Source organism: Oryzias latipes, chromosome 18 (assembly GCF_002234675.1).
Source record: "Oryzias latipes chromosome 18, ASM223467v1".
NCBI classification, from domain to species: domain Eukaryota; kingdom Metazoa; phylum Chordata; class Actinopteri; order Beloniformes; family Adrianichthyidae; genus Oryzias; species Oryzias latipes.
The window spans coordinates 6,291,424-6,418,653 of NC_019876.2; the positions used below are offsets into that span (position 1 = coordinate 6,291,424).

The 127,230-nt window shown below is 44.1% G+C and overlaps 1 protein-coding gene across 2 annotated transcripts; it reads left to right on the forward strand.

The window, feature by feature from the left end:
- The first annotated feature begins 6,572 nt into the window (after positions 1 to 6,572).
- LOC101160196 (ephrin-B2) lies at positions 6,573 to 116,973 on the forward strand. 2 transcript variants are annotated; one of them, XM_023949032.1, is made up of 5 exons: positions 6,831 to 8,203; positions 61,972 to 62,261; positions 102,424 to 102,516; positions 104,822 to 104,884; positions 111,678 to 116,973. In XM_023949032.1, exons 1-5 carry the CDS (start codon positions 8,055 to 8,057, stop codon positions 112,103 to 112,105), a joined length of 1,023 nt encoding a protein of 340 aa, XP_023804800.1. In that variant the 5' UTR covers positions 6,831 to 8,054; the 3' UTR covers positions 112,106 to 116,973. The 2 variants fall into 2 exon arrangements, with proteins under 2 accessions (XP_023804801.1, XP_023804800.1); XM_023949033.1 differs by lacking the exon at positions 104,822 to 104,884 and having other exon boundaries at positions 6,573 to 8,203.
- The last annotated feature ends 10,257 nt before the right edge of the window (positions 116,974 to 127,230 follow it).

Below are 127,230 nucleotides of genomic sequence, written 5' to 3' on the forward strand. Positions count from 1 at the left end.
TCCTTCTACCTACCCTCGGGGCAGCATGGCCCGCTCTCATCCCTTCCTCGCACTCGCGGGGGGCAGGCGGGGGCAGGGAGGTGGGTCAGAGGAGCTCTGCTGGGCGCAGAGGAGGCAAATGGAGGAGGAGGAGGTGTCACGCTGGGAACCTGAGAAGGCAGGCGGGCGAAGGGAGGCAGAGGCGTGCAAAGGAAGCGAGAAGCAAAATCAAAGTTGGGAACGATGAGTCTGGGAAGAGTGTGCTGGCGCAACCGAAGGTCTGATAAAGACGCCAGACGTCCTTTAAAGCTGCACTGACCAAACCTGACTGAAGATCAACCTCTGTTCGACCTTTTGAATCGGTTCATGGATTAAGAGGTTTCAGTTCATCTAAATTAAACAGGATTAGAATTTCTGTGGAGAAAATCGGAGTGAGAGTTCAAAGATTTTTCTTAATCAAAAAGCCATGTTTTGTCCTAGTACAAGGCTACAATTTGTTTTTTGAATTGTAGAATCCAAAAGAAAAAAAGCAAATGCATCATTATGTTTATGTACTTAAATTCCTACAACTACCCAGAATGCCTAGAGGGTCCACGAAGGCTGTGATTGGTCAGAGGAGTCGATGGGAAGTTCTTCTACCAAACCGGAACTGTCTCACTCTGCAGTTTGTCTCCTGTTTCTGTCTCTTTATCGCAAATTTCTGCCGGAAGTGCATTTGTAAAGTTCTGAAGGTTCAGTTTCCAGAAGCATTCTGGGTATTTTTTACTTAAAAGGGCCTACATCATTCAAAATCAACTTTGTTTTTAGATTTTAAGTGTATTATAATGTTAATTCCTCACTATAAACAACCCCAAAGTGGTATTTTTTATCCATTCATTCACACATTTCTGAGTTTGTCTCTCTTAAAACCTGCGCTCTGATGTAGTTACACTGTATTACCAAAAGTCTTGGCTCACCCGCCTTGACTTACATGTGAACTGAAGTACCATCCCATTCCTAACCCACAGGGCTCAATATGATACTGATCCACCTTTTACGGCGATAACAGCTTCAACTCTTCTGGGAAGGCTGTCCACAAGGTTCAGGAGTGTGTTTCTAGGAATTTTGGACCATTCTTCCAAAAGCGCATTGGTGAGGTCACACACTAGTGTTGGTGGAGAAGGTCTGGCTCTCAGTCTCCGCTCTAATTCATCCTAAAGGTGTACAATGGGGTTCTGGTCAGGACTCTGTGCAGGCCAGTCCAGTTCATCCATACCAGACTCTGTCATCCATGTCTTCATGGACCTTGCTTTGCTCACTGGTGCACAGTCATGTTGGGAGAGGAAGGGGTCCTCAATAACAACCGCACACCATAATTCCTCCACCGCCATATTCCCCCCTCGGCACAATGCAGTCCGACATGTCCAGACTTGTCCTTCAGATTTCCAGATGGAAAAGCGTGATTCATCACTCCAGAGAAGGCGTCTCCACCGCTCTAGAGTCCACCATTGCATCCAAAGCTTTGCGTTGCACTTGGCGATGTGTGGCTTGGACGCAGCTGCTCGGCCATGGAAACCCATTCCATGAAGCCCTCTGCGTGCTGCACTTGGGCTAATCTGAAGGTCACTTGAAGTTTGGAGCTCTGTATCAATTGACCGTGCAGAAAGTCTGTGATGTCTTTGCACTTCAGCATCCGCTGACCCCTCTCCATCAGTTAACATGGTCTACCACTGAGTTTCTGTTGTTCCCAAACTCTTCCACTTTGTTCTGATAGAGCTGACAGTGACCTGTGGAATATTTAGGAGAGAGGACATTTCACCACTGGATCTGTTGCACAGGTGGCATCCTATGACAGTTCCACGCTGGAATTCACTGAGAGCGACCCATTCTTTCACAAATGTTAGTAAAAACAGTCTGCATGCCTGAGTGTTTTTATTTTACACACCTGTGGCCAGACCACGGGATCAGAACACCAGATGGGAGAGCCAATACTTTTGATAATGTAGTGTAAGTGAAGAACAGCCCCTTCCAGGAAGAGTTGCACTGCCGGCACCAGCCCCATGCTAACACAGACCCCCACTTTCTCCACAAGGCTAGCGGTGATTGGCTTAACATTTGTTGTTTTGTTTTTTAAATGCACAATATACACATCCATCTTTGCAAAAGTCTGTATGTTATTTGCAGACAGGCTGCCGAGGCTGACTCTAGGTTGACGTCATGACATGGGCGGGGCCCACAAGACGGAGCCTCAGAGATCAAGACATCTTACTGCTGGGTAGAGAAAATGAAATGACTTGTATTTCATAAAACATTTGTTTGTTAGTGTGCCAAAGGTAATATAATATCATATATATGGATACAGTTACCCTTGAAAGAATGCAAAAAAGCACAATAATTGAACCCTTTCATGTTCTCTTTCCGTATTCTTGCAATCGTGCTTCACTAATGAGTTTGTAGAAAGAGGCAGTCCTTCAAATCACGATGATTCGTAATTTTGCGTATTGGGGCAACATATGATCCTAAGAAACGTACGGGCATCCCGCTTTGGCTCAAAACAAGGAGCCAAAACCAGAAGTAGAGCGTCCAACGCCGTCTCCCAGGCAGCCTGTAAATCCCTGCGCTGGAACGACGGACAGGAGTTGGACAGGAACGCTCACTTTTTCGTCTATTCGCTCTTCCAGCAGCTTCTCAGATGGACCGAGGAGGAAATAAATGATAGCTTTGGGCGAATTTTGTTGGAAAGGAAAACAAACTTAAAATGAAACCCATTTCAGGGTTTCCAAAACATTTTTTTTGCCTCTTCTCTGTGGCTGGAATTACTCAGCTGTCAGAGAAATGTGTAGTTTGCGAGGAGCGGACCGAAGCTCCGACTTTAGGCCCTTTGATAACACGCGGTCATGCGTGTCTCTGTTCAGGGCTGCTCTCAGGTGTCCAATGACAATAGATTCTTTTATTTGTGTCCATCCATGCAGGAGCTCCTGCTGGCAGGGAAGGATGTCAGAGGGAGACTTTGGACTGTCACTTCTAATCAGTGTTCACTGAGACGAAGCAGGAAGGACTTCATTTCATTACATTCTTCTCACTTGTTCATTGATTTTTTTTTTTTTTTGCATCGTAGTTTGGTTATGAAATTAGTCATAGATTTAGTGGGAAAAGACAAAAAAAAAACAAGTGTTTGCATTCGAGGTAAAAAAAAAAGGAAACGTGTGTTTTGCTAGCACACCGGGAAACCGTGTAGTTCATTTTCCTCTGGAATTTTGGTTAAAACGGTTAGTCACCTTGTTTCGGTTAACCATGTAACGGCGATGCTAGCGCACGCGCTTTGAGTTATCGTAACTCTTCAACGGTCAAAATAATTCCAACGGATTCTAATGCTGAGAAAAGCTTTTTTTTGCGCCGATATGCAATGTTGGCGCAAAACCAATATGCCAAACCACTTTTCTCCGCATCGGTACCCGCTGGAATGACGTTAATTGGTTGAAGAGTTATGATTTTTCAAAAAAACGCCAACATCAGAGCTAAAGCTCTAGCGTTAAAGAGTTAAACTACAAGAGAATGCTAACATTCGAGATAAGTTTAGCCTTGGTAATGATGCTACGCCGCGTATAGCTAATGTTGCAGTTCATGTAAGCGTGCAAACGGGAACTGGTGGTCATAGGGTCAGCCTGTAGGGGGCGTGAACGGGGAGGGTCTCTGCTCTGTTCTTGTGGGGATCAATCATAATGCTTATTGATCGATCTTCTTGGTATTGTTTTAAATTTCCTTTATTCAATGCCGTTTTTTTTTGTGCCTGTCGCTACATTATGGTTTTTATTTTTAATTTGTCTTGATGATTGGGATAATTTAACAAAATAAACCAAAAATATTAAAATATAAAAAAAAGATTAGAGGCCTGTAATTTTCATCATGGGTAAACCTCAGCTATTAAATACAAAGTGACAAAAAAAATCCAGAAAGTCAGATTTTTTAAAGATTGTATTTGTAAATTATGGTGGAAAATAAGTATTTGGTCAAAATGAATAGTTCATCTCAATACTTTGTTATATACCCTCTTTTGACACCGATAGCAGTCAAACGTTTTCTGTCAGTCTTCAGAAGGTCTTCACAAACTGTTGCTCGTTTTTTGGCCCATTCCTCCATGCAGATCTCCTCTAGAGCAGTGATGTTTTGGTGCTGTTGCTGGGCAACACAGACTTTCTACTCTCTTTTTTTTTTTAACTCTCTAGGTTTTTTTTAACCAATTTGACTATTTTGGGTGTTTTCTTTCAATCAGCAGATCCTAAATTCTTTATTTTGATCATACAGCAAATGAAAAAATTAGTTTTCTAAAAGGGTGAACGTTTTTTTATTTTGTAATGAAAAGATGTTTCTGATCTAATCTGTGAAAGAAATGATCGTAAAGATAAACAAAAATAAATGCCATGAAGACCAGGATGTTGCTTCAATAAGTCCAGGGAAAGACAGTTTCAAAGAGGTTAAGTAAAAAATGAAAAACATCAAAGGCTGAGTAAATCTTAGCCGTCCCAGAATGCACCTGGTTTCAGTCAGGAGGTCAGATAAAGCGAAGGAATCTGCACCTTCAGCTCCGGGGACGTCGTAACAGTCAATAACGCGGATCCCCCAGGGTCGCCAGATGCTGAGGGATGATGGCGTGCAGCCCCCCCCACCCCCACCCACGGATCTGCACCACCATGCATGCGTTTGAATTTCCCCCCCCTTCAGACTGCAGAGGTGTGCGTGTAATCCCTGCAGAGGCTCACATTAGCCCTGCACTTACTGTGATTGTTTAGGTTCTGTTGGAGCCGCCGAGGGTGGGTGGGTGGGGGGGGACGTGGTTGTGAGGAGGAGTTAAAGGTCGACGCGGTAAATGAGGTCAGCCCAAATAAACGAGCGCCGTTGCGGGCCATGATGGAGCAGCAGGTGGAGGAGCCACCAGCAGGCGATTCCTGCCAGCTCCACCTCTGTCCTGCAGAGGTCACTAGAGGTCATCAGAGCAGAGATGTTAGGCATGTGAGCCGACTCCGTCTCAGCTCCATCGCCAGCAGGCACAGCTCGTCTGCTCTGCCGCAGTGCCCTTGAGCACGACTCCCTTCTTTCATGCGCAGCTCTGATGGCGCGTCGACTTCCCCGCCCGTCCTCTGCTTCTCTCTTATTTCCCCCGGCTGTGCGGCAGCAGCAGGAGGCGGCGGCGGCGAGCTTCCAATGACAAATATGAGAAGTTCCTGCCGCCTCTCGTCTGCTGCTGCTGCAGCTCGGAGCTGATGGGAATCAAACATGGCAGAGGTGACTCTGGGGTTCCGCTGTGGGGAAGTCGATGAATCTAAGACAAAAAGAAGAACTTAGTGATTTAAAAGAGCTGAGGAATACTGCTGGAAGAAAAAAAGATTGTTTTCTGCAGCAATCAGGTTTTTGCAATTCCTCCTTCCTTCTTGTTTGTGCAGAAACTTCGCCCACGCCTCAAATGCAAAAGCCTAACAAAATCAGCACATGCCTAGTACCTGGTGAAAGTGAATTTTTGACATCATCCAGAACATTTATCTGGTTCTTTTGAAACTATTCATATGTAGCTTTTGCAGTTTTCTTTGGATCGTTGTCTCACTGGAAAATAAATCTTCTCACAAGCCGTAGTTGTTTTGCAGACCGAAAAGGATTGTCCTCCAAGATTTCTGTGTGTTTTGCAGCATTCGTTCTGCCCTCCATCTTTACAAGCCTGCTGCTGAGAAACATCCCCACACCATGATGCTGCCACCACCATGCTTCACAGAGGGGATGGTGTATTTTTGATGATGTGCAGTGTTTGGTTTCCGCCAAACATGTTGTCTTGTCTGATGGCCAAAAAGCTCAATTTTGGTCTCATTAGACCAAAGAATCTTCTTCCACTTGATCGTGGAGTCTCCCGTCGAGCTCTAAGGTGTGTCTTCTTCAACAGTGGCTTTCTCATTGCCGGACACCACCAACTGAGATCACATGTCAACAGTCACCAGTCTTGAGTCCTTTGCTGCATCCAAACCTTCCTTTGAACCGATGTTGCAGCGATCATCACTAAATTCGCCCAGGCTGCAACAAGGGTTCTCCTCTTTTTCTCCGCCGTACGAGACCAATGTTTAGCTGATTTTTTTGCTGACTTTTCAAAATAGTGTGGAAAGCAAAACACTGTATAATTTTTCAATCCATTGTATTATTGTCGGTATCCATTGGAGACGTTCAGACCCGGAAAAGGAAGTAAAACGAGTGTTGTTTTACTTCCTTTTCCAGGTCACAACATCTACGTTTGATATTCAGCATTGTATAGTATAAATGCAAAAATCGGATATCGGTCACTTTTATAAGATGATGTAAGCGGGTCGTCAGAAAAATCAGATATAGTCAGAAAATCGGATATGGGCATCAAGACCTGCAGTGTAAATGCAGCCATAAAGTCAGGAGTTTGCCTCCTCAGATTGATGTTTCTGCTCCTGGAGGGCCAAGTGTCTGAGACGCATGCGCCCTTTCTGCCACGAGGGGGCAGTGCAGCTCCAGCTTTGACTCCCCTCCATGTACCTGTCTGCATTCTCTCAGTCCCAGTCTGGCGTTAGTGGTGAGACAGGAGTCCTCGGAGGGAAAGGAGTTGGTTCATCAGCAGAGATCCTCGCCGCTGAGCTTCAGCCTGGAGGTCTGAAGGGGTTCGTGTTGTCTGGACTGCACATGCGCCCTTTGTTCCTTCATGAAGTTGCGGGAAAAGTTTTTTGCTGGAGCGTCAATTCTGAAGTGTTGTGGGGTGGGGTCACCTGCAGGTCTTTGACGCTGCGTTTACCCACAATCCTATAGGATCACTGACATTTGCATAATACATTTCTGACATTTCTCAGTGATTTGTTGTCATGCGCGCCGCTCCTGAGTCGGTGAGGGCGCTCTTGCTCTTCTGTTGGCGCGCCGCAGACGCACAAAACAAGGGAGTCCACAGGTCCGAGTCCGAGAGGTGTACGGGGGTGGGTGGTGGTGGGTCTCCGGGAGACTCTTAAGAAGAAGACAGGAGGTGCTGAACGGGACGCGATACCCCCCCCCCCTTTGTGTGTGTGTGTGTGTGTGTGCGCGCAAGCCTGGGAGGCGCGCCGCGCTCCGTCAGTGCGCTCTGCCTGCCAGTCGGAGGATGGGGATTTTTTTCTCCCATTTATCCACGTCCCCTTTCCCCTCCTCCTCCCTTCAAACAAGCCAGTCGGTCTGTCAATGCGCCGCGAGCGTTAAGGCGAGTCAGAACGGTGGGATTTCGAGCAGGACAGACGGATGAGACCGCGCACGGGAGCGCGTTCCTCCGACCACGCACCTCAAGCGACGCATCCCGGACTCTCAGCGCGCATCATTACTTTCTTTTTTTCTAGATTGTTTTCTATTTTCATCACTTCTTGACATTTCATGTGTGTGTGTTTTGTTTTTTCCTCCTCAAATTCTCGGATTTATCCCCAGATTGGATTTTTCTTTTTTTTTTAATCTTCTAAACTCTCGTGAAAGATCTGCGGATTTACAGCTGGATTCTCGTGCGCACGGACTGAAGAGCAGCATCTCTCCACGAAGGATGGAGCTGTGGACACGAGTGGCAGCCGTCTCCTTCTAAACTTGCCGACACAACTGGATCCTTCGAACCAAAAACGAACATTTTTTATTCCTTCTTGTGTTTTTTATTTTATTTTTCGGGAACCTGGAGATGCGTGAAGGAAGACCTCCTACAAGGTAATGGGAGAGAAATCCCTCCGAGTCCAGCAGAACAACAAGGGAACACTGTTCGGGAGAAGACAATCAGGGCGCACCGAGTGGAATCAGAAGTAGCTTTTCTTTTCTTTTCTCTTCTTTTTGGGGGGAGAATCTTGTGGAGTATTCCAGGGAGGCTGGTGGATGGGAATGTCATGGGATTGAAATAGCACCTTTTGGAGATCCAGACGGTTGAAGTAGAAAAAGTGTCCTTTTCCCCCTCCGTCCACCTTGTGGATCCATGTGGTTGCGCGCAGCAGAATCTCTGCGCACACTTTGACTCCTCTGCGGCCGATCGGCTTTGTGTGGAAGCGTCCCCCCCCCCCCTCCGCGGCTGAAGCGCAGAGAAACACCAGCGAGCTCTCTCCCGGATGGGGCTGCGCGTGCTGGGCGCCGCGGCGGCGATGGCGTTTCGCGGGAGCGGGAATGGATTGTGGATCGCGCTGGTTTTCCTACTGGATTTACTGGGGTCGACGGCCAGCAACATGGAGCCGATCTACTGGAATTCCCGGAACGAGAGGTAAGCACGCGCCCAGGAGGAGCTGCGTTTAACTTTACAGCATGACAGGGGGGAAGGGGGGAGGGATGCAGGCAACTGTTGAGCATGCAACCAGCAAGTAATGCAACGTGACGTGCACAAAGTTAGACAAGGGCATCAAGTCCCCTTCCAGTTGCAGACCCCCCCCCCCCCCCCAAAAGAAAAGATGAAAGACCATCTCAGCAATCTACTCCGTGTTCTGACCCGACCCCCCCCCCCCCCCCACTCCTGCTGATAATCCAGCTGCAAACGCTTCCAGGGCGCAGAGATGCTATAAAAAGACAGCCTTTTGATGCCTTCAATGACCTTGATTAAAGGCCTGGGCCTCTCCAACACCCAGAGTGTCCACTCAGGACCCAGCTCATTATCATTCCCGCTCTGTCCTCCTCTCCTCTGCTGGAGGTGGCGGGCATGAGCCGAGGAAACTGCTCCCCATCCCTCTGCTCCCTGTGACAGCACTTTCCTCCATCCGAGCGGGCCTTGTGGTACTTTGACATGTTGCTGCCTCTGGCAGCCACGGACAGCGGAGCTCCTCACTCTGTTTGGTTTACTCCGCACTCACAGGTGTGAAATTTCACCTGAACTCAAACCAGTGATCTGCCGGGAAACAAAGGGGTTCGGGCCAACTTGCAAGTGAATTGTGATGTGGTTTGCTACAGTGTGAATGCAGAACTGATTAAGGAAACAAAACCGAGCGGAGCAAGTGTGCAGAAATGCTAAAAATGTGTTTTTTTAATTGACGTAAGGTCAAAGTGCGTTCTAATATACAATATAAAGGATGATACAATTTCCTCTTTAACACTGGAGATATCGCTAACGACAACAAAATCACAATTGCTCTTTAAACTGCTGTAAATCTTCACACAACCAACGTGATTCCAGTGCATTCTGTTGTGAACAGCACTTTTTTCATGTAATATGTAATACTTTACTTACATTACGTTACTTAACTTTACTAACCCAAAGTGTTACATATTGGTGAAAAACTGCTTTTTTCCTCGTCAGAATCGGCTAGTTTACGTTGATTGCGTAAACACTTTACAGAGTTCGAGTAGTTGTGCATTCAGCACAATTCCAAAGGATTTTGACGCAGAGGAAAGCCTTTTTCTTTTACGTTTCGTTACTTTACTAACAAAAGTTTTGCGTGTCGGAACAGAGCTGTCTTTCTCGCTGTCAGAATATGTTGGAATTACATTCGTTGAGTTACGGTTACGCAATTATCTGGCGTAGAGAAATACACTTTTTTTCTTTGCCAGTATTCGAAACTTTATGTTACTTTTACGTTGAGCTACTGTACTAACACATGGTGTTGCATATCCATGAAAATCCGCTTTTTGTCCGTGTCGGAATCAGCTAGATTATGTTGACTTCGTAAACACGCAATCAAAATAATTTACACTGATTTAATTTTTTTGCCGATGTGTTAAACCTTATGTGACTTTATTGTAACTTGTACCATGGTCCGGGAGAATTCTCGATTCTGATTGGCTGATGGGTGTGCATTAAAAAGTGATGTACCACAATACTGTACGCCTAAAAAAGTAGTTCCGGTCACATAGCTAAAATGTTTTATATCACTGCGCCGACTTCTTTAAAACAAACTTTTTCTTCATAATCTTGACAAAAACAAGCGGTTAGAGGTGAACTTTCTCTCTGAATTGATGCTTTATTTAACGTATCATGAGGATCAGCATAGATATAATACTTTCCTTTGCCGCTGCAGTCGAGGTCCGAGCTAGCTAAGGGGCAGATTGCCACGGTAACGCTTTTTGTGGAAAAACTGGTCCAAACCAAAAAAATAACAAGAATAAAGTACTAAAATCTGGTTGAATATCTATTTCTTTTGTAAGTGACCATGATATGAGCGGGTTTATGGCCTTCGAAGTGTGCATTATCAGAATCAATGCAGTCCGCTTTGCGTTGGACGGTTCAGGCTTCCAAGACGTATGGTAATTTCTGATAACGCACTTCGTCTGCCCCTTACATAAAGTGTTGCATATCGGCTCAGCGCTGCTTTTCTCTGCATTAAAATTGGCAAGTTTACGTAGAATACGGAAACTCTTAACTATCGTAAAGTGTTGCGTTATGGCTAAAGTTGCTTTTCTTAGCACCAGAACTTTGCGTTACTTTTCCCAGAATCGGCTGTTTACGTTAATTGCTTAAAGAGTGTCTATGCAGCTAACTTTACTACCATAAAGTGTTTACGGTGGTAAAAGTTTTGCTGTTTTTCGTAGCTTCAGAGTTCGTTGGAATAACATTAATTGCGTGAACATTCAGCGATTTATCGTAGATTACAGGACGTCGGTACCGGAGCTAAAACACCGGTCTGGAAGGGTAACGCTTGTTTTTGTTTTTTTCTGGTCTAAGCGAACTTTGGCCAGTAACTGCACCCCTCCCCCAGCCACACCTGTTATTACTCCCATCTTTTGTGGCTTTACGGTGAGAGCTAACCAAACCAAAAGCCCCGAAAACCTCCGGCGTTTCAGACGAATCAGAGAAAAATGACTGCACTGACGGAATCGGCTTGGGTGGAGACTTCGACTTCACAGCTAGTCCTGCAGATTTGCTCAGTCATATATTCCAAGTACAAAGCCTATTGTGCTTTATAAAGCTTATTCATGGAGCTTACTATTCATGCTTAATCAGCTTAGTCATTCCTTCAGTTTATTTTCTTAGTCCTTTTACATTCCTCTGCACACTTGTTCCTCCTCACTCTGAGCTGTTCTTCTGTCAGCTGCCTTGGGGCCAAACATGTTTCGGGCTGCGTGTTTAAACGCTGCGCATCTTCCAGCGGAGGAGCTGCCAGAGCCCGCACACGCAACCGGTCGGTGCTCCTGAAGCCCGGCGAGCAGGAAGGTGCAGCAGTCCGCCGCTCAGGTGGCTGCAGAGTGCCTCCCGTCCCGCCCGACGCGGCAAACGGGCCGTCAACCTTTCAAACCTCTCCGTGACGTTGACTGAACATGGCAAATTGGAAACATGTGTCACATCCAGCCGCTAATTATAGCACGCCGGCAGCCACTGATGCAGCTTGAAGCGCGTTGGGGATGACAGCGGTGAGCTGGAACAGCCGGCTTTTATGGTTACATCGGAGGGGCACGCGTCTACAGTAAACGGTGGCCGGTATTCGCCATCAGACGCCGTTTATCGGGCGTAGCGTCTCCAGCCAGGGAGGGAAAAACAGGCGGAGAGCGGAGGAAGACACTCTCCTAACCCTAAGGAAATCGATACCAGTTAAGACTCAAGTGCCAATACCATTTGTGCTGGAGGAAGAGGGAACTGAACCAGAACGATCACCTTGGGAGGAGCCCCCACCCCCACTCCCCAACACCACCACTTCCACCTAAACATACATTATCCTTACCTCAGCAACTCCTATTATCGCTCCTACACGGCCGCCCTAATGAAAGATCGAATCTTGCATTACTCCTCGGGAGTTTAGAGGCTGACGGGTCATCCAGACCCGGGGGGAAATCCCCCCCCTTTTTTTCCCCTTTGTCTTTTTTTTTTTACTTTAGCAAACGTCTGTGGATTATCATAAACGGTTGCCGCGGGGTGGGTGGCTGCACGCGCGAAGCTCCCCGTTACTTGTAATACAACTTTGCCCCTTAAGATCTACATTAAAATGTATTCGCCCCCTCCCCTTCCCTCCCCTCTAACTGGCGCTCAATAATTTATTATTCACAGACTAATTGGCGCCGGATAAAAGTCTAGCTAACTAGGCTGAACGGCTTCGGTGAAGCGGCGAAGTGGAATCGCTGGAAAACCTCGCTGACATTTTCACAAAGCGTTTGTAGGTCAGACGGGTTGTTGGTTGCGGCATTCCGACACCCGAAACTGTTTTCACCCGTGTGAAAGCCACCCTTCCCCCGCCGTGAATAATGCACGGCCTCCTCACCCCCGTTGGGTGTCGGCCTGCAACCTCAGGCTGAAGCATTTGCCTGCGATTCCTGGGGCTGCTTTCTGTTCTTGAAGAAACAAGAGAAGAACAAGAGGCACTTTTGAGGGAGAAGCAGGCGGTCCCCCGTCAGTAAAAAAAAAAAAGAATAGAGGAGAGTGTACGCAAGTTTACGAGCTGAGAGCAACAGGAGCTGCGAAAATGAAGTTTCAGCTGATGTGGCAGGATGGAAATGCCACGAGAGGGAGGAGAAACAACCGACCCGGCTGGTTTCTTGCTGTCTTTGAGTGTGTGTTTTTTTGGCGCAGATGGTCTGCAGCCCGTCTGTAAAAATAAAGGAGGATGTGTTGCAGTGGCGTCTGCAGACACAAATAAACGAGCCTCGCGGGGCTCGACCTCTCCCTTCTCAAGTCGGACACATATTTAAAGACCGTGCAGCACTAATATGTCTCCTTTGTTGCTCGGGCGCGCTGTAAAAGTGGTAAACACACATACGCACAAACACACACAAACACCGGGGATCTGATCTTATTTGCATGCGTCAAAGCGCTGTAGCTCCACACGGAATTCATTCATTATTTTATTACTCGATTATAGGTTTATTTGGCCGGGCCGGTGCACATTCATCAACATAATAATGGCTGGAAAGTGCCGCTGTAAATATGCTGGGGTTAGCTAAATAACTGATGTACCCCGCCCCACCCCGTCCAGGTCTTAGGAGGGACTTTGGGATTTTCAGTAATAGTTAAAAGTGTTGATGATGATGATGAGTGGGTTCAACACGTCAGGCAACAAGCAGAAACAAGACCCGTCCCCCCACAGAAAAACATGGGTTTACAAGGGGGGGGGGGGGTAACCCAGGCCGAGGGACTGAGGGGGGGGTCATGTGTCCCGGTGTCAGTGGGCAGATTGCCCTTGACTGCTGAACTCGCAACTTCTTTGCAAAGTACGGCCAACACACACACAAAGGCACACTAATGGGCCTCTTATTAGCTTGCTTCACCCCCCCCCCCCCCCCAAAAAAAAGGAGGGTCGTCCTATCCTTTTGGCAACATTTGGATGGTGCCTGGTCAATCCCCCCCCCCCCCCCCCCTTCTGGTGGCAAAGAATCAGACTGGTGTATCAGGAAGGCTGTACCAAAGTGTATGAACTTAGTACAGGGGTTGAAATTTCATCTTTTTTCAGTTTTGTGGGCTTTTTCTTGTCTTTCTTTGACTCTCCACTCACTTCTTTTTGGTTATTTTATGTCCTTGCTGACCTCAAGCGTTATTAATGTTCCTGCATCAAGCTTAATTGCCTTTCTGTATTTTTTACAGTGCATTTTACCTCCAAAGTTAGCATTGTTGTTGTAGCTGTATCTATAGTTAGATACACAACCTGCATTTAACGTGTTTTTGAATAGGCATTGAGTGTTTACAATGCACAAGAAAGGAGGGGCTTCTTCTTCTTCTTTTTCTACTGTTTACAAGTGGGGGTTTACTATTGCAAATCCTTTACACTAGTAACACTTTACAGTAGCGAAGAGTTAGGGTTTACGCTAGTAAACACTTTACTACTAGTGTAACTAGCGTAAAGTGCTACAAGCATAACGGGTTTATGCTAGTAAACTCTTTAATACTGTTAAGTGTTTACTAGCGTGACGTGTTACTAGCGTAAAGGGTTTATGCTAGTAAACACTTTACTACTGCAAAGTATTGCTGGCGTAAAGTGCTACTAGCGTAACGTGATAATGCTACTGTAAAGTGTTTACCAACGTGAAGTGTTACTAGCGTAAAGGGTTTATGCGAGTAACACTTTATTGCTATAAAGTGTTACTAGCTTAAAGGGTTTACGCTAGTAAACACTTTACTACTTTAAAGTTGCGCTAGTAACTCTTCAGTACTGTAAAGTGTTTACTAGCATAAAGGGTTTACACAATCAGCGTAAACGTATTAGCAACACATTACCTGCAAAAGAGCTTCTCTCCACTTCAGAATCAGTTGGTTTTCGTTGATTCTGTAAAGGCTTTCCTTCTGTAACGTGTTGCATATCAGCGCAGAGCTGTTTTTCTCAGTTGTCAGAATCTATTTTAATCATGTTAAATCCGTAAACGGTTCAAGAGTTACGGCATTTCAAAGAACGTCAACACTTTAGCTCTGGTGACTTATATGGAATCTGTTGGTTTTGTGTCCGTTTTTGTTTTAAAAAGCCAGCAGTTCAAACCTCATTTAACATTTTCCAGCATTTCCTATAACCGAAAGCAAAAAAAAATGTGTGCTTCCATCTTTGCATTGAACTCTCTGCGCCGTCGCCGCCATCTACCCGTCGCTTACCGCCGTCTGCCGGCGGACGAAGGCCTAAAATGGTTCTGTAACACAAAGTGAAGGAGCGAGCGCAAGTGGGTGTCAACACTAGAGAGACAAATGAGTGGGGTCTGCAGGGAGACAGCTGGGCCTCGTCACAGCTGACGTTTCGGCAAACCTCTCCCACCAATGTGAGCAGGAGGGCAAAAATAGAAGAAGTGGGTGTTGTTAGGGTGAGATGAGGCTAAGACAGCGGAGAGAACGAAAACCATGAAGGTGGTGGTGGTGGTGGTGGTGGTGGGGGGGGGCTGCGAGGGAGATGGATGGTGTGGAAGCCGGGCCGGGGTTTGACAAAAGTACTGGCTGATGTGACACGGCTCAGACGGGGAGAGTGACTGATGATCTGTAGGTCACCGCCATGACGAGCCGCTTCCTGCTCAGCTACAACCGAGCTGGCCCCCTCATTCCTCATTACTGACACATCCCATAATATTTATCCCTGTGAAGTCCAGCATGAAACCTGGGAAGCTTTAAAGGAATTCATTGACTTTTGTTGGGGGCAGAACGAGGAGACCCTTTGATCAACGGGGTCGGTTGCGTTTGGAGGCCGGTTTCCCATCTCTGTCGTCCTTCGTAGGCAAACTCCTCGCCGCTTGCATGACTCACAGAGGCAGCAGTGATGTCAAACACAAAACAATATGTTTAGAAACGTCATTTGCCAAAAGCTCGATTAAAGGCCTCTCACGGCAAAGCTACTGCTGCGCTCTGTAATCCATTTTTCAAAGTTCACTCCAGGATGAAGCGTTGTAATTTACATCTTTTTTTTGAAGCGGTCGACCGCTCTGATGTGCCGTTACAGAAGGCCAGAAGAGCTCTAACAATACAACAAAACAGAAGACTCGTGACCCTGACTTTTTCTCAGCTGGCGTTTCATTTCCAAAGCGCAGCTTTCATTCTTGCAGCGCTGAGGCTGCAGTCAAACCGCGTCTCTGCCCGGACTTTGATGGATTTCATCCGACGCGATGGCTGGCGAGTTTCGGACTCGTTGATGCTCATCGATGTTGACACTCCGGATCTTCGCCGTACTGAACTCAACCGGATTGTTTTTTGTTTTTTTTGAAGGAGTATCTCCAGCAGAAAACAACACTCCAACAAAAATAAGACGGTAAAAATGCTCTGCGCACAGCCGGCAGCCGCTTTTGGAGCGTGATGAAGCGCTTACAGGTGGATGTTTCTTTAAATAACATCATTTTACATGTTTATTTTTGGCTTAAGGAGCTGTTATCCGGGGAGTGCAGAGCCACAAACGTAAGCGCCCATGAATCACTCCGCCTGCAACGAGTCTGCAAACCAAACCAGGCCACTATTTCCCGTTTTATGTCTGACTCCGGCGTGTCCAGGGTTCGTCCTCTGGCTCTGGACTTCTTGTGTGGGAGACGGGGGGGAGACGTCTCACTCCCAAGACTCCCAAGCATCTTAGCTTTAGCATAATCTTTACCATTGACTCGGAGATTATCCTCATGCTAGGAGGCTTTGGTGGGAAACCCTGTCGTGCTCTGTGCCGCGTCAGTAACAACCCAGTCATCTTGAAAGGCGGCTTCCTAATAAACGAGCAGATTTATTGGCCCATACATTCACAGGCCCGCTTCCCTACCTCAGATCTTTCGCAATATTCCCCACGCCTGGGTCTCTCAACACCTTGATTATTCTTCCAGGCTTTGCTTCGTTCTTTTTTCCCTTTCCTTTCTGAGAACCTCAAGTGTGCGTACAAATGCGCACTTCTAATTAGGAGTTGAAAGACCGTACAGTGTGCGCGAAGCATCTGGCTTTGGCATTAGACCATCATTGTTAGTCTTTTGGGGAAACTAACCTTGGCTTTTCTTGACGAGCCGGGGAAAAAAATCAAGCTTCATTTGCTCGGTTCTGCATTTGATATCGTTTAAGTGGAGCTGACGTTGCGGGGGAAGAAAAAAAGGGGCAAAATGATGATGCAATGCTGAGATTAAGATGAATTCTGTTTTTAAGCGGGGCCCGGCTTTAATGCGAACGCTTTTTGTGATTTATCTGGGTATGTGGAGATCACACGCCGAGATGAAGGGTAGCTGAAGTGCGCCACATGTTTCCCCTTAACTGGCTGGCTTCTAAATTTGTGACGGAGAAGTTTTGTCTCAAGAAATTTTGTCGATTAAATGGTGGTCACGGCTCTTATTAATTCCAGTTTTAGCGGAATAATATTCTCTTTTAGAAACGGCAGATGTGTGCTCTTCGCCTGAGGCTATGAAGAGACAACCTCCCACTCGTTGCTTCAAAAATATCTATATATAGTGGTGGTGGGGGGGGGGGGGGGGGGTTGCTTCATGAATGGACGCATCGGGAAGCTGAAGCGTCTGCCCACCAAACTAACTTTTTTATGACCGCAGCTGCTTCTGGGCTATAATCTGAGCAGCAGTGACAGAATGGCGCTCCGCTCACAGGGACGGATATGATACTCTGTGTTTGGTTGGGGAGAAAAGCTCATCAAAGAGGTCAAATTAAGTGGAACAGAGAAAAAAGATTGAGAGGTTAAGAAGACGAAATGGAATTTTCCTAGACGATGTACTAATAGGATTTTGGCTCATTACAATCCACCAAAAAGCCCGGCTCAGCTGCTCAAAAACAAGATAGACCGGACGATGCTACTAGTATTTCGTCTAATTGCTTTGTGCACGCAACTTATACTTACAAGTCCCCACAGATCGATGAAATCCTATATGTTTACATTCTTCGACGACTTGTAAGTGAAAGCCTAGCATACTAAGCCACGGTAGCTCTAAATACATGTCGCTGGGACTGTTTTTGTTGTTGTTTTTTGCTGAGTCACATCTACTTTTAGCATAAAAACAAAGAAAAACTATTTCTATACAGTGATCCCTCGCGTTTTAGAAATTTGTTTAGCGCAATTTATGTGTTATTTTTTGTTTTTACACTGGATCGTGGCTGTGGACCAATGTCAATCAATCTCCTGTGTGTCATCTCTCCAGTACACAATTAGCCAAATTTCCAAAGGTCTTTAATCGCAATTAGATTTTTGTTTTCCGTCAATAAAACTGGCCGTATTTTTCAATGCAAGTTTGAATTGTAAAAGTTTAAATAATTAAAGTGTAAAAATAATCTTGTCTGTCTGAGACAAGTGTGAAAGTGTGTAGTGAGGGGGTTTACAGCATTAAAAGGTTGTAGAAAGAAAGATTACTACTCTGCGGTGTTTGTATATCGCGGGTTACTTCATGAACATAACTCCTGCCATAAACGAGGAACCGCTGTATATTCATTTTCATTTTGAATGATGTTAAACCATTTCACTGTTATAAACATCAGAGCTTAAGCTTTGTCTTTTATCCAAAAAGTTAGCCAACATGTACTGGTTAGCTAACGCTGAACCGCTGCAAACAAAAACATTGTAATGCAAAGACATTTATTATCTAAAAATTAGTAAATACCCCAAATTTCTTTCTATTAAACATTATCAACTTATATTTTTATGATTTCTCTTTTTTTTTTTTAGCTAATGCTGACAGTTAAGCTAGCGCTACGTACAGTTGGCTTAGCACCTTAATATGTAACATTTTGATGAAAAATGTCTAAAATAATAGAAAAACAGAAATAATATGTTTATTTATATCCAATGCTACTAAATAAATATTTGCTAACTTTGGATCCTGCGCTACCTGAATCTCAGAAAACATCTGGCTAAGCTAAGATTGATTAAAAAATGTGTCCAGTTTTTAACTTTTAGGATAAAAGAAATGCGACTTTGTTTTTGCCGTAGACTCGCACAGCCTTCCACTCAACATGAAGCAGTCCATTGTTCTTGTGGTCTGAGAAAATAATCCAGAACCCCTTTCAGAGCTGCTGTGGACAATCTCAAAGAAGCATGGTTGTCAAACTAAAACAACGTCTCCCTCCTCCAGAAAACCAGACATTTTTGCTGATAAAAGCATTTCAACCTGAAGCAATGAATTAAGACCGTGTCCAAAAGTAAACTAGCATATTTGTATTACATGTGGAATACACCGATTGCCTTGTGGCCCGTCTTGTCTGGGAAAAGAGTGAAGTGGATCGTCCCTCTCACATCTACTACCTGGGCTTTCCCTGTGAGACGTGTGTTCTTTGTGTTCATGTCTTACTATTAACACACATTCATATATACTCTGGGATAGACTCATCCAGACATTCAAGCACACAGAGGAGAGCTTGTAAACGCACTCATGCATGCACAGATGAAAAATGTTATTGCTTCCAGGGCTGGAAAAAGTCCAAGCGGAGGGGTTGAGTTTCCTCAGAGGCCCCCCCCCCCCTTTCTCTCCCTTTGTCAGTAGCCCCTCATCCCTTCTTCCAGTCTTTTTTCTGCTGCTCTCCATCCTTCCCTTCCCTGTGTTCCTCAGTAACAAAAGGGCTCTTGGAGCATCCACTGAAAGCTGCCACACACACTCGACCGCGGCTCCACTGCCTCCCACACACACTCATCGTTTGGGAAAAACTAGTCCACTTCTCGCCTCTAATCCCCCTTTCATTTCTTTTGTCTTTTTCACTGCTTTTCCCGTAGCTTTACTAGTTTCCTTTTTTATCCCGGCAGTAATCGAGTTACAGCTGGTTGGAAGACACTAAAAATTTATCGCCTTGCTCCTTCTTTTTATTTTTAATTGCTCTCAAATCCTCCTTCTTCGTTCCTCCTTTTGTTTCCGTTTCATTGTTGATGGTTCTTGATTTGCAGTCCCCACTGTTGCCCAGCTGTAAATAAAACTTTAGTGGAAAGGGGGAGTGAATAATCCTGATTGCCTATCGCTGCTGGGTCAAAGTAATTTGGGAGTGTTAGCCGAAGATCATTTCTGCAAACAGATGCATGGCTCTTCTGAATCTGCTGCAAATGAGGAAGCTAGGGATGGATACCAGCATTCTGTGCCAAGTTGGTACCGGTATCTATGTATACGAGTCTACTGACACCGACGTAAATGGTCTTACATGGTATTACCTGTACTAAGCCTTTTTGGTACAAGTACCGATATTTATGCATCTACTGGAATCGACGTTTATGGTCATAATGGCAAAGACGTATACAGTAGTACCTGGACCAACATATACGGAACTAGCGGTACCAATGTATACAGTACTAAAGTTATAGATGGTTTAATAATTTACCAGTACAGATAGAAATGGTGCTACCTGTACCAATGTATATGGTACTATAAGGAGCAACGTTAACTAAACTACCGTAACCAACGTGTAGGGTACTATAATTACAGATGCTTTAAGATGTACCAGTACAGACATTTAAAGTACTACCTGTACAAACGTATTCTGTACTACATGTACAGAAATTAACAAAGCTACTGTTACCAATTTATATGGTACTACAAGTGCCAAAGTTCATAGATCTACTGGTATTGATGTATACAATACTACCTTTACCAACGGATACAGTACCACAAGAACCAAGAGATATGGAACTGCCATTACCAACATATATGGTACTACAAGTACCAATTTTTACGGAACTACCTGTACTGATGTATACAAAACTATTGGGACCAATGTATATAGTTCTACAAGTACAGATCTTTACAGAACAACCAGAACTACCGGTACCAATGTATATGTTAATACATGTACTGTCATCTATCGTTGCTAACGGCTAAACTACTGCCTAAAATGACGTATACAATAATACAAGTACCAACATTTACGGAACTACTGTTATCAATGTATATGGTACTACTTGTCCCAATGTATACGATACTACAAGTACCAACATATACTACTGGCATCATAGAAAAAACACAAATTTTGGTGCTACATTTTGCTGCTTCATTTCTACATCATTTGTACATCATTTGTATTCTATTGAGTTTTGCCACTGTACAATTCTAGTCAATCATTTTACCTTCCTAGCAGTTGTGGGTGGGCTCATATTAGAATAGGTGGGGTCGCAAGGATGGGCGGAGCTTCAGTTGAAATGCAGAAGGCGAAGCCAGGGAAAGTTTGGCTATACTTCACAGCCAAAGCTTTAAATCCAGCGATCAAATGGATCCGATGATAGGGTGAAAAAGGCCGTCGTCATGGCGATGATTGGTGAAATATGCGCTTACTTCAGCGTGTGTGAAAATAGATATAGATCACTGCACTGCAGACTTTCAGAAAGAAGGAAATTAAGCGTCTCAGACACAGTGAAGCGCTCCTTTTCCCTCTGTGACACTGCTTCATTACACTTACATGTTTTTGGGAAAATTTTGTATCGCTTTTGAAGCACTGGTTTGAGTACTGGAACCGTTTCCAAAGTACCGATTCGGCAGTGGATAAAAATCCAAACGGTATCCATCCCCAGAAGAAGCAGTTTTGTCACCGTCATTCCAAAAGCGTCCAACCTTTTTGCCCCTTTATCAATCTCCACTGGGGTGCAGCTGAATCGTAAGTCTAAAGCTTCAGAAGAGGAGGAAAAAAAGCAAATGGGGCGCCATTCTTTCTTTTCCTCCATCTTTCCCCGTCTTCCTCACAAAGAACATCAACGAAAGCCTTATGGAGAAGAGTCCAAAGTCTAAAAGGGTGGTTAAGAAGGGCGTAGAAAAGGGGGCCACCCACGATAAACCCAGTAGGTCTATAGCAACCACCAAACAGGAGCAACAAGTTGTATGTGTTTTTGGAATTTTTCTTTTTATTTTATTTGCTTTTGGTTTTTAAAATTGGAAAATGTTTGTGTGTGAAGCACTTTGTGTTACGTCAATTGGAAAAGTGCTATACAAATATTTTTGTATTGTTTGTTTTGGGACAGTCCCTCTTTTGTTTGGTTTTGGTTGATGGAAGTGGTCATTTCGCCCAAACGTGCAATCCTGTACCGTATGGGGCCGAGGCTTTATCCCCCGTACGTGTGGGATGCTTATTTCCGAAGCATGGCACGGATAACCTCTATGTGGGTTCTCAAGCGCGTACAAACACACACACACACACAAACAGCTGCTGTGCTGTTTGTGTTTTGCTGCTCGTTTTGCATGTTTCAGTAGAGCCACCAGTTTCGGTTAGGCCTAGCCCATCTGGAGCCGTGGTCCTGGGTGGCCGTTATACGTGTACGCGCTTGTGTACACAGCTGAGGTTGGCGTCCAGCCTCTAAAGTGCATCCTGGCGCGCAGTAAATCAGACATATCTGATATCTCAGCGCCTGAACGCAGCTTTGTTGAGCAGCCAAACTGGGTTCATATCAAGCGCTCCCATTTCTTCAGTTTTTTTTACATTTTAATGGTGTTTCCTTCTTAATCAAGACTTTTGCGTACTCCTTATGTTTCCGCTTAAATGTAATCATTTCCACGGCGAGCTGGCTAACTCCATTATAGTGGCACTTAGCGGGAATAAAAGGATTCGCTCAAGGTTTTGTTGGAGAGCCTCTGAATCCCCGCCATGCCCTCTCGGTGCCGAGTTGAAAGAGTTTCCGCGCGCTTGTTTTTGTTGTGTGCATGTCAGGCATGCGTCATGCGTGGGCGGCCTGTGTACATGCCCTGCGTGGGATTGTGTGCGCCCCCTTCCCTCCCCTCAATCTCCCCCCTCCATCATCACATTAGGCATTATTTGTGATAGAAGACAATCATGCGAGACAAAGCCGAGCCTTTTTTTTTTCAGTTAAAAAGAAGAGTGAAAACAACAAGGACCGGCCTGTACCACTTGACCCTGTTGAGAGGGGAGGTGATGAGGTGGTGATGAGGTGGTGTTGGGAATGGTGGTGGTGGTGGGGGGGGGGTTGTAAGCCGCGGGACAGATAATCCCTCCAGTCATGACGACCCTTCCCTCCGCCTTCATCCCACCGCTACCTTCCCGTGGCGCTAACGTGGCGCGCCGGGACGTCAATCACTCAACAAAGCTGTCTGTGAGGGGATTATGAACCTGTGGACCCTCCTCTCCATCACTCTGTCTCCTTCATCTCCTCCCCCCCCACCATCACCGCCACTCCTGGCGTCCAGCCTTCTCCTTCAGACTCCTCTCACAACAAAGTGCTCCTCTCCTTCCGCACAGGTTTACCTTCGCCGTCTGAAGCTCCGTTTATCATCAGCTTTCCATCCACCCCCCCCCCCCCCCCACTAAGCTCCATCCCTCTCCTGCTTAAGCCCCCGTTCTCTCTATCTCTTTTTCCCACCTGTGCTTTCCTTCTCCCCTAGCGGAGGGACAGGTGTTTGTTTGTGCGCCTCCGTGTGTCTTCAGGAGATGACGGAGGAGCTCCTGACAAAACAATAAAGGGCCTCCCCCCTTTTTATTGACTTCAGTGTCAGGGTAGCTATTCATTTACTTTAGGAACACCACTAAAAGGCAGTAAAAGTGAAGTATTTCTGGAATGAAAAGAGTTTACTTTTGCACTGTGTAATTTGCCTGCTCTATGATTATAACAGCAGCAGATCGTTGCACCTCTGTGCAATTATAATTACCACTAAGCTGATTTCCGCTATAAAACCCAACAAAAAGTTTAGAGGAAGTCAAATGAAAAAAAAAATACAGACGTCCACTCTGGAGTTTCAGTAAGGCTGACTGCGGATGTTTCCAATGCTACGTTCACACTGGGTTTGTGAAAAGTGTGAAAAGCGACCACAACCAATGTAAAGTCTATGGAAATGCACTCATCGGGTTCCCGCGTTCATACGTCGCGTTCATACGTCGCGTTCATACGTCGCGTTCATACGTCGCTTTCATACGTCGCGTTCATACGTCGCGTTCATACGTCGCGTTCATACGTCGCTTTCATACGTCGCGGTCATACGTCGCTTTCATACGTCGCGTTCATACGTCGCGTTCATACGTCGCGTTCATACGTCGCGTTCATACGTCGCGTTCATACGTCGCGTTCATACGTCGCGTTCGTACGTCGCGTTCTTACGTCGCGTTCGTACGTCGTATTCGTACGTCGCGTTCGTACGTCGCCTTCGTACGTCGCGTTCATACGTATATGTCATATGTCGCTACGCAAGTTTTCAAGTCAGATTTTGGGCTCTACACAGAAATGTGCATTGAAAGTTAAACCAGTTGAACTTTCACCTATCGAGGGATCTGATTTGATAGTGACTTAGCGCCTTTTTTAATTCACAAAAGTGCCAACCATTGGAAAATTGATCACGGAGGAGAAATTGATAATTGTGGTTTTTGCCCGGCCAGAATTCTATGACAACAAGTTTTTCTTATGTCGGAATAGAGCTGTGAAAGATAAACATGGGAGAAAGATTTACAAGACTTGCACCACTTCGACATTTTGCAGAAGGCACGTTTTCTAGCATTGGGTAGTGACAATCCATTGTGGACACCCTATGCTAGAAGCACAATAAAGAAGTCTATTTCAGTCCAGCGTCAATGTTGAGGCAAACAGCCACAAAAAGGCGATACAGGTCTCGGTTTCAAAATTAAAACTTCCTTTGTACTTTCAAACAAAATAAAACTTTTATAAACATTTTATTTATAACATAGCACGCCCTCTCGACAACTCACGTTAACACGGCGGAAAACACTGCCGTCCATTTACGCCGTGGATGACGAAGGTTTAATTCTGGAAATACAAAAGCTTAACATCATTTATGACACAAAACATGCAGGATTCAGTGAGGAAAAAAAAAAGCTAATTAGTCCCATTTCTGCACCGGCACCGGGCCGGGTTGCTTCAGTTTTGGATGAGTGAAGAGGACTGGACGAACTAGACGTGGAGCTGGCAAAACCACTTCTGCAGGAGTCGGGGGAGGGGAGATGGACTGGAGACGCAACAGAGACAACTGACGCAAGCAAGGTGCACAGCAGACGGACCAGCAGACATCTGTGGTTAACCTCTGTGCTTTTTTGATTAAAAAAAACAGACTTATTGGGTGTGCTCCAACCATCTCTAGGCTAACAGGCCCTTTTAGCCTAAAATCATATTCAATAACACCAACCTGGAGGGTCAAATTACCCCATAATGAACCAATGCTAGTCATAGTTTTTCCATCCACCTTCATTAGACACAATGCATCTTAATACCATTCAAATTCAACGATAAGCGAGTTGATCTTTTGATGATTCCAACACAACAATGGAACCATCAGATCCTCCACTCATATTAACCCTACATTCTGACTTCAACACCAATAAAGTTGAGTAATTTATCACATATCAAATATGAGAGATTCCTCGCACTAATCTGCACATTTGAAAGAATGAACACCAGAATAGGAAGAATCCATCTTTTCCTTCTTGTCATTTGCTTTCTTGTTCTTTTCATGGCTTGTGCATCCTCACAACACGCACTCGCCACGCCGTCAGGCAGCTAAATGCCACGTCTTCAGTAAATGTGATGAATGACCAACAGTCCTCTCTTATCACCCTTTCTTTGGGCTTCCCGTTGAAAAGCCCTGCAGCTCCTGCAGGTGCTGACGGGAGCATCTGCTTCAGCTCCATTAACTCTGTGTTTTTCTGCTGCGGCGGGCTTTATCTTCGCCATCTATCTGTCTGTTAAATGTCTCTCTGGTTTAAGCAGCTATCGACGCCCTGATGAGCTCTCAGTCTTCGCTTCCTCTAACCGGTCGGCCCACCTTTGGTCCTGTTTATCTCCCGCTGTTGGCTCCACACCGACTCTCCGCTTTCCATGCTCTGCCTCTTCCTCTCTGCGCCGCCACGGATAATCCGTTCGGTTTGCCAGCAGGTCGCGTTTGTTGCTGGACCTCAACTGTTTAATCCGCTCCAATCCTAGGAATAATCTCGCCGCATTAATCCAACAATCAGCCGTTAGGCCATCAGGAGAAATGACGATTTGTTTTTGTGAGAGCAGGACAGAGTTGGAGGGGAAAAAACTTGAAGGACAGGAACTCTGAATTTAAGCAATGCTCTGTTTTCTGTCCAAGCTGTACTCGTGCTGAACTCTACAGAGTTCAGTTTTTTTATTTATTTAAATTAGGATTCTTAAACCCCTTCATATTCACAATGAACCATTAAATCCAGCAGTCTACCAAATTTAGCATCACCTTGAATGAAGCCCGTTGAACCAACTAGGTTGTAATATTGGGCTATAAACATAATTAAATTGAATTGAATAAAAAAAACCGCGGGAGAATATTTGTTTATGTAGTTGGGACTAAATTCAAAGATGAAATGTTAAAACACGAGCTATTGACCGTTTAAGTCATTCCAAAGGACTCTGAAGCAGAGAAAAGCAGTTAAGCAACACTTTAAGTTAGTTCTTTACAATATTTACATCACTAAAGTGTTTTCCTTTACTTTAGTGCTTTATGATATTTGTGTAAGTAAAGTCTTGCATATCAATGTAAGTTAGTTAGTTATGTTAATTGCATAAACACTAGACTTCTGTAAAGTGTCGCATTTTGACGAAAAGCAGCTTTTCTTTGTGTCGGAATCAGTTGGTTTACGTTAATTGCGTTACGACCACTAAAAGCTACTTTTCATCGCGTCAGAATTGGTTACTTTGTAGATTACCTCTTAACGTTAGTTTTTTACAATGTTTATATTACTTAAGTGTTTTACTCTACTGTAACGCTTTACGATATTTACGTAAGTAAAGCGTTGGGTATCAGCGTAAAGCTGCTTTTCACCACTTCAGAATCAGTTACTTTATGTTGACTGCGTAAACAATTTACTACTGTAAAGTGTTGAATATGAACGCAGAGCTACTTTTCTTCGCTCTAGAGTCCGTTGGAATTACTTTAATTGCGTAAATGGCTCAAGAGTTACGATAATTGAGAGAATGTTAGCACCGGAGCGAACGTTTTTATGTCAGAGGGTTAAAATCATGCTAGAAGTCAGACATTGGCACATCCTTACAGACGGATGTCTGGAATTTTGTTTTTTTTTCCACTTCAGATCTTTCCCAATCCCATTTACCCAATTCCAACGGCGAGATTTAGACTTCTCATCATCAACAATAATAACCCTGCAGTCAACTATGATGTAACGCCACTTCAATATTAATAATAATAAAAATAAAGTGACGAAGAGATGCAGAGATTTAACAACCTTTCATTTCACCATTAAGAGGGTAAGATTAGACCACGACGAGAAGCGGGGGAGAAAGAGGCGAGGAGAGGCGGTGACAGAACGGAGAGGGGGGGTTTAACGTGGCTGACAGGGCTGTTATCTAGCAGGCGGCTGACGGTTTTAGCAGCTGCGTTATCTTGTGCATCTTGTATTGGGTTTAACTTCATTCTCTTACATGTGTTGTTCCCTGATTGACGCTCTGATTAAAGACATCCTCTGGCAGAGAAACAAAGCGGGGAAGGCGGCGGAAACAGAGGGGCACCGGAACGGCCCTTTGAGTGTCCTTGTTCTTGCTGATGCACTTTACTGTCAGAGCCATAATCGCTTGTCAGTCATTGTCTTCATTGCTAATGGATCCAAGTCTTTCATTTTTATTTTTTTTTTAAATTGAAGAGATGAAAAAAGCTGCTGCTAGATCAAAAAGCAACAAAACTCAAACTCAAACCAAGTTTAATCCAAACTACTCACTCAAATAATTTCATGTCGTGATAGAGAATTGAAAACTAAACCAAATCAGCAATGTTTAAAGACCCATTTGAACCAATTTTGAATGTTTGTAGATGAACGTTTGCTCATATCATAAATGATCCAAACAAGGAAGAACCACTGGTATCAAGAGATACAGGACTAAATTCCTGTTTGAACTTCAATATATCAGCATTTATTTTTTTAATCTCAATGAAGGCTGCTATCTAAACTAGAAAAAAAATCCAGTTTACCAAATAATTAAACAAGTATTTGAACCCTTTTGCTAGAAATACTTAGTACTTTGTGATCACAACCTTGTTAGCAGCATAAAGATCAGACGTTTCTTGTAATTGATCAGCATGTTTCTGCACTTATCAGGAGGAATTTTGGTCCACTCTTCTTTGCAGATGACTAAATCATTTAAATTTGGTGGCTGTTGCTTCGAGCTTTAGCTCTCTTCATAAGTTTAATATAGGATTGAGATCCAGAGACTGGCTGGGCCACACCATGACCTCGATATGCTCTTTTCTTCCGCCATTCCTTGGGTGTATTGGCTGTTATGTTTTATGTCAAGATCTTGTTGGAAGACTCATCCACCACCCATTTTAAGCCTCCTGGTGTAGGGAAGAAGTTTTTCCACTCAGGATTTGACGGTACATGGCTCCGCCTATCCTCCCATCAACACGTAGTAGCCCTGCGCAGAACCCCCCCCAAACCACAATGTTTGCACCTCCATGCTTGACAGTCGGGACGGTGGTCTTTGGGTCATAGGTAGCATTTCTCTTCCTCCAAACACGAAAGTTGAGTTGATGCTAAAGAGCTCCATTTTTGTCTCATTTGACCACAGTACCATCTCTTAGTCACTCTGTAAATCATGAAGGTGTTCATTGGTGAACTTCAGGTAGGCCTTCCTGTGAGGCATTGTGGCGTAAAGTATTACCAATGTTTTTTTTTTTTGGTGACTGTGGTCTCAGCTGCTTTGGGATCATTAACTAACATGTGCCAAATTCTCACTGTTTTTATGATCATGGAAACTCCACCAAGTCAGATCTTGGTTGGAGCCCCAGACCTAAAGGTTGACTGCTGGTCATGTTCTTGTGTTTTGTCACCTGAACCCACAGCGTCTAGCTGATGGTCTTGTAGTCCAGTCCGGAAAGCTGTTTTGTCTTTCCCATGGTTCCATGGAGAGTTTGGAGTCTGACTGATGGACTGATTCTGTGGACAGGTGTCTTTTCTACATGTGATCAGATCAAACTGGTCCGAGTGAACCAGAACTCTGAATGGTTGTGAGGCGATAAAATACTTATTCCCTTCAATGAAATGCAAATAAATGTATATAAATTCTATAAAGTCTTGATTTTCTTTGGGAAAAGTATCTGTATAGATTCTATCTCTACGATAGACGGTCAGTTTCTTTATAGGTGGGCAAACCTACAAAATCAGATAGAGATCAAATACTTAATCCCTTTGGTGTAGGTGTTGTGCTTTTAAAAAACAGTTGGCTGTGATCTCATGGATAGCTGCACGATAAGGAATATTTGGGTGTTAACGTTTTATCAGTCAACAGCACGACATAACATATGACAACCTAACTTGAAATAGAATTTTTTTTTTATTTGACTTTCATGTTTTTATGACAAAACACACTTCCTTTGAATACACTCCTTTGGTGGGGGTTAAGTCTGAGCAAACGTCTGCTGAACAACCACACAATGTTTTCCAGTAAACACCAAGCCTCCATGTCAGTTTGTATTAGCAACAATGCAAAACAGCTCCCATGTTGCTGAAAGCAAAACCAAAAACAGCTGAATTTTAAAAACAAAAGGGCTGACAGAAACACTGACCGAGGTGTTTTTCCATTCCAACATGGAAGTCAGAACAAATGATAAGATCAGGAAAGCACGATAAAACAACTAGCATGCATTACACATACCAACAAGACTCCACATTTCCAAAGTCGGTTTAGATTTTAATCAAGTATTTAATAAATGTTGGATAGTTTATCAAAAATAATCTGTTTTTATACAAATTTCGAATGGAATCTCTGTGGCCTTACCTTTGTACCTCACAATGCTGGTCCTTTTTGCTGTTTTTTTTTTCATATATTCTTCTGAATTACTGTGATAAGGGAAATTTGCCTAAATGAAACATTACAATGAAGCATTTTCCATAAAATACCAACAACCCAAAAGGAAATTTTAAAAAAATTGGATTACAAACTGTTTTTATTTAAGTTACCCTCAATCATCATGCTAATGATAATATTAGCATATTGGCCAAAAACATTCAAAGGATTAGCTTGACGTTTTAACCACAACAAAAAGCCAGGTTTTTACAAAGAAATGTGAGTTGTCAGTGAAGATACAAAAAAAAGAACAATTTGATTAACATAAACCTATAGACATGTAGAAGAAAATTTTGCTAATGCTAACCAAGAAGTTAGCAACAAGCTAGCATGCTTCATATAATATGACCTTGAAAATTCGACATTCCTGCAAGTCCAATTTCTACAGAACTGTCATTATCTGTGTCCATTTATCTGTTAGCAATGAGTTGTTGGCCACAGTAATTGTCTGTGAAACAAGCAATCAAATGTAGCCTTCTTGCTAATTATAAAATAAAAACATTGATTTAGTAATCATTCAGTCTAACATTAATACATCAAGTTAATGTAGCTTCAAACTAGTTAGAGTTAAATTAGTTGTTTTTTTTTAAGTCTCAGATTTGTGACTTAGCTAGCATACGGACTGAAACTAAGGCTGTGACCAAATTCCCACCCTACTAAAACACGTTATAGTGCGGGAAAATCTAGTGCCCTGGATTTTAAAAGCAATTCGGACACACTGCTCACTACTTTTTTTTTAACGGTTAATATGACGTCATCGATTTCACAAAGTTAAAATTCTAATTGATGTGAGCGTTTTGCGACAACTATTTATAAATCCACTTTCTTCTGAAGATAAAAACATTGATGGTTTCTTTGAAAAAGACTTTTTTTGGCAAAATTGTTAAGACGCAATGCATTGTGGTCTATATTTGCCAATCGAGTTAGCATCATTGAACACTGGTTTTTCACAAAGATGCCTGGGAAATTTGTTGGGCACTCAATTTTGGAATTGTAGATTTGGACAGCACTACAAAATGGCAAACGCACTGTATAATGCATTATGTAGTGTGCAGTGAACGATTTGGGACATAGCCTGAATAAAAGTGCTTTTATTTTTTTACTAGGAAAGGGGATATTTTTATGACTTCTGACATAGTTCAGAACTGGATGAAGTACTTTATCCTCTGGTAAGTTATTTTTTTTAACCTTTTTAACATCACATTTGACATTATAAAAATGATGATGAATGATTTCTCAAAAGGAATTAGCATCTGCTAAAGCTAGCATCTTGAACGTAACTAGGCATTGTAGCTAAATAAATTGTTATAAATACAAAGCTAATAAAATTAATTTTCTGAAACACGCTAGCAACAGGATTTGAGTAAATACATTTAAAAAAGAAACTGGTTTAATAAATGACATCCTGTCAAGTGAACATGCTAGCATGAAAATATGTTAGCAATGCATTAGCAACGACCTGTTACTTTGTGAGGTTATGAATAAGGCAGTTGACTTTTCTAATGGTTAATGACAAAATGAAAACATTAATACGGGAACTAGGCAGCAAAAACATAATTAGGCTCGGCTGTGCCCTTAATATACAAAGTTAATGTAGCATAAAAGCACAAATGCTTGTGACAAAAATGAGAGATGTTTCCCTCGTATTAAAACCCAGCCAGCATTTTGGAACTCTCACAACTTTATTTTAGTGTATAAATATTCTGAATAAATGCTTCAAGTCTTATATTGAAATTAATGTAGCCATTAGTGGTTACGTTGAGAAAAGCCCTAAATATGGATATATGTACTACATTTTCATATTTTTCCTATTTTAAAAGACGTTTTTTAATTATGGCCTGCAGTAGTCCTGGACTGCAAGAACTAGATCTTTTTTTTCTTTTCGCAATTCTTCTTTTTAACTGCGACTTTAAAGCAAAATTTCACTCGCACCATACACTCAAAAACACAGAAAAGTGCACATTTCTAATAGCCCACCTGATGAAAAGGAACTTTAGACATAGACAACGACTCCGCCCCCCACCCAGAAATGATTACATGACAGCAGGAGAACCCTACTCACTGAAGGAGTCAACCTGTTTAACAAAACATGAACCTTGAGTAAGAAAAGAAGAAAAAAAAATACAAAGGAAGTACAAAAAGGGTAATGTAACATGTATATATCTATAGTTCTTCAAGTTTTTTTTTAATTCTATATATTGTATTCATTAATTTGATATTGTCTACACAGCTGGAGAGTTCCTGGATTTTCGATGTCAAATCAAGTTGTGAAACCAAAACATACTTGTCGGGGATATCCAAAGGAAGTTTTAAAATGATTATGGGATGGCCATAGGGCCTCCTTCAACTCGGTGGCCATCTTGCAGCAACGTGTAAAATTTGGCCATCTAAAAAACAATGGTCGCTATGGAGATAGTATCAACAAAAAAGTGGCCTTTTTTTGTAAATGACTTTGCAGCTGATCAGGCTGGTAGGGGCAAGAGAGGTAGAGTGAGGGGTGTGGAGCTGTCGCTCAGCCAGTGAGGGCGGGTCAAAATGGGGCGGCGGAGGCTTACAACAATTGTTTTTTTTAATCAATATAATGTGCTTTGTTTTATTATGTGTGTTGTGAGAAATGGAACAGTAGTATTAATAACAGTGCGATAAAATAAAATTATCTGACAAATGATTAAAGAAATGTTTTAAATTGGCAATAAATTGACCAAAGTATTTCATTATTAATGATATGATTTGGTCTCCTGAGTGTTTGGTGGGTTTGCTCGGTTGTTTCCTGCATTTCCGACTTTTATTTTTCACGTTTCCTCAAGAAAAAAGGCAGAAACGTTGCGGTGAGGAAGCACGCAGACACAAAATGCGTCGGACTCTGTGACTCTGATCTGCTGGGTCTCATCTCACACCTCTCCCTGAGCACGCCACTTTCCTTTTCCCCCCACTTATTCTCACTCCTGCCTTACTCACTTCTCTCTTTTCTCTACCTCTGCCGCCGCTTCTCACTTCGCCTCTCTCACGTCCCGCAGTCTCTACCCAGAAAAGAAAACCTCTCATGCTCCGTTTGGTGTGCAGCCCGTGTCGCCCGCTTTGAATGCGCTCCCCTCACACACACCAGCAGATCCTTCCACGACTCCGGTAAACAGCCCAGAGAAGAATAGAACCAAGACACAGTCTCAGATAAAGGGCGGATATGGGGTTTTTTTTTGGGGGGGGGGCAAATAGAGGGATAAAACACACCGAGGAGGATGGAAAACTTGAAATTATTAATTTAGAAGTGGTAAAAGAAGGAATTTCTCTCAATCCCTCCCCCCCATAGCGTCACACAATGAAGAGATTGGAGCAGAAAGGGGGGAGAAATGGAGGTAGAGATAATCCATCCTTTTGTATGAACCATAGATTTACCTCTTTTCACTGCTTCTTCTATACTGCAAACTTTTTCCTCCACCTGTTTGTATGTCTTGGAGCTCTCTCCTTAATCCCCACCATCACTGCCACCGCCGCCATCATTTCTTCCAGACCTGCAGACAAGAACAAACCTTTGCAGCCCAAGACGGAGTTTTCAGGCATGCGTATGCGGTGCACAGAGGCCCTTTGTGTCCCACGTGCGTGCGTGACATGCCGGGGAAGATTTCGGCTTTTCTCCTGAGGAGATGCCAGCTGCATGCTCACAGCTGGCAGCCTGCTTGCCCATCAAATTTGGCGGTTTATCTCCTCATCTGGCTCTGGAAGAAGAAGAGGGGGGGGGCTGAGGGATTACATAGCACACACACACACACACATTTACTGGCACATATTTTGGGTGGCCTGCTCATTTGGGCAAGAGGATACTGCACATTTATCAGGATGTATTTGGAGCTTTTCAGACAAAAACATCTTTCTGTTCTTATGGTTTCACCTGTTACACCTGCATTTTTCAGACCTAAAAAAAACATGAAAAGCTAAATAAATAAACTGTCTGCAACTGTAAGGCTCATATTATGTAGTCTAAGGACATCTGAGAACCTGAGCCCATATCAGAACTATAGTGTTTGCCACTATGCTTGAATCAATTTGAGGAAGCCTTAACCCTTGTGCTATCCTATGACCCCACCCTTACATTGACGTGTTCTCCCTACCATGACAAAGGTGGATAAAGGTGGAAAGATGTCATGTAATCCATGGACACCAGTGAAGATCATAAATCATTGAAGAAAAAAGGTTTAACACACTGTCTAGTGGGTCTAGATGACCCTACTCCCAATGTTAAAGTGTCTAGGATAGCACAAGGGTTATGGGGGGGAAAAAAGATTCTGGCCTTGGTTTATTTTTCTATTTGATGGAGGACGGTAAAACTGCTTCTATGTCAAATATTTGTTAATTTGGTCAAAGGGTGAAGCTAACATAGGCGTAAGTCAGAAAAACATAATTGAAATGGAGCCAAAACTTTTATTTAGAAATGTACCTTGTGCTATATTACCTGTTGTAAATAAATCATCAAAACGAAAATATTTGTCCCTAAATGAGATCCTTTTATCTCATCGACAAATTTTATCGTACAAAAGATTTAAAAAATCCAATCCAGACCACTTTATTTATGGAGCACATTTCCCAAACAGTTTCCAAAGTGCTCTACAGTGACTAAAAATAGATAAAAATTACTAAACAAAATAAAAACAAGCAAAGTACAACCATAAAATGAATGAAAATAAGATCAAACACATAAAACGCAGATAAAATACAGATAAAAACACAAAGGACCACACAACTCACTCAATAAATATTCTAAGTACACAACTGTAGTCGACACAAAACGGTTTTTGAGTTCCTGCAACAGCCAGTGTTGATGTTGACTCTGTCAACTTTTCGGGTTATTTATTTAGCCATATTGTCTTAGCAGAATTTAGTGTTTTAGTCCATAACATGTTTGGTGTCACTCCATATTGTAGCTCCTCCCCCTAATTAGAACCAGAAAATGGCTGCCAGGTAAAACGATCACCTCAGATCAAGTGCTTCGTACCGTATCTCGGTGATGTAGATTATCAGGATTTCATTCATTTAATCGATCCATACTTGGGTACGGTTAAGTGAAGGACCTTATGGCTGGCTTGTATCCATCATTTCTGGGTTATCCAGCCCATGGAGGGTTGTAGAGAGGAGCGTCCGGTTCAAGATCGTAACCCTCATGCTATCAAAAGGCACTTTAACATTGCGAGCGGGGTCATCTTGACCCCACAAGACAAGTCTGCTAAACCTTTTTTCTTCAATGATTTGTGATCTTCACTGGTGTCCATGGATTACATGAAATCTTTCCACCTTTATCCACCTCTGTCATGGTAGGGAGAACACTTGAATGTAAGGATCGGGTCATCTGGACCCCATAGGATAGCACAAGGGTTAAGGGGAGTGCAGGTACAGTACAGACCAAAAGTTTGGACACACCTTCCCATTCATTTGAATGAGAAGGTGTGTCCAAACTTTTGGTCTGTACTATAGTTGTCTTGCAGTTGTCTTAGGCTTGTAGAAAATGGAACGTACCATTGTCCTGCGTGTGGTAAGTGTATCGTGAAGTATTTGTAAGACTCTTGTAAGTTCCACACATCGTACAACGCTGTTGCTTAGTGCCCTTCCACCCTTATGAGTGGACATGGACTGTCTATGGAAGAAAAATGGAGACATCTGTACGGGGCTCGTAAGGCCCATGCACCCATCACATAAACAGCACCTATCGGCCCCTTGCTCAGGATTTGTGAGTTTGACACACCTGCGTCTCACCTACTTGACCCTTCCATGTTTAAGTGTTTTTTACGGCCTGTTGCCTGCAGGAAGAAATGTGTATGAATATTTTGGTTCGATGGGCTCACGTAGTGGTCTACGACCTTGATATTTCTGGGCAGAGCACCTGCGTACTCCTAACACGTTTGCCCATTTTTTTACCACAGGTGTCAGCCTGGAACTGCAAATCCATCATGCTTTACGAATTTGACCAAAGGGATCAATGTGACATGTCTATGAAACTTCGTATACGCAAAGCTAATCTTGTAACTTATTGGTGGAAATTTAAGCCAAAGAAAGGTGTTTACACTGAGGTTAGGATTGTGGCACAGTTAAAGAGTTTATGTCAGTTTAGCCTAAAATGTAGTTTTTTAGTATTACAGTTTAAAGAGTAAAAGAAATTGCACCGTATGAATTCTTTTTAATGTTCTCTTAGGGAATATCCGTCTGTTTTGGGCGATTTTTCAGACACTTTGGGCTTCAGGGATTAATTGGTTGAGGACGGTGTTGAACCAAGCTGGCTCTGCAGGGTGTGTGTGGTGTTTGAAGCGGCCTTTCTGCCCAACAAGACGCCAGTGGAATGCGTTTGTGTAATGGCCCTGCTGACAGCAGCAATGCGAGGAAATATTCTCCAGAAGCCTGTTACTGTAAAGTGTTTCTTTGTCTGAGGGTGCAGGACGCAGGAGGGGAGGTGTGGGTGGCCAGACCGGGGGTCTTTGTGTGGACCTGATTGATAGATGTGTGTGACCTTTAGCACCTCTTGTGAAATCCAACAAGTCATTTTCTCACCTTATATTTAGTCCCTTGTGTGACTTCACACACACACAGAGCCAAGATGGAAACCTAATTCTGTCCTTTTCTTTTGCTCCTTTTCAAAAACCTCCCAATTACAGCCACTCCATTTTCCACCTCCCTCCCCTCCGAGCGCCTCCCTTTTTTCTTAACGAGCAATCTCGTTAATGTCAGAGCGTCTCTTTCTCCTCCTCGGTCTCTCCCTCTCTCATTCAGCCTCCTGGCCCGTAGAGAGGGCGGAGGAGACAGAGATATGAAGACGAGGAGATGGAGAAATCAGAGCTCAGCTGAAAGGGCAGGCTGTGCATGAGCGAGGTGCAGGAGCCCGACGTAATAATGGCCAGACAAGTGTGCGAGATTACTGCTCTGGTTTCAGAGGGGACATAATTACACGCTGCACAGCCTGTCAGAAAGAATGAGATGAGGGGGACTGTGTTTAGTGATGCACCAGTGAGAAGCTGGGAAGGGACAAATCTGCACCGCGGGCTGAGCAGACCCCAGACCTGCAAGTGTGTGTGTGTGTGTGTGTGTGTGGGTGGGAAGAGTAATGGAAAGCCATTGGAAGTTGTAAATTATTCAAAGGCTTCATGCATGGGAACATTATAATTCCATGTCTTAGTGTGAATTACCCTCCATTTTGCCCCCAGGCGCATATCCCACTCTCGCCCCAAGGCCTCATGGGAGATAAAAGGGAGAAAATACAGCAGGGGCCTGGACCTGAATTTAAATCACATGAAGTGGCCAGCAGGAGACTTTCCTCTGTCCAAACAGTGGATTTCAATCGATACCACTGTTGGTTAGCAATTTCTGCTCCCGCATGTCCTTAATTCCCAAACCGCCCGGACAAGCCCCCAAATAGCACAAGAGCAAATGAAAATTGCGCCCTTGTGGCGATCGTTGCGAGGTGGGGTTAAGGCCCCAGTTTTCTTCCGATGTTCCTGAGCGTCAGTAACAGCAGCTTCTACAAGCTGCAGAGTTGGGTCATGGCTTGGGGTTAAATGTTTGGTCTTCCTAGGGACCAATAGTGAGGATTTTATGAAGGTTGGCACCTCATTTTTCATTTTTTTCTCTTAAAACCTGAAGTGTGTGCCATTTGTGGACAATGGATGTTTTTTGCTTGCACAGATATGTACTGGACCGGTGTTCTTTGAAAGTAGGCATGCATATATGTCTGTCTGTGGTACTCTACAGTACAGATTTACAGGAAAACATTCTGCATGGTATTTTCAGGACTCCAGACTGACTTGTGCTGTCTATTCTGATGCATTTCCAAAATAACAAAAACAGTAACTAGAAGCATGCAAATTAGAGTGATTGCAAAAATACTCATCACTTTTATTTAGAAAAGCAGAAATCCAAACGTACAAAAGATCTTGTTTTGAAGACACTTGGGGTGTTTTAGGGATGCATGTATTCATGCTTTTGTTAGCTAGCCTTCTTGTAAATCATGCAAAAGCTCCTGGTCTTTTAGTGACGCATACCTGTGCGTTTGTCAGCTAGCCTTAACATGTTCAGTGACAATAGCAGCTTGTGTCCAATTTGTTTTTGTTTAGTGTCTGTCACAAAAATCTTAGGGGGCAGGCTCGCAACTAGAGGGCTGCATTGGGATCGGGTCCCGCCGGGTCCCGCGGGACCCAACCCAAATCTCGCGGGATTGGGCGGTTTGAATTGTGCTGCGGGCGGGAGCGGGCGGCAAAAGAAAACAACCCGCGGGATCAGTGCTGCCATGAATATCTCATGAATATATATTAGCGGACTACGTTAGGCTGTGCGGCTGTTGGATTCTTATGTACTGAAGCTCCGTGAAAGCACCAGGTAGAGACGGCCAATGGCCTCTGTCATCTAACCTGTTGTTGGGGGTGTGCAACGCCCCGCCCCGCCTCTTACTAAGAGCGCTTCAGGCCGTCTGTATACGCGCGCACACACGCACACTTTTAACCGAACAGGAATGTGAAAATATATTTAATGATTATGTTGCACATTACACAAGAGGAATGCATGAAGAGATGAGGCTGGAGGAGGGACATGAATCTCTATAATAATATCAATACAAATACGTGTTTTTTTCCTGCGGGACGGGAGACGATACAAAATCAATGCATCTCTATTACTGTGCGGGACTAAATTCTATGAGTTTTGCGGGTGCGGGCGGGAGTGGACATACATATTGCGGGAGCGGGCGGGAGTGTAACGCATACGTTGCGGGAGCGGGCGGGATTGGTCAGAAATTCAGCGGGCGCGGGCGGGAGCGGGATGAAGAAAATAGTCCCGCGCAGGGCTCTACTCTCAACAACATGACATTGAGAGCAAAATGGAGAGAACTACATTTAGCATTCAGAGCGGAGAGAGCGCACGTTAGCCGGCCTCCCTCGGTTGTGTTTCTAGGTGAAATGTTTCTGTCAGAAATCTCCCGCTGGAAGTTGAGCCTGACAGAGGCAGGATTTAAAGCTCCTCACACCCAACACGCCCCCACGCGAGAGTGTTGGGTGTGAGTGGGAGGTGGGCTAGCATGCAGCATTAGTTCTGCTTGAACTGATGTGTTAATTAGCCAACCGGGCGCAGAGATAATGAATGGGAATCATGATTAATGACTGTACGGTGTGCAAGACTGAGGCGGAAGGTATCTGGCTGATAACGCGGAAGGAGGAGGCAGCTCATTGGCCGTGCGGGCCACCGCTGAGCGCCCGTCGGGCACTGAGCCTGTGTCTGGCGCGTCCGCCTCCAAGCAATGTTCTGTGTGTTTCGTACCGATTGACGATGCCAAGCATGGGCATCGATGCCAATCTGAGTTAGCAGGAGGGTCCAACAACAGACGTCTGTGGGTCGGGGGGCGTTTAGCACCTCTAATCAGACTGGCAGTGATGCCGACCAAAGCCAGATCACAAGGACCTCACATTCACATCAATAGAAGAGCGAAGGAACCCAGCTTCGATCAATTGTTTCTACATTTCATACTCTGGAGTCATTTTCCGCCCCCTTCAACTGTTACTGTAGGAAAAAATAAAAATTCCCCATCACTGCCAAGACATTTCAAGCTGTTTTTGCCGAGAATCCACTTGTCTCTGTTATTTTCAAAAGCATTAAATCGTTTTTTTCTTGATTCCAGGGTAAAGGCATCTTACAAACTTATAAAAAAATCCTCCTAAAAGTGTATTTTTCCTTGGAAATTGGCCGTATTTATTTAAATGGAAAGCAGTAATGGTAGAAAAGACTCCTTAAAATAATTTGTTGAAACAACAAAGGGAACACAGACAGAAAAAACACTTGTTCTGGTGCGTTTTCCTGACTGCTGGGGTTTGATACGATCAAAAGTGTTACCAAAGCTACTAAATCCCCCTTGAGGTCAATGGGAAAGAGGAAGATCTGGGTACGATAAAGAGTAATTATTCGCTTCCAAACTAATAGAATATCAGAAAAGCTCTTATTTCTTGCTGTGAGGGAAACAAGATCAATGCAGCAGAAATCCCAGAATTCTCTGGAGTCTACAAATCAGAATAAATGGCCAACAGGAATTAATGGGGATGTCAGAATCTGGTAATCTCACAACGCTCAGAGCGAAAACAGGAAGTGTCTGACCTCTGCCTTCAGCGTTTGTTCAGAGTGACATGCTTTCCTGGATCTACAGAAGCAAACGGGGATCATGTGATTCCACGAGCCACATGTAAACTTGCAGAAAATGTAAGTTTTACTGCCAAGAATCCGACTGTGCACCCTTCTATGGCACTTTTTGACCTGGTTATGCAAGAAGTCACATGATCAAAAGCTGTTTTTAGGAAGATGCCATCTAAAGAAGGCCAGACACAGGTCAGAAGCAAAGATGAATTAGTCTTGGAATAGGTACACTTCAAGGATCCACGGTGAGAACATCTACAGTACTATGATCTACTAAAATCAGCAGAAAATACAACAAAAGCTCAACCAAGAAGCCGATAAAGGTTCTCAAGGCTTCATCTGTGTCCGTTTTCTTTGTCAGAGTCGGTTGATTTCCATTAACAAAGTCCGAATTCCCTCCCTGCTCCCTAACTACTGAAAAACGATATAGTGCGGGACTATCTAGTGCCCTGGACGGCATCACCAATTTCACAGAGTGAAAATCGAATCAATAGGAAGGCTTCTTATGAATCCATACAAAGTGTGTTCTGATGACGAAACGTTAAAGGTTTATTACATAAATACATTTAAATACTTTTTGTTTTTGCAAGAATTCTTCGAACGCAATGCTCTCTTATGCTCTATATTTGCCAGTCTAGTGAGTAACAAAGCACACTAGATTGGAAAATTATAGGGCACTCGATTTTAGAATTGTAGATTTGGACAGCTCTACAAAATGGTGAGCGCCCTATAAATATATATATACATATATATATGTATATATATATATATATATATATATATATATATATATATATATACATACATACACATATATAGTGCACTAAGTAGTGAAGGACTTGGGCGATCACGGTTGATTGCGTATGCACTCCACTACAGTAAAGTGTCGCATATCGGCTCAAAAGTACTTTTCTCTGCTTCAGAGGCCTTTGGATTTACGACAATTGCGTAGAATGTTGAGAAATTGCGGCAGTTTAAGTAAAAACGAAATCCTGATGAATCTTAAACTTGACAAATATTGCAGATAAGTGAATTGCTTTACGACCGCGCCCGTAGCCATGGTTACTTTGACCGCTGACCGCACGGACAATCAGTTGGGGGGGGGGGGGGCTGACCTCCCATTTGTGCAACTCCAACATGCACAACACTATCTCCCTCAAGAGATAGGACCTAAAGGAGGGGGGGGGGTCCAGAATGTGTGTTAATCTGCTTTGTTTGGCTGGTTGCTCCATCAGCACTCGAGCATGACCTTTTGACCCCTACAGAAGAAAAGCAGAGGGGGGTGGGGGGGTTAAATGTCCAGAAAAGAGAAACAGAGTTTTGAAAGAGAGATTTGGACAAGGTAGTGTGTGTGTTGGGGTGTGTGTGTGTGCGTGTGCAGAGATGGAAAGGAGAACAGTGCGTCCCCCTCTCCCTCCCTCCCTCCCTCCCTCCCTCCCTCCTTCCACTATCTAATGAGGAGACAAATGCTTTTGTCATCCAGGAAGTGCTAGGGAAAAAAAAGGAGCGCGCTCCGACACTCCCTTTGTCTTCCAGAAGGAACCACAAAGAGCGTTTTCACTCCCCCCCCCCCCCCCGCATACACACCTCTGCTGCGTCACTCCATCCCCGCATTCCTTCATCTCCCCACCCATCAATCAATCTTTTCTGTTCATGGCATCCATATAACCTGACCCCCCCCTTCCCCCCCAGCAGGGGGTTGTCCTAATTAAACCTTACTCACTTTTCCTCCCACGCCGCTCGCACCTGTAGCGCCGCAGCCCCTCCTCCTCTTCCTCCCAGAAATCTATTTTTCCCCACTTTTTTCTCATTTTTGCCGCGTCTGATGTCGCACCTGTTTGTGCGCCATCCTCCTCTCACTTTCAGCTGTCAATCAACAAGTTGCCAAGGCTTTTGTGTGTGTGTGTGTGTCTCTGTGTGTGTTGTGTGCCAAATTGAAGCAGTCGCACTCAATCCGAGTCCTCTCTTTGATGCAGGCTGAGTGTTTCCAAAGCAGAGATGAGGAGCGGGAGAGCAGACGGGAGCGCAAACCTCTCCTCCTGCGGTCTCTGTGGAGCTCCCTCAAACAAAGGGAGGAATTAAAAAAAAAAAAAAGTATTTTTAGACGCTTTCATTTTTCTATTAGCATAATGATTCGGGCTTTTAGTTCACGTTTGACTCGGGAGTGCGTGTTTGTTGAGCGTTCGGCCGGTTCCTCTTGCTGCACCGTTGCTCCCTGCGCTCGGGGAGCCCAGGGGTTGAGAACACAGAGCGTGCACGTGCGCGCGCTCCTCCCTACGCCGCGCTCCCCCATCCCCCTCCTCGTCTATTTATTCCTCGATTCATCTGATTCTTTATTTATTTTACACGCCAGCTTCCTTATGCAAACGAGGCTCCTCCTGCTCCCCGTTGAACTCGAGCGACGTGGGACGCGCACAGGCGGCGTGGGCGTGCACGTCGGGAGGTGCGTTACGCGCAAATGTTTGTGTGAGACCCGGTGCGTAATAGAGCCAAAGTCCTTATCTGTCACCAGAGAGCTGCCTGGCTCTCTCTCAGCTGTCAATCATCCAGCCCTAGAGACAAACACTCTGCTTCAAACACTACGAGTGGCATGGAGGGGGAGGGTGGTGGGGGAGGACGCGGAGGGGGGTGGGGGTGCCTGAAGGTAAGCAAAGGACAAAAAAGTGATAGAAGCTGATAAAAGAGAACAAGGAGAAGAAGAGCTGATGTGGGTTAAGAAAACAGCTCACCTGCTTACCTGCGGGTATTAGACGGGCCCCAAATCCCCCCCCCAAAAGAAGCGGGCGTTCACTCTGACAGGAATGGGTGTGCTTTCTTTCAAGGCCTTTCAGGATCGAGTGCGTCCTCCTTTAAAGACCCACTAGGATGAAATTCACGGGAGAAAAATCAACAGTCCAACACGGTGGTGGTGTTGTGGTAATATGGGGCCGAGCATTTTTGAGTATTTCTCTATTCAAATAGGAAATCGGGAGCAGACAAACATTCAAGTCGTTTGAAAAAGACGTGGCAAAACGCGGCGAGCAGAGCTGGAATCTGGCTCATAACTGACAGCACTGGTGATGCTCGACAGTTTTGTTGCACCGCTAATGTTAGATTGGCGGTGTGAGGGGCTGTAAGCTAGCAAGATGGGTGACGGGAAAGGGGGAGGGGGGTCATGCCCACAACTCCAAGGTGAATTTCTAATAGACTACAGATGAAACTATGTCCTAGAAAATGACTAGGGTTCTTTGATTTTGGCTGAAAATGGCAAAAATCATAACTAAAAGACCCCGGGGAACACTTTTAACGACAGGTCGGAGAGGGTCTTTAAACCCGTCTCCCTCTTCCCCCGTTGCGGAAATCAGACTTTTAGGGTGGAGGAAGAAGTTATAAACAGAGAGGGAAAAATGAGGAGAGAAGGAGAAAAGGTTGGGTTTGAGCCCCAAAATCGCTTCAAGATGCGATCCGGAGAAGCTGAGATTGTGGGAGGGGGTTGGTGCTGCTGTGGGGGAAGCCGATGGAGGCCAGGCTCCCATTTTCAATGGTGGATTAGGCAGAGCTACAGATATACAAGCCTCCTTTGGGGACACACACAGAAAACGCACACATATCCTTTGACTGCTTCTTCGAAATGTAAATCCTTTTCCATACCCTGAGACGTCCCCCCCCCCCCCCCCCCCTTGATTTAAACTTTTTAACTGCATTCCCAGATGTTTTCTTTAAAGAACTTCCAGCACCAGAAACTATAAGAGTTTAGGAAAGTGTTTGTTGTATTCATTTCATCAACTTTCAGACAAATAACTGTAATAATTGGAGTTGGAAGTTGGGTTTTCTGACTTCTAGGAACTTGTACAGTACATCGACATTTTAGCTTTCATACTTTAGTTTAGGTGTCGGCACAAAGGTGCATGTTTTCCTTCATTGGACGTGTTCCAACATGTTTTTGTGAACGAGTCCCGACAAATCAAAGTAGCAAATGGAGACGAATCTTTAAGAGACTTCCTCAAAGATCTTTTGAAACTCCTCCTTAAAACTTTTAGGACTTGACCGTAGATTTTTCATCAATAATTCTAAAAATTGCCTTTAAATGTAAAATTTCGACTCGACTAGACTTGTAGAACTTTTCCTTTGTCGCTTTAGATTTTTGTTTTAAAAATCAGGCAAACAGCAGGTGTTTGTCTAGTGTTGAACTCATTTTTAACACACCCTTAAATGGGTTTTCTTAAACTCTAAAGTAACTTACTGTCAAACTAATCCAGTAATTTTAGCTGTAACCCTTGTGCTATCCTAGGCACTTTAACATTGGGAGTTGGGTCATCTAGACCCACTAGACAGTGCTCTGAACCTTTTTTCTTCAATGATTTGTGATCTTCACTGGTGTCCATGGATTACATGAAATCTTTCCACCTTTATCCACCTTTGTTGTGGTAGGGAGAACACGTCAATGCAAGGGTTAACCCTTTAATACTGGAGATATCATTGGTGACGCCAAATAACAAATAGTCGTCAAGCTACCGCAACTCTTCAACCGTTTATACAATTAATGTAACGCCAACTGATTCTGACGTGGAGAAAAGCAGCTCAGTGCCGTTATACAACACATTGGATTAGCTAATTAGAAGTAACGGAATAGAAACACATTTTTTCGATTAGGGTTAGATCCATTTAGCGAAACAAAACCGTTAAATAATGTTGTATGGTTACACTACCCAGAATGCCCAGAGGTGCCAAGAGAAGGGGGGATTTGTCAGATGGGGGTCAATGCGACATTTTTACTTGTGAACTGCTTCTTCATGTTTTTCTCCACGATAATCAGCCTTCACAGAGAGCAACACAACAGATAAGTCATTGACATCAACTCTCAACATTGTTCAGTAGTAAAACTTACTGACTGCAGTACCCATAATGCTCCCACAATCTATGAAGCGGTGCGGCTTCATAGTTTACCAAAGTCAAACTTAAACAACTGGACACATTTTTGAGCGTCATGTACCACAGGAAATGGGTTTCAGAATTCCCACATAAGGAACACTTTTGATTAAAAAAAACGAAAACAAAAAAAAGTTGGCCCCGTGGTCCCAGAGACCCGGTAATTTCAAACTGTGTCAGCTAGCAAAGATTATGGCGAAAAATATTCAAGTTTTGCCAATGAAGTATACGAGTGATTTCACACCGTCATTTCAAAATAACTGCATTTGCGCCACTTTTATTGCTAGTTTACTGTTGATCTGCAATCACACTGTACCCCTAACATACCAGGGTTCACTTGCAAGTAAACACAGGCTGTTTTATATATTTTTTCGTGGACAAACGTTTGCTGGTTTGTTGAGTTTTCACACCTGCCTAAAAAAAAGAATATAGTGTGGTTTAGACCGAACATGCTTGGTGTAAGGCCCCCCCCCCCCACCCTTTAGTGCCCTCAAAAGTCTTAAGGTTAAGCTTTTGGTTAATTATTCCAGACGTACAAATATGTGGTTAAAAGCGAGTAATAACCTACGTTCATTTTCTTTTGCTTGCTTGATTTAAAAGAAGAAAAAAAGTCTCTGGGGGCCCACATACTTGGTGGCCCCGGGGGCCCCTATTGGTTACATTGCACTCCTGACACCGTGGCCCGGTGGAGCTTAAGCTAAGTCGCCTTTAGCTAACGTTTCAGACTCTCTGCACCCTGTGGCCCCTGCAGAGGAAAAACGAACACACACATACATGGGTAGGCCTATCAGGTCACACATGAGAAGGTGTGTGTGTGTGGGGGGGGGGGGGGGGGGGTCGTGCACAGCCTCCATGCATGAATCCATGTGGACGCCCCCAAACACACACTTTAGAAATGAAGGTGACCCACGGCACGGCAGGTCAGCATCTCACCTCGCCCCCTCCCTCCCAGAGGGATGAAGAGTAGAGGTTTGCATGCGGCACAACCGTCATGTCTGTGCGTCCCGCCGCGGCCTAATTCAATTAGCGAGGTGTTTGGAGTGAACGAGTGGAGGACCTTTCTCACACTCGATGCACATAGCAGCTGCCTCCGTGCGTGCTCGCCCCGGCGCACTCATGCAGGCGCTGTCGCAGGCTATCACGGCCGATGCTGAGGAGCCGGGCGGGGGTTACAGGGAGTCTGCAGGCCGCGGGGCCCCCAGGGCGACCTCCAGTTTCTGCGCACGTGAAGGTGTATACGTTTGCGTGTCGGCACGCACACACGCGGACACGCGGAGCTGTCAGAGTGCGCGGGTCTCCGTCAGCTAACACCTCCACCACACCAACCGTAATGGGACCAATCCAGACTGCTGTAAATTACCCAGAGTACATGCTGAAAACAGGGAGGACGTTTGGGGGAGGGGGGAGGCAGGAATAAGAGGTGGTTTAGAGAATGGAAAAAGATTAGGGATGCTGTGAGGGAGGGGGTGAAAAACTATTGCCTAAGGCCATGAGGGTTTTTTTTATCAAAAAAATGAATGAATACAAATAAATTCAAGACAAGTAATTATTGCAACATTTAAGCACGATGGTTTTTGATTCCAAAAATGCCCTGAAGCTCAAAAATGTACAACAAAGCTGTAGGTGTGTTGAGACAAATCATGTCCAGTAATTTGACTCCAGAAAAATTCTGATTGGTCAGGCATAGCTCCGCCCACAATCTGTACGTTAGTTCCATTGACTGTACACGAGAACTGGACAGAGTGCGTGTGATGTCACCCATAAAATAACTTCCTTCCTTAATTTTCGCCATTTAGACGCCGCCGCGTCGGAGCCAGACATCGTCAATAGGCGGGATTTGTCGGTTTGAGGCAGTGTTTCTACGGCAACCACTCTCGCCAATCAGGAGTGAGCTTGTTGGAAGGCCACACCACTGCGGCTTAAAATCGAACTACCGTAAATTCCGGACTACAGAGCGCACCCGATTACAAGCCGCACCCACCCATATTCACGTGTTTGACTGCTTTTATACATACACAAGCCGCGTCAGAGTACAAGCCGCGCATGTGTTAGCCGATATTGTCATCCTGACAGATCACGCCCAGCATCCCAGAGTGAGTGCAGTTCATTAGCACATTGTGGGTGGTGCCAGCTTTGCCTCTGGGTCACGTATTTGAGTGTATCGACATCTGTCAAACAGCATGGACCTATATTCTGTTCACAAGTCCCTCAGTTATGGTGTTTTTATTTCATTTTTTTTTTACTTATTGACAATCTAGGTATCTAACATAAAATTACAAACAGTAACCATATAATCAACATTACATCCCTCAGTTATAATGAGGAAATTTACATCCGCGATTCCACATTTCCCATGAGTCTTAGGGGCTAAAGGCGGGGCCAACGCCCGGCTCGCCATTCTGTTGTACGTGTTTAAGAATTAGCAAGTAGCAGCAGTGCATGGAGGGGTGAACGGGAAAAGCTCTCCTTCCGCTTGTGTCGCAGCAGCGTTATGGGAGTAACAGGACTGGTTAGAAAACACAACGGTAAAATAAAGCAGCGGCGACTGAAAAGCGCGCGCCTCAGCGTGATACGCGCGCCTCAGTGCGGCGCGTGCGTCAGAATTCAGAAGCCTCTGCACTCCGCGGACGCCTCTGCGCTCCGCTCCCGCCCCGCGCGCTCCTTGTCTCCCCTTCCTATCTACTCCGACACCTCTGGCCAGGGCGGCTTCAGGGAGGGGCACTTCTTCCCCGTTGCGCCGGTGGATGGAGCAAATCGTTTCTGTGCAAAGCAATCGGACTTAATACTGTACGTTTTGTGTATGAGGGGCGGATGCGTTGTTACGTGTGGGAGCCATCAGACTGCCATCGGCCCCGCAGCTCAATCAGCAGGAGAAGATGTCTCCAGCTCACACGGAGGCTGTGAGTTTTTCAAAGCAAAATTCCGCTTTTACGGTTTCCTTAGACGATTGCTTTTAACTTGAAAGCTTCATCATAATGTAGCGGCGATCACGTGCACGTTGGGTCTCATGGCCCCAAAGGATTCTGGGATGCGGCCGGGCATGCGTGTTTCGTTTTGTTGAACCATGACTGAAGTGTCTAAGACCTGAAGTCAAGTCCATGCTGTTTGGCTGCTAAGAGGTGTGTTGAATAAAAATGCCTCGTGCTTGGTGTTAGATGGAGAATTCAAACTATTCACTGAGTTCGAAAGTACGTACATGGCGGCCGCTAATTAAATCCATAAATTAGCCGCGTCACTGAATTAGCCACAAGGCTGTAAGCGCAGGAAAAAAGTAGCGGCTTGTAGTCCGGAAATTACGGTACATGAAATCTGTCAATCAAACAAACGTTACGAACCAGCTGGCACCACCTACTTTTATTGAGGCATCTGATTGGCCAGTTCATAACTTGAATAATTAAGTGGGAGGGGTCACTCAGTCCAGTTCTCATTTACAGTCAGTTAGCAAATACTGAACCCCTTTAGCTCCAGTGTCGACACTCTTTGAAAAGAATTTGACCTTTTACACAAATAACGCTGAGAAAAGCGCTGATTAACGACAGTAATGTGCAAATTTAATGAAATCCCATAAATGGTTGAAGAGTTACGTCAGTTCAAAGAGCGTGTTTTTTTCCCTTACAATTGTAAAGGGTTAAGAGCTCGCTTGCTATCAAAACTGTAAAAATACTGTAAATTATTATCATTATCAATAGAGTTTAGTATATTTTATTTGATTCTAAGTATTTAACATCCCAATTTAAATTAGTCAGATCTTTAGCAGGATTTAAGAGAATAATGGTCTAAAAAATCTTAAATTGTGTAACTCAGCTCCAGCAGTTTGATCAGGCTCCGCCCACCCAAATGATGTCATCACTGAAATAAGCAAATAATTACATGCAACAAAAAAAATTACCTCTACAGATAAAATCTTATCGACAAAAGTATGTAAATACCTTTAAATGTAACTTTTATCATGCTACCAACAATGAATTTGTAAAAACCTTTATTTAAAAGTGCTCACAGCACAGTTTTCATTGTAGAAAAAAAGAGTTTTTCCTTGAAGACAAAGTGTGCCCTGATTGGTCAGCTGCAGTGGTCTGATGACGCTTGACTTAAAGCTGGTAAACAAACACATTTCAAACCAACTTAAGCCTCAGAGATCGACTCCAAAGCTAGCAAAAACATCATCATGACGGGATGATAAACATTTGTCTTTAATGTGCGATTCCTGCACATTCTAGCGTTCGACAGAAAACAAATACCCTGGAGGAGTTTCAAACCAGAGAGCAGGCCTGTGGAAAAGAGAAGTGGGAAGAAAAACAAGAGGGGGGGAAAAAAAAGTGGAGAGAGCAGAGAAGTTTCTAGAAGTCGCTTATAAGAAACACTTGCAGGAGTCAAAAGAAGAATCGAATCAAAAGAAGAGCAGGAGATGCAGGAGACATGAAGGTGAAGAAACAGAAAAAAAAAGTCAACGGGGGGATGCAAATGAGAGACAGGCGAGGAAGCGTGGAGGAAAGTTTCTGTTGACCTGAATATGGCAGCGCACTTCGGTGCCTTCAAAGAGGAAGAGGAGTCTTTTTCCGCGCTTATTTAGTCGGTTTGTCTTCGGTTTGCCTTTTTTTTTCCGCTGCGACAAGTTTCAGCCTGCCGTGATACGCCCGTCTGCGGCATTGTGTTTTACAGAGTGTATTGAACGCAGCAGGGGCACCGGGAGATGAAGGATGAGCTTTTTTGTGTTTTTATGGGGGAGACACACAGTGTGTCTTTGTGTGTGTGTGTGTGTGAAGTTGCTCTTTTCAAATGCCAAGGCATCCAGCGGGCCTCCATCCCGCCTCGCCGCGGTTATCCGGCGTGTGATATGTACTGGATGTGACACGGACGCCGCAGCCTTCTGGACCGCCTCCGGACAGCGGGCGCCTCCGGATGTGCGTGCGTGCGTGCACGCACATGCGTGTGTGTCAAGCCATGACAAGGACACGGTTACCTTCAGAGTCCCATGATGCCAACTAACTATTCAAACAGGCTCCCTTCCTGCTGACTGCCACCTCCTGCTCCTCCTGCTGCACGCCTCATCAACGTTTCCTCCGTTTTTCCTCCCTTTTCCTCATCCCTCCTTCTCCTGCTCTCAGCATATGGGAGCCATTAAAGCCATCGTCGTTTCCCACCCACCGACGTTCCCGGGGGGCTTTCCGGCGAGCACTGACTTTACATCAACCTTGTGCTGCCGTCGCCTTGTTCACGCCGCTGCTTGTGGCAGACACGGACTGTCCTTTCACCTTTATCTCCTCTCAACATCCATTTCACTCCATTTATTTTCCCACAAAAACAGCTGGAGATGTCGGTCATAAATCTCCGCAGGCGAGTTCTTTGTGATGCTGCTGTTCCTTCTTTTGGATCTTTATCCACGTGTTTCACAAACTTTTGCGAGTGTCACTTGGAATAAAACATTTCCTTGTTTAATATAATAATGGTTGCTCAGTTTGTTTGACGCTGTGAAGGAGAAGCGACCTTCCAACTTCTACATTGAAGCACCTTCAAAAACGAAACTAACATGAGCCAAATGCAGTTCACCGAGTAGCCACTAGATGGCCTTTTACATGAGCAAATCAGTTATCATCGCCTTGAAGGTAAACTACTATAACTTTAACTCTTAAAACCAGAACTTTAGTTGATGTTCTCGGAATTATCTGAACTCTTTTACACATTTAGCGTCAATCCAGCGGACTCTGAATCGGAAAAAAGCAGCTTTTTGCCACTGTTTTACAACATAACATGTTGCATATTTTAAATTATGTATAGTGTCGCTCACTGTAAAGTATGCAAAGTGTAATGTAAAATACGTAGAGTTGTGTATATAGTAAACAGTTGCATATCGTTAAGTAAAGTACATAAAGTTTTGCATTTTGTAAAGTTGATAAAGTGTTTCGTATCGTAAAATACGTAAAGTGTTGCATATCGTAAAGTACGTCAAGTTTTTGCATTTTGTAAAGTTGACAGTATTTCAAATCTTAAAGTATGTAAAGTGTTGCAAAATGAAAAGTACGTAAAGTGTTTCAAATCGTTATGTTGATAAAGTGTTGCATATCGTAAAGTTTCTAAAGTGTTTCTTATTTTCAAATACGTTAAGTCTTACATATCATAAAGTTGCAAATTAACACAAAGCCACTTTTGTCCACGTCAGAATCCGTCGGAATTGTGTCAATGGTTGACAAATTCAAAGAGCATGACTTATTTTTATTCACCAGCGGTATTAAAGGTAATAAAAACTTATAACTACAGTCAAAAAAACATTTTCACCTCTGGTTCCGTTTATTTTTCTCCAATCATCTAAAGTCGGGACAAATTATTTTGAAATATAAGATAAATATTGCAAACAAAATGACAGAGGTTCTGTGATGTCAAAGATAAGATGGTTTCACAAAACATTCAGTATTTGTCTCAATGAAAATGTTATTTTTTCTGAATCACTGTTGAAAACGATGTAATGTTGAAGATTTCTTTAAAAACTCATTTCTAGACGTCTCATAATTTCTCCTTTGGGTCTTTTTCCATCTTTGATGTCTGACAAGGTCAAGAAGAAGGAATTAGCAAAGACATGCCATACATTTTTATTATTTCATGAAGCTACACTGTGAAAAGATCTCTCCAGTTTTGCTTTAATCTAAAATAAACAAAAATCAGAAACTGAGCTCGTTATTTTGCTATTGTCTTTATACGTTTTACGAACTTAGATAAAGTTCGTGAAGGGTTGTCTGACTGCTACCTTTTTCTGCGTGAGAATCCATTCGAACTACCCTATTTGCGTCTATAGTCTAAGAGTTACAGTAGTTCAAAGAGCGTGTTATTTCGCTGTTGCTGTCACACAACACTTTACGAGTACAAAAACCTTTACGAAATTTCGTAAAGTGTTGTATAACACTGCGAAGTTGCTTTTTTGTGCGTCAGTATCTGTTAAAATGACCTCAAACGCGAGTACAGTTGAAGAGATACAAATAGTTTGAAGATCGCATTTGCTGTTGACGTTACACAACTCTTTACGAAAGTAAATTTCGTAAAGCTAAGCTTCTTTTTCTGTGTCAGAATCTGGTGGAACTACTAAAATTGCATAAACCGTCGAAGAGCTACAGTACTTCAAAGAGCGTTTTGTTGCGCTGTTGCCGGCGACTGTTGCCAGTGTTAAAGGGTTAAAGCAATGCACGTTTTTATGAATTAACATCCCGATTGAACAGCTTCTCGTTCATCCAGCCTCCAACTGAAGTCATCCCGGAAAACTTTCCGTCTCTCTGCTTAACTCCTTGAGGAACTCCAATCCATCCAATCCACATTTCATCCATAATGGAAATGCTCAGAGGTATCTGGGCCACGGCTCGAAGAGACTCAAACTCTCATCAATTTACATTACGGCTCCCTCTCTCCCCCTCAGCGTCTCCTCCTAACTCCTCTCTGTCTCCTTCCATCTCATCCAAATGTGTCTCCATCCCTCTGCAGCTCCATACACACAGTCAAAGACCACTTTCTGCAGCTCTTCTTCGGGGTATATGCTTCTTTAATGAAGACAGTAATAATGATTATGGTTATTTTAAAACCGTCTGCACTTATGGGAGCAGAAGCCGCTCCGTCTGCAGTCGCAGGATCTCCAATGTGAGGCATGGAGGAACCTTTTTTTTTTTTTTAAAGGGGGACCAGACGATCAGCTTTTTAGCGGTAATTTGCAGCATGGATTTGTTCCGAGCTCTGCAGTCTGACCCAGGCTGTGCGACGGCTTACCGGCAGCACTCGCACATGCACTCGAACCCTCCCTCTCACTCACAGAGCTGATCAAAGATGAGGTCAAGATTAAAAAAATTTTTTTTAAAAGGGCACAACATGAGTAAAATTTAAAAGCTCCTCAATCTTTTATGGCAAAGATGGAGCGGCAGGCGGGAGATGGAGGTAAGGAGAGCAGAGCGTGACGGGTCAGGCCGTGGAGCTGCCAAAAGCCCGCGTCAGGATCCAATGATGTGGATTCGTGTCTTATATATGCTGGAGCATGTGTTTCACATTTAGCTGGAGTTTGGGAGTTGCGGGTGATTGCTCCAGCAAACGAGAGTAAAAAAAAAAAAAAAAAAAAACGGGAGTAAGCTCCCCTCTCTGTGCCGGTGCCCAGCTCTGAAATCCCCGTCCAGGCAGGTGATCGAACCCAGAAGTGGAGCTTGAAATAATATTTTCTCAAAAAACTGCCCCTCACTGGATCCAAGAGGTTCATTTTTTTACATTTATGTCTTTTTCTGTACCTGAGTGGCCATTCCTCACTCTTTCTAGCGTTTAACCATTTAAAAGCAGAAACAACCACGCTCTTCAAACTATCTTCAACCGGTAATGCGATTTCCGAAATTCTAACGAATTCTGAAGCAAAGAGAAGCAGCTTTGCTCTGATATGCAACATTATGTCAGTAAAGTAACGTAAAGTCTTGCACGTTGGTGCAAAGCTGCTTTTCTCTACCTCGGAATGTGTTGATTACATTAATTGCCTAATTAAACTATCGTGAAATGTTGCATATCAACGCAAGCCACTGTTTTCCACTTCAAAATCTTTTGACTTGAGTTTTTAAGAACGTAAAGTCCTTACGAAATTTAAATCGACACAAAGCTAATTTTTATTTCTGCGTCAGTGAGTCTGATGGTTTACGTTAAGGAATTTACTAACAAACAATGTAGCGTTGCAGCATATAGCTGCTTTTCTCAGCTTCATAGTTAGTTGTTTTTCGTTAGTTGGTTTACATTAGTTGGTTTACGTTAATGTTTTGCATTAAGTGGTTTACATTAGCTGTTTTACGTTAATGTTTTATGTTAGTTGGGTTACGTTTGTTGTTTTTACGTTAGTTGTTTAATGTTAGTTGGTTTACGTAAATGTTTTACGTTAGTTGTTTAATGTTAGCTGGTTTACGTAAATGTTTTACGTTAGTTGGTTTATGCTAGTTGGTTTACGTTAGCTGCGTCAACATTTTACGAGTTAACATCTTAGCCGAAAGCTGCTCTGTTTCACTTTAAATGTCACCGGCTTTTTTTCTGTGTCATTCTGTGGGTTTACGATAATTGCGCAGAGCTGCATTTCTCCACTTCGTAATTAGTTGCTTTATGTTGGTTGCGTAAATATTGTACTAGCGTAAAAGTTAGCATATCAACGCAAATCTGCTTATCACCGCTTTAGAATTTGTTAGTTTCCTTTAATTGTTTTCATTTTTGCACATTTGTTTAGAGCTGCTGTTCTCTGTGTCGGATTCCGTTGGAATGACGGAAATTACATAAGCGGTTCTAGAGTTATGGTGACTCAAAGTACGTCAGTACTGCAGCTAACGCCGTGTCGTTGAAGGGTTAAACCGGGACTTGATTGGACAGTCATTAGCTGGACGGAGATGAATGCTGCGGGTCTGGATGGAAGTCTTTTTTTACCTCATCAGAGCTAAAAGTAAAATGTTGGAAATGACTGTTTGCTCTTTGTGGTGAAAGTCAGAGAGAAGCTCTCCACTAAATGAGACCCAACGGATTTACTTTGGACGGCTACTAGATGGCCTGCAGGTGTTTGGCGGGTGAGCGCCTTTTGGCTCGCTCCTCCCAATCATTTGACAGCGTGTGTACATTAAAAAAAGCTTGGAGGAAGATGAAGGGGGGGGGGGGGGTCATCTCGGGCCCCAGCGCGCTTGATTGCGTTTGTGTATACCGCAAGATTAGTTAGGACAGCTTTATGTGCAAGAGCCCGCCATAAATCCACCCCAACGCCGGAGCCAATGGCGCTCAATCCGAATGTCTCCGCTCAGCTGCTCGGTTTGCTCTGAGGCGTCTCCTGGTTTGGTTTTCGGTAAACGTTGTCTCCACTTTTTGACTCATTTGTGTATTCTTTTTGTTTTGTTTTTCCCCTCCAACCCCCCATGTTGGTCAGAAAACAGCCCCGTCCCTTGTTGGCGCTCTGCCTGACGCACCTGTGAACCCGGCTTCAGTCTCGGGTTTCCTGCTGTGGAATCCGCAAAATGTTGTCAGGAGCAGGTAGACGACACGCAGATGGACAAGCATTAAGGGGGGCGGTGGAGGTGTGGAGGGGTCGGGGGGGGGGGGGGGGGGGGGGGCTGACACTTGAGTCTTCTCAGCTCAGCTCGGGGGTTGCGGCGGGGCGAGGCCCGGTAGAGAAAATGATGTTTCTGCTGCCATGAAAGAGCTCAGAGAAGAAAAGGCCTGAAAGCTGCCCCCCCCCCCCCCCTCACTCCGCCTCGCTTGGTCTCCTCTTCCTCCGCCTCGGTGTCACCTCTGGCCCCCTCCAACCTTCCATGCCATGTTTCAAAGTGTGGCCACATGAATGGCTCTATTGTTAACAGCTGAGAAAAAGGGAAGGAGAGAGAGAGAGGGGGGGGTGGGGGGGTGGGGGGGGCAGCGAGGCCGAGTGGTCGGAGAGATGAAAAAGGAGAGACGCTCTGAAAGGAAAGAACCAGCCCGAAAGAGAAGAGGGAAGAGAAAACGTAACGTTGCTCAGGGCTGCTTCTGAATGGGATGATTTATTTAGATGCAGCCGTGGAAGAGCTCCATAAAGCTGTTTATGGGTCCGCCTCCCCTCCTCCTCCTCCCTCCCAACCGCAGGGATCTCCAAACATTTGTCATCCGGATAAACTTTACAGTCAATCTTTCTTAGGTGGGAATCAGGGTCGCATATTTTTTTTAATGTTCACACTGCACTGTCCCTATACTCACAGCTGGAAGATGCTGAGTGCCAAATGTCAAAGCGGTGCAAAGCTCATGAATCTTCCCTCAGATTTGATTTTAGCAGCTCTGTTCCCATAAATTGAAGACTCAATGTCATAAATTCCGGCCAGAAACAAACCGCAATTATTAATGATCAATTTGCAAAGGGCTGGTACTTTTTTAGTACGTCACCACCCAATCCGAATCCCTGATTGGTCAAAGTTCAGTCGGTTTAACTTTCAGCGCTTGTTCAATGGCCGTGCCGGACATAAAAACTTGCCAAGTTCAGAGCAGCGTCTGTAGTTATGCGGTCGCTGACCGAAAGAAGGAGGTCCCGAATACGAGCGGCTGAAATGTGGCTGGGCCCTCCCTTAGAGATGGGGTGAGATGCTCGGAGTAGAACCTTCTCCTCCACATCGAAAGGAGCCAGTTGAGGTGGCTTGGGCATCTGGTCCGGATGCTTCCTGGACGCCTCCCTGGAGAGAGAGACCAGGGACACGCTCTCACAGCTGGCCTGGGAACACCTTGGGGTCCCTCCATAGGAGCTGGGGGAAGTGGTTGGGGCAAGAGGGAAGTCTGGGCATCTCTGCTTAGACTGCTGCCCCCCGTGACCCAGTCCCGGATGAGTAGAAAAAGATGGATGGATGGATGAACGGATGGATGAACTTGCCAAGCGATACTTAAACGTGAGAACACGGAAGACCACACATGTACACGTAGACTTTTCATTGGTAATGGTCGCTTGAATGCACGTTTCCGATCCTGATGGATGGATGGATGGATTATCCCAAAGGAAATTGTTGTCTACACAAGACGTGGAGAACTCCAGACATGCAGGCGCACAACAAGTTTACGCAAATTTGTCTGCCTATTTTTCTTTGGTTTAAAGTGTTGTATATCAGCTTAAGAATCCGTTGGAATTGCATTAACATGCAACACTTCACATTACTGAAGCGTTAATGTGAATCAGCTGATAGTGTGCTGGAGAAAAGCGGCTTTGCGTGATTGTGCAACACTGGTTAAGTGTTTCGGTGCAAAGCCAACATCAAAAGCCGCTGCTTCTACCTTCAAATCGTTCATGTTGATCGCGTAGACGATGGCAGAGTTAAGCTTGTTTTTTTAGTGTCATTTAGGCGTCTCTGGCCTTATTGTGTCGTTCACGCCATGAACACCAGATTTAGAAAAGCAGGATGGATGCAGTTATTGCTATTTTTATTTTTAGGACTACACTACCCAAAATGCATAGAGGCAGGCAAGTTTTCCTAGTGAACTGTACTCTTCATGTCTTTGGCAAAAATCAGCCTTTGTCGAGAGAAAAACAACAGATAAATCCAACTTTATTGACACAAAAAATACAAAACAATACTTTCACTTTTTCACTTTGATAGTCGCTCTCTGAGAAGAGTGCTTATTTCGTTATGTTGCAGCACGGTACGAATCACTCCGCCAGGCTCCTGACTACAATACCCATAATGCTCCAGAAATTCAACAACCTCAGGGCGTCGGCGTTTTACCAAAGTCGTACTTATAACCAAAATGAAACTCATTTAAAACACTTTTATCTATTTTGTTGACCAAATCAAAATATCAAATTGAATCCTGAGTAAAATTCACTTTAGGATTTAATTTGAAAGGTCCAAAGATAATTTCCCCAACTTTTTAAAAGAAATACAACTTTCCAATGTCTGAAACTTAAAATTATTGATGAAAAAGGTGATTGAATCCAGTCCAAGACATACAGACATGTAAATCTTTATTTAAAATGTAGATAATTGGTACATTAAAAATAAGAAGTCCTTTAGGGAAACATTTAAACGAGTTTTATATTTAAATACGAGTTTTGGTGGCCGAGGTTGATCCGGGGTCAGATCTGACCCGGTAAAACCATCTACGAGCGTCCAGTGATCGAATTGAACCGCCAAGAGTAAATTTAGAGGTGAATCTATGCTAAAAATGCCCCCTGTGTGTCACATTTTCCAACTGCTCTGTTTCTTTGGTCTATTTGCTGCTAGTTCAATATTTTTTCTCTCCTGCTTTCTCGCTCCACTAACTTCTCCCTTTTTACTCCCTTTTTCTCTCTCTCCGTCTTTCATTTTCAAGCGCCGCACATGCCCAGTGGCGTTTTGCGTCCCCTCATTGAGTGTGTGCGTTTGCTCTGCAGTGAAGCCCGGCTGTGACTCAGGAAACCATCAGATAAACCTGACACAATGCGCCGTGCAGGAAGCGATAGGTGCTCCAGTCGGAGAAAAAAGAAAAAAAATAGAAAGGCACGCCGGTTGATTTTTGTTATTCTTGTTCAGGGAAATCTAAACCTGTGCGTTTGGACGTAGGTGGGTGGATGTGCTTGGGCGAACCTTTTGTGTTCTGCAGTTGGGCTTTTGTTGGGCCTGTGTGTGTTTAAGAGATTTCTTCTTGTTGCAGACGCCTCGGGAACTTGCCGGTGTTTACATTTGCTCCTCTATAAATGGTGTGAATGCCAGTCTGAGGCCGACAGGAAGGCGAGATACGCGTCTGTTTATGGGTGTTGAGTGACGCCGAGTGCCTGCCTCTCCAGTCCAAGTGTGGCCCGATAACCCGAGTGACCTGGGTAATGAGAAGGGGAACAGTGGTTTCCCAGCAGGCCTCTAAGCCCGTCTGAGCTAAAGCTCTACCGCCGTTCTGTCTGCATTCTCCGGTTCCCCTTCCACCGCATGCCAAAGCGCCAAGCTCACGTCTCGTTTACTTTAAAGTCGCAGATGAAAGATACAAACAAATCAGACATATTTACATGATCTCGAATGGAGCAGATAAAAAAGTGAGAAGGAAAACATCTCCATAACTTCAAAACTTTAATAGATTTTGATAATAATTCACATTTACGGATATATAGTGTCTCAAAGATAACTAGCGCCACGCGGTTTAAGCTAAACGTCTTTTGCTAATAGAAAATTTTATGTTCACTTTGATCAACAATCCACACTTTAATTTCCTGTTTAAGGTTGATTTTAAAACTGCAACCAATTCAGTTTATCGGGCGACCACTAGGGGGCCGGTTCCCGAACAAAATCAGAAGTCAGTCACTCCAATATAATGGCTCCATTCAATATCTATTATAGTGGAAAACCTTTAAGTGGAATTGTTTTTGTCCGCATTGTTACAGTAGTTTCTTGCTATGTTCACCTTTCACCTTTCATTTTTTTTGTATTCTGCTTCCTGATTGGCTGTAGAGGATGGTCAATGTCCTCCATGGCGTGGCTCCTAAACAGAATGTGTTCATTTGCTAAATTTACGTCAATCGTCAATCATTCGGGACAACCACCTGTGTGGGTGCGGGTGGCAGGTAGGGAGAAAATTGACCCATAGCCGGGTCTTCATGGTCCCCAAAATCGTCTGATAGTCGGCCGATTTCACCCTGCCACCTTTTTGCCCCCCCGTGGTGCCGTTCCACTGCCTCCGTCCGACTGTTAGACATTGTGCGGTAGCAGCACGACGGGAATGACCAGACGTCAATCTGGAGATTTGGGCAACCATGGGGTCTAAAGGGGGAGACGGCGTTGATGCTGCACAAAAGTCATCATGGCGTTGACGGCATCATGGCGACTGTCAGACGAACTGATGCTGAGAAAAATACGAAGAAGACAGGACATTGTGCTTTCTTGGGAGGCATGTTGTCTAAAAATATGTACATTTCTAAATTGACAGGATTATATTGTGCGCTCAAAAGTTGCAAACGACCTGTGGTGCTGAACGGCCCTCTTTTTATATAACCCCCCAGTTGCCGGGCAGCTGGCGGCCTGTGACACTTGATGTGGACGGCCGCCGTCCAGAGACACTTAGACATCGTCCAATCAGAGCTGCTGCCGGCCGGCGATCCGGCTGCCGCTGCCCTGTGGCCGCCCGATTTCGTAAAGCCGTCTACATTCATGACAACGGCAATGGTTTTAAAAAAAATCGATTGGCGCCAGCTAATCTTAAGGATTCTGCCAATGCATCCCCATGGCGCAATGGCAGCTGTATTTGTAAGGCTTTAGCTTCGTAGCACTACCATCTATGAAGTACTTATACTAACTCGTTTAAGGTACAAACAGTAGAAAATCGTCTTACTTTTTGTCATTATTTTGCTGCAGAAGAAACAAACAAACAGCATTTTCCACAAGTGCCTGCAGCTAGCTTAAACCGTTATGTAATAATCCTGACAGGCTGAACTGAAAGGTGTTTTTTTTTTTTTTGTTGCCTTTAATTTAACAAATGAAACTGTCAGTTGCTGTGACACTAGCATGATTCGTCCTGTCTGACAGAGCACTTACATAACCTCCTCCGTTGTTTATTTTCAATACTCCAATGCTCGTCTGTCAGCAGAACACAGAGAATAATTAAGCAGGTTTTTACTGCCGGGAGACAAAAAAAAAACAGAAATGACTTGTGAGGCAGCGGACAACTGCTCCTCAACTTTTACAGGCTTCCTCCTCTCCACATCAAAGTGTCACTTAGATTACTAACAGAAGCTGCCGTTGCTGCAAATGCGTGAGCCGCCGCTACTCCGAACCCGTTTCCTGACAGGAGGAACACCGCTTCCAAACAGAGATGATGTCTGCAGACTCTCAGAGGATTCGAATTGGAGAGCGTTCTAGAGTGTTGGGCCTGAAAGATGGCCATGTCCTGGGAGGAGGGATGTGTGTGTGACTCACTCGTTCTTCTGTGCTTCTGTAAAAACCGCCATGACCTCCTCGGCCCCTGCGAGCAACAAGCTCAGCCCGTCGGCAGGTTTTATTTCCAACCTGACGCGGAAGAAACCCCGGATTTTAACCCCGATGAGTCCGTTTGACAGCATCAAAGCAAACGTTTGTGTTTAAAAACACACGACTCATGTTTTATCTGGGTTTTGTAGCATTTTTCTGATGTCATTGGGAAATTAAGCTCAAAAAGAGCATATCTGAGGATTTCTTTATTGAAATCGTTGAGTGTAGCGGGAGACCATGTAAACAGAGAGCTCTCAGTTATGGGTGGCAGGACCTAGACAACGACACACTAGGCTCGCACAATCAATCGCAAATTTATCGTTATCGCAGTATTAAGCTGTGCAATACGCATATCGCAAAAGTCGTGAACTGTGCTAAAACAATCTTATGGCAGCTTGAAGTATTTGACGGATCAAAGCAATCCCTTTATGCATTTGACCAATCAGATGGAGCCCTTTTATGTTAGATGTTCACCTCCTATGTCGACGGGGGTCATTTGGTGTATAATTTTTAAACTGTAGCAGTGAAATGGAAATGATGTTTTTGGATGTTTTGCTGTTTGTTCATGTATCGCAATATTGATCATACAGTAAATATCGCGAGTTTTCCTAATATCGTGCAGCACTACGACGCAGGTTTTTAAAATTTTTGGCTAAAATGGCATAATCATAATTAAAAGACCGCTGGGATCCACTTTGAAAACGGATCAAAAGACATTCAGAGTAGGACTGTCATGGAGTCGTGGTGGAGGTGTCACATACACTACTCACCGTACATCCTGACGTGGGGGACAGAGTATCACCGCGGCGGCTAATTACCAAGCTAATTAAACGAGCGGGCCTCCGATTCGGAGGCCTGGCGGTTCTTTGTTCTGCTGCAGAGCGGTTTGCATGGACACGCCCCACTTCCCACGTCCACGAGATGCAGGGAAAAGGAAACAAGCTCAGGCGGGAGATCCTCCAGCAAAGACTGACGTTTAGAAGACGCAGATGTTTCCAGAGAGCAGGAAAATGTTTCTTTATATTCCACAAATATATCTACAAAACCAGACAAGTAAGATAAGAATATGAAAATTAAATCAACCTGACGGATGACAATCAGGGGACAAATCAACTCCAGGAAACTCTGTGGGATCACTTTCAGGCTACCCATCGACTTCATGATGAATGTTAAAAGTTACCAAAATTGGGATAGTAATATTATCAATAAAAAACGAATAAATCTAGAATCGGTTTCTCTGAGGAACAGTTTTGTTTCCATGAAATAACTAAAATAAGTTTGTTACTCAATTATAAACCAAAGAACAGATGATGGGGTTGGAGAAAAGTAGTCAAATTAATTTAAACATTTTTAATTGATAATGCCCAAGAAGGTGTCCATTAGAGCGGACACCTCCTTGGGCATTATCCTGCTAATACTATGGTTACATACACAAAAAATAAATATTAAATCAATCATTAGTACTTTAATCATGTCATTTTAGTTTTTCAAGTTCAGGTTTTTTACACTGAATACGCGACATGATGGGCTGTCATGGTAACGGCTGCTAAAATCTTTCTATCGCTCTGCAGCAGCTGGTGTAACCAGCGGAGGAAAGCTAAATGTCAGGACATGTTAGAGGAAAATAGTTTCCCGGATAACTTTGATTGAAGAAATATCCACCAATAACTAAGATCATAAAATGCATATCAACATCTTTCAGTAGTTACTGATGAAATTATTTATTAACACATATGCCCACCTATGTTCTGAGTCTCTGTTGCTACGGTTACCAACTGCCCTTTAGGCCAGCGCAATTGAGATTGAACATTCAGGCTATGAGACTGGAACTTTCTTCTTTAGGTGTTCATTATGACTTTTTAATGGACAGCCTACAGCCAATCAGGATGGAGAATTCACCCGAACCCGGGTAAAGATCCGTTTGACTAAACAGGCTGTTGTTGAGGCTTCCAGGCGGCTTCAGCTGTAGTATTTCAAATCCAGACAGAAGGTTCTTGTACGTGCAAAGACGGTAGAAGTTCCAGGTTTGCGTCCTTGTGTGCTTTGGACTCACAAAGGTGCCTTTTCAAAGGCAAAAACTAGAAAGAGGCAAAAAATAAATAAATAAAAGCTTCGAGTCTGTTTGATCAGTTGAATATTTTCCTAAATAAAAGCTTTTATTGTTGAAATCGGAGTATTTCCAAAAAGATCTGGACCTTTCCGTCTTCTGTCTCTGAACTCTTTTAGGAGACTTTTATTTTGGCAGTGTAGACTTTTATTTTGGCAGTGTATTTTCCCTGTGTGGATCATCATATTTGTGCTGTGGACTGGACAGCTCCTGCTCTGCACAGACACCTGTTCTCGTGAGGGAGGGGGGAATAAAAGGTAAAGTTGTTTTGGGAATGGGAGCTAAAGGACCCATCTGTTGCTCGTTCAGCAGCGAAAACAGGTGTCTGATCCAGACTCGAATGAACAAATCCTTGCTCACTCTGCCGTCTAATTTGAACCATCTTGTTTTTCTCTCCGTCCAGGTTCAAGGACGACAAGGGCTACATCCTGTATCCTCAGATCGGGGACCGGCTGGACCTCATCTGCCCTCCTCTGGACACGGCCAGGTCCACGCCGGAGTACGAGTTCTACAAGCTGTACCTGGTGTCGTCACGGGAGCAGGCGGACCGCTGCGAAGTCATGGGCTCCCCCAACATCGTGCTCACCTGCGACGAGCCCACCCGCGAGCGCCGCTTCACCATCAAGTTCCAGGAGTTTTCCCCCAACCTGTGGGGCCATGAGTTCAAGAGCATGCACGACTACTACATCATCGGTGAGCCTCTTTGCCAGCTGTTCCATACAGAAAGGCTGCTATAAAAATGAACAGATGAAGGTGCAGACCTAACGCCACCTTAGCTTTGGTGGATCCAAAGCCTTAGTCACATGCACCTGTACGGGGGATTGACCCATACAGGGGTGCCGGTTTTTCGTTTGCCCATGGAGGTGTGTCTTGTAGTTCCTCTGATGCTAGGTTCATAACGGGTTGTGTTAAGGGATGTTGATCATTTGGTTTCTACCTTCTCTAAGCCTTTTAATTGTGAGCTGGTCTCCCCAGATCAGATGATGCTGCCGTATTCCAGAATGGGGCGAATGTTGGAGTAATATGCTGTAATAAGAGCGTTTTGGTCAAATTCAATTATGACAGACGGGTGATGCAGTCAGACGGCGCGTATACTGGATCCTTACTGACCCCACGCCAATGCGTACACATGTTCAGGAGGTACCTAAGTGCTTGTGGGACATCCACGAACTACACTCTGATTGCTTATTTGGTCATTTAGAACAATCATTTATCACATGAACAGCACTAACGGGCTACCTGCTCAGCTCGCAGGATTTGGGTTACGTGTCGCGTATGTTTTTCGCTACAACTTGTCGCTCGCAGAAAGCCCTTTTCTGCGAGCGACCTTCTCTTGTCTAAGACCTCGTCGTCTGGTCTAGGACCTCGTTGTGTGCTCTACGAACTTGTTGTCTGGTCTATGACCTCATGGTCTGGTCAATGACCTCGTTGTCATGTCTACGACGTCGTCGTCTGGTCTACAACCTCATTGTCTGGTCTACGGCCTCGATATTTTGAACTGTCAACTGCGTGCCCCGACAGGTTTGAAGATTTTTCACCTTATCCACCAATAAGTATGACTAAGGCTTAACTCTGTCCTCCTCCTCACTTCCTTCCACTAGTGTGGGATTTAGTTTGCAGGGTCGAACAATGGCGAGCTGTCCCTCTGCCTTTGTCCAGCAGCTGTTTATTGTCGGTGGCGGCTTGGCGGTAACCGCAAACGACCAGAGTACAGCTTGTTTGGGTTTGCACGCCAGGTTTGTTTGGAGTTCGTCCTCCGCTGTGGTCACCCAGCAGGGCGGTCCATGCTTTCTTATCACACCGACTCATCTGCAAGGCAATGGGAACCTGCGGGTTGTTTTGGAAAACCGGTACTGCGAGTGTTTAGAGGTCGCAACTGAAGAAAGGCAAGCAAACATGCTTGCTTGCATACGTGCAAGTGTTTTATGTTTCATGGAGTTGCAACTCTATGAAAATAAAACACCTCAGGATTGGAAGAAGTCAAAGACAGACTCGTCTGGTTCCTCCCACGCACCTCCAATCTCCTCAGTCAGGTGTGCAGACGCTTGAACAAAAATACATCCGAGCTATGACGAAGGTGGCAAGACGAAGATTCTTCCTTTTTTGGCTCCTCCAGCACTCTTTCACCAACGCCTCACCTGAGAGGAGAGGTCAGACTCTTGCCTCCAAAATCCGTCAAATGCACATCAATGTGCAGGAGTTTGTCCCCGAAAAGCACAGAGGAAAGGACGGACTCGTTCTCGATTCGGTGACGCACAAATGCGGCCAGAAGTGGAGCAGCCCTCCTTCACAGGCCTGCATGAAACAGATTCTCAGACAGCTAAATTTAACCGCGCTCCCTCGGCGCACCATTATGTGCTGCATCCTTTTAAAGTTCAACACCAACTCGCTCCTGTGCAAAAAAAGAAAAAAGAAAAAAAAAACCTCACTTGTGAAGAAGCTGCACCTCTTCCTGGCGTCGCAGGAGGGTTCCTGATCCACAGCAGAACCGACAACCTTCAGGTTTTCTGGTGACTTCTGGCGGAAAAACAACAACTCTCCACAAATTCACCTTCCTCTCAGGACCACTGGTGCTCCCACTTAGACACTCGCTGTCCCTCAGATATAAAAACTCTGTTTACACAAACGCATGACAGTATGTAATCAGATTACTTCAGTAATCAGATCTGAAATGTTTACAAACAAGGAAAGGAGCTGGTCGCTGAAAAGTCTTTTATCGCGTTTGTGTGTGAAGTACTTGGCAGTTAAAGCTACAGTTCTGCCTCCAAACTTCACAATGACGTTTAAACGACTATATACAGGTTGTGAACCAAAATGCAGGAACTGCTGAGTCATGGTTGATGCTCGCAAAGTTAAAGCGTTGTATCAAAAGAGTCAAATCGTGATTATAAACTAAAACAACGACAACAAAAGAAAATCCTCTGCTGACGTTTCAAATAAGCGGGAGATTTTACCCATAATCCATCAGGAGCTGTGTGGGTTCACTACTGTTTCCTTTCACATTTAAGTTGTGATTTTTTTTTTCGGAAAAAGAACCAGTTGTTCCCATATCGTCACATATTTGTTTACCCCTATACGTCAGAGCTTTTGCACCGGGGTTGACGCTCTTTGATCTAGCGTAACTTTTCAACCTTTTACGCAATTAATGTATTTTCAACAAAGAGGGGAAAAGCAGCTTTGCGCTGATATGAAATTTTCTACGTACTTTATGTAAAGTGTTCGATAATGTTACGTTAATAAACACTTTCCGTTACATTACTAGTAAAGTGGCGTAATTTTTAGTAACATAAACCTACATTTTTGGTAAAGTAGTGTTGCATAACGCCACAAGCAGAACTGCTTGTCCGTACTAAATTTACACGTCTTTTATGTAGTTTAAATGCAATTATTGCGTTAATCTTATGCAATTGTGTGTGATTTTTAAGAGATGCACACGTAAATTTGTGGCTTTCCACAACCGTTCCACGTGTAACGGACTTTTCACGCATGTTCCACCGATGCATATCACGTAAACGGCTCACGTATCACATTAAAATTACGTAATTGATCTCCAAAAATGACCTACCTGAGGTCAGTGCCTCCACTCTATGGGAAGCAGGTAAAGCATATCTCAGAGGCTCCATCATCTCTTTTACTGCAGCAAAAAAGAAAAAAACCCTGGCCAGACAGTTAGAACTTGAACAACTCATTGCTACTCTAGAGAGGGATTTTAAACAGTCCCGTGCCATAGTGGTGCTCGGAAAACTCGATGCTGCTAGATCAGCTCTGGACCAACTACTGACTCAGAATGCACAAACGGCAATATTCTATGCAAAACACAGACTATTTGATTCAGGTAATAAACCAGGACGCCTTCTTGCCCGACTGGCACAAGGGAAAAACAGATCCTATCTGATATCTTCCCTCAAAGACAAAAAAAACAACCTGCACTATGAAACCAAACAAATAAGTAAAATCTTAAAAGAATATTTTCAAGAACTGTACTCTTCCGAATATCAAGAAGCTGTCAGCCCCCCTGAAGACTTTCTTGACCATATTAATCTTCCAACAGTATCTGAACTAGACAGATCAGACCTTTGCAGACCTATAAAGACTCAGGAGGTCATAGAGGCAATTAAATCTTTAAAGGCTGGAAAGGCCCCTGGCCCAGACGGATTTGGGGCTGATTTTTACAAAAAAATGGCCAAACATATTGCACAACCATTATTAAATATGTATTTGGAAGCCTTTAGGCGGGACTCGCTCCCACCCACACTGAATCTTGCCCACATTACCCTAATTCTGAAAGAAAACAGACCTCCAGATCTATGTACCTCCTATAGACCAATCAGTCTGCTTGGTGTTGACTGTAAAATTTTATCAAAAATCTTGGCGAGGAGACTAGAGGGGGTTCTGCCATCACTGGTGAAGTCTGACCAGACAGGATTTATCAAGGGCAGATACTCCCACTCAAATGTACGTCGCCTTTTAAATGTTCTGCAATTTTCACAAAACACAAACTACAGGGCTTTAGCAATCTCATTAGATGCCGAGAAGGCGTTTGACCGGGTGGAGTGGGAGTACCTATTCAAGATTCTTGACAGGTTTGGTTTGGGTTCTGAATTTGGTCGGTGGGTGAAATTACTATACAGGGCACCAGCTGCAAGGATACTGGTTAACGGTTCAGTTTCTGACATGTTTCCCCTGGGCAGGGGAACACGTCAGGGATGCCCGCTGTCCCCCTTATTATTTGCGCTTGCATTGGAGCCATTAGCGGAAGCCATAAGAACCAATCCTAAGATTTCCGGGGTCAAATTAGGAGTTACGGAGTACAAAATCTCCCTGTATGCCGATGACGTGCTATTATTTCTTACTAACCCAGTGACATCGATCCCAGTGTTAACCGCAATTATTGGCAAATTTGGTCAGCTCTCCGGGTATAAAATTAATTTTGATAAATCTGAAGCTTTGTTCTTGGCGGATCAAAAACAGTGGGTTCCTCCATTAGACTTTCCATTTAGGCGGTCAAGCACTGGCTTTACCTATTTGGGTATCAGAGTTAGTGCAAATATTGCTGAACTATACAAATTAAATTTTGGTCCAGTTCTGGCCTCGGTGAAAAGGGACCTTAATAGGTGGTTTGACCTCCCATTGTCGTGGCTAGGTAGAATAAGTTTGATAAAAATGAATATTCTGCCTAGGGTACTATATCCTATGCAAATGTTACCTCTCAAAATTAATAGGAAAACATTCTCAGAACTGGAGAAATGCTTATCTAAGTTTATCTGGCATGGGAAGAAACCTAGATTGAAAATTAGGACTTTACAACTGCCATATGAGAGGGGGGGTCAGGCTCTTCCTAATTTTTTATTTTATTTCTGGGCTTGTCATGCACGAATAGTGTCGGGGTGGTTACACGCTTTTTTACATCAGGGGGAGTTAGCTGTGGACAGTTGGTGTTGTGACCCATTGTCACCTCTCAGTCTCTTATTCACAGATGTAGTTGGTCTCCCAGTTGAGGTTAAGAACAATAATGTTATGCTCACTACAATTAAGGTTTGGCGTGACATTGTGACTTTTTGTGGACGAAGGAAGTTTTCTAGTGCAATGCAACCTCTAATTAAAAATAAAGCTTTCCCACCAGGTATAAGCTTTAGTATATATGACCAATGGTACACTAAGGGCTTAAGATTTGTAAGTAACCTTTTTGAAAAAGGTGATTTTATGTCTTTTAGACAAATTCAAAGTAAATATGATATCCCACAGAAACACTTTTTTGGCTTTCTCCAAGTGAGACACTTTGTAAAATCATCTCTCACCTTTCCAGCTGATCAACCTATATTGAATTCCCTTGAAAACTTCCTTATTAAATTTAATGACGATGCCACAACCAAAAAGAACTTTATTTCACTTTTTCACGAACAATTAATGCTTTTAAACCCCCTCTCAACTGGAGGAACTAGGATTCTTTGGAGCCGGGATTTGGGAGTGGAGCTCAGTAGTAAAACGTGGTCTAAAGCTTTTGTATCTGCCAAGACAGTATTCACATGCAACAGACTTAGAGAAAATCAATATAGAATTCTGCACAGACTTCAATACACTCCAGAGCTTCTGCATAGATTAAATCCTCAATCTTCCCCTCTTTGTATAAAATGTAAAACTGGTTTAGGAACATACCATCACTGCATCTGGCAATGTCCTTTGATCATTAGATTCTGGAAAAATATTGTAACAGAAGTCAGTTGTATTTTTCATAAAACAATCCCTCTGAACCCAGCGTTATTTCTTCTTGGCGTGTCAGTGGAGAGACCACCTCTATCTGGTCAGGAGATGGTTTTATTACAGAAGCTTTTACACCTGGCGAGACGATGCATACTGCTGCAGTGGATTCAGGGACAACCTCCTTCTGTCACACAGTGGTACAGAGAGGCATTCAAAGTTCTTCCTATGGAACGCCTCAGTGCCCTCTTAAAGGGCAACTCTGATGCTTTTTATAAATTATGGAAGCCTCTGCTTGATCATCTTCCTGGTGATTTAGTCAACATTCTTTATAAAGGCAGTCCAAATGTTGTCCTCTGATTGAACTAATGATGACTAGGTTCCCCATGACATAATTTATGTCATTATTTATTTACTAGTTGTATGTAACTGGCTGATGTGTTGCCTCCGTGCTGTGACTTTGTTGTGCTGGAAATGTTCTTGTTTTTATTTTATTTTATTTTTATTTTATTTTTAATGTTTTTTCTTCTCTCTTGTTTCTGTTTATTTTTCTCAAAATAACAATAAAAAATGTTAATACTAAAAAAATTACGTAATTGATGCATGAATCACTAGTGAATCGCATATAAACAGTGCAATAATCACACACGGTTCATGTTCTACGTTGATTTACGTGTTCTTTGCATTGTTTATTTGTACTTCTTCTGTGGTTTTTATGCGGCTCATTCTTGAAACATCTGTGAAAATTTCCCGTAAAGACCACAACTTTTCTCACGTTTTCCACGGATATTCACGTATGACCAATTTTCATCTGTGCAAAATGCGCAAAATGTACCTAGCGGCTGTGTGACACGTTGTTTACGTACATTACTTTACATTACCAATACAGCTATGTAAACTTCTGTAACATACACCTATGCTTCATGTACATTATTTAACGCTACTAGTACAGTTGGGAACTTTAGCAACGAATACCTAAAACTTATGTAAAGTACATAAAGTGTCTCATATTAGCGCAACGCAGCTTTTCTCTCACGTTTATCGCGTAAACGGTTGAGGAGTTACGCTAGCTAAACGAGGATCTGCCGTTCTGTCGCTGCTGTCGGGTTCGGGGTTTATCAGGTTCACTAACCGTGAGTCTGTCTTTTGTCCGATGTTTTTCCAAACTCAAAACCTTTGAAGAAACAGACTTTTTTTTCTCTAAAAGTCTTATACTCCCTGATTAGATCATCGTCCTCCAGCACAAAGCTGTAAGACCGCTTTCTCAAGAGGGACAGCATGTAGAAGCTCCAGTTTTACCTGAATCCAACAGATCCCAAAAAAGGAAAAAGAAAAACAGGCTTTGGAACAAAATCCACGTTCCGGTGTAACTTATGAGAAGTTCAATGACAGACAAGCCCCCACTTCCTCTGCGAGTTCTGTAAAGTTCAGACGGATCGATTTCTGCTTGCACCTCCCGGTTATTGATAACATCCAATGTTCTGACACTAATGAAGAAACGTGACTTTTCTTAATGAGACCTTTCAGATGATGATCAACCATTCATCCCTGAAGTCCAGGTTTGCTGGATTCCAAACGCAGAATCCATAGTTTATGGTTACAAGTCAGTTCTAGGATCCAGTAGAGAACTACAGGACGCTGTAATTTAATCTGCCGGGAGGCGAAATGTGTGTGGAGTGGAGTGACGGAGCCAAGAAATAGGTCGAAGGAGGTTAATTTCCAAGTGAAAGCCATTACAGAGCTCCTGCTTAAAGGCCACTGACTGATCATCTTCCTGTTCGCTCTCAGATCTCCTTCCTCATAGCAGACGGGATTTATTTATTTATTTGTCGAAAGTAGAAACAGTCCAGAGAAAAGCGGAACTGTCCTTTGTTTTTGAAGACTTAGACAGATGCCTTAATGGCGTAATCTGATTACTCGGGGGAAGAAAGTGATTAGTCATGCTTGATGACTGATGTTTTCTTTCTTAAGGCAAGTACGTAAAGCCCCTTCTGTGTCACGATCCTTTGCTTTGTCTGCGATCCTCCGGCCTGGCATCTGCCTCTCAACTACCACAGCTTCTTTACTTTTGGTTTCTGTTGCAGAAAAAAAACAAAAAACGGAAGATATTTTCCTTCTAAACGTCCTTCAGAGGCTTTGTGGTTTGTTTCAGTGCAGTTTTCTTTCCTTTTTCACACAGAAGTGACTTCTTCTTTCTTTTGGAGCCACACAGTCGTCTTCTGCGTGAGAATTTGACAGTTAAAGACCAGGAAGTTAGCCAAGTCCATGTTTTTTTACCCTGTAGTGCATCATCCTTCCACTAGGGGCAGTAGAAGGTTTTTGCCTGCTCATTTCAAAATGGCTGCTTCCGTGAAATCTCAAAAACGCTTTTGGCGGCAAAAACTTAAGGGAAATTTACTTAACTAACTAAACTGCTGTTTTTACTGTTTTTTAAAAGACCACTTATATTGAAAAAATGCCAAATTTGTTAATTCTTTATAATACAGTTAAACCTTGTTAAAAATGTGTGGGTCGTGTCAATATTTTGACATCCAAAACTAACATTGTTATGAGTGAAAACATCTCAATTTATCTTTTTTAAGTCATGGGCTTTACAAGGTCAAGGGTGGATTATTTTCTGCCCAAACAAAGATTGTTTTTATATTTATATCCAGGTACAGAATTTTATATGAAATAATCAGGTCATGCTTAGATGCGGCCAATTTGACATTTCAAAAAAAAAGAAAATGTAAGTCTTTAACAGAAAACAATGAGAAACATGACTTTATAAAGAACTAAAATGAATACAAACGTCAATAGCCTTCATTTAAATTGACTGAAGTCAGATCTGTACGTTTTTAGGCATTTTTAAAAAATAAAATACAATTATTTTTAAGAACAAAAAGATGGTTCTTTCTTTAAGAAAAAAACGTGTTTACTCATAAATAGAATATTATGTTTTTTTATTTAATGTGAAAAATAGGTCCCATAATAATGGGATGTATACTTTTATTTTGAAGTAGAGATTTTCCCAATATCCTCTGACAGTCGTTAAAAAAAAAAAGGTTTTGGTGTCCCTTTCGTAACATAAATCTTTGCATTGATAAATCTTTTTGGTTTTCTTCAAAAAACGTTTAGCCTTTAAAATTTATTTTCAAATCAAATAAAACAATCTGTGCGGAAAAACTTTTGGTTTTCTTAAAAATTTGCCAAAAACCACCCAAACAATCATTTGGGTATTGAAATCATAGTGACTGAAGGGGTCACGGCAGGTCAAAGCAGGTAAACCTTCGCTCAAATGCGGCAGAGAATCCGCCGTGTTAGCGGTGACCTCGGCTTGAACCGCCTGGAAGCTCTGGTGAGACCTGACAGAAACCCGTCCTGCGGATTATCCAGATGTACGGTTGGAATGCCTTCAGCGTGAATCAGAGGAAGGTGGAGGCGCGTTCCTGCGCCAGGCGGCGTCACCTGTTATTAAAGTGGATTTGTGAACCGGGATTAAGGAGGAAAAAGGGTCCAAACATGCTTTTCTAAATATGGAGCAGACGAGGATGATGCAGGAGAGAGCGTGAAATGGGGCGAAGCTGACTTTTATTTTGGAAAAACCAGTCATCTGGAGCGTACCGACCGGTTCCCAGTAGGGTAACAGACAAATCTGTTGTTTTAATGTGACGCGGCAAACACGTGGACGTCTCTGTTTGTGGCACATGATGTGAGCCGCGCAGCAGGGCTTTCTGGGAAATGAAGGCCTTCACACTGGCAAGCATACACGTCGCTACCTAATCTGTACCGGAAACCAGTTTGATACAGCGCAAGCACAAACGGCGTCTGCCTCTGCTCAAAGCTTTTTAGAGTGTTCACAGGTCAAAGTATCTCTTGAAATGTTAACAGTATAAATAAATACCTTTTAAATGTTTACAATAATGAAAAAGTTTTAATCATTCACAAAACAAGACTGCACAGTTCTTAATTTGAACGTGAAAGTCGAGAGATTGATGGGACTACCAGTAACTGTGTCTGAGAACTGGATGGATTTACATGATTTTTAATTTATTCACGCTATAAACTGACCAATCAGATGCCTCAATAAGAGTAGGTGGAGCCTGCCACATCCAATGTTTCAAACGTTTGATTGGCAGATTTCGTGTAGCCCACTTCCAAGTGGTCGGTGTGTGGACTTTCAACAAGCTCACTGTTAATTTCCCTGCGTGGTTGCCTTAGAAACGGTGACTAAGACCGGCACAGACCAATCACAGCTTGCTGACTGACTCCAACTTGCAAATGTCTTCTTCTTCATCTGTTTTGTTCATTGGCAGTTTATTTCCCAGTATGCACTGCATTGGGCCAGTGGAGAAGAGTCTCTCATCTATCATCAGATGAAAATGAAAAAGACTAATAGAGTTGCAGATTGAGGCGACAGAAATGTCGGACATTTGTTGGAAATCTAAAAAAGGGAACATGATAACGTATCTATGAAAGTCTTTTCCTGCATTGTTGAGGAAAATCATAAATTTGGGTCTAATTTACACAAGTAGCGTAATTCCAGCGGATTCTGAAGCAGAGAAAAGCAGCTTTGCGTTTTTATGCGACTCTTCTGTAGTGCAGTGTCTGCGCAGTAAACTTTGAAATGGTCAAAGGTTCACCGCTGGCGACAGCTCCGGAGTTAAGGGCTTCAATGGCTCACAACGTCAAAAAGGAGGCCAAATTGTCGGGAAATGCTACAGAGAGCTGATCTGATTCAAATTGCTTAACTGTTGCAATTTTGCCGATGAGAAAAGGTGACGTACAATTTGCACATGAGGTTTGGGTTTCTGGAACAAATCGGGTTTCCGGTATTAATTGGGTTCTGTGGTACAAATCAAAATTTCAGTACAAATTTTTGCAGTATGGATCAGGATTGTGGTACAGATTGGGTTTGTGGTATGAATTGGGTTTTCCACCATGGATCAGAATTCTGATAAAGATTGGGTTTGTGGTATGGATGAAGGTTTGCTATACACATCAACAGTCGGTACAGATTAGGTTCATGGTAAAGATTAGGTTCACAGTTTGGCTCGCGATTTTGATAGTGATTGGATTTGCTATACGAACCAGGTTTGCGGTACAGATTGGGTTTGCGGTATGAAGTGGGTTTTGTAGCATAGATCGGGATTCTGATACAGATTGGATTAGTGGTATGAATGGAGGTTTGCAATCCGGATCAAGAGTCGGTACAGATTGGGTTTGCAATATGGATTGGGTTTGCGGTACAGATTGAGTTTTGTAGCATGGATCAAGAGTCGGTACAGATTGGGTTTACGGTACAGATTGGGTTCACGGTACAGCTCGCGATTTTGATAGATTGGATTTGCAGTATGAACCAGGTTTGTGGTACAGATTGGATTTGTGGTACAAATCGGGTTTGCGGTACGGATCGGGTCGTGACAGTGCAAACCGGCCTCAGAGAAAGGACCCAAAGTCAGGTGTTTTCCCCTAAAGTTCACCGCGTTGGGTCAGTCGTAGCGTTGTTGTTGTTGTGACTCGCTGTTACAGATGTGTTTGTTTGTTTGTTTATGTGGGACAAGGGGTGGTGTTTCTTGTGCGTGACCTGCAGGTGTGGGACAAGCGTGAAATATCTGGGCCGGCGCGCTCGCATGAATGGCTCCCAGTGGGGTGTTTACAGAGCGGGCCCCCGCCCCCTCCCGGGGACCTTGCAGTCGCACAGTGGCAGAGATAAACAACCTCACTATATCAATAATAGAGACACCTGCAAACCCAGAAATGTGTGCCGGTGCATATGCGTGCACGTTCTGGACTCGTTTTCGCCGACCAATTTCAGTGTCTCCTTTTGGGTTTGTTGCTCCTCTCCACCAGAACCTTAAACTCTGTCAGAAAACTTGGCACAGTCTAATTTCTGGGCGGTAATGTCAGTGCGCTCAATAATGCAGCGGCGTTCTGGTTTATTCATCAGGGTTAAGCTGAAAGGAGCGACGCTGGATTCTGACGGGGAGGGGGGCGGGTGTGCAGAGGAGCACTGCACTGCAGTCTGAATGCTGCTCCTCCTCCACATCCAAGTGACCTCATCCCTCCCGCCGTGCGAATGCGACATCGCCGCTGTGCAGAACTTTGTTTGCAGCTGCATGGGGGGGGGGGGCTCTGGGAAATCTATAGCTGCTAAATATTTGATGGAGTTTAAGCCCCCCTGATTTGAGCCTCCTGCCAGGCTCTGAAGCAGGAGCAGGGAGGGAAACAAGATGACCACAGGGAAGGGAGGGGAGAGTCGTAAAGGGAAACCTTCACCTTTGACCCCTGCAGGGAGCGATGAGGAGCAGTTTAGAGGGGATCTAAAAAAAGAGTCAAAGTTGTTTCTCCTCCCTTCTATTTCTGTGCGTAACTTTACAACTAAAAGGGCAGAAACATTCCAGTTCTGTCTGTTTTTGGGGGCAAAATATTATGTTTTTTTTTTTTTCTATAAAATAATTTCATATACAAAAACTGGACAAAAAGTAAACAAACGTTTATCAAAATATTGTAGCTACCTATCCTCTTTTTGCTTCTTCCCGATTTTGACTAGTTATCTCATTCTAAATGCACCGGCAGAGCTTAGAAAAAGAAAAAAAACTCTTAATTTGTGACCAAATATTCCTTAGAAAAGATTTAAAAACAGCTGAGAGACATTTTAGAGCACAGACTCGAATCTTTTCAGGTTGAAAAGTCTGACCAAAGCTCAGCGGAAGCTTCCAACACCTGAGTCATGTGACTTCAACCAATCAGAAGGTGGAACAACAGAACAGAACATCTGGGATTTTTCCTACAGGTGGAAAGGTTCTAGCCAGAAAGAACTTTGTTCTCGTTTCTGCCACCTCGAAATAACTGCTAAATGTTATTTGTTCTTGCAGAGTTGAATCCATCTTTATGGTGTTTTCCTCCTAAACCCACAACTTTCAACTACTTTTTAATGATCCAGAAGAGGAAAAGTTGATGAAATCTCTGTAACAAACAGAACCTTCAAAATAAAAAGTCCAAAAGTATATCAGACGATTGTTGTTTGGGTTTCTAAAGACAAATAGATTATTGTTAAACAAAAAAAACATGCCTTTACTATGATGGCCGTTTCCCGTCATGCATTTCCCATCATCCTCCTCCTGTCAATGGAATCCTAGGAATAAAGATAATCCGCGTCATGAAAAGAATAGAAATGGAGGTTTGGAAATCGTCTTTATACACTGATTATGGGTAATAAAGGCCTCATCACACCTTTAGCAAGGCAGCAGAGAGCAGTGGGAGAAAAGAACCAACAACATTGAAACCTCAACAGACCACAAACCTTTAAAACCTTCTTTTGGCAGGATGTGTTCACATCCATTGTCAAGCACGGCGGTGGAAGGATGGTAATCTGGGTTTGCTTTTGTAGCCACTAAGCAAAAACCCTTGAACTTGTATGAACTGGAACAACACAGCAAAGAAACGGCTCTGAATTCTTTCACAGCCATAGAAGACTCCGACAAACCTCGCCGTCTGCTCTGCAGCCATGTTTTTGTTGTCCGCCCGACGTTTGTTTAGGTAAACAAAGACATATTTGGAAAAACATATTCATCGTACCCCCACTGGAAACAATCAAACATGACTATCTAGAAAAGACATCTACAAACAGGAAGTTTTCTTTTGTTTTTTTACCCGGACAAACCCCCAACAAACCTTGCTGATCTGCTGTCCAGCCCCCCAACCGCTATTTTAAGGTGGAGGTTGTTTTCAATTTTGTCCTGCATCCCGTTCGCTCGTTCCACTGAACGTGAGGACTTTTTTGGGGGGGTTCTCCGTTAAACCCCGACATGTTAACGGACCGATGATAATTTCACCCCCAGAGGGGAAGTTTATCAGGAAAAGAGGACTTCATTTCAACTAATATCAGTCTGTGATCATGTCTGATGGGGGGGGGGTGTCCCTCCAGCCACCACCACCTCCCCCTGCTGTCTTTATTGCATGAACATGCAGCTCGGCGCAGGTTGTGAAAGCACGCAGCATACGGCCTCTGTTGACCCCGCAGCGGCGCCGCGTTGGGCCTCCCGCGTGCGGCAACCAGAGTAGCCGGACGGGAGTTGAGCTGATGTGAACAGACACCGGAGGAGACCGGGGGAAAAAAAAAAAAAAGCAAAAGAAGAAAAGAAAAAGATGTGTGCTGAGTGTGAGTAAGAGAAAGTGACAGATCGCTCGGCCGATCTAGGTCAGCAATCAGAGCGCCGCCGCCGTCTGCGGTTGTGTGTGCGGCGGCGGCGGCCGGTGCTCGTGTGGGGCTTGCGTGACTGTCGGGTTTTGCTGGCAGTGTCGTTGGCGGGCGCGGTCGCAGTTGGGCTTGAGTGTGAAGGCCGGTTCCCGTGGTGAAGGTCAGGCGAGAAGAATGCCTCCCTAATTGGATTGGAGCTGGTTAGCATCGTACAATTCACTTAACCCCCCTCCCCCTCCCCCCACTGTCGGTACACAAACGTGGGCGCCACAAACAAAGCCATCACTGTGCCGGCGCCTTCTGCTCGGGGATGTGTTTCCTGGCAATCAGGCGGCAGAAACCAGCGCACCTCTGGGCTGACCCCTGCCATCGGCGCCATGCGTCACCGTCGCTCACACAGCCGTGATTTAGTTGCCGGGTTCAGGCAAACGTGACCCCCGATGGGCATTAATGAGCGCGCTCACGCGGACAGATGTTGGGTCCCGGCGCTCAGACGCGTCCTGTGTGTTTGCTTTCACACACTGATGAACTTCATAAGGAAACTTTTCAAGATCTTCCCATCTGTTCACCATTTTGGGGATTCTGCGAGGGATAAAAACGGCCTCCAGTGAGGTTAGCCGAGCTCAGCGAGGATTCAAAAAAGGAAAGAAATATGTTCTTCCAGCACCAAGATCAGCTGGTGTCTCTAAAATAACTCGCCTTTCTGAGGCTTTGGCGTCAATTCGCATCACGTTTTTCCTTCTGGAGGAACATATTTAGCACATTTTTTATTATTTTAGAGGTTCTTTTGGGACGTTGTCCACTTCGCCTTTGGTCTTCTGTTCACTTGTTGCATTTTAAAATTAAACTTGATTGTTGAGGCTCAACTCTATAAGGAAAAAAAATCAAATCAAAGAAAATGATCATTTTAAATGCAAGGGAGAACTTTTTTGTAGGATTTTACCGTCATTGCTGAGCTGGATCTCTCTCCTTCTTTGGAAAAAAGTCGAGTCGATGTCCTGAAAGGCAGTCTTTGTGCAATAATCTTTGGAAAGTGCCAGACCCGCTTCACAAAAAATGCTCTTTTTTTCATGAGTTTAGCCTACAGTCACAACATTTTCTTTAGTATTTCTACCGTTTGGCACAGAAGTTTTTATCAAAGTCTTTCTTTGAGTTCTTTGAGGTTTGACTAGAAATTAATCATAGTTCTTTGCTAAGTTGTGTGCTAGATGTTGGTTTGAGTCAGGGTTTAGTACCTGGTTCAAAGGAAACGGTCAAAAACGGAAACTTTAGCACAGAAAGGAACTGAATACCATCAGAATATAAATGTTCTGATGGGGGTTTGATTCATGACGGCCAGATGAGAGTCAGACGATCCGTGAGGTTAGGCTTAACAGGTGATGTGGTCGTCGACTTTGTGTAGCAATAGGAAGGTGAGCTGGGCGATGATCAGGATGGTGGACAACTCGTGTTCAAGAGGAAAACGGCGGTTCCTTGGCATGGTTTAGCGTAGGAACCAGTAGCAAACAGACAAATGTAACAATATGCAACTCTTTAAGTACTTCATGAGATGCAACAGTTTACATATTTTACGCAAAGCAACTCTTTAATACATGATGATATGTAAGAATTTATGAATTCATGATATGCAACACTTCACATACTTTACGATACACGCTTTACGCATTTTACAATATGCAACTCTTTAAGTACTTCATGAGATGCAACAGTTTACGTATTTTACGATATATAACATTTGCCGTATTTTACTACATGCAACTGTTTAATATTTCATGATATGCAACACTTTAAGTACTTCATGTGATGTAACAGTTTACTTATTTTACGATAAACAATACTTTACGTACTTTACGATATGCCACTCTTTACGGATTCACAATATGCAACACTTCACCTACTTTACAATACACGCTTTACATATTTTACAATATGCAACTCTTTTAAGTACTTTCCAATATGTAACAGTTTACGTATTTTACGCCAAGCAACTCTTTAATACCTCTCGATATGTAATAGTTTTTGTATTCATGATATGCAACACTTCACACACTTTGCAAGACACAGTTTACAAATTGTACGAGAGAAAACTTTAATTACTTCGCAATATGTAACACTTTACGTCTTTTACGATATGCAACATTTTACGTATACAATAATTTACGTATTTTATAATATGTAACCATTTACGTATTTCAGGATATAAAACAGTTGTACATACTTTATGTAACGTACCTAAAGCTGCTTTTCTTCACTGATTTACGTTGATTGCGTAAAGACTGTACTACTCTATAGAGTGTTTTCTGTCAGCTCAAAGTTGCTTTTCTCATCTTCAGAAACTGTTGGAATTACGTTAATTGCATAATAGATTGAAGAGTTGATGTGATTGAAAGAACGTCAAAACTCAGGAGTTTAGCACAAACGTCATTGTTCCAGTTGCTTAATTTGTAGAAATATTAACGGTCCAAAAGTATTTTCTGATGTAGCTAAAGCAGTTGTTGGTCATGATTTGGGAGCTTTGTTCAATAGAACCAGTTTTTTTTCTCCAACCTGGCTGTTGTCAGGAAAACTTGTGCTACGGCCAACGCACCGCACCAGAACACGCCGTTGTGGAGAAGAACCTCAGTTCCAGCGCAGTGAACAAAAGTGCTAGTAAGGGAGGTGAGCAGACGAAGGCTGTTGAAGGATGAAGAGAAAAGGACTTTTGTGAAGCGTGAGGTCGCAGCAGAAAGAGACAGTGACACTCAGCAGCAACAAGGCCCACGGCTCAAAGGCACGAGGACAAACAATCGGCTGCAAATCCTTTTTACCAAGCATTTAAGCACCTCTAATTACCCCAAAAAACTCCACAAAGAACATCATTATCAGCCGCTCGCGCACGCGCATGTACGCTCCGCTTGTTTATTGAAGGGGGATTCATTAGCGGGCTGGCTGTTTACTCGCTCTCAGCTAAATGCCATTGTTGTGAGGGCTGTGGGTACGGCTCACCAATACGAGGCATTTTACGCATTTTCTCTCTTAGTGTGAGGCCCCTCCAGCCCCCCCCCAAAACCCAACCAGAAAGCTTCCAGTTGAGGGTCAACCAAAACCAAAGCAGCCTGGAAAACAAATACGCCCTTTTGCTGGAATCCAGTTCATTGGTTTTACAGGAACGTGAACGAGGACGGACTAGTTTGTGAACCGAGCCACCTGGAGGATTCTCGGTGAACTACACCTGGCTCCAATCATTTTTTTGAAGTGGACTTAAACAGGAAGTGAGTGTTAGACTTTGTGTAAAAACTAAAACGGTTCGTTCCAGAGCTGAGGATTTGACGCACCTGTGGGTTGACAGACCACGCCCCCCATTTGTATGCAAATACAAACACTTCCGTTAAACACAATTAGCTGCATTAATAGAAAAAACAGAGGCAAACTGTGTCTATTCCTGCTGTAAAGTTGGACTAATTCACATGAGAGTGAATAGGGACAGAATGGGAGCCCCCCGGAGGATTCTCCGGGATTTGCACCTGGCTCCAATCATTTTATTGGCTTCGTAAAGTAGTTCCAAAAAGTGAGAGTGTTGGACTCTGGTCTACAAACCACGCCCCCTGCCCCGCCCCTACGTTAGTGCATGTTTACATACTTTTAATAACTTTAAATAGATTAAGGTGCATCCATGGGAAACTAATGTGTTTTTTTCTGTTGTCAAAGTTACACATTGGAGTGAACAGGGACTGACATTAACCCCACCCCCTAGGGGATTCCTGGTGAACTGCACCTTTAAATCAAAGTTGCCCTAGCAGGAAGTGAGACTTAAGGACTTTGGTTAGAACACTTCTTGTTCCACATCTGAGGATTCGGTGGAGCTGTTGGTTCAATATACACAGACTGTCAAGCCACCTGGAGGATTCTCGGTGAACTGCACCTGGCTCCAATTACATCATTTTTTTTTAAATTTTCTAACATGGGCTCAAACAGGAAGTGAAATAGTTCTCCTTCAGTTGGAAGGCTGTCAGTCAAAAGTCAAATATAAATTGACCCCTCCTGAAATGTGTCCTGCTTTCCTTCACAGTCAGCTGGGATAGGCTCCAGCAACAGCAACTGAAGTTTGACCAAACTCAACTCCCATTCAGTTGTTTTGTAGAAATGTACAGAAACTGTATTTTTAGTTCTTCCATTGGAGGGAATAGGGATTACTTAACAAACCCCCTACTGGACACTTGGTGAACTGCATGTGGTGAGTCAGTCTGTGTGGGGAAAGTGATGGTGCAGTCGTAGTTCATGTAGATCTGAATTGGGGGGTAGGCAGAGCTGGAGGGGGGGCTGGGCACCTCCACCGTGGAGGAGTTACTGATATAGTGGAGATGACTTGAAGCGCTCCCTGTAGATTCAATATTAATCCTCTCTTCTCCCTCTGGGGGGGCTCATCGTCCACATTAGTGCCGCACATCTGCCGCAGCATTATGCAGTGATTATATATTGATGAGGGGGGACGTGGGGATAATTGAATACCCTCGCCGCTGAGGGGCAGCCCTCAGCTCAGACTATCTCCCACCTGGGTGGGGCAAAGCTGGGGCGGGCTCCCCACTTATACTTTTATACGTGTGTGTGAAACAGCCTTTTGTTCACCCACGCCGCCCCCTTCGGCGCCCCCGGGGCTCCCGCTTTAGATCCAGGTCCTAACCGCGGCTTCAGTCCTGTTCTAACCACCGGTTTAATATATGCAATTAAGGAGCTAATTAGTGTAATTAATTCAGCCGGGGCCACGGCCCAGATTGGCCCCCATTCACAGCTTTGGAGCTGCCATAATCCTCACACACTCACTCACACACTCACAGGGAAAAAAATGCACATTCAGACGCCGCCGTGGCCTCATTACGAGCGGGAACCGCCAGACAAGTCAGCGATGAAGAAAAGGCCGTAAATAAAGGCGGGAGGGAGAAGTGAAAACAGTGAACTAATTCATGGACACCTCCGGCCCCCGCTCGGTTGCTCTCTTGATGCCCCGTGCGCGGCGTCGCCGCCGCCAACATCACTTTGTGGCCGTTTCATCGGTGTAACCTTTATTTATCAAGGTTGGTCTCTTCACCAAATTGAAGAACGCTGTTTACAAGCCTGACCTTGCCGAGAAAGCGCTGCTACATCAATCATATGAAGCTTTAATTAAAAGCAAAAGCCTCCTCTTTTTTTCCTAGACAAACAAAAAAACCATCGTCTGAGTCACCGGTCGTGCCGTGAACCTCAGACGGCTTACGTTCGGTTGAGCTCTTGTTTCTAAAGATGAAGATATTCCAGGTCTGTTATTGCCGGTTAGAAAGATGAGCCGCAGATTGAAGCGGCGTGACGGATCCGCCGTGTTCAGGGGGAGCTTTCAGATTGCTCACCAAGTAATCAAAGATTGCAGAGAAAATTGATGTCAACTCGCTCAACGCTACGGAAAAAAAGTATTTGCTCCTTTCAGGTCGTTCGTCATTGTGTAAAATATTTGCCCCCAAAATAGATAATTACAGGCTGTAGCCCTGTGGGTGGTACACAACTCCCATTAAGTGGTTCTCTGCAGAATTCTTTGGCGTGGCCACATCCGAAACGTTCCAGTTACCGACGATAGAAAGCAAACCTGTCTGCGTTTCAGTCCTGGTTCTGGTGTGAGTTCGCTCAGTTCTGGTAGGGGTTTCTCTGGTAGTGAGCAGAAGTTTTGGTTCCATCCTGAAGCTGGAAAGAAACGCCCACACTATCATGTTACCGCCACCGTGCCATCTCTATGTAAAGCTTTGAGACGGGGTGCGCACTTGGTCTAACCCTCTTTGAACTACTGTAACTTTTTAACCGTTTGTGTCGTTAAAACGTCATTCTGAAGCGGGCAAAAGCAGCTTGGCGGCGTTACGCAGCACTTTATGGTTGGAAAAACCATGGCGGCAAAAATCACAGAAGAGTTACGGTAGTTCAAATACTTATGGGAATTGCAGAGACGATGAAATAATTATAGTACCGCAAATGTATATGATTACTGGTGCAAACGATTGAAGAGTTACTGCAGTTTTAAATATTTAAGCTTTGATTGTGGAAACGACTAAAAAGTCATTTTGGGTTAGTTGCGTTTATAGTTTGGTTAGTTCAGCGTAATTACGTTACTTGTGGAAACGACTGAAGAGTTATGGTTGTTAAGTTTGTTACGTTCATTGTGGAAACAGTGAACGATCTACGATAGTTTCAACTAATTACAGAAACGACTGAAGAACCACGAAAGTTTGAATTAACTAAAGCGTTACAATAGTTAAAAATGAGTCGGTAAATTGTGGAAACGATTAAAGAGTCACAGTAATTCGTTTTATTTACATTAATTATCAATACAACTGAAAGAGTTACGATAGATTGTAGTAACCACGGTAGTTTGCGATAACCGATCGTTATTCCACGTTATCGCTGACAGCTGCAGTTTAAAGGGGTTAAAGGTCATGGACCTGAGTACTTGTCCAAAGGTTTTGGAGATAATCCAGACATTTTTGTCAGATGTGGCCTGCGTCTGTTTTGGTCTGCGGTATCTCCTCCTTTACACCATGGTCCGGGTGAATCCTTGGTTCTTATTGGCTGCTGGGTGTGTATTAAAAAGTGATAACCGCGCGCCTAAAAAAGTAGTTCCGGTCATATAGCTTAAATGTTTTAAATCACTGCATTGGCTTCTTTAACACAAACTTTTGCTTCATCTTTTGGACAAAATTGGCTAAGCGTCGCGTTGTCCCGGTAACAGGACAACGCGTAACAAATAGTCTAAACCGAAAAATAGCTAGAATAAAGTACTAAAAACTGGTTGAATAAGTGACCATGGTATAAGCGGGATAATACGCTTCAAAGTGTGCATCATCAGAAATTAACGCACTTCGTGGAAGTGTGAGCTTCTGATGATGCACACCATTATCCATTACTTAACGTTGAGTCAGGTGAGGCGTGCAGTTCTTCACGTGTTGAACTTTAAGGTCATGTATGATGGATGCTTTGAGTCCGTGTTGGCTTTCTGGTGTCTGTTGGTGCTTTTCAGTGAGGTTCACCGCCGTTCCAACTGTCTTTTATTCAAAAAGCAGATTTTTCTCCCTTTTAAACAAATTTCCATCAATTCTGTATTTCTGTAGGTGGAACCATGATTTTCTTCTGAAGGCACAGATTTAAACTGCTTGTTCACCCTGAGATAATGTAAATATTTTGACAATTCTAAAGGATTGAAGGATTTCCTTTCTACCAGCAGGGAAAAAGTCAGTGAAGGCAACACGAGTTTCTGACTTTTCGCCTCGTCTTTGCTGGTTTGGTGATGTTTTGGCTGTCGGTTGTGGGTCAAATTGACCCGTTTTAATATTGAACATCTAGGAAAAATATTTAAAAGTGTTTTATCAGTATGAGACTTCTTCTGCTTGCCTTAATTATTGTATTCAACATATAATCTGAAAATGGTTAATCTCTCATATTTGCAACCACCGCCTGGGTATTTATATCACATAGATACTGTTCGGGCCAATTTGACACAGCAGGTACAAGGGTGTCAAAAAAGTAGTGAAACGAGGAACACTATTGCACTGTATACTGATGAACTAATTAGTAACGAGATATTCACACTGCTTGTCAGGATGTCTTTGGGTTCAGATAACGTTTGGATAATTAAACATGCACCGGGTCAAATTGACCCAGGAACGCCATTTCTGTTCCTCACAAATGAAGATAACAGGAGGACTGTAAAAGGGCGGCCAGACGTCCTTAGAGGTAGAGCGGGTGGCCTGGAGAGCCTTCAGGAACTCTGCGTGAACATCAGTGCTGGGATGTTGTTGCACCGCAGTCGCACTTTTGACTCCGTTAACTATCCCCGCCCGGTCAGGTGGTACACTTACTGTTTTCGTCTGTCTCCGTCACTCTGTGTGTCTGTCATTCTGTCTGTTGCCCCTCTACTGCACAGCAAACTCATTACTCTTGAAGATGCCCCGTCACCTCTTATATTCGACGCTGCGCTGGGAAAAGATACGCGCCCTTCTCTGCAGCACAAAGCTGACACCTTTCAGCCTGTGTGTGTGCAGGTGTCAGGAAAACATGGGCTAGAAATGGCCGGCACCTGGGTGAAAAAAACCCCTGAAATATTGGTATTTCCTTAAAAAAAAAGAAAAGGCATTGCCTTTAACAAAACATGTAAAATAAAAATAAAAAGCTGATGTGAAAAAGACCATAAAGTCCTCTATAAACCAGATTGACAGAGTAAACACTATTAGCTTATCTAATTAGCCGAGTGCTAAATGCTAATTTGCATCAAACACTGTTTAAAAAGTGCTGAAAAATAGGCATATTTATTTAAAACACGCCTAACAATAAAATTGATTTTAGTGAAGTAACATTCAGCTGGGAAGTAGCTATATGCTAGATGCTAAATAGCCACAAAAAGAGGTACAAAAGTGAGTTTAAAGCTGAAAGAATGCTAAAAAAGTGATATTATACATCCATACATTTTAGCTAACTAGCTAAATGTTAGGTGGTAAAAGTCTAAATTGTTACATAAACGTCTTAAAAAATGCAACAAAAAAAGGAGATGAAAGAATATCAAGAAAAGATGAACAATGTTTATATAAAACATAAAAAATATTTAAAAAAGAAATTAAAAATTAAATACAAAAAACCTGCAAACATCCAATGTTCATTCATTGAAAAAGTAGAATAGTAGACACTATAATATTGGCTCTGCAGTGAAATGACCACGGTGCATTAACACCCGTTTAGGGTCAGCAAGAGGCCAAAATTATTTTATATAACAGACGATTATGTAAAAACTAAGTGGAAAAAAGAAAAAATGAATAGAAGTACAAGAGCCCAATCGATTGTATTCAAACAAAAATGCAAATAATTAAAATTATGGACTCATAAAGTACTAAGAACAAAATAAAGGTGGCTTTGGCAGCTCCAGCATCTGTTTTTTGATCGTCATGATTAACAGACGCAGGATTGCATTTTCCGTCCAGCGAGTCACAATCAATCCTTTGACCTTTTTATTTATTTTGAACGTGTCAGGCGCGCGGGTCCCTCATTGTCAAACCGAGTCGTCCCCCTCCCTCCCTCCCTCCCTCCCTCCCTGCCGCCAGCACCACTCTTCCCGGACGGAGCGGTGACACGTTGGGAGTCGTTCCTTTAATCCGACTCGGCAGAGCCGCTCGGGAAAAACGATCTTATCAAAGTCACAGAAACGGACGCAACGCAAGCAGAGCCGAGGCGTCAGGTTTTTCCTGTCCTTCCATGAACCAGGCGATTGAAACACATTTAGGGGGCGGAGCCTGCGCTCTGCCACACCTCCAGACCAACTTGGGACGTTAAAAAACCCAACAACACACAACTGTAAACACAGTAAATATAAACTCAAACATGGCGACAAAAACTAGATGTTGCTGGGGTTTTTTTTGTGGGGTTTTTCTGAGCTTCTCCTTTAATCAGAGGAGCAAAAACACACAACGTAACACACAAACGGTGGATAATTGCCCCACGCTTTCTGCTGTCCATCATCTTCCCCCTCATACTCCAGCCCTCTTCTCCCTCTGCAGTCTCTCCCTGCAGCAGCATGCAGGCACAGATGTCAAGATGTATTATTTCGCATCGCTGGCTCCCATATTGTACTGTATCTGTGTGTGTGTGTGTGTGTGTGTGTTCCTGTTGTGTTCTGTCCTCTTTTGGAAACAACAATAATGGCAGCGGTGGAGGCAGCACTGGTAAAGATTAGCGAAACATTCTGTCGGTTCTTGCCGTGACGGCAGCGGTTGGAGGACGGTTTGGGGCGCCGCCTCCGCCCGTCACACGGACCTCCGTGCTCGCCGGGCCTCCGTTTGGGCCGCAGCCCGACGCCGGCGAGAGAAGAAAGACCGTTTTCTTCACCCCTCTACCACCGCCACTCCGTTCCGACTCTGGGATGGAGGTCGGCTAAAATGGAAAGAAATAAAACCAGACTGCTGATGGAAATGGAGCGGTGCTTTGACAGCGGCGATGTGGCTTTGATCTGAGCAGAGGGCTGGCGAGCGTCATCTTTCCTAAACTTTTTATTTGTTCGGATTTGCCAGACTCTCAGGTGACGTGGGGGTTTGGGCCGCTTTGCTCGTCTTTTTTTTCCCTCCCGGAAAAGCAGCCGTGACCTTAGCGTGGATCAGGAAACGTGGTCTCATTGAAATATTCATCCCTCGCGTGTTTAGATGAACACTTCATGCGGCGGGTCGACGAGCGGCAACCAATGACTAATTTATCGGCATGAAAGCTGAAGTTGTCATGATTTGATTTTGTTGTCTTGTTTTTGGTCCTTGTTCTGTCTTGTTTCTGTTTCCTGTTTTATTTTGAAAGTCTCCTGTCTTGTCTGGTTTCTTGAGTTTTACTTCCTTTGGTTCCCATTCAGCCCTGATCGTGTCCACCTGTGTCTTGTCTGCCCTGTCTGTATATAAGTCTTGTCTCTGCCTTCCTCCTGTGTTGGTCCATTAGTTACCCCTGTTATGGTGTTCATGCCATGTTCCTCGTTCCTTGTCTCATGCCACGTCACACCCTTGCCCCGGAACTTTGTGCCTCCTGCCTCTGCATTCTGGGTCCTACCGGCTGTCGAGCCACCCCACCACCGTGACAGAAGTTTCTGCTTTAAAAAACAAAAAGTTTGCTTCTAAAGGCGAGACTCTTGTGGGTACGGGGGGACTTTATGTGTGGAAATGTGAGGGAAGCTTTGATTTTACACCTCATTTGTCATTTTGTCCCTAAAACCACATTATTTTAATGTAAAGTGTAGTTTCTTCATCCATTTTCAGAACTCGCTGAATGCCTTTTGGGGTCTCAGAGTTGCTGGAGCCTATCCTAGGTAGGCCGTGTCACTGGTGTGTTGCAGGACCACACAACCGCACATATGCACAATTAGGGACACTTTAGAGACACCAGTATGGAGCAGGTTTTTTGGACTGTGTTAGGAAACTGGGGAGCCACAAAGGTCCCAGTTGGGATTCTTTTTACTGTAAATATTAAATAAATCAATAACTTAAGACTTTCTAAACTGCTTTAAGTTGTAATTCTTGTCTGAAATTAAGCACTTTAAGAGAAAAGTGAACAATTCTGATCAACTACATCTGTTGTCCCACTATAGCTTATGTAATCCAACACAGAAAACAATAGATAACTGCCATTGCGCTGTAAAAAATTAATGGTCATATTAAAAACTTGCTTCTGATTCAGAATTTGACCTTAAAAATAGATATATACTGTTAAAATCAAGCAACCGAGGAAGATCTTAATATACTGCATCAATCTGCTGAAATGTTGCAGTTGTGAACTGGTATTGCACTATAAAAAATGAGTGTTATATTAGAAAATGCTTCTGAATTAGGATTTGAGCTTAAAAATAGAACAAAACTGTTGAAGTAAATCAACGGTGGGAAATCTCAATAGATTACATCAATCCAAGGAAATTTGACGCATAGAAAGTGAAGTAAATGTGCCAATGCACTGTTAAAAAATATGCATTAAAAAAGTAGCCCATTTAGTATGTTTTACACTTGTGATGTATACAAAATAAGCAGCAAAATTAAATCAAACTTGATCCAAAACTAATTTTTTTTTGTTAAAATGCAAGCTAATTTATAGAACTGAGAGCTTTAGCTAAATGACACTTAATTCTTTTTGAGCCATGAGAAAATATATATATTTTTTTATCACTTTTTCATCTCTATTTCCGCTCCAAGAAAACCCACGGCTTGCTTTCTGTTACATATTTATATCAAATGGCACATAAAAGGGCGCTCTGTGCCGCCATTCTAGCTAATTGAATCTGCCCACCTACAGTCAGACATAGTTTTCACATTTGCTCCATATCTGCGGTGAGATCAGCGTTTTTCCAGGGTTTGACTGCAGCCTATTTCCCTTGAAGAGGGCGGCCAGCGGTTTAAGGAGCTTAAGATGTGCCATGCAGATAACCCTCTGCTGCGGAGCTAAACCCTAAATAAAGTTTTCCTTAATGGCAAATCCAATCGTTCCAAAGGTCCTTCCCATAGCCGCCGTGAGCTTTAGCACTCCATCGCCGCAGAAGGTGACAGCGATCGTTTGTTTCCTGAGGGCGTTGCCGTGGGAGACCAGAGATCCTTAAAGGTACATGTGTTTACTAGACACCCCCCCTCGGCTTCATGAAAACGGTCGATCGCGCCGGCGTCTACTTGCGCATTCCTTCCCGGGCGCGTCGTCCATCACAGAAACAAATCCGTGTTGAGGCGCCCGCCGCTCGCCATCCCTTCCGCGCTCTCGTGGAGTTCATTAAAAGCCTTAATTAGACTGACAGTTGTGTGTAATTACAGTCTTTAGGATGTACAGCTCCTCCGCAGAGCCTCTCCGTCACTGCCTCCTTTCAGAAGTCATCGTCTGCGCGCTCGTACACGGGTTTGTGCGTTCAGGAACACACGTTCCGACTCTTTGACATTTGCTGTTTTTACGTCCCACAGTAAAGAAGTGACAGTTATGGGTCCTGTTCTCCTCCTGCCCTTGGCCTCCCGTGGACTCTCTTTTGTTCGGACATTTTGGCTCCTCTTTCTAAACCTTTCTCCTCTGTGTTTAGAAAGCTCACCTCGTCTTGGCCGCCATTTTTTCCCACTCTTTCTCGCCGTCCTCCCTTCAGGCCGCTGACCCACTTCCCTCCTCGCGGCGGCGTCCCTGGGAATCGTCTTGATTTCAAATTTCTCTGGAGCAGAAGTGCAGAAAACCTGCAGACTGTTTGACCTTTGGAGGAAATACTCGTCCAGAGTGTCTCCTCTCTGGGGTTTGAATCTAGGGTAAAAAGATCTGTCCTGTTGGAACGAAACAATTGAAGGTGTTGCAAGGGGCGCTCGACTTTGGCGTGTTCCCGGCGCCAGCGCTGCAGTTCTGCGGTGACGAACAGCCACAGCCTGGTTCCGCCTGGGAGGATGCCGGAACAACGCCACGTGAATCCGTAAAGCAATCATCGAAGAAGAAGAGAGGAAAGAGGAAGGGAAGTCTGGGAGACGAGTCAAAATTGCAGTTGTCTCTTGTTTTCCTCTTCGCTGCACACGACTCACGCTTAAATTGAGCTAGTAAATCAGGCTAATGCGAGACCGCGGGCTTTTACGGCGCCACGGCGCACTTTCACAGGTGTGTGGGTGTCCGGAGCTCGGCGTGTTTGTGTGCGAGGACAGAGGGATGGCCGGGAGTGTGAGCAGGACCCCACAGAAGACAGCAGCATGGATGATGGAGGCATAAATCTAAGAAGGGAGGGGGGCACTTCTATGGTCTTGTTAACCTGACCGCTTCATCTACAGGTGTGTATTTATGAGTGTGTGAGACCACCATTACCAAACGGTTAACTCCGCTCCCTGTGAGCCTGACCCTGAACTACATACACCAAAGTTTGAAGGTGTTTCCGCGCCCGTGGCGGCGGGTCGTGGCGTTTCACATAGATCATGCAAAGGCAGACATAACCCCGGCACATCCATGCATCAAGCTGCCATCATGAGGCAGCGGTATTTTATCATGTGGGCCTGACGTTCCAGTCCTGAAACTCTTGGATTGTTCGGGGAGGAGCCATAGGTTGGATTCTAAGAAAGCCTGAAGTGGGTGGGGCCTGTTGGCTGGAGATTTCCACGCCCCTTTCGACCAAAAACTGCAATTAGACTAAAATAAAGTTTGCTGGGATCATCCATCGATCGACCTGCATGCCAATCCACATAAAATACAAAGAAATGGTTAGTTGTCCTAAATAATAAACAAATCATTAAACATAAAAAAGGTTATAAACCCAGAATGCACCTTGCTTTTGTTTAGTTTACGTTTGCAACATTGGAGTTCATGGAATTGACCAAATTGGCCACTATTGCAACCACCCCCTAGTGGTCTTTGAAGGACCTGCAAGGTTTTTGGGTCAAAGTTTGAAACTGAAAGTGGAAACTTTAGTAAACTCATATAAAATATAAGATCATAGATGGTTTTTTTTATCTTAATGTGTGTTTTATGTGTTTGGTGTTTTTGAGTTGGTGTCCAAAGGGCTTATTTATGCACCTTCTTCTGCTTTTCTAGGTTAGCAGCAGTCTAAGCAGGGATTGTCCGACCTCCTTTTCTATCGAAACTTCCTTTAAGTCCTTCTCAGACCATCTGTGACTATCTCGGTCTTTGTGTTTATTGAATTTCCATTTGGGGGATCAGACCTTCAAACGCGTCAAATAAAACACTCCATTTTTTATGTTCTACAGAAAATGTGATTTTATTCCTCGATCTGTCCTCTAACTCCCTGCTAACAGTGTGATCCAGCACCAATTATATACGACTCAAAGTTCTTTTTAGTTTCAGGAAGTGTTGAGTTTTATCCCGGACAAGCCCCCAAACCAATCCAACGGCAGATATCAGTTAAATCCACGGCGCTTAAGTTTTAGCCCAGGCTGTTAGTTTCTGGGGACCAGAACCCTTCAGAAGTGACCAAATTCTTCTTTTTGAATGTAACTGCAGGGTCTTTGGGGAGTGGATACCACTAACATCTACTCTAGTCATTCCCAAAGGCCCCGCACAAGTTAGCAAGTTTCCCCCCCCCCCCACAAGTTAGCAGTAAATCTACGCAGGACCGAAACACTAGAGTGAAAACAAGTGGACGCTCTCTGCATGTTTAACCCAGATCCAGGCAGCTGCAGGATCATCGGACGTCCAGAGGTGTTTTTATTCCTGGAGCCACTTGGGAGCCAGAGAGGTTTGGGGAAGTAAAACATGAGAGAAGACAACGGGAAGTAGCGACAGGGTCGGTGTTGACCCATTTCTTCAGGCTCTCCAGGTCTTGTGCCTGATATAATGGAGAATAGCTACAAATACACATGAATGTATCTGAGGCGGATACACGCCCGCAGACAAGGATCCATGTGGACAGACGTACACAAACACACTGGGGTCTTCAGACGGCGAGATCACTTCAAACGTCTCTCCGTGTTTGACACCAGCGCTCAACCGTCCCGTTCGGACGTTTGACTAGGAGCTCTGCGGTCCATTTTCCCCTCAGACGCGACTGAAAAGACTTTTTATGTCTTTAAATAGATTCTTTTTTCCAAGAATCACTGCTGTAGAAGTCGCCCAGGAACTGTGCGATAAGTATCCATTAAGAATTCATAAGCAGTCATTGAAGTATTCATTGGAAGTCCACTCGGAGGTACACTTGACAGGAAGTGCGGTTTCTCGTGGGTTTGCGGATGCGGCTACACACAAAACCCACAGAATGTCCTCGTCGCCCCGAGACGGGACGGTTGACCCAGTTGTACGGAACACTGGTCGTGGCTGTCCTACATGGGCAGCACTTTACTGACGTTACACAAGACCTCTCCACCCTGCCGCTTCTTCTCTCTCGTCTCTTTTGTGCTGGATGCTCCTCCTCTGCGGTCCATTATGCTCCGGCGCTCATCATGTTTGGGGTGGATTATTTCAACCTCTGGCTGCGATTTGTTTTCCGTCGTGTAATTAACCCAAAGACGGGAGCGCCTGCTGGTGACCTCCTTTATGACTCTCCAATAAGTTTCTGCAAACCCGTCTCCCAAAGGGAGCATAAGAAGATCAGGAACGTCCATCAGTGTGTGGAAGCATAAAGTTTGTACGCCGCATTAAAGCTGCAATCATCCCCAAAAAGAGGCAAACGGGATTACGGAGCGGGAGATTTATTGTCCAGGCACAGCGTTGTACGTAAACATTCCCGACCTCTTGGCCACATGACAGAGGTTATCCACACGGACGCCGGGATTACTCCCAACTGGATTACGACGGAAAAATGAGGGAATGGAGCTGAACTATGAGGACTGGGTTTCAGCGTGGGGAGGGGTTCCATATTAACATGATGTGACTCCTCATCGCTTTAATCTTCTGGCTTGGGGGGGGGGGGGGGGCATGGCTGTGGAGGATAGGTTGTCTTCATGGATAGACGGGAAGACGATAACGGCTGAGAATTAAAATGCCATCGAGCACAGAGAAGGATGGAGAGCACGCAAGCAGAGACACGGAGATCATTCCCCCCCCTTTAGCGGGATGGGGGGGGGGGGTTGCGTGTCAGCGCTGAGCTTTTTTAGAAGGTGGCGGGGGGTGGTGGGGGTGGGGGATGGAATCGAAGGGCTTTCCGTGAGATTTTCTATCATGTGAGTTTGATTCTTTGTTCGTGTTTTAAACTCATTTTTTTTTTATGTTTAACTCCCCAACAAGAAACAAATTACCCAAGATGCCCTCAGACGTTGGTGCAATTCAAGTATTTCTGACTTGCAGTTCTGCTTTTCCCTCCATTTCCACTTGTGATCCTTCTTGTTCTGATCCGTGGATCGACCACAACCTCCCAACTTTGGGTTTTTGTCCTCGGAAAACTCGTCCTTAAGGTCGTGTCCCACATTTTGTGCATATAGCACAGATGAAAATTGGTCATAGGTCAATATATGTGGAAAAATTGAGAAAAGCTTTGGTCTTTACGCAAAATTTTCACGGATGTCTCACAGATGAACCACGTTGAAACCACGGAGGAAGTACGATCTTACGCATATTTGCGTAAGATTTACATCATGATTGCGTGCAAACTCAATAGACCAAAACTTTTGAACCGAATTCAGATAAAAACCCGTCACCAAAACCTTCGCCGGTCATCTGCACACATCGACGAACGCCAGAAACACTTACAAATTACGTGTAACACGCATGTAAATGGTAAACGGTAAATACTTGTATGGCGCTTTTCTACGTTCTTCGAAGGCCTAAAGCGCTTTACAGTCACACACACGTTCACACACTGGTGGCAGCTCCACTGCCGAACACTGGCGACAACCTTCCACCAGGGGCGATGTGGGGTTCAGTGTCTTGCCCAAGGACACTTCGACACATACGCGGGCAAGGCGGGAATCGAACCTGCAATGTTCTGATCAGCGATCGACCGGCCTACCGCTGCACCACAGCCGTATCACGAAAGACTGAAATTTAATTTGAGGAAAATCCGTCAAATGGAGGTACTGGCTGTGCGACACGGCCTGTAGCAGCAGCTTCTGAGAAACAACTGCTTTGCTGGTGAAAGCAGCAGCAGGCAGGCGGGTCGGGGTTGTTTCCAAAGCAAGGGGGCCGCAGTCTGGCCACCGCCGCAGCGAGGCAACGGCTTATTACGGCTTTTTTAGTGCATCACAGCCGGGTTATGAAAGTGTCAGCAGAGATTTATGAAGACGATTGTAGCTACAGGACATTTCAGCTGCAAGTTGGTGGGGTTTGGTGTGTGTGAAAGGGGCTCGGAGAGAAGCGAGGTTGGATCCTCCTGCGCCGCCTGAGGGGAGAGGAGACCACTTTTTACGCTTTTCGTCATTCAAATGATTGCCTCTCAGGGCAAAGGGGGGTCTCAGACCTCCTTCCTGAGCAACAAAACCTCCTGGAGAAGCTGAACCCGGTTTAGAAGGATGCTGACTGGCTGGAATATTCAGAGCACAGAGACAGACACGCTCCACCACAGCGCCCCGAGCAAAACCCGACGCCCACTTTTCCTTTCACATCGCATCTACATCTGTCGTTGCAGTGTTTGCTAACACGACACAGTCGTGACGCAGCAAACGCTCCGTCACGCGTCAGAGGGACAGCGGACAGGGACGGCACAACCACAGCTGGGTTTAAGGAACTCTTTAGTTTGTGTGGGAATCAGGGCTTTGTTACACGAAACCATGAAACAGCCGTGATCAAAAAGGAAAAAACACAAAACAAAGACCAGCATCTGCAGTGATGATCATCTGCCTCAGTGCCTCTTAGCAATGATGCGACTGTCCAAAGTCAGATTTCACACAGTCAGCGGGTGGGATTTTAGCCGTGGATGTCATCTTCCCATCTCCCATTTCATACTTTGGTAATACAAACAAATCCCAAAAACATTTGTATAAAAAAAACCCAGATGAGAGTCAAAAGTGGTAAAAGATCAGACACGGAAATGTTGATTCGTTTATTTGCTCATTTTTTGAGGATTTTCTGCCCTCGGTTTTGCCTTCCAAGTTCTGGAGATGTTATTTGCCTACCCTTCTACTTGGTTGAGGAGGTAATTTAAGCTTTAAATAAGGTGTAGATACTTTTCAAATCTATTGATGATCATAATTTCCTATTTTAAGTGAGCATAATTAACCTAAAATATTGTAGCTACCATAGCAGGAACCTTTAGTTCACGTTCGCTTCACGCCTCTTGTGACCTAAGAACAAACCATCCAAGTTAGTGATTAAAATGATGGCTGTAGTGTTACTATATATAAACTAAATGAAAACCACGCCTTAAATCATAACCTTAGTTTTATCAAAGATGACATCACCATAGCAACCATACTGTTTTTGACGTGTTCTGGGCTCATGAATGTGTTCACCAATTTTCATGCCTTTACATTAAAGTAAGTGGAAAGTTTTCCTTAGCAACCGAAGTTTAAACTTTAAACTGAAAACTTTCATTACAGCCCCCCCCCCCCCCCCCCCAAAAAAAAAAAAAAAAAACTAAAAACTAAAAGAGACCTCTATCTGATGAAATTTGTTTTTAAAATAAGATGAAGTGGGTCTTTTTGACCCACAAGATTTTTTTTCTAGATTTAATGGAGCGAAATAAAACCGTAGATACGCTTTTTAGGAATGTAGACCGGGTAAAATAAAGGTCAAAGGTCAAAAGCAATAATTGGACCACGTTGGTGGGTGTGGGGGAAAGTAAAAGTCATTTTTGCCTCGGATGGGTGCCGAGCTTCAGCTTGTTTTTCTGGGAGCGGTTGCCTGTTTCCATTTTTCATGATCATTACACATATAATAATATTTGTCCATAGGACTTAAGGACTTAAGCCGTAAAATGTTTTTAAAACGGGTTTTGTTTTGTTGTTCGACTGAAAAAATCCCACAATTGATCAAATCTTTAAAGTTGCTTTAGCTTCTTGAAAGAAATCAGATTTTTTTCTTTACAGACTGACTTTTTGAAGCACCAGAAGCATTCACAAAATAAAGCCTGTAAATAATTTCAATCATTCAAAACGAGTTAATTAGTAAACTCAGAGTAAATATGTGCAACTTTTCAAGCTTATGTTTGCTTCCATTGAGTTGTATTTTGATGTTATACGCATATTTATGCTCTTTGAAGGACTTTTTTCTGGTCTTTTTACCTGACTGTGCTTTTATTTCTTTAATCAGAGATGTGAATTACCAGCTTTGTCCTTGAGTCGGTTTATGCTGGAGTCCTTCGCGGTTCCGGTGGAGTGGAGGAAAAAGCAAAAAATCTTTCTGAAAGCAAGTGACTGCCAAAAAAAACAAACAAAAATAAAAGTTCTCCTTTGTTCCATCTGGGAGGAAGAGCCAGGTTTAGGCCGTCACTCAGCTGATTTGCTGCATGTAGGGGGGGGGGGGGGCAGCATATATCTACCCACTTCCCATGATCCTCTGCTACGGTTGAACTCTGATTGTTGTATGGTAGAAAGCTTTATCCAACCCCCCTTTCAAACTGGAAGCGCAGAGGAATCCCTGTCCTCGGCGCTAACCATCGACTGTATCCGAGACCTGGAAGGAGGCAGTGTGATGTCATCCAGAGAAGACGGTTCACTTCTGGCTTCAACCAAATGACGTCCATTCAGTCGCCAATTTTTTTGCACACTTCCACTTCGCAGAAAAATTGTCACAAAATTTTTTTTTTGCAATATGGATCCAGACGTCGTCGGTATGCAGTGATTGGTCCCAGTCCGTCTGAGTTGCTATGGCAACCACTCCCACTTGTTGGAAGGCCACACCCCTACCCTTTAACAGCAGGCAACACATAATCAGTCAAAGTTTTTGAACGCGGGGCATGGGGGGCCAGCAGGCACCGCCTACTTTTAGGGAGGCATCCGATTGGTCGGTTTATGACTTGAATAACTTGAACTACAGAAAAACAGGATTATCAAAGATGGTTATTCTGACAAACGGAATGACTGAGGATCAGATGTTTAGCCAGCGGGTACTTCCTGTTTGGAACGCCAGGGGTGAGGGGTCACTCAGTCCAGTTCCCACATACAGTCAACGCCGCTAACTTCTTCCACGCCACCGTTGGGATGAACTGCAGCTTGATTGAGGCCGACTGTGGGATTATTTCATTAATTAGGTTTCTCCGTTTCCCCCGCCTCCACCCACCGTCTCCCTGCCCTTCCCCTCCCCTCTCCTCCGGCGCTCCTCATCTCATCCCATCGCTGCTGATCATTGTCTCAATTACTCATCCTTTTCCCGGCCCAACTCCTTTCTCCTCGCCTCTTATCTAAACCCAGATTCCCATCGTCCAAAGCCGAGGTGGAGAAGATCTCCTCCCCGAGTTTCTCCGTCCCTCATCAGGGTTTCACAGATGTATCGGGAGATCTGAGGCGTTTGGGAAGAACGCACTTTGGATCTGTAGACAAAGGAGCCGCAGTCGGCTTTGTTTGGGAGATTCCCGGAAATAGTGACACCTGTAACGGCGCCTGATGGGTTTTGGGGGGAACAAAAATGCTCCAGCAGCCCTCCTGCTTCAATCTGCCTCCCCTGTCTCCTCCTCCTCTCCTCCTTTCCATCCATTACTGCTCCACTTTTCCAAAATGGAGACATTAGAGTCTTTCGTGTCATTGAAGCTCTCTCCTCACTTTCCGTTTTTAACTTCTCCGTCCCGTGGATCTCCTCCCGCCTCCCTCCGTCTCTCCACGCTCTCACATAGGCGCCATCGTATCACCGACAGCTTGTCACAGGCAATCAGTCTCCCGCGCCTCCTCTCCCAGCACGGCCTCCTCCATCTCCGCGTCTCCACGTCTCCCATCACCTTGTTGTCCTTCTCAGTGTGCCAGCAGTTATTACTTTCAGAGTAGTCGGGGTTACAGGGGGGTAAGCTGCTGGAGTCACTGCCGTTGCAGCCTTTATTGAAGGTTTCTAGAAATGTCCGCTCTTTCACCTCAGTGGGAGTCGACTCCTCACAGGAAGTGATGTCAAAAAGACCAAAAAATTAGCATTTGTTTCACAGTAACACGTTCTAAATAGAGTCGAAAGTGGTGCTCGACTAGCAAAACACACGAAACTGCATTTACGGGGAGTGCTTGAAGGCACCAGAAGAACAGAAATGGACACAAATACGTTTGTTTTTCTTTGTTTCATCGATACATTTTGTTTATTTTATAATGTTTTTTAACATTTTATTTCGTTTTATTTTAATACAACTTCTTTAAATTTTAATAGGACTTTAAGACTTTTCTTTAACTCTGTTGTATCCTATTCTACTCTATTTTATTCAACTCTATTCAATTCTGCTTTATTCTATTCTACTCCATTATATTCTACTCTACTATGTTCTATTATGTTGTACTCTATTCTATTCTACTCTACTCTATTCCAATCTGTTCTATTACATTGTATTGTACTCTATTCTACTCTATTGTATTCTATTCTATTCTGTTCTCTTCTATTCTACTCTGTTCTATTCTATTTTCCTCTATTCTAGGTAAATAATGAGCCTCAGGACTCACCTGCACCTTCCTGAGTCGATGTTTCCTATCCTCGTGACGTATTTTTGACTAAATTCTGTTTTTTTTTCCATCAATATGTTTATTTTCTGACTTTACGTCTTACATACGTAGATAACATAGCATAGAAACAGTTGAAAATGAAATGAAAATACAACAGGTGAGCATCATTTAAAACAGGTACAATCAGCCTCAGTATGACTGAGTCCTCCAGAGTCTTTCCAAAATAAGAAACTATGGTACAATGCAACATTTTAGAGCTGCAGAGGAAGTGTTATTGTGTTCAAAGCTTTTGAAAAAGATCAGTCAGATCCTTATTTCTGACATAATTAATGAAATGTCCCCAAATTCTGGCAAAAGTGTTTTTTGACATATAAGTTATTATTTCCGATGGTAAACATAAAGACTATTTTTTAACACTTGTCTTGTTCACCTCTCTGTGCTTGGAATATTCCCAAGTTTTATAGCTACTTATATTTAAATTGTTGGGTTTTAATAAATTCTGTTTTTAAAAACAAACTGTGTTCTCTCCAGACACGATAAACGTTCAAGAAATCTTTTTTTGCAAAAATACTTTTCTAGTTGTTAAATGTTTCATTCTGACAGTTATCTCACCCCATAAAGAAGAGATTGAACGCGACAGAGACAGTAAAGAATCAATCAAAGCCTGGAAAAATATCTATTCCAGAACGTTCTTCCTGAAAAGGTTCTCCTAAAAGAAAATGTTCTCTACAATTTATTCAAATCCATTTTTACACCTCAGTCTTTCTTATTTATGTTTTTTTTTTCTCACTGCACTGCTGCTCGCCTTGACCTCCACCTGCTTCTCTCCTCCTCCTCCTCTTCCTCCTCCTCCTACTTTCACACTCTGAATCCTGCACGGATGGGGAGATGAGGAGAGAGAGGTGTTACAAGCAAAGGCTGGAACTTTTTCACACCTTCCCGCTGCCATGCCCGTCTCCCTGCTCCAGACGGCTGTAGCCTGAAGGCAAAGCGTCTCTGCCGCCGCGAATCAGCGGCGAGCGTTCTGCAGCTCTAATGAACGTTGCCTCCGACGGATTCTGAACACTTGCAGGAGTTTGTAGTGTTTAAGGAGGAAAACACGCCCTGTTGCTTGTTTAGCTCATGCACTGAAGGCGTCATGCTAATTCTTTTTTTGCTTTGCTGCTTAAATGTTCCTTCTTGTGGGTTGGCACCGATAAAGTACCAATATTTGCTAGCAGCTAACAAGCTAGCAGGAAATTCCTTTAAGAAGGCTTTAAATCCAGCCTCCCCAATGCAATTCGGACGCCATGCTCTCTTAAATTGGGGCCCTTTCCTCTAATTCAGGGCCCTGCTCCCTAACTCGGGAGCCTTTGATGATGAAGCTTTGGACCTGTAAGGCTGTCACTTTAGTCCTAGTACTGTACAATTCTACAGCTGCATTTATTTTCTGAAACGCATCACGAGGTTTGCAGCTTTAGTTGAGGACTTTAAAAAAAATTTGCGACAAGAAGGATTGTGCGGCCTCTTCAAAGGGCTTAATGGTTTCAAAACTGCTACTCATTTTGGGTAGGGACTTACAGAGAGACATTCTAATTTTGATTAGATGAATCTCTCATTACATTTTTTAAGACATACCTGAACTATTCTGAGCATTTTTGGGCGGGAAGTCATTCTGTCTGCTGACCAAAGCTTTTCCATGCTAACCGAGTCCATTGACAACTTGTTCAATTCACTTGATTTGTTCAGAAAAGTCAGACATTTCAGTGGAAACCTGCTAATACCCCTGATCCCCCTGATTTATAGTCCAATACTGCAGAGCTGATGCTGTAGGTTTCCTTCCTGAAAATGCTCAGTTCCTTTTTAGTAAGTCAAATAAGCTGCAGCCTGTGCAGCAGTTGCATATGAATGCAGGGGTAGAGTCCATGCGGTGCAGCCAGGGTGTTAATGAATTCCAGCAGACTGGTAAATGAGGACTTATTAAAGCACCGGCCCCTTATAGTTTGACATTTCTAAGCTTCTGGTGGCGATCTATAAGCTCCGCCTCTGCAAATGTCACTGGAACAGTTGACCACACGGACAGGAGCGCCATGTTTCGATGTGTGTGTGTGAATGCAGCGACATGTATTCAGGGCAGCTGTCGTAAATCTGTAAAGATTTCTGTATGATTATTATTTTTATCGTACACTATCTGGTCATAAAAATCTCCAGATTTCTGTCAACTGTAAAACTCATTCAATCGTTAAAGGGTTAATGAAAATCGCTGCTTCAACCTTTAAGCTCAGGAACTGTAGAATGTTTATGGCATTATGCATATGTGCATTTAAAACACATAAAAAATTGTCTGATAGCGCTAAAATAACCGTTACTAAAACTACGCTAATACCCGACCTTGTTGGTAGCGTAAAAAAACACAGACAGACACCGCTACACTTTAGCCACTTTAGAAACGTTAGCATATTCACAATACCTGTAACTCCTAACCTGTTAATAACATGTCAAAATTCAGACCAATACAGCTAAAACAAACGTTAGTGTGACTATGCTAACCGCTAACCTTGTTAGTAACACGTAAAAAAAAAACAGACTGACACCGCTACACTTAAGCCACTTTAGAAGCGTTAGCCGCATTAGCGTATTCACAATACCTTGAACTCCCAACCTATAACACGTAAAAAACCTGACCAATACAGCTAAAACAAACGATAGTGTGACTATGCCAACTGCTAACCTTGTTAGTAACTCATAAAAAAAACAACCAGATTGACACCGCTACACTTAAGCCACTTTAGAAGCGTTAGCTGCATTAGCGCATTCACAATACCTTGAACTCCTAACCTATAACACGTAAAAAACCAGACCAATACCGCTAAAACAAACGTTAGTGTGACTATGCTAACTGCTAACCTTGTTAGTAACACCTAAAAAAAAAAAAAAAACACAGTCCGACACCGCTACACGTTAGCTGCGTTACCGTATTCACAATAACACCCAACCCTAATCCATATGTGTAATATGTAAGACTTAAAGCACTCTGGACTATAAAGCAAGATGTTTTGAATGGGTCACACAGACGTCCTGCTGGATTTTCTCACTTCTGATCACAGAGACAAATGCAGATATCTGTGCGATCGCATTCACAGTTTGAAACTCAGTTTTTTAGGTTCTTGTGTCACGGAGACACAGCGCTATGGCTCTGTTGCTGTGACAAGCAGATGTTTAAATACATCCTCTTGTTCCTTGTGTTTTTTTTTTCAAGCATCATTCAGCAGCTTATCAACTTTTTATTTTATTTTATTTTTTCACACCATGAGTTTCTTTCGGGGTTTTTCTGAGTTTATTCAAACTTTATTCATGGTTTACCTCTGCACCTCTGACGTCTTCAGGTCTTCATTTGAGTCAGCTGCCGTGTTGCTTCAACGTCTGCAATGAAATCTATTTTCTCCCACAACTTTTGAGTTCAACTATGGAGCCAAATTGAGACGTGGAGCTATGTAGTGTGTATTTAGTTTTTTTTTATTTGGTATTTTGGTGTACTTTCTCTGATCTTGGATAGATGGTTATGCTTTTTTTTAAATGAAATGATAGTAAGGTAAAAACCCTGAGCTTTTTTCAGACTTTCAGCATAAACAATTTACTTTACATATTTCAAGCAATCTTACCATTTATAAAAGCCCATTCTGCATGAACCAGCTTTCCTGCACGTTGTGCTGTTAATCCAGTAAAATACATTTGTTTGGGCTAAATATGGCATGCAGAGTTTTTCTTTAGCTGATTATTCATGAAATGTTAGCATTATGTTGGATTAGTTGGATAAAAAAAAAGCTAATATTAGCATCAAGTCAGCTTATGCTCCTCGATAATTAATTTTTTGTATTATATTTATTATTTTAGCTATGTTTCCCTATTAGATGTTTTAAGATAATATGGCTCATAGCTCTAAATTCTCGCTGGGTCTTTAGCTAAGTTTGCTGATGTTAGTTCTGGTTTTACCACCAATTTATTAAGTAGCCCTGCATTTTTCAAGATAATTTGGTACTTAGTTTTAGGGCTGGAGTTAGGCTATTTGTCTCTTTTTAGCAAATTGCTAGCTCACTTAGCAGATTTTGGTGATGTAAGCTTTTTCTATTTTGTTTAGCTAGTTTTAGTTCTCGTTTTTCATCTATTTTGACACTCATGTTTGATTTTTGTATCTTGCTAGCTTGTTAAGCACATTTTGGCTTTAGAGTGAAGTATTGTAGGATCATGAGAGCTTGATACACAAATGTTGCTAATATTAAACTAAAGCTAACTCTTATAGTGTATTTTTTTATAGTGGAAATAATACTTAGTCCTTTAAATATTTTTTGCTAATATTAGTATCATGGTAGATTAATCGGCAAATTTTGCTAGTATCTGGTAGGCATTTTTTGCTATTTTTGGTTTTAGATAAATTGGCATTTTACACAATTAGCTTTAGCCTCTTTAGCAAACTGTTTCAGCATACAGCATTTGCATCATCAGATATAATTCAACTGGTTTGTTTTATTTTGCAGGTGCTTACTTTAGTGTTGACCAAACCACCTCACTCTGCTGTACTTGCAATTGAACTCTGGTGCGATTTGCTGCAGTGTCAATGCAGACACACTGCACTTTTTTTTTTCTTCATGATACTCTTTTCGGGCAGTACCAAATAATAAAAATACTAAAAAGAATTTTTTTTAAAAAGCTTCACAGCAGTAGTGACTTTTATTCCAACCACAAAAAATCAGGAATGATTGCTTTTTGTAATAATTGAAATATTTTTTAGCTATTTTTGTGTGAATAGTGTTGGATCAGAAAGTGATTCTGGATATTTGCATGTGCTGTACTTCATTTTTAATGAGTTTTTTTCCTCTAATAATGGCACTTGTTTGGAAAAACAAGATGGTCTAAAGATGATCAGATGGTCTAAAACAAGGAGAAGTTAAAAACTTCTACAAACATCCTGTAGACCTGTGACCCAGTGTTAGCTGTGTGTGCTCAGACTGATTCATTGTGTTCTTCTTGTGTTTTTTTCCCCCTCCAGCCACGTCGGATGGGACGCGTCAGAACCTAGATAGCATGAGAGGAGGCGTGTGCGCCACACAAGGCATGAAGGTGGTCCTAAAAGTGGGACAGAGTAAGTCTTCTCACCTCTCTTTTTATTTCTTTGCGCTGTAATCTTACTTTGTTGGTGCGAGCACACACACACACACACACACGTGTGTTCACCTCCCTTTGTGTGCGTTCTGCAGAGCACATTAGGGGCTCTTTAAGTGGCAAGAACGACGCACAAGTGTGGGATCAGTCAGCTCTAATGAGGCCTGTTGACTCCCTCCTCCCGCTGCCTTTTAGCCGCCACTGACTCACACTGGACGCCGTCGACCGCGCTCGTGATGCGCAGGTGTCGACGCAGGCGCCCGGACTCACGCGCACACACATGACCCCACGCAGCAGAGGCGCGATAACTAAATGACTGCATTTGGCGTTAGTGCACGCACTCTGTGATTTTTTTAATGACTCGTGCGCGTCTAATTTGTTCGGAAAATATTCCCGGCTAATGGCTCTCACATGCTGCTTTTCCAGAATGAGGTTTAAGAAAAAAATACATATAAAAAGGCCCATTTAGGCATTTTCTGTACTTTCTCTGACCTGTTTCTGCACATAATGGCCCCCTGTCCTCAGTTTGACCGCCCTTACGTACACACGGGGAAAAAAAAGAACCCTGCGAATTTCGGCGTCTTTGATCCATGTTATCGGAGGTTCTGTTTGAGTTCTATCAGTCCGGAACATCAGCCGAGTCAGCGCCGCAGAAGCAGCACCTCCCGCGCTCCCTTTATTTCCCCCGACTCTTTCTCCTCGCCAGCCGTGGAAACAAACCCTTTCCTCTTTGCTTCCTTTCCAAATTCCCCTTCTCCCTCTCCTCATCATGACCTCCATCTTCCATCGCGCTTGCTTACCTCCGTCTTATCAGGCGAAAAGGTCACGTCCGTGTTGTTTGTCGTCTGAAGAAGCGGGGCCTCGCGCCCGCTGAGATAAGGCGCCTAGCTTCAACCGCTCGTTTTATTGCAGCCCACTGCAGTCATGGACCTAGTACCTTTACCTAGAACCTGGTGAAGATGAATTTACACCCACACACACATACACACACACAAAATGATGACATCACAGCTAGCACAAGTGTCAAAAAAAATTAAGGGGACCAAAAAGTTATTTTGTCGCTCAAAGCAAAAAAAGTTCAAAATCTACGAATGAAACCAAAACAAATGCATCGAGGATATCATAGGGAAGTTTTAAAAATATTATGGGATGGCCACAGGTCAGCCGTTTTGTGGCACAGTGTCAAATTTCTTTTTTTTTTTTCACATTTTCACTCAATGTGTGTAAAGAAAAACTTGTTCAAACGATTTTTACAGAATTTCACACAGTCTACAACCATCACCCGAATTTTGTTGACCTTTGACCTCTGGAAAAGGCCACCATCTTGAATATTCCAACCCCAAACAAAAGCCACCTTTAGTTCCATCTACAATTTTATCTATCCTTATCCTATCCTTCATCTATCATCTCCTAATCCATGCGCACCATTGGGAAGCTACCTATGAAAAAACAATTCTGGAAGTAAAGTTTGTCAGTTTTGCGTGGCGTTAGCATGGCGAGCTCACAAAATAGGTGTTCCCTTGTTGCGCCCACATTTTTTTACTGGAATAATGTGAAATTGTAAAACATGAATTGTTGGCTCCAGCTGAATGAAACAATATGACATTTGATATGTATATATTATGAATGTGGGCCTGGTTAATAAAAAAGAAAAAGAAAACGTCAGTTGCTAAGGAAATCCAAAAATTTACTTTTGCCAATTCTTCCAAAAATGACACAGACCTGTTCGTCACCTCCAGGTGACCAAAACATTAAATGGTTGCTATGGAGTTAAAGCATTAGAAAAGTCACCATTTTGAAAAACAAAAGTGTGGGGGAGGGGTTTATGCATTTGTGAGGTGCAGCTCTGACCAGGCTGGCAGAGGAGGGGGGGGGGGTGTGTGTCGGAGCAGGTCAGTCAGGTAAAAAGGGGGGCAATGGGGCTTTCAAATACCTTTTTACCCTGTTGACTACAGAGGGGCATTGACCCCAGTCACCCCCTGACTTCAGCTTGCTCAGCAGACTGCCGGAACATTCTGGTTGAGGACCATGCGAACATCAGAGCATCTCATGCAGTGGCGCTCGTGAACGCTCTTTAATGCCGGCACCGGACAGATGGCCCGATTTAACGTCGGCAGATTACGAGCGGCCTCGCCAAAGCTGCACTCGGGTCAAAGCAGCAGAAAATATTTCTTTAGATTCTTTTTTTTTTTTTTTTACTAAACGAAAAAAAAAAAAAGTCGACTGCTGTGGAGAAAAGTACCCGTCTGATTTGAGTCTCTTCTCTCCCCTCCCCCTCCATCCAGGCCCATATGGGCTCCCCCCAAAGAAGGAGCCTCCAGCGGGACGCACCACCAGCAGAAACCCAGGTAAGCAGCAAAGCAAATGGAGTTAATCCCCAGCAGATCCATCCGCAAAATGGATGGAAGGAATGAACGAAGGCTGCTGGATATAAAGGGAAAGAGGAAGAGAGGGGAGGGGGCGACAGATGGAGAATGTGCAGCGGTGACATCTGCCGATCTCTCCGTTTAATTCCATATTTCTCTCCGCTCCTTCGTCTCTGCACCCGGCCCTTCCAGCTAAGTGCTGCGGGTGGCGAACGGACGGATAATAGCTACCTTGGGAGAAGGACAAGGAAAAAAAAAAAGAGAGGAGGAAAAGTGGGGGAAGAGGGCAAATGCAGCAAATGGGAGTTCTTGTGAGGAGTTTGTTGGTTCTGCAGCTCCGTGCGTTCCAAGGATCTGGAGAAGGTAAACATGGCGGCTGTTTCCAGCTGCACATGAAAGTCTGTGGGTTTCTTTGGATCCGCAGAGCCGTGAATTGACGCGTTCACACCTTCGTCCATAGGCGGCGAGTGTGCAAAGTGAGAAAACAATGATGCTTCGACTAGAACGTGTGAACAACTCTCCTTATAAATATGCATATGATTCATTCAGCATGTGAGGAGTCGGCGGAAAAAACGCACGCACTTGTCCGCACGTGTGAAACGACCGGTTGGACGCCAAAACGCAGATTTTCTGACTTTCCTCTACCTTAAGATGGAAGGACGAACCCCGACTTTGGAAAAACCAGCCTCCCTCTCTTTCTCTCTCTTTCTCTCTCTTTCTCTTTCTCTGATTGATATGAATTTGTTTTTGGAGTTTTCTCTCCCTGTCAGCTAATTTGTTACAAACTCCACTCAGCCAAATCAAAACACGCTGACAATTATACACTCCCCGTTAATTCACTTTTCACACTCCGCTGAGGATGCACATCCATAAATTTGTTTCATATCGAAGAATAAGGCGCTCCTGATGATTGTTATCTGCGCCGCGTAAGGAAGAACTGCCAAAGCAGCATTACTTTTTTATTATCTAAATTAGCTGCTAGCTCCGCAGCATTCAGACGTTCCCCGCAATCTTTTCTGTTCAATCGACAATAAAGATGCGCCCGCAGTTATCAGTGGAAGCCATTTGGGTTTTTTGCTCCTACCTGACATTGATGTGATAAATATGAAAGTGAGTTTGGGTTAATGAATTTTCTTTTTAAAGAAAGGCTTAATGCTGATTGTTATTCTTTTGCAGTGGTTGCTCATTAGAGGTCTTCTCTGTTGCTGGATAAAGACACAAATGTCACCCGTTGATCTGTAGTGGGCTGGTCTGAAGACCGCTTCGTTATCGCTTAGTTATTGTCTCCATCGGGGCTCGGGAACATTTCTGAACTCTGCCAAAATGGGAGGAGCAAAGAGATTTTAAGGTTGTAGAAAGAAACCTTGTGGGCGAAACTAAAGATTAAACAGCCATTTACTGCGGTTTTGATTTTTTGAGTAAAAGAAATAATCACAAGATTTCGAAAAGCTAACCACAAAGGCGCTAAAAGGCTCTGGAATCCAACTGTTACTTCTGTTTTTTTAAAGTTAAACGAGGTTATATTGGAAAACCATACTTTCTTTCCACACTATAAGGCAAACTTAAAAGCTTAAACCCTTGTGCTGTCCCAGGCACATTGGGAGTTGGGTCATCTAGACCCCACTAGACAGTGCGCTGAACCTTTTTTCTTCAATCATTTATGATCTTCACTGGTGTCCATGGATTACCGTATTTTCCGGACTATAAGTCGCTCCGGAGTATAAGTCGCACCAGCCCAAAAGTGCATTATAAAGTAGAAAAAAACACAGATAAGTCGCACTGAATTTAGTTCTAATATAAGTCGCTGCGGAGTATAAGTCGCACCCCTTGCCAAACTATGAAAAAAAAGGGCAACTTATAGTCCGGAAAATACGGTACATGAAATCTTTCCACCTTTGTCATGGTAGGGATAACATGTCAATGCAATGGTGGGGTCATAGGATTTTTCTAAAAACAGCAGAACGCCTTCTGTATGGATTCATTTTGCTTGAATTGTTCGGTTGCTTAAGTAAAGGGCTGGTTACATAGGATAACCAGGGTTCGATTTCCACTGGGGTGCGGTGAGCCTCCTCCAGACCTTTCACTCGTACAAAGGGGCCGAAGTCTGGGTCTCCCTGTGCTGGTCCCCAGCCCGGATAAAATACAGGGTTGTGTCAGGAAAGGCCTCCGCCCTGAAGATCTCTAGTGAACCCCTGAAGGAGTATGCCAAAAGGTGAACCACAACAAATTCTGGTTGTGTTTACTGATGTTGAAGTGATTTTGAGAGGTACATAGCGCTCTGTCTAAATGTTAGCCTGTTTTTTGGTACAAGTCATCAACAAGGTTGGAAGTTAGGTTAGTCTCAGTAATGTTTGTTTTAGCTGGATCAGTCTGTTTGTTACGTGTTGCAAGCAAGGTTGGGAGTTACGGATATTGTGGGTATGCTAATGCTTCCCCTGTGGCTAACATGTAGCACGGTCCAACCAAGTTCTAAAGTTACGCAGTCAATCAAGTCGGACTGACAGACTTATCTCTGAATCTTTTGTCTCGCCTAATGCGTCTTATAGTTTGGGGCGCCTTCTACATGACAAGTTTGAATGTAGATCATTCATTGATGGTGCTCTTTATGATCCAGTGCTCCCTATAGTCCCAAAACTACAGTTTACCTTTATATGTACTGGGACCATAAGGATTAACAAAGTTGCACTACGAAAAATGAACAGTTCAACTTTTATACATAAGCAACACAGATAATGCGGTATGACCACATCACCCAGAATGCCTAGAGGGTCTTAGAGGCAGGCAATTGGTCAGAGGGTTTGATGGGAAGTTTTTGTAGTGAACTGTGTTTTTTGTCTCCTTTATCTGCAAAAATGAAACCTAGAAGTCAGACAAACTTTATTGACAATAACTCAACATTGTTCCGTTCTAACACATTAAATACAAAATAATACTAGCGCTCCAACTGGGACTACAGTACCCATAAAGCTCCAACAATCCATTAGGTGGTGTGGTTTCATAGTTTACCAGAATAAACAAGACAGAGACACAAGTTCCGGTTGCGGGTTACAGCACGGACGTGTGTGGCTCACGGCGGCAATATATCTATCTTCAAGTGACTAAAACTTGATTTTCTCCAAAAACAAAAGAGAACTGGCCATGGCCCGTAAGAAAAACCAAACAACAGGTGACTACGAAGACCTTAAAAAGATTCTTGATTATATCAAAGCTTCTTTGTATCCTTTCATGGAGCAAGTGACCGCCAAGCTAACTCCTCTCATGGAGCTAATGGAAAAGTTCCGAAGACTCCAAGCTCAAAACGACCAAAAAGAAAATTAGCTTTTTCCAAGTTTACAGAAGTACAGAAGGGTTTGTGTAAAATGGAAAAAATGTTTTTGGTCAACAAAGCTCAATTCTTATGACTTAACCCAAAGATGACGTTGACCGAAATGCTTTTACCGTTTAGCCACTGAGATGACATCAGCGAAATCTAAATAACACACGCTCTTTGACATACTGTAAATCTTCAATCATATACGCGATCAAGGTGAATCATTACTAACGTAAAGCGTAATGGCACAAAATTGCTTTCGTTGAGTTACGTTGATTCCGTAAACACGTAACTACTGTGAAGTTGTGGGAGGCAGTGGCTCAGGTGGGTGACTAGGTCGTCCAATGATTGAAGGGTTGGCAGTTCGAACCCCGCTCCCCAACTGTCGTTGTGTCTTTTGGCAAGACCTTTCAACCTCTCCGCCTCCAGTGTGGCTCCACTGGTCGGTGGATGTTTATGAATGTCCCGGTGATGATCAGTGGCGCGAAGTGGCAGCCACGCCTCTGTCAGTGTGTCTCAAGGCAGCTGTGGCTACATCAGTAGTTTACCATTACCAAGTATGAATGAGGAGAGAATGAATAATGGAGATACATTGCAAGCACTTTGAGCGTCTGTCACAATCCGATGGTTACTACTGGAAAGTGGTGTGTCTTGGCACAAAGCTTTGAGTGTCATCAGTGTAAAATGTTGCATTTCAACATAAAGTGTTAGAATCTGATAGAATTACGGTTAATTGCCTAAATGGTTGAAGAGTTACAGTAGTTCAAAAAATGTCAACACGGGAGCTAAAGCTCTGGTGTTAAAGGGTTAATAAATAACCTCAACAAAGCATCCCAACAACGTGTTCCCATTTCAAGACTGTAATGTCGGCAAAAAATAGACACTTACCATAACCTTCTGCGTGTTTTTCTTCAGTACTGCAGTCCCTGATAACATAAAACACTCTTTTCCTTCAGTGCTTGAGGACAACTTGATCTACAGTATAAACCCTCTCTAGGCCATTAGTTATTCAATGGGCTGGCAAACAGAAAAGATGTGAAACACAGTGAGGAAAACAGACATCAAAGCCCCCACTCATGTGACCATAACCAAGAGCAAAATGTTGATGTCAGCCTGTGAGGAGAGGCCGTCAAAGATGGAAAATAAGGGATGAGGGTTTAATAAGAAGAGGAAGAAAGCAGTGGGAGATGTAGGGGAGTCTAATCGACGTCTGGAATTAGGCGGACGTAGTAAAGGGAGCTCAGGTGGATTCAGCTCCGGTTTTGGAGGAAGACAGGTCATTACGGCCATGACAACCTGGAGATGGAGAGAGAAGAAAGCAACGTGTGCCAGGAATAATGATGGGCCAATCCAAAGTCGTAACCAGCTCGCCGCTCTCTCCAGCACAGTCCGGCGCCCCTTTTCCATAAACACACCAGTGCCGGCCTTCATCCACCTGCCGAGTTCTGACCTCAACTTGGACACGACGGGCGGAGTGTGTGGTCTGGTGGTACAAGTGGAGCACTCTTTATGTGGTGGGCCGTAATACTAAGAAAACACAGTTCCTAAGGGTTGGGGAGTCGAGTGTTACCTGCACACGCTCTGTGGCTCAGCCGGGCTTTCCACAGGAGCAAACGCCGTGCAGCGTCCCGCCGCAGACATTCCTCTCCGCTTTCTATGCGCCGCCGTCCACTTCATCACACAAGTGAAGAGACCGCAAATGAGTTTCTGTGAGATTTGCTGGAGACCTAAAGCATTCCACCGGCTCAAGCCAATGCAGCCTCTACTGGTGGAGCCAAACCATCACCATTAGTCATGCTATTGTGGTGCAAAGAGAGCTCTGCTGTTTTTTTAAGAACTCATAAACGCACACTATCGGAAAGCTTACAGCGTTATTGCTTCTTTGTCGAGATAGAAGGACAATTTAAGGAAGAGGAGCAACAAAAGTTAAAAACAGATTCCTAAAAAACTGAGATGAAAAGCAGAAATCTCTGGAACATGAACCCAAGACGACTTAGTCTGTGTTGGATCCACCTTCAGCAGCAGTAATGATCAGTCTCTGCTCTCCAGCTTCAGTTCATTAAGGTTTACAGGAATGGAGCCTTTTACAGCTCACCGTGGTTGAACCGCAGCATTTTATTTGGACTGAGGTCTGCACTCTGGCTGGTCCATCGCAACCTCCTGATCTTCTTTATACAAGTGTATAAAGGAGTCACAACCTCCCTTACGGGTGGGTACGGGATGTCTGTGGTGGAAAAACTAGTCAAACCTGTACGGAGCGCGCAGATGGCTCACATAAAATATCAAAGTGCGTGCAACTTACATTAGCCTTACGAATACTGGACGATACATCCACCACACCCACGACAATGGTACATTCCATTTTAGTACGGTCAAGTCTCAAGCTAACTAGAAGACACACCGGCGCTCCCCTTAAGAGACCCACCTTTTTAATTTAGCTTTTAGTTGATTTTAACTGCTAATTTTTTCTATTAGTTTTAGTCTAGGCTATTTTATGTATTTATTTTCATTTTATGCATCTTATTCTCAATTTTATGTTTTTATATACATCTTATGTTTTTAATATTAGTATCTTATCATGATTTTAGCTCCAGTGTTTCTTGTGGGGATTTTTTCCTCCAGGGCTTGCTGGCTTGGTCGGCGGTTGTTGCTGCAGTTCTCGCCCTTGCTGGGGCAGCTGGGGTCTAATTTTGCAGCTTCATGGCTGTGAAGTGGACCCCAGTGTTGTCCCAGTCTGGGGGGGGCGCTGTGGCGATGCTCCCGTGGCCGGGCTGGCTCCTGGTATGAAGAGATTCCCAAATACCGTTTCCTCACAGCAGAGCCAAGCCATACTTGTTTGTTTGTTTGCTTATTTATTAATTTAAAGTTACATAGTCATTATTCTTTGTACGTGGGGGCCATGGGTCATGTGTTTTAACGGAGGGGAGTGGGAAGGGTGAAGGGTGGGTTGGGTTTTTACTGTAATGTTGTGTGTTTTCTGTTTTTAATGTTAAAGCACTTCGAGCTGCACAAAATGCACGAGAAGCACTATTTTATGAATAAAGTTTGATTTGATTTGATTTGATTTGATTAAGATGCGGCCACCCTACTCTATGACCCTCTATGGGCCCAGACAAGCAACTTATTGTTTAAATATTGTTGTTTAAATATCTCTTTTTATAAAAAAATAAATAAAGGCATATATTTAAATAAAGACGGTAGAAAGATTTAGAGCTTGTTTTGGGCTAAAGTTGAAGGAATAGTTATCAGTCTTTCTATGAATAATTGAAATGGCTTAAGTGTTTTGGCTTGTCTTCTGTTCAATGATAGTTTCCAAAAACTGTGCCTCACATTGAATTGCTGCTTCTGTTGGAATGAGCATCCACTAATATAGTGTTTGCTCCTCTCAGTTTAAAAAAGGCCAAAAGGTGTATTTGGTGTAATCTTCGTCGGTCCCTGGACTAAAACTCTTCTGTTGTGTTTTAGGTGGTGCAGGAAACTCCACCCAATCTCGAGGGCCGATCGGAGGGGATGGCGGAGGTGAGAATGGCCCCCTCCAAGGCTCCAACATCGCCGTCATCGCTGGGACAGCGGGAGGCTCCGCCTTCCTCCTGCTGGTCACCGCAGTGATCTGCTTCGTGTGCTACCGGCGCCGGCACGCGAAACACTCGGACACCCACCATCCTCCGCTTACCCTGTCCTCCCTCACCAGCCCCAAACGGGGAGGCGGCGGGGGCATCACCAGCTCCAACAACAACGGCTCCGAGCCCAGCGATATCATCATCCCGCTGCGGACCTCAGACTCAGCCTACTGCCCTCACTACGAGAAGGTGAGCGGGGACTACGGTCACCCGGTGTACATCGTCCAGGAGATGCCGCCTCAGAGTCCGGCCAACATTTACTACAAAGTATGAGAGAACTGTCACTCTGGATGACTGGACACGCCCACCTCCCTCCTCCCAGCCAATCCCAGCGTTTGCCATCCCAGCTTCAGCCCCGATCGCCTCAATACTGAAAGTATTGTCCCCCTCGTCCCACCCTTCTTGGCCCTCAATCACAGTTGAGTTTCCAGCTGAACAAACCGCCGCCCCATTTCCCCCGAAGAGGGCCATCAAGTGTGTTCGGTGATACACGACCCTTCTTGAGGCCCTCAGGAAGGGGCAAGAGGAGCTAAACACGCCCCGTCCGTGCATTACTGAACCGTCACCGCCTGGGGCCAACTTGCAAGCGCAGCACACCCCCTTCTTTGGAAGGGTACGGACCTGGTGCCGAGTCATGTGAGGTTTCCCAAAAAGAGAAAAAACCTCAGGAGACTCTGATTGTTAGAGGCCACGCCCACGTGGTCCGTTGCCCCGCCTCCTCAGAGAACAAGCGGCAAGTCCACTAACTCAAACCGCAGGGCCTCGCTGCCTTTGGTTCGTCTGACTCGATCGCCCGAGCGGCGCTCACATGACCACGCCCAGGCCCGACGTGGTCGGAACAATCGGTGACGCTCAGAATCTTGTATATTTTATTAAGCCGTGTGTGAGTGTGCGTGTGAGTGTGTGTGTGTGCGCATACAGGTTGGATAATAATTATGGTACTGCTGCCGCACTTTTAGACGAGTGTGTTCAGCAGGTTGGTGTGTGTGTGTGTGTGTGTGTGTGTGTATGTGTGTCCTTTAGACTTGTCTTAAATACCAAAACACAAATTAGTGAGTGAATATCAAGAAAAAAAAGGTTAGATTTTTTATGGCTATCAACACTTATAGATGATATATATATGAATATCCAGTAAAAAATTTCTAGATGTTTTTCTTTTCTTCTGTTTTTTTTTTTTCCATGTTTGGCTTTTTTCCGTTCCAGTCCACCTCTACTGATTTTTATCTGTTTTTTCAAACTTGACCTGATCTCCTGCCTTTTGCCTTGTACAATAATTTAATCCTTTTTTCTTTTTTTTTAGCGAAGTTGATGCCCCCCCCCCCCCCCCATTCAGCCCCGCCCCTTTAGGGTCCACTGTATATTTTTCTAGCTCCTTGTACTATGCTGTAGTTTTGAGGTCTAGACCTCGTTCGTGGAAGTGTTGAGGTAGAAACATTTATGAAAGTTTTTCTGTTTATTTTTAATTTCCTGTGGGGGAGGGGGGAGAGGACGGATGCGGGGGTGGGGGAGGGGAAATAATTAATAAAGGGGGGTAGGGGGGTGATGAAGAACTTAAAAAAAATAAAAGAAGACGAGGAAAGACTGTGAAGTAATTGCACACTAAGGAGGAGGAGGAGGAGAGTGAAAGATGAAGGATGGATAGAGACCGAAGAGACTTCCTCTTTGATGGACCGACCGCCAAAGTGGACTTTGGGGGGAGGGAGGGGGGTTGGACTCTTGACGAGCAGAAAGAACGGACCTTCTCAAACACACACATTCACCGGGACGCCGCCACGCTTTCCGTTCAGACGGTTCATGAGCCTCGCCCCGTTTCCACCAAACACGCCGATTCCCCAACATTTTGATGACTGTCGCAAACGCCTCTCAGCCGCGTCGGGCGGGCGGCGCATCGTCACCCCCTCCCCTTTTCCCCCCTTTTCCAATTTCCCACCTCTCACACATACACACACACTTCTCACCTATACTGATCGCCGTCATGTGACTCTGTGTTCCCGTGATCGACCCGCCGGACACGGGAAGGATGAAACGAGCGATTGTGCGTTTTTCTTTCCTCCTTCACACACTCACACTCACACAGACACGCAAACACGCCAGTGCCCGGCGCCGCGAGCTCGCAGAGTTCAGAGGTGTTCAAATGTGCATACTAATAAAGCTGTTTTGTGTTGCTCAAACATGTTTATGGCTTATGTGTAAACTGGGTGGCGGTGGACCGCTTTTCCTTTCAGACTCGCACACAGACGCACACAGACACACACAAAGCCTCCAGTGTTGTTGCCATGTATCCTGTGTGAAGCCAGTGTTAAACCTGAAACCTTTCAACAATTCTCAGCTGTGTTTTGTATCATATAATCTTTCATACCTGCGTGTCACATTCGTCTGAAATGAATTTGTTTGGCACTCGATGATGATGATGATGATGTTCCCATAATGCTTTTTCACTCCATCGGAGGAGGAAGAGTTCGGATTGTACTTGACTGTATTAAAGTTGATTTTCAGAAAAGTTGGGTGGGTCTTAAAACAACAACAAAAAAACAAAACAAAAAAAAAGCACCTCAAATTCTTCTTTTTTGTACCAATTTGTGTTTTTTTCTGTATCCTGTTGAGTCTGTGTCAGTTTAAACATGCTCAGAGTACTTTAAAAAATTCCTCCATGCCAAATGAAGTGTCTGCTTTTCTCTGTTGATCATTTTCTTCAGTGTTTACGGCAGAAAAAAAAACCAACAACAAATAACCGATTTTCTGTTGTTTTGTTCCCTCAGTAAAAGAAAAGAACTTTCTTTTTCTTTAGATTTTCATGTCGGTGTGATGTCTGGCTTTCTTTATGAAAAAAGCAAACATTGACGCAGCTGCTGATGTTTTAAAGAGAAATAGTTTAGAGGGGGGCTGTAAAGAGCAGCTTTAAAGACCCACTCCGATAAAAATGGCGCTTTTGGTGTTTTAAGGTGTTCTTGTTTTCTGCTGATGGAGGACATAGATTGTATTTTCTGCACTATGGGAAGGGCAAATTTTGAAATATAAGACACACTGAACTATAGACCAAGTCCATAACTGCGTTCACAGGAACTCTAGAACTTGTTTGTGACACGACATACAGTAGCCATGTTAAGTGTTAGCCGCATTAGCATGTTTACAACGCTAGTTACTGCTAACGGTGTTTGCAACACGTGAAAAATCCCCTAATGACAAACGTTACTGTGACTATGCTAACTCCCAACCACATAAAAAAAAAAGTGCAACATCGCTACAAATTAGCCAGGTTAGCATATTCACAATAGGCTATCTGTAATGTCTTTGCAACACGTCAAATAACAGTCTGATACTGCTAAACCAAACTGATCTGTGACTACGCTAATTCTCAACCTTCTTAGTTACAAGGGATAAAAAAAAAACTTTCAAATGCTACATGTTAGCCTTGTTAGAAGCATTAGCTGCATTAGCATATTCACAACACTAGTAATATCCTACTGTGTTGACAACACATGAAAAGCAGACTTTTACCACAAAAATAAACATTTCTGTGACAGCACTAATCCCAACCTTGTTAGTAACACAAAAAAAATTCAGTCTGACATACTCGTACTGACATACTACAGGCATCCCTGCCCTTCGACCCCATATGCTAGGCTAGCATATGGGGTCGAAGGGCAGGGATGCCCAGTTTAGCTTAGCCATTTCCTATTGAATTGCACGACTCTCATTTTCTTTATGATTTCATATTGACTATACAATTAATTAGCGGTTGGAAGTCCATTGAGACGACTATTGTTGTGATATTGGGCTATATAAATAAAACCAAATTAAATATTCACAACGACACCAATCTCGTTTCAACACATAGAAAACTGACTGATTCCGCTAAATTTAGTGTTACAGTTGCTACGCTAACTCCCAACCATCTTTGTCACACAAAAAAAAACACATTTCCACATGCTACACGTTAGCCATGCAGGAATCGCGTTAGCGCATCACAACACCTGTATAATCCATCTGTGTTTACAACATATAAAAAACAAACTTATACCGCTAAAATAAACAGTTCCGTGACAAAACTAATCCCAACCTTATTAGTGACAACAACAAAAAAAAACACAGTCCAACACGCTTCATGTTAGCCACGCTAGCATATTCACAATGACACCACCCTCGTTTGCAGCACAATGAATCGATATACAAGGCGCTCTCCAGTTTATGAGGCAGATTGTTGTTGTTTAAAAAAGAAACTACAGCTTTTAGTGTGCCTTATAGCTTCTTTTTTTAAAAGATATATCTTTATTATATTATCTGTAATTTCAGAATTAACCGAAACTGTCCAAAAATGTCAATACTGAATAGTAAATTTGGTCTTTTTTTAACTACAAAAATTGAGATAAAGCTGATTTTATGCTTAAAACAAAGGATCAGACATGTAGAAATAAATAAAAAATGCATAAATCCGCAAACAAAGCAAAGAAAAAATGTGGAAATTACATAAAGAAAAGCAAAACAGGCGAACCTCTACTCAGGGTTCAAGGGATTTATAATTTTTAATTTTGTGTCATAACTCTTGTTATGCTCCTTTTTAAACCAAAAATTCCAAAGCTAAAAACCTTTTGAAACCTTCCCGTTAAATTTCCATAACGAAAAGATGTTCGTTACTTATTTGTGATGTAGAAAAAACACTCTGTGTATCACCTGCTCCAAGCTGTCCTCAAAGGGAAAGGGGGCGGGGTTGCTCTGTGCCATTGGCCCCACCCACAACTCAGAGGTCACTTTTCCAATGAACTCGTGCAGACAGCATGTCCTAGAAAATGACAGGTTTTTGGATTTTGGCTAAAAACGGCCGAATCACAGTTAAAAAACCACTGAGAACACTGAAAATAAAAGACGATCAGAGTGGGACTTTAAAAATAAAAAAGCTGCCCCCCCTCCCTCGCTGAAAGTGCGTGTTTGTAAATGTGTGAGTGCTTCTCTGTGCCAGCAGAGATTTGGGATTTGGGACACCTTTGTGCGTGAGAGGCTATTTTTGTGTCCTCTCTTCTTATCTACCCATCACGCCTCCCTCCATAATACCCCCCCCCAAACATGCCTCTAAAGAGAGGGAAAAACATTCCTGGTTTGGAAGAAAAAAAGATTGAATAAAAAAAAAGTTGAAGGCGGTCTTATTGGTTGTGTTGCGTGACTGGTTTCTGGGGGGGGGGGGGGGGAAGAAAGCGAGCGGAGGCCTGCTGACCCCGCCTTTAAATGGCGGGTCCCTGCCCTTATCTGTCTGCGGGGGCTGGGCCCGCCGGGGGTCCTTTCCACCGTCTCTGCTAATAGCATCTCAGACACACGCTGGCTCTCCCACCGCTCCTATCAACGACTTATCAAACAGAGCTCCGTTAGTGTGGAGTGTTGCCTGGGCAACGTACTGACAGAGCAGATTTTGCGTCGGCATCTTCCGGTCCTCCACGTTTCAGTGGTCAGCGCCGGGGGGAAACCCCACGGGTCTCTGCTCCCTTTGATCTGTGATCCACGAAAGCAAGATTATTACCCCTTGTGCTATCTTGTGGGGTCTAGATGACCCCATCCTCAACGGTAACGTTGTTAGTGTTAGTTTAATAAATACAATTTAAAAAACTGCACCTTATAACACATCTGTGATGCTTTTGCCGTGCTTAAACCTTGTGCTATCCCAGGCACTTTAACGTTGGGAGTTGGGTCATCTAGACCCACTAGACCAGAGGTGGGCACTGAGGGCCGCATTCCTGCATGTTTTCCAGCATACCCTGCTCTGGCATGTTCTAATTGGCTGGACACACCTGAACCAGGTAATCAGCCATGAGAAGGGCAAGACTATCTGGAAATCATGCAGATACACCGGCCCTCGAGGCCTGGAATTGCCCACCCCTGCACTAGACAGTGTTCTGAACCTTTTTTCTTTAATGATTTTTGATCTTCACTGGTGTCCATGGATGACATGAAATCTTTCCACCTTTATCCACCTTTGTCATGGTAGGGAGAACACGTCAATGTAAGGGTGGGGTCATCTGGACCCAACAAGATAGCACCAGGGTTAGTCGCGTCCGTCCGCAGAACCCACATTTATCCGACTCAACACCGGAAGGATGTTTTGTCCTGGAGAACGATGGAAATGTGCCCACCGTCAACCTGCGGAGGCTGCTTATCCAGCCGCCACCTGCAGGCTGTCTCCGGCATCCCCCCTGCAGCAATTTTCTCGTTTTCAAACGGCGTCCAGCAGGAAGCGTTTGGCTCTAATCTCATAAAGCGCAATCACACGCAGGTTGTAAAGCTAAAAGGTTATTTACTGCGACTGAGGGTTGGAACGGAGAACTGTTTTCTAATTAGAGTCGGCTCAGTCGTCTTTCTTTATCTCTCATTCCTGACATCAAAGACCTTATTTTTTTCGGTTTTTTTTTCTCCTTCACAACTGAAAGCGGCGGCGGTGGAGCTCACCTCCCACAGAAACACCAGTGACTCTCAAACCGACGCAGATAAGTGGAATGTGGCTTTTAAATAAAACCTCTGATAGTTTCTAACTTTGATGTGACGTTAAGAATTACATTCACCAAACTCGCCAGTAAAAGGGTCATGAGAGGAAATAAAGGAACGTTTGACAGCAAACGATTGGATTTGAAAGTGGAATGACAACCTGGAAAAGTGCTCCGTCTTTGAGGTTAGATTTGTTGGGTTGGGAACAACAGGAATGTCAGGATTTGATATTCTTGCTGTGACATGCACCCATGTAGAGGGACGATCGGTACGAGTGCTGCAGGTTTTCGGGTTGTCCGTCCTCATGGAGGGTCATGGAGAAGATCGTGTGCATCTCAAAATGTACGGCCACTATGTAGATTTGGTGCATATTACACGGATGAAAACTGGTCATACGTGAAAAAATTTGGAGGAAATGGGAAAAGTTGTGGTTCTTTACGTAAAATTCTCACGATGTATCACAAACCAATTTAACACTTGGGCTATCTTAGATGACCCCACCCTTACTTTGACGTGTTCTCCCTACCATGACAAAGGTGGATAAAGGTGGAAAGATTTCATGTAATCCATGGACACCAGTGAAGATCACAAATCATTGAAGAAAAAAGGTTCAGAGCACTGTCTAGTGGGTCTAGATGACCCAACTCCCAATGGTGAAGTGCCTAGGATAGCACAAGGGTTACAACCCATAAGAAGTATGAATAAACCATGCAAAGGACATGTCAATCAATGTAAAAGCCAAATTTGGCCCAAAATCTTTGCGTCAATTACGACATTTTGACACGATATAAAAGTTACACATCATACACATTTCGTGAAATGTCCGTTAGACATACGTGGAACGGTCAGGCAAAGCCACAAATTTGCGTTCGCATATTGCAAAAGTCACGCACAATTTGGTAAGATTTACGTAACAATTGCTCATGAACGATGTTAAAAATGCGTAAATTGCGTAAACAGACTTTTCACGAATGTACCACTGATGTTTAACTTTTACATCGCGTCAAAACGACGTAATTGACGCACAGATTTTGGGCAATATTTCGCTTTTACGTTGATTTCTGTCTTCTTTGCATGGTTTATTCGTACTTCTGTTTCCATTATTTCCTAACGATGTGAATAAACACAAACCAGCCCACGTGATGAGTCAATCGAAAACACGGAGGAAAAATACTTTGATTGACAGCAGATACATTCAGATTTCTGCCATCATCTCATCATCTGTCAAGCTTCTCACATGTGGGAGGGGCTACAGATGAAGAGTTTTTGGGAAATGGTGGTTGGTGATTTCACAGAGGAGCTGTGGATCCAACAATTCCACATGACACGCTCAACTTTTGATGAGCTGTGATGCTGTGGGACCTCCAGCGGCGCCCGCTGCACAGTTTAGTACACGGTTGTTTGTCAAGTGACTCATTTAATTGTTTCCATTGCGGTTTTGCCAAATATGTCATTCCGCTACGCCTCAAAAACCACGTCTACCACGTCCACGTCATGATCTTGTTTCTATTAGGCGATTTTATGATCACAAATCCAATTTGTTCAATTTCATAGTCGATGGAAACGCAGCTGGTGAGTCCTTGTAAAATGCACGATTTTTGTCATAATTGAAATGAAAACTTTTAAATTTGTTAGAATTATGGCAGTCTTAAAAAAGTGCTACTGTAGAAGCTTTTTATGTCGTGTTCTCGTCGTTTAAATGGACATAAAACGCTGCAGATCTCACTAATCAGCCGTGGAAAACATCTCTGCGACTGTTTAGCAGAACCGCAGACCCACCGATGGAAGCTCCTCTCCTGCCATCGAACCCCTACGGTGAGTTTCAGCATTTTCAGAGACTCTTCGTCCTGCTTTGGGCTGCGGCTCCTCCTCCTCGGTTGTTCCTGGTAGCCGTCAACAACAGGCTAACGGCGCTCCCTGAATGCCTCATCACCGCAGCAGTTCTCCTTTCAAAGGGGAACTAATGCTAATCTAATAGCTGTTAAGCCGTAATGAGTTCGCTCGCTCGCTTCCTTCCAGTCGGGTTTCGGGGAGGCCCATTCAGACTGCCGGGACCGCCGCCGCCGCCCCCTTATCGCCACACGCTCATCATTACTGCTGCTAATCTGTTCTGCTCTATGCACTCACAGATGAATATTAATGCCGCGGAGGCCGCATCCACACACAGCGGCAGATGCAGATTGGCGGCGGAACTCGGCGTGCGCTAAGGCGTTGCCAGGCGAGGCGGCTCTTCCCGGGCATCGGCGAGGACGGAAAAGAAAAAAGAAAAAAAAACGGCAGATATTTGATCCCAGCAGCAGAAGGAAGAAAAAAGAATGAGTTTTAAGTGAAATCAATAGAGAGATAATCCCTTAAATTACATTTTGAAAAGGCGTCGGCGCTGAAGCGCGGCGTCAAACCCGACGACGGGCCCACTTGACTTCCCAAACAAAACCGCGGGAGAACGTGGCGCCTTCACCACCGAGGTCAGGGAGAAGAGGAAGAGGAGCAACAGACGGATGCCGACGTCCACTGGAGCTGCTGTAATTACAACGCCGGCGTGATTAATACAGCGGAGCCCCACAACAACGCGAGCGGGGGGGGACGGCCCGCACCTGGTGGACCTGAAATGTGACGTTAGGGCAGGAGAGGACGGGTCAAAGGTCACGCCGTTTGATCGGACGCAGCAGCTTTCCTGCGGGGGGACAGGCAGCTCAGAGGGGAGGGGTAATTAAACCCTGACAGAGGAGCGAGACGGGGGGGGTTATCGAATCCACATCTTCTGCGCCCCCCCCCCCCCCCAACCCCCCCACAACAACATTTTTGTCCTGGGCTCGGTGATGAGGCGGCTACAGGACGGGCCGGCTGTAGGTTGGGGGTCAGGGTGGTGTTGGGGGTGCTGGGGGGGGGTCTGTTTTTACATGATTAAATATGGCTGAAATGGACGCTGTCGCTGCAGACTCCACAGACAGAAGTTATCAGCGCCTGTGCTTGTCACGCAACCAGCCCCCCCCACACACAAAGAAAAACACAAAAAAAAACCTGTCATGCAAACTCCGAACCGCAGCTGCAGGACGGCCGTATTAAAGCAGACTTTTGCTCACTCGGAAACATTTTGTCACTGCCGTCGATGCAGAAACGTTGCAATGATTTGTGGGTATTTTCTTCCTCTGTAAGCACAGATTGCAGAGTGCCAACTACCCCCCCTCCCCTCCTCCTCCTTCTCCTGCATTAGAGGCAACTGTCTCGTCATGATTTCCAGTAACTCGGCATGGCAGGTTGTCAAGCTTTGGATTCCTCCGGCGTGCACAGAGGCGTCCCGAAGCCGATCGAACGCTTCTAACCGGAGCTGAACCCGACGCTCCGCCGGGATTTGACCCGAAAAGTCGGAAAATGGAAGTCTGGAGTTCTTGTTCATGGGACGGCTGGTTAAGAGAAAATTAAGTCAAAATGCGGAGAAACTCGATGCAATCATCTAACCTGAATGCGAAATGTAAAAAAGACGTTAAAGACCCACTCTGAGAAAAACGCTGTTGTGAACGTCCTCATTCATAATTGAAGACAAATATGAAGAAAATGAATATTTCCATTATGTTTCAGAGTATTTTGTTTCTGCTCGCCGTTGGGTAGGGGTTGTGAGGGGCTGTAATCTATTGGGAAAGTGTGAAAACGGAGAGCTCTCAGTTCTAGGGGATGGGAGGGGGGGCGGTATTGCTCTAAGCCAACAGTCCCGCCCACAACACAGAGTTACACAGAATCACTTCCTGAATCCTCCCAGGTGGTTTCAGTCGTCCATGACCTCCTCCATGACCTCCATTCCTTCTTACCCTCTTTTGATATTCCTCCTCCAGCCGGCTTTATTTCCTGCGTTTGGTTCCATCAGACTCTAAGTCTCTCCCTCCTGACGTCAGTAACATAAACTTTGTCTCACTTTTTTAAAGACATTTGTTTTCTTTCACGTTTCTAAAAAACTGTTTTTATGGTTTCATTCTTCATTTTTCTTCTTTTTACTTATTGTTTTCCTTTATTCTGTACTGGTTTCTTGAAAGGTGCGTCTCCATTAGGTAAATTATTCATTTTAGAGCCCTTTTTGGTTTGGTTTATCCCTGTTTATCCACTGCAGTTGACCTGCATTCCCACTACAGTGAAACGCACCAGGATTCACTTGTTTCGGGTTCTGGGGAGCTTTCCCAGCTGCGGGAGAGAAAGCCGCAGATCCCAACAAGGACATTTCATCCGTGTGAGCCTCACTGGTTACTGAAGGATGGCGGCGAACCGACGGCAAACCCTGAACAAACCAGAGCGGACTTTTGTTTCAGCCGCATTCCCAGAGAAATTCCGGCGTAAACCACCAAAACAAAGCCTTCGCCTCTTCCGCTGCGTCATGACTGAAGTTTATGTCCAAAACACCGCTCTTTTGTTGAACGCTCGCCAAGCGTCATGTTATGGTAGAAAACGTTCGGGTTACAAGGTCGTGGCCAAAGCGCAGGAATGCCCCCTGCTTTTGGAGGGGGGGCACAGGCTCTGGGGTGGTCCGGTGGACTCCGCCCACCTGTAAGAAGCTGGAACCGGCTCGCACAAGGCAGCCGAGCGGGAAGTACAGGCAGTGGCATCAGACGGCTGCCGTCTTTCACAGAGTTACATCGCTATTGCACAAACGTGAGGGAGTCACGCCGGATATGAGGCGCTTCACACGCCGCCGCCGCCGCCGCCTCAGCTGCTGCTGCTGCACCTGCACCCTTTAAAGAGGAGGAAATGGATGCGACAGGACACATCGCCCAAAGGCGCTGTCAGTCAAATCCTGATGAAACAATGGCTGCAAACGGAGCACACTCAAAGACTTCATGTACAGAAATAAACATTTGTATTACAAGCAGCTCATTGCTGTAGAACGGCTAATGGGAAGCACTGAAAGACCCGCCGTCATCAGCTTTTCTTCTATTTTCAAATCCTTCCCAGTCCTGTTTTCATTGTCGACGCTGTTTTTAGCCAAAATTTGAAAGTTTCTGCAGGAGCTTATTAGAAATTCCCCTTTGAGTTGTCGGCCGGACTGTTGGTGTGGAGCAACCCCGCCCCCATTCCAATCGCCTATAGCTGAGAGCTTTCTGTTTACACTCTCTCCTGCTAGCTTAAAGCCCCTCACAACTTCAACCTAACACTAGCGGTGCAACAAAAAGTGGCGAGCACTCATGGAGCCATCCAACCGTCCAGTTGAGATCCAGATTCCAGCTCAGACCAGGAAGACAAAGACGTTCATGGATCTGTTTGTCTGCAGGTGGAGGCATCAGAATGGAGAGCCAGCGAATTTACTACAAAACTAAGCTTTTCTTTTTGTCTGCTCCGGATTCACAAAGTTTGAATAAAAAAAAAAAAAAACAGATTTCTGCACCAAACTTAAAACTCTACGGACACGCCGGGTAACTATGGAGTAGCGGGGGAGGGGCTTTTCCTCTTCTTCCACAGTTGGTGCAAAATGTCGAAGCGCTGCAAGTTACGCAGCTTAGGCACAAAATGGAAATGGTTCGGCAGGCGTCTATGCAATGGCGGACATGGATCACCGTCGTGTCCGGAGAGTGGACTTGGTTTTTGTCTTTAATTGCCAAACCAGACGTCGTCAGGCTCGTTGCAGTGTCTCCACCAAATCAGTGGCCCTTTTAGGCAAAACTTGGGCATGGTTTATCTGAACACGCCTTTTAAAAAGAGCCTGAAAATGCTCTTAACCCTCATGCGATCTTGTGGGGTCCAGATGAACCCCACTCCCAACATTAACGTGCCTAGGATAGCACAAGGGTTCAGCACAGCAAAAGCATCACAGATGAGTTATAAGGTGCAGTTTTATTTATGTATTTATTAAATTAAGTGCAGCAAATACAGGACTCAGAAAGGCAATTTGAACCCCAAGTTTCTCTACATGTGTCTTCCATCATAAAATAAATGTCCCCAAATATGTAAAAACACAATTTTCATGGGGGCGGGCCTTGAAGGGTCCTGCAACGCCACCTTAATTCTGCCTGACATGAATATCTACCCTCCCCTTCGTCTCTACAGTGGAAATAAAAAAAGCAAAATGCCGGCGTGTTGGTGTTGATCGCCGTGAAGCCTTCGTCAATGAGAGGCAGAAAAGCTTTTCCATTCTCAGATACTCAAATCAGATGTGACCCCCCCCCCCCCTTTATGAAAGAGCTTTAGGACAAGCGAGTGCCAGGCTGGTGGGATTAGTCTTAACAGCTAAAGCATGCAATTTGCTCCTGCGACTAGTGAGGAAAAGAAGCTGTTTGGATGAGGAGCAGTCTCGTCTTTTGAAGCTTGTTTGTGGCTCTGCTCCTGGAAACCAAAAGTTTCGTCTCTGCTGCTGCATTTTCAGCTGGACCGTCCAAAAGAATTCCTCAGGAATGTTCGTGGAGCTTCGTGTCCCTCAGAGCCAAACTAATTAACGACGACTGACTTGTTCTGCTGATTTTTTTTTCCAAATCCCAGATTTGTGCACCTATTTCAAACCTCTGACGCGCCTCCATTGCTGCGAGGGAGCAGATGAGAGGTTGCACGAGGAGCTGCAGAGTTTCTCATGTCAAGTTCAAAGTTTAGGACTAACCACGGGGAGAGAGGTGGATTTCAACCTGCACGCATTTCAGCGATCAAATTGTGTCATGAGACCTTCCTCTAAACGATGCTCGGGCAGAGTTCAAAGCAAACGCTGTTCAAAGGAAATCTGATTTGAATTTCACTCCGTCGACTCTGAATGTGATCATGCCAACGTAATCCCGGTTACTTTGAGATGCGCCAGAAGGACAGCTTTGGCATCCTTAAAAGACATTTTTCAATCCATCGTGAAAAATTTCACACCACTTGTACCCTGGCTGCCTTCCATAGAAGGTCAGCGAGAGTCCTCACTCAGCGCGGCGCTCTGAGAAATTATGCTGCAGATTGGTCCCAAAAAAGGTACATATGGCCGCGGGAAAGTGCTCCTTCCGTCAAATGTGGACATTTGCATACCGGCTCATCAGAAAAACGCCCTCCTGAGAGGGCGACGGGAAAAAAACGACCTGTTTTATAACGCACATGACTCACAAATGAAAACAGCCTTAATGGACGGAGCAGGAAAATGTGAAACGGGCCTCGGCGCTGAAACGAGTGGGCAGGCGGCGACCGTTTGGGATCCCTGTTTTGTTGAAGGACAAAAGGCCAAGAGGGCAGGGGAGCACGAGGGGAACAGAGATATGTTTATTTAACAAACTGAAAAATGAACAGGTGACTCCGACGAGGAGGAAAATTTGATTCCAGGTCGGAAGAATGTCCCACAGACACCCTCTGAGCATCCCAGAGAACCCAAGCAGAGCAAGAAGGGTCCTGAAGGCTCTTAGGAAGGCAGAAGTGGGCAATTCCAGGTCTCAAGCAAGAATGTGCCCTTGGTTCATGCCTCCCTGATGAGCAGTGGGGTGCGTTTCCCAGGGACCCCGTCTATGGAGGGAAGGTGAACTGCAACCAAGGTGCTGTGTTTGGCGAGGCTTGATGGATGAGGAGCAGCCCACAGACCTCTTTGGAAAAGCAGCCTAGATGAAAGGTAACCTAGGTTACAGAGGTGACCCACATTGGCTTCTTTTACTGGATCAAACCGGGGAAGCTCTTCCTGTTGGATCCAAAGGAGGCGGTTCCTCCTGTTGAGTCGTATAGGGTCAATGTCACCTGTTGGGTCCATTGGGGTCTGTACCACCTCTTGGGTTCAAAGGGGGCAGTTCCCTCTATTGGGTCCAAAGGGGAGTGTCCCTCTTTTTTAATCTAAAAGGGGTGCTTCCTTCCTCTTTATCGGTCCATTGGTGACTGTTCTTCCTTTTGTGTCTATTGGGGGAAGGTCCCCTTCTTGGGCACAAAAGGGGCAGTTCCTAATATCGGGTACAATAAGGAAAGTCTGTCCTGCAGGGTCCAATGAAGACAGTGTCCTCTCTTGGGCCTAGAGAGGCTCTTCCTTGCTTCGTGTCCAATGGTGGCATGTCCTGTTGTTGGGTGCAATAAGGGTCCGATGGAGACAATTTCTCCTATTGGGTCCAAGAGGGGCTGTTCATCCTTTTGGGTCCAGTAGAGATGCTTCTTCTTGTGGTGTCCAATGGGGGTGGGTCCTCCTTTTGGGTCCAGTAGAGGCGGTTCCTCTTTATAGTTCTAATGGAAGTGGTTCTTCCTGTTGAAGCCAACTGGGACTGTCTCTTTTGTTGAGATCAATTGTCATTGGTTGATTTGATGACAAGTGACAAGAAGCTGGTTCAGAAAGCAGGAAATCGAGTTAACGGATTAAAACATAAACTGAATTCCACCATGAAATACTGAGGCATAAGAACAAAACACAACAGGATGACAGCAAACAACAGAACAATGAGCCAATGAGAAGCAGCTCTGATGATGTCAAATGCAAACCAATTGTGATGTCATGACCAGAATGAATACAAAAATCCATGAAAACTGAAGAAGAAACTAAACCTGTGTAACCCTTGTGCTATCCTAGGCACTTTAACATTGGGAGTTGGGTCATCTAGACCCACTAGACAGACTTCAATGATTTGTGATCTTCACTGGTGTCCATGGATTACATGAAATCTTTCCACCTTTATCCACCTTTGTCATGGTAGGGAGAACACGTCAATGTAAGGGTGGGGTCATCTAAGATAGCACAAGGGTTAAAATGAAACCATCGAAACTTACATATGACCATAACTGAATCCTAAGAGAACAAAACCTATAATCAGTATTAGTACTTGGTGTCCTCAGGAAAAGTAACCAAAAGGTTTTTTTCACACTCATTCTCACTAAGGTTATTTAAAATGTGCTTCAAAAGTCAACATAGCATTATCTCAAGGACTGTTATTGTAACTTCTGCCACTCTTTTCCGACATACCTTAAAGAACACAAACGAGGCGTTTGCTGTTCTCCTTCTGTGGTTTCAGGACTTTCTGTCTGTGTTC

Bases quoted from the DNA above. Each gene is read 5' to 3' on its own strand.
- LOC101160196 (XM_023949032.1), top strand. From the start codon at position 8,055: ATGGGGCTGCGCGTGCTGGGCGCCGCGGCGGCGATGGCGTTTCGCGGG. The intron at 102,517-104,821 runs GTAAGTCTTCTC...CCCTCCATCCAG, and splicing joins GGTCCTAAAAGTGGGACAGA to GCCCATATGGGCTCCCCCCA. The intron at 104,885-111,677 runs GTAAGCAGCAAA...GTTGTGTTTTAG, and splicing joins CACCACCAGCAGAAACCCAG to GTGGTGCAGGAAACTCCACC.